The sequence below is a fragment of the Phyllopteryx taeniolatus genome, chromosome 19 (genome assembly GCF_024500385.1).
Source record: "Phyllopteryx taeniolatus isolate TA_2022b chromosome 19, UOR_Ptae_1.2, whole genome shotgun sequence".
Taxonomy (NCBI): domain Eukaryota; kingdom Metazoa; phylum Chordata; class Actinopteri; order Syngnathiformes; family Syngnathidae; genus Phyllopteryx; species Phyllopteryx taeniolatus.
Genome location: NC_084520.1, coordinates 1,080,870 through 1,216,697, shown reverse-complemented (window position 1 = coordinate 1,216,697; position 135,828 = coordinate 1,080,870). Strand labels below are relative to the sequence as shown.

Below are 135,828 nucleotides of genomic sequence, written 5' to 3'. Positions count from 1 at the left end.
TTCCGTAGGGTGGATGCGACTCTCCCCCATCGTTGAGTCTAATCTATCACTCCAAAGACAGCGGCGGTAGGTCCGCCCGGTTCAACCTGTAGAAAATTGGAGAATTGGAGAGGGTAAAATTCTCAGTCCATTAAAAAAAGAGAAGTGGCACAGCGGGGATCCCTGACTGCCGCTTCTCAGACTCCTGGTGAGGCGCAGTGTTACCAATCGGGACCTCCACGCCGGACCATCGTGAGGGGCCGTGGACGTGGAACGAGAGGTAGGAGTGGGATGAGGCCTCCATTGATGTGGGAAAGTCGCAGCCGCAGTGGTCTGGGCCACCACAAGGTCCACCTTTCCGACCGAAACAACTACCAACGCCGCACATGCCACCGAATGCCGACCTGGCGCCGCCACCTCCGGGACAGTACCCTACTCGTCAATAGGGGTGCCCAGGAAGCCTCAACGTGCAGGGTTTGGCAGACCCCTGCATCCTTGACTGTGGATGGTCAACATCTCTCCATAATGGTCGAAACTGGCGCTCGCTACTCCTCTCTCAGTGAATTGCCTCCATGTGTTCCAGTGAACGACACAAAGGTCACCTTGGTTGTCTTCTCAGGGGTCTGAAGTTAATTGAGGGATGTTTAGGTTATTGAAAAAAGTTTCAATATAATTTTTCTTCGGCTTATTATTTGATGAATATAAGCTATTGTAGTAGTTATATATCAATATACTGTGGTGATTGAGTAAATTTGCCGTTTGTATCTTGGACAGATGTAATTAGTGTTTTTTTCTTTGTTACATTGAAGTTGTTTTGCGAGAAATTTTCCTGATTTATTATTGTGTTCGAAATTAGTGTATCTTAGCTGTTGTATTAGGAAATCCGTTCTTTTTGATCATATGCAATCTAGTTGTTTAGCATTGTGAAGTTGGTTCCCAAGGAGGCCCGTCGGAGTCATTGCACGTTCCTCTGTGAGTTGTTTGATTATTATTTTTTTATTTTTATTTTTTTTTATCCCCAATTCACTTTCTAATTTTCGTTCTTTTTTTTTTTAAGAGTATGAAATTATTTTGCTTCTAATTACAGCTTTCGCTCTTTCCCAAAGTAAGGATGGGGATGTGGTTGTGGAATCATTCATGTCTAGCAAATCTTCCCTGGAGGCCAGCTCGTCTTTAAGCGACTCATTTAGAGCCCCCCGAAAAACCACCTGTAGCGCCTCATCATTGAAATTGCTCTCGGCAGCCAGAGTCCGAAAAGTCATCGAAAATTCAGCTACACTGCGAGAGGCCTGTCGGAGTTTAGCGGGCTCCCTCCGCGGACCGGGTGGTCAAAGATTTTCTTCATCTCCGTGGAAAAAGAGGAGTATGACGCGCAGATGGCCGACCGTCTCTCCCTTTCCGCCGTGGCCCACGAGAGCGATGTACCCCGGAGACAGCCGATGAGGTAAGCAATTTTAGCGTTGTCGGTGGAGTACGACTGCAGTTGCCATTCAAACACAAGTGAGCACTGGACCAAAAAAAGCGCGACAAGACCCTAGATCGCCGTCGTAAGGGGCTGGTGCAGGCATGTACGGTTCACTCATTACGTGGGTGAAGGGGGCAGTGGGAGCGGTGGAAGCTGCAACAGGTGGCGTTGCGCAAGGTTGGAGTGAGGCAAATTGATTTTGGAGGGACGTGAGAGTTTGTGAGAAGTCACGTACCTTTTCAATCGGCAGAGTAAGGGCTTGGTCGTGTTGTTCCAAAAGCATGCTCTGTCCGGTAACCGTTTGGGGAAGAGGATCCGTCCCCGCTGGGTCCATGACTTGGCCAGACTATGCTGTCAGGATTCAGGTTGTGAGTTGGACCCAGATGCAGAGAGGGGGGGGTAGGTTGTGAACAAATGTTTATTACAGATTTGGAGACAAAGAAAAAGGGCTCCGAGAACTAGATCCGGGATTAGCAGGGTTCCAAGGAGGACCAGTCTGGCAGGGGAAGAGGTGAGCGCTGGTTTGCGGGGAGCAAGGGCAGATGGCAGACTGGGGACAAAGAGCAAGAATGGGTTAGAGATAAGATTACGCGAGGTCTTCAGGAAGCAAAAGGTGGACAAGGCGGCTCGGCTACGAACTCGACATAGAGCGTTGATCAGCAGCCCTGACATGAAGAAGGTCAGACATGCAGTGGAAATGTGGACAGTGGGGCGAAATAGTTTTTTGACCTTTCTACGTTCTCTGTTCATTTATCTGGATTTTGCTGTGCTTTAATTCCATAATTTTACAGTGGAAACCCTGTTGGATGTGGAAACAATTTTACTTTGTATTTGTTTTTGAACTCAAGTAAGTCAAGTTTTTCTTTGAACAAAAGACCTGTGTCAGCGGATTACTTACAAACAGATGCCCGAGCCACCTCATCTGGCTCCTCTCGATGCGGAGGAGCAAAGACTCTGAGCCCCTCCCGGATGACCGAGCTTCTCACACTAACTCTAAAGGAGAACCCGGACACCCCGCGGCGGAAACTCATTTCGGCAGCTTGTATCCGGGAACGACACACAGCTCGTGACCATAGGTGAGGGTAAGAACGTAGATCGACCGGTAAATCGAGAGCTTCGCTTTTCGGCTTAGCTCCTTCTTCACTACAATGGACCGTTACGAAGTCCGCATCACTGCAGACGCTGCACCGATCCGCCTGTCGATCTGCCGTTCCATTCTTCCCTCACTCATGAACAAGACCCCAAGATACTTGAACTCCTCCACTTGGGGCAGGATGGTGTGATTTCTAGCACACGCACACACAATCACTAAGTCAGGTCTCTATGGAGCTCTAAATAGCCAAAATATGGGACCTTTAAAGCTGGAGCGCCAGCCAAGGTCGTTCTGCTACATTCACTCCGTTGACTGCCTGCCTCTGTGCTCGGCTCATTCACTTACCCAAGGTGCATTGGAAATCCTACGACTGTATCCCACCACCACTGTTGTTAGTGGAACACACTGGAACAAGGGGCAGCTGAAGTGTCCAGGGAGCAGTTTGGGGTATCAGTGTCTTGCTCAAGGACACCACAGCCGTGAGTGAGCCGGGGGATGTTGGCGGATGGTCCTGTCAGGGTCTTGAACCTAGGTCCCCCACGGCGGCAGGCGACGATCTTAACCATTGGTCCACGGCTGCCGAGAATGGTGTGCTTGTTTACGTTTAGGCACTTACTGTATTGCGGTGGCATGTCAAGCACAAAGTTGCTGATTTAATGTGGCTTCAACTACACTAATATTTAAGTTATTGGTTTATGTTGATGACATCATTCTGTAACTTGTGTGGCATATATTACCAAGTAATGGGTATGATTATGCTAATGCTTTTTTTGTACTATGGATAAGTGATATTTCTGCCGAAAGTAACTAAAAACTTTTTTCCAACTTAGTTACTTTTAAAATCAATTCATCAGCAAAATAAATAAGTTACTTTTAAGCTCAAGTAATCAGTAAAGTAACTAAGTTACTTTTTCAAGGTAACTGTGGCAACACTGAAAAGCACTGCTGACCAAAAAGATGAAAGTTGAGCTTTTTGGAAGGTGTGTGTCTCGTTACATCTGGCGTAAATGTAGCACAACATTTCAGAAAAAGAACATCACACCAACAGTCAAACACGGTGGTAGTGTTATGGTCTTGGGCTGCTTAGCTCCTTCAGGACCTGGACAACTTGCCGTGCTTGATGGAACCTTGAATTCTGCTCTTTTACAGAAAATCCTGAAGGAGAATCTTCAGCCATCAGTTTGTGACCTCAAGCTGAAGCGCACTTAGTTTCTGCAGCAGCATAACGATCCAAAACACACCAGCAACTCAACGTCTGAATGGCTTAAAAAGCAAAATGAAAGTTTTGGAGTGGCCTCGTCAAAGTCCAAACTTGAATCCGATTGAAATGCAGTGGCATGACCTTAAGAAAGGCCGTTCATGCTCGAAAATCCTCCATTTTTGCTGAATTCAAACAATTCTGCAAGGAAGAGTGGGCCAAAATATCTCCACAGAAATGTGAAAGAAACGCTTGATTTTAGTTGTTGCAGCTGAGGATGGCCCAACCAGTTATTAGTTTCAGGGGGCCATTACTTTTTCAACAAGGGCCAGGAAACTGAATAAATGAAAACAGCATTTTAAGCTCACTTGGGTTATATTTGTCTGATATTTACATTTATTTGATGATCTTAAACATTAAAGTGGGGATATGTCGCAAAAATATAAGAATTTGAGAAAGGGGCCAATACTGGGATCTGGATCCAGATGATTTTATTTTGTGCAACCACTTGACGAATTAGAATTAAGTGAATTTAACACACCATTTTTTTCCCCCAGTGTAGTCAGTATTTGTCACTATTGTGTTTATATCTGTCAAAAAGACACAAGAAATCCACAATTATAAATATTTCAATTTGTCAACTAGTTTAGGATTCTACTGCCGTCTCAGGTCCGCGTTAAGACTCCACATGTGGAATTGCTGGCTCCTGATGTAATTCAAATTCCGTTTTTTTGGGAATGCAATTATTCAAGTTTAACAATTGAAATTGAAATATAAATGATTCCAATTTTTGATTCAAACATTAAACCTCTTTGGAAAACATTTGAGACAGGAGCACTTTGGCATATGATTGTTTGTTGCTCCCCAAACTGTCTGTGGAGCACTTATTTTTATTTAAAAGGGAGACTTAATGTCTGGTGAACTTTCATCTATACGTGTGCGGGAAACTCTTAGAAATATATCTAATGGGAACTTCCTTACAGTGTAGCTGGTAATATGGGGTTGTAATTAGAGCTATTATGTAATGAGGTATTGAACATATTGTCTATGAGTTTAGCATAGCCAAAACATGGAAACCGAAGTCAACACGACACTATGTACCAAATATTAGAGCAAACTTGGAAGGAATACTCATTTATTAGAAGAGCCAAGGGGTGACTTTGGAATCGCAGAAACAGTTGATGTCTACATATAGTTTGTCCACAACCAGTGAGGCGCATTTTCCTTGTTGCCGGTGGTTCTTCATTAGAGGGTACAGAACTTTGCGTTGCTCGTTAATTTCGCGTTGGAAATGGTCATTCATCCAGAACGGTGTACTTTTCAGATCCCGTCCTTTTGACTTTACGAAGACTTTCTGCTGGAAATGTTCGAATTTTGCGATGATTGGATGGGGTTGACTCCCTGCTCCCGGTCCTCCTGGTCTGTGGATTCGGTGTGAAGGTAATGTTGGCAAGTGTCTACTTTGGGACTTTCAGTGACGTCAACATTAAGTTTTTTACTTGAGCATCTGGATTATCAGGTGTACACTCAGAAATGCTGGAAAAAAACGAGGTTATCCTGCACGCTTCTTGACTGTTAGTCTAGCAATCTTCTTTGATTTTGTTTTGTTTTCTTTCTTGTGAACTTCAACCTCAGTTGTCATTGCTTTCATGGCTGACTGATGTTCGGCATTGTCTTCTTTTAGCTCTTTGACTTGCTGGTGCGTGAACTCCAACCTGGTTTTTACCTCATTAATCTCCTGGTGTAATAAATCAAGAAGTGATAGCTTCTTGTCAATAGAGGAGAGGACTTTTAATATGGTCGTCGGGTGAGGTGGGTAATAGATCTGTACTAGTGGTTGAATTATAGCCTTCCCTCTTTTCAGTGGGTTCAAAAGATCCATTGATGAGTTCTTCGAGTGGCTCCACAATATCTTGGCATCAGCAGGGATTGGAAGAAAGCAATCAACAGTAATCAGCCACACAAAAAGAGGAAACAAAAGTGGATGTGGAGGAAATTAAGTCTCGAGGTTGCTAATCTAGTTTTTGCAGCATTGCCGCCAAGTTTCTTCTGGGAAATCTCGCTGTCTCTCGCGGTGTTAGAGCATGCTTCGTGGAGTCCCACAGTGGTTGTTTCCTATCCATCATAATTTTGGGGGGAAATTAAACATCTACATTTTCACTTAAAGTTTCTTGATCACTGCTGTTCTTTCTCACCGGCACATTGTGCCTTAGCCAGATACTTACAAGAGAATCTTCGACCACAATCTGCAAAGGCAAAATGTTTCTCACCAGTGTGTGTTCTTGTGTGTCTTGTCAATTGTCCCTTTCGAGAGAATCTTTGACCACAATCAGAGCAGGCAAAAGGTTTCTCTCCGGTGTGCTTTTTTGTGTGTTTTGTTAAGTTTCCCTTATCAGAGAATCTTTGACCACAAACAGAGCAGGCAAAAGGTTTCTCTCCGGTGTGGATTCTTATGTGTTTTCTTAAGCTTCCCTTAACAGAGACTCTTTGACCACAAACCGAGCAAGAAAAAGGTTTCTCACCAGTGTGTGTCCTTGTGTGTATTTGTAAGTGTACCTTCTGAGTGAATCTTTGACTACAAACAGAGCAGGCAAAAGGTTTCTCTCCAGTGTGTATTCTCTTGTGTCGTTTCAAATCCCACTTAGAAGCAAAGGTTTTCCCACACTGAGAACATTGCCAGCGTTTCTTGTCAGTGTGATCGGCCTTATGACCGCCACACTGCTCTTCATCATCATCATCAGTGTGAGGAGAGTGTGACGTCATGTCGTCACTATCCGACAGTGGCGCTATGAGGCCGTCGGCTTGTGATCCTCCACAGTGGTCTCCCCCATCACTTTCTGTTGTCATGTGTTGACCTGAGCTGCTACTGCTTGGAGGCTTCACTCCTATGCTCTCCTCCCTTTGACCTTCATTTTTACTGTTTAAAGGGGTGTCCCCAGTCAATGGCAACTTGGTGATATCATCCTCCTCCTCTTCCTCTTTGATATAGGGGACCTCTTTGTCCTCCACTTCCGCTTTGATGTGAGGATGCTCGGACTCCTCCGGTTTAATCTGAGGGGGTTCTTCCTCCTCCTCTTTAATGTAAAGATGCTCTGGCTCTTCCTCTTCTTTAATGTGAGTGGTCTCCGGCTCCAGACGCTCAGGACGAAGGTATGTTTTCCTGATGTCTGCAAGACACAAGAAGAGAAACACGTGGTTTGATAAGGTCAAGTCTGTTGTCTTTGAGGCTGTGTATGACACTTTATGTTTATTTAGATGTAAGATTATTAGGCAAGCCAAACTAGTAAAAGAACAAGTTAAGATACATTTGTAGCGTGACGGTCTGGTCTCCCTATCAGCGCACCAAAAGACTGATCAGCATGGTAACAATCTAACCTGCAACCGAGCGGAATGACCAAGACACAGTTGGTGTCTTGTAATATTGACTTCGTTCCATTCCCTGTTTAGAGAAACTGCCGAGCTTAATGTTTGACCTTTAAAGGACTACATTTGTGAATTAACTCTTACGTCAACATGGGACTGGGGTGGGGTGGTGGTGGTGGGGGTCTCTAGGATATCAACAGGGATTGCCTTAACCATTCACATGCATACATCTTCCGCTAAGGACGAAAAGGCGGGCACAAATTACTAGGGGTTTACCAAGCCTTTCAAGCCCTATTTTTGGACATCTAGGACTACCACAAGTAAACATGCGATCTTTTTCTGTCCAGCCAAAAATATTTTTTGTTTGAACAGTAATATTGCACACCGAAACTAACCCATGCACATATTTAAACATTCTATACCAACCCATACAGACATGATTGCAAACACATTGTACTTCGATTGTTATTGTTGTGTTGCTTCTTATACCGAATCTGAATTTCATTTTAGAACTACCGTATTTTCCGGACTATAAGTCGCTCCGGAGTATAAGTTTCACCAGCAAAAAAAAAAACCGCATAATCAAGAAGAAAAAAAACATACAAGTCACACTGGACTAATAAATCGCATTTTTGGGGGGAAATTTGATTTCTTAAAACCAGAGACCAAGAACAGACATTTGATCTTGAAAGGGCAAGTTATAATAATAACAATAGAATAGACAACAAGAGGCTGAATAGGTGTCTGGTATGGTAATGTAACATATTAACAGTTATTCAAATAACTATAACAAACAACATAAGTTTTCTCGATCTCACTCCAAATCAGCAAATCCATTGAATTCTTCATCCTCTGTGTCATTTCTAAGCAACGCCGCCAACTCCAGGGGTAGACAGGGAGCCGCTTCCTCTTCTGTGTTACTGTAGTCAAGACAGCATCAGCATCAAGCATCAGTTCCAGAGAATTATTCCGGCCTTTCTAAATCTCGACAGGATGGTTTCGGTTGTCACTGAATGCTTTGTTGATCCAAATAGTTCCAGAAAAGTTGCATGGCGCACCCTCCCGGTTGCCGTGTAACTGTGTTCTCCATCCATCATCCACTGCTCCCACAGGTGACGCAACATTGCCTTAAAGCTCCGGTTCACCGAGATGTCAAGTGGCTGGAGTACTTTGGTTAAACCTCCAGGGATTGATGGCAGGGATTGAGATGAAAACCTTTATTTTTTTAACTCTGGTGTGATGCGCGCTCGCATAATGTCCATCATAAGCAGGGCTTTCCGTTTTCTAAAGAAGCCATCCAGACACTTCATGTAGCACTTTGTAAGCCAAAAGTTAATAATTTCTTGATCCATCCACCCTTTCTCATTCACGGCCACGACAACTGAGGGGGATTGGATTTCATGGTTTTCCGTTTAAAAATGACCGTCGGTGGCAATTTTGATCCATCTCCGCAACATGCCAGCACCACTGTGAAGTGTGATTTCTCATGACCAGTTGTCACTATATTGACACTCGTTTGCCCTTTCTCTGCGACACTTTGGCAAAAAGGGATGTCAAACATGAGGGGGACCTCGTCCGTGTTAATAATAAGATCCTGTGTCACTTTGTGCTCAATCACTTGCTTTTTAAGAAACTCGTGGTAACTGTCAACCTTGGCTTGGAGGTCTGCTGGCAGTTTTTGGGACATCGTTGTCCGTGCTCTGATGGAGAAGAGGTTGCGTTGCATGGAGCGGTAACACCAAGAAGGTCCTCAAAGTAATTTATATTCATCACCTTGGCAACTACCTGGGCGTGGAGACATAACCGCAACGTTGACAGGCCTCTCCCGGCAGCACGTTGTTCAAGCACACATTTGTGAACTTGTTTTCTTCATTGCAGTTAGAGTATCCTCCGTTTTTCACCAGTCCCTCACAAGTTTATCACGCACTTCAAACTTTCTTTCTGCTGCTCGATGACCATTTTCAGCTGTACATTTCACAACTTGCATCTTGTAATCTGCAGAATATGATTTTCTTTTTGGGGGTATTTGTGTTCAGTCTTTCTCAGTTGTCTTTATAAGTTCCTGTTTACATTTAAAATTTTCAGTGGTACCGGAGTAATAGGAGTAGCAGATACAGGCACACAAGCCGAGAGTGCCCTCGGTCAGTGTTCACGATCACTATTTTCACTTGTAATTGTCTAAAAATAAAGAGAAAGAAAAGAAAATCCAGACTTTCAATATCGACAAAAATTACACTGAAAAATACGTAGTAGTTCAATGAGGAAATGTCATTGGCTGCTGCTCGTTAGGTGAGAGGCTGTGACAGGGTGACGTGTCCAAAATGTAGGCGGGCCAAAATCTGGCTGAAAATCAAATATTTCATCATAAAACAAGTTTTAGCAACAACTAGATTCGTATCACGATTCGTAGTTGCCGATTCGATTCAAGGACGATATTAGTTCATTTAGAACGACACGATCCGACACGATTAAGTGGGTGGAAATCGATTCAGTAACTTTTTAGCCAATAATTCATCTAATTAGTGTGACTTTGAAAGAAATACCTGGATACTGGACAGTGCACTAAGATTTCTTAGATTCTTGTTTATTGTAAGGGAATTGGATAAAAACTAATTATGGTCGTTAAATATAAAGATTTTCCTGATGTGCTTTCCTTTTATGTCTTGTTGTGTTTTCTAATGGACTATGAGTCTGCTTAATAAAAGTTGATTCATTGATTGTATTGCTTTGTAATAAATTTAAAAAAAGGGGGGGAAACAGCAATTTATTGTTATTTACATTATTTCAGCTATGATTTGACTTGTTGGGCCATTTTTTCCCAAAAAAATAGATGTGTAATAGGTGTTAGAATTCTGAGGGGGTCCTTGGAACAATGTCTCCACTGTAAGGTGTCCCTAGCTTGACCCAAAGTTTGAGAATCCCTGTTGGAAATGGCTAGAAATGAAGCACTGTGAGGTTTTCACAAGGAAAGTCTTTTAGGAATAGTGCTAATAATACATGGTGACCTAAATAAATGAAGAAACCTGCTCTCTTTAGGACAAACGTGAGCCGAAACAGCGTGCCGTAGTTGACAAAGTTGCTGGTTCTTCCCCTTCTGGTACTCTGCTATCGTTGTTAGCGGCTAGCAACCTAAGCTAACCATCTTGGAAGTCTTCAAAGTGCACAGCGATTTGCCGCAAGTCACACACGTGCATCCTTAATGATAATTTCTCGCTAGCCTCCTTTTCATCTGCCATCCACCAGACAGACGGACATCTTAAACATTAATAAAAGTGCTTAATAACAACACACACGTATATTGTGGCGTCTCACCCAACCACTAAGGGCATCACAGAAAAGCGTGACTCGATGTGGGGTATAGAAAAGGAAACGAAAAAGGAAAGAGACGAACAAGAAAATAGCCTTAACTGCCGTGTGCTAACTAAAAAAATCAAGCGAAGTAAAATGAAGTACAAGCGTTTTTCTTGGAAATGCACATAACACACCGCTATATAAAGCCTGCTGTGCTTAAATCCAGTGTGTTATTTCCCAGTATTGATACAATTGATTGATTACCTTTTAAAAAATGTCAATAGATATAGTTACGTCGGGAAGGCTAGCTTGCAGAGCACAGATCGATCCAGTTGGATCATAGGAATATAAATCGATACGTCAATGTAATTAATGAATCGTTACACCACTACTACTGAGACTGTTTTGGGGGGATATTTTTCTACAGACATCATTGGTAAGTCCAGAACTATGGAATACGTGCCAATATTCACAGGAATAGATAGGCCTTCTTTTCAGGCAGTCAGTTAGCGGCCGGCCATGTCTGCAAACCTTCACTAAAAGCCGCTGTTAACCGCTAACTGTGTCTGTCGAGTTATTGATGTCAAACATCACACCGTCCCAGTCACTTTTCCCCCTCAACTTTATTGATCAAAGTCATTGCAAGAATATAGAGGTCTATCATTTAAGATTTTTAAATGTGTTTCTTTAGGTTTTTGTTATATGGCAAGAGTGAGGTGTATAATGCGCACCCATGTATAATACGCACCCCAAGTTGACCTCAAAATTCCGGAAAAGCCTTCTACCCATGTATAGTGCATTTTTACAATGCATGATTGTGCTTCTACCCATATGATCAAAACACAAAGTATTATCTGTATTTTGTTAGTTTTTACAAAGAATTATTCTGAAGTTAAGCACTTTATTTTAACACGTAATCCTTTTTTTTTTTATTTACTGGCTCTTATTTTGAAATTCACACCCCTACTTTTCCATCCATCCATTTTCTGAGCCGCTTCTCCTCACGCGGGTCGCGGGCGTGCTGGAGCCTATCCCAGCTGTCATCGGGCAGGAGTCGGGGTACACCGTGAACTGGTTGCCAGCCAATCGCAGGGCACATACAAACAAACAACCATTCGCACTCACATTCACACCTACGGGCAATTTAGAGTCTCCAATTTCTGCATGTTTTTGGGATGTGGGAGGAAACCGGAGTGCCCGGAGAAAACCCACGCAGGCACGGGGAGAACATGCAAACTCCACACAGGCGGGACCGGGGATTGAACCCTGCTCCTCAGAACTGTGAGGCTGAGGCTCTAACCAGTCGGGCACCGTGCCGCCAGCCCTACTTTTATTTAGTAAATTAGAAAACACACAGTTGTGCTCACATGTTTGATCACCCAGGCAGAATTTGTAAGATGGGCGCAATTCTTGAAAGAAAACATGAAGGACCAGGCAAAACACAATAAAAAAATTTTTTAATGGGATTCAAATTAAAAGGTCAAGCATTTCAGAAAAACATTATTATTAAACAAAACATAACCATAAACAAATGAATGATGGTTGTTGTTCATTCATCAGTCATATTAAAAAAACAACAACAATATTTCACAAATTATGCCAGGGTATGTAAACTTATGAGCATAACTGCACATATATGCAGTCGTACGTACCCATGTCATATTGGAATGAAAGTGTAGGCTACACTTATAACCATTAGGTGGCGGTGGCATTTTGGAATGAAAGTCTACAGTTTTTTTATAACCACTAGATTGCGGCATACATTTATAAAATGTGAAGGTTTTTTTCCATTTGCCCCTATACCTATGTATAATGCGCACTATTGACTTTTGACAATTTTGGGGGGTATAAAATGCGCATTATACACGAGAAATTACAGTAGTTCTAATCCCAATTTTAATTTTAGATTAGGATAATCTTTTAACAGATTGTTCCTTATTAAAGATAAAGGGAAGCCAGTTGATCTGTCGGTCCCCAAGAACCCATACGAATGATACAATAAAGGGTATCCGCGCTCACTTCCGTTCTACCTTCATGTTGCTGTGTTGCAGTTTTAATGTGTTGTGTTCCGTTGTGGGTTCATGTCGTTGTGTTGCAATAGTTGTGACCTGTTTCGGCCACTGCAGCAACCCTTTCAGATCAAAACTTCTGAAATGCTGACAAACTTTTTTAAAACTTGGCAAAAAGCAGCTAAAATGTGTAGATGGGGAGATTCATTCAGGATTTTGAGGCGGTGTGCAGATGACACAGACACACAGGCGAGGCCACGTTTTGAACCTGGGTCCTCAGAAGTGTGTGGCAAATGTGCTAACCAGTCTGTCACCGTGCCACCAGGTTAGGCATTACTTCAACCAAAATATGAAAGATAGTACAAACAGACGAGGACCGGGAATACTACAGGAACTTATACGACTACTTGACTCAATGGCATGCAATACAAATATTTCCAAATTATACAAGGGAAAAAGATTATCCAAGTTTGAAAACACAGATTATATTAAAGTTAAATGGGGGGAAAGAAGGAAATGTGTTGTCTGATGCAAGGTCATTGGACCTTTTTGGACAGAGATCCACACACACATAAGAATGTATTTGGTGTAAATGATCCCCTTTAAATGTGAAAGTGTGTACTGCATTCAGGCAACTTGCAGCCGGAGTCTTGGAATGTTAATGACAAAAAAAAAACATTGCCATATAGTACACATTATTCAATATTAACAATGTTATATGACATGTCACTCAGGAATTAAGAATGAAAACTATTTCCGAAACAAGTGAAGAAGTGAACGGACCTGCTGTGCGTAACCCAACGCTTGGCTGCTTGCAAACAGCGTCGAGTAGTTGGCGTTGTGTCTCTTTCTCCTCTTTTGGTCCCCAAAGTTCCTCCTCGTACTTTGCTCTACTTCTTGCACACATTTTCACGCGACGATCACAACACTTTGCGCTCACACTTGATCTCTGCTTGGCGATGTGTTGCTCATAAACGCGTCTCTTTGTTAGCAAGCGAAACTAAGCTAAGCTAGGCCGAGTAGCTTCAACGTGCATCGAGACGAGTGCAACCAATGACGAAGATTTAATCAATGATGTTTTAGTCCAGTCAAGTAGCGATGGACGTACTGCGTTGAGTCTTCAGTCCGTTCAGTATGTACTATTTCAGGAAGATTTAGTGAACAGCGTGTTAGTTTCGTGAAAAACAGAAGACGTGTGCGGAGGTAGATCTGCAACGGACCATGTACGGCCATTCCACTGGGACAAACTTTGTTTAACGAATGCGTGAATTGACATACACGACTATATACACACACTATGAATACAAGAACATCAGTGCCTCAGCAAGCAAAAAAATAAAGAAAAAAAATTTGATATTAAAACACAAACACGCTAAAACTTCCTTTGTTTATGTAATGTAATAACGTAATTTCTGCGCATGAAATAAAGTTTGTCCCAGTAGCCTTGCCGTACACGGTCCGCTGCACATTTACCTCCGCATGCGTTTTCTGTTTTCTTTACGAAACTACAACATGCGCTTAAATCTTTAGGATCATCTAAATTTGCATTGAACATGTCCATCACCATTTTATTTGACTAAATTATCATTAATTGAATCTTCGTGTCCGCTTGAACTGATCTCGGTGCACGTTGAAGCCGCTCGGCCTACCTAGCTTAGTTTAGCTTAGGTTGCTAACAAACGGTCACATTTATGATCAACGCATCGCCGAGCGGAGATCACGTGTAAGCGTAAAGTACTGTGATCGTCGCGTGAAATTGTGTGCAAGGAGGACAGCGCAATACGAGGAGGAACTTTGTGGACCAGAAGAGAGAACAAGCGACATCTGGACGCTGTTTCAAGACGCAGCCTCGAGTAAGGTTTGCTCACTTCTTACTCTCACTTGTTAAGGAAATACTTTCTCATTTAAACAATATTCCTGTTCTTATTATTCTTTTTTTTTTTGGGGGGGGGGGGGGGGAGTGTCATTCGGGCACTGTATGTAGGTCCATCCATCCATCCATTTTCTACCGCTTATCCGAGGTCGGGTCACGGGGGCAGTAGCTTTAGCAGGGATGCCCAGACTTCCCTCTCCCCAGCCACTTCATCCAGCTCTTCCGGGGGGGATCCCGAGGCGTTACCAGGCCAGCAGAAGGATGTAGTCTCTCCAGCGTGTCCTGGCTCGTCCCCCGGGTGGGTACGGAAAGTATTCAGACCCCCTTCAATTTTTCACTCTTTGTTATATTGCAGCCATTTGCTAAAATAGTTTAAGTTCATTTTTTTCCCTCATTAATTCACAGACAGCACCCCATATATACACACACAAAAAAACGGAATTGTTGAAATTTTTGCAGAGTTATTCAAAGGGAATAACTGAAATATCACACATCCATAAGTATTCAGACCCTTTGCTGTTACACTCATATATTTAAGTCGGGTGCTGTCCAGTTCCTCTGATCAATGCAGCCCTATGGGGGGCTCAAGCCAATGCAAACTGAAGGCCGGTCCCAAGCCCGGATAAATGCAGAGGGTTGTGCTGTGCTGGAGTCACGAGATTGTAAGGGCAATGATCGCCTTCGTCAATTTATCGGAGTCCTCACAAATATCAGTGATTCATTAAATACACTGGTCAACAAGTGAATTCCGAGTCCTTGCTTCTTTTACATTGTTGAAATCAAATGTTGTCGGGCATGAAATGTTCATCAGTGCTAATTGTTCAGGGATAATATTGGCTGAGTAAATCGGGCAGCAGATTAATCGGTCGGGTGCTAAAAATGCAGGTAGACCTCATTGTAGTACCTCTGTGCTCTATTGAGCATGGTTTATTTTCTACTCAAGCTATTATAAACTGCCTAAATAATAAGTCAGACGGGAAAAAAAGAGAAATGTGGGTTGGTTTTCACACGCTTATGTTTTACATTTTCTCTGTATTTTTGTTCATATTACAATATACAGTGGGTACGGGAAGTATTAAGACCCCCCCTTACTCTTTGTTGTATTGCAGCCATTTGCTAAAATCATTTAAGTTCATTTTTTCTTCATTAATATACACACAGTACCCCATATTGATGGGAAAAAAATGGAATTGTTGACATTTTTGCATAGTTATTAGAAAAAGAAGAACTGAAATATCACACAGCTATAAGTATTCAGACCCTTTGCTGTGACACTCATATTTAAGTCGGGTGCTTTCCATTTCTTCTGACCATCCTTGAGATGGTTCAACACCTTCATTGGAGTCCAGCAGTGTTTAATTATACTGATTGGACTTGATTACTTGAATACTTACCCACTGTATGCTGTCGTGTTTAAAAAAAAAACAAATAAATCACAATGTAATTTTTTCAATATCATACAGCCCTTCTGCAATATAAACAGAAATAGACAACATCAAGGGCACAACATGAGAATTCACTTCACTAAAACATGTACTGTATTTGTCTTTTGAAAAATATCTTCGTCCTGGGCACCAGGAGACAGAGTCCCTTCCGATTCAAGAGGAAGTGGAGGATGAAGAGTCCCCCCTCATTAAAGAAGAAGAGAAGGAGCAGGAGTTCCCTCACATTAAAGAGGAGGAAACAGATCACCCTCACAATAAAGAAGAAGAGCCTCCTTCCATTAAAGAGGAGTCAGAGCACCTTCACATCAAGAGGGAGGAGGAAAAGCTCTCATACATCAAGCAGGAAGAGGAGGAGGAGGCTATCAGCTAGTGACCATCAACTAGTGTCCCTTTGAAGAGTGAAGATGAAAGTCAAAAGTGAGGAGAAAAGAGGGGCAGAGCCTCGAAGCAGCAGCGGCTCAAGTCAACACATGAAAACAGAGGGTCATGGCGGTCACTGGGGAGGATAACAAGCAGACGGCCTCTGAGCTCCACTATCAGATAGTGACGACATGATGTCACACTCTATGATGATGAGGATGATCAACAGTCTGAAGGGCAGAAGGGAGGTCACACTGACAAGACGCGCTGGAAATGTTCTCAGTGTGGGAAAACTTTAGCCTACAGGAGCGGCTTGAAAGAACACATGAGAACCCACACTGGTGAGAAACCTTTTGCCTGCTCAGTTTGCGCTCAAAGATTCTCTCAAAAGGAACATTTAAAAACGCACAAGAACGCATACTGGAGAGAAACCTTTTTCCTGCTCAGTTTGTGTGAGTATAGTTTTCTTTCAGAAAAATCTCCATAAAATATCCCATAATGACAAAGTCAAAACATTTTCAGACATTTGTGTACATTTATAAAAAAAAAAGGTAGACTTTTAAACATAACAGGTACGTACATAAGTATTCACACCGTTGGCTTAATATATTGTTGAAGCACCTTTGGCAGCAAATCACAGCCTCATGTCTTCTTGGGTATGTCTCTACGAGTTTGGCACACCTGTTTTGGGGCAATTTCCAGAGGACTCTGGAGCCAGTTCTCTTGAAGAATTTCTCTCTTCGGCAGCTGTCATTTTACCCTCTATGCGGACTAGTTGCCCAGTTCCTGCAGCAGAAAAGTAGCCCCACAGCATAATGCTGCCACCACCATAATTCACAGTAGGGATGGTGTTAGCCAGGTGATGAGCAGTGCCTCTTCTTCTCCAGATATGACACTTGCAATTCGGGCCAAAAAGTTCTATTTTGGTTTCATCAGACCACAGAATTTTGTTTCTGCGGGTCTGAGAATCCTTAAGGTGCCTTTTGGCAAACTCCAAGCGGGCTGCCATGTGCCTTTTAGTGAGAAGTGGTTTCCGTCTGGCCAGTCTACCATAAAGGCCCGATTGGTGGAGGGCGTAAGCTATTGTTGACCTTCTGGATGGTTCTCCTATCTTTGCAAGGGAACTCTGGCGCTCCCCCTTAGTGACCATTGGGTTCTTGTTCACCTCTCTCACCAAGGCCCTTTCTTCCCCGGTTACTCAGCTTGGTCGGACTGCCAGATCTAGGAAGGGTCCTGGTGGCTCCAATCTTCTTCCATTTCCGAATAATCGAGACCACACTTTTTTCGGGACCTTCAATGCTGCTGAAATTCTTTTGTATCCTTCCCCAGATTTGTGTCGTGGCACCATCCGGTCTCAGAGGTCTGCAGACAATTTCTTAGACTTCATTGCTTGGTTTCTGCTCTGATAAGCACCGTCTACTATGAGACCTTATATAGACAGGTGTGTGCCATTCCAAATGATATTCAATCAACTGAATTCACCACAGGTGGACTCCATTCAAACTGTAGAAGCATCTCAAGGATGATCAGTGGAAATCAGATGCACCTGAGCTTAAGTTTGAGTGTCATAGCAAAGGGTGTGAATACTTACGTACCTATTATGTTTGAATGTTTACATTTTTTGATAAATTTACACAAATGTCTGAAAATATGTTGACTTTGTCATTATGGGATATTTCATGTAGATTTTTTTTAAAGAAAACTATACTCAAATCAGCTTTAGAATTAGTTTGTAACATAGCAAAATGTGGAAAACGTGATGGGGTGGACAAGTGTCGAGAATAAGCACTCGCGCTAAAACAATTAAAGCAATGTATCTACTTTCTCCAAATGTTTTTGTGATGTGCTTATCAAATTAGTGAATCATTGATTAGATGGACCGTGAAAAACCTTTGACTCTTGGTGGTAAGATGGAAAAGTGTATACGTGATGGTGAATAAAATTCAACTCTTCAAACTGAGACTAACTCAGCCCCAGGTGGTCAATTTTGCAATATAGGACAGGACAGGAAAATCTCTGGAGTTGGTTGACATGATGATTAGGAGAAAGGTTGATATATTGTGTGTCCAGGAGACCAGGTGGAAAGGCAGTAAGGCTAGAAGTTTAGGGGCAGCGTTGAAATTATTTTACCATGGTGTAGATCGGAAGAGAAATGGAGTCGGGTTATTTTAAAAGAAGAGTTGGCTAAGAATGTCTTGGAGGTGAAAAGAGTTTCAGATCGAGTGATGAGGCTGAAACTTGAAATTGAGGGTGTTGTGTGTAATGTGATTAGTGGCTATGCCCCACAGGTAGGATGTGACCTAGAGGTGAAAGAGAAATTCTGGAAGGAGCTCGACGAAATAGTTCTGAGCGTCCCAGACAGAGAGAGAGTCGTGATTGGTGCAGATTGTAATGGGCATGTTTGTGAAGGAAATATGGGTGATGAAGACGTGATGGGTAAGTACGGCATCCAGGAAAGGAACTTGGAGGGACAGATGGTGGTAGACTTTGCAACAAGGATGCAAATGGCTGTAGTGAACCCTTTTTTCCAGAAGAGGCAGGAACATAGGGTGACCTACAAAAGCGGAGGTAGACGCACGCAGGTGGATGACATCTTGTGCAGACGATGTAATCTGAAGGAGGTTACCAACTGTAAGGTAGTGGTAGAGGAGAGTGTGGCTAGACAGCATAGGATGGTGGTGTGTAAGATGACTCTGGTGGTGGGGAGGAAGATTAGGAAGACAAAGACAGAGAAGAGAACCATGTGGTGGAAGCTGAGACAGGACGAGTGTTGTGCAGCTTTTCGGGAAGAGGTGATACAGGCTCTCGGTGGACGGGAGGAGCTTCCAGAAGACTGGACCACTGCAGCCAAGGTGATAAGACAGACAGGCAGGAGAGTACTTGGTGTGTCTTCTGGCGGAAAAGGAGAGAAGGAGACTTGGTGGTGGAACCTCACAGTACAGGAAATCCTACAAGGAAAACGGTTAGCTAAGAAGAAGTGGGACACTGAGAGGACCGAGGAGAGGCGAAAGGAATACATTGAGATGCGACACAGGGCAAAGGTAGAGGTGGCAAAGGCAAAACAAGAGGCATATGATGACATGTATGGCAGGTTGGACACTAAAGAAGGAGAAAAGGATCTATACAGGCTGGCCAGACAGAGGGATAGAGATGGGAAGGATGTGCAGCAGGTTAGGATGATTAAGGATAGAGATGGAAATATGTGGACTGGTGCCAGTAGTGTGCTGGATAGATGGAAAGAATACTTCAAGGAGCTGATGAATGAAAAAAATTAGAGAGAAGGGAGAGTAGAAGAGGCAAGTGTAGTGGACCAGGAAGTGGCAATGATCAGTAAGGGGGAAGTTAGAAAAGCATTAAAGAGGATGAAAAATGGAAAGGCAGTTGGTCCTGATGACATTCCTGTGGAGGTCTGGAAGCATCTAGGAGAGGTGGCTGTGGAGTTTTTGACCAGCTTGTTCAATAGAATTGAATTTTGGCATTTTAATGAAATCTTTGCAAAGAGAGGAAACAGTACAAGTCTTACGAGTTGTCACCCCTTACTCAAGCCCAAACTAAAACCCCCCCTTGTTATATCGAAGTGAGAGAGACCGAGAAAGAAAACAAAACAATTATCTATGTGCAGCTGCAACAAGTATTACACACACAGAGCTAGTCGTCACAACATAACAATAAAGCATGTGAAGGTTGTTTTACATAACTAGGAACAAGTATTAAGCACAAAGAGCTAATAGTCTTCAATAAAGCATGTGAAGGTTGTCTAAACCTAATAGAAGTAGGTTTCCAACACAGCTCCCCCTTTTGATTATATTAATCAACATATTACATGCTAATGATCAAAATTCATTAAAACATAAAAAATTAAACAGTAAAAAGTAATCAAACTACTAAAAGTTACTACACATTGCTAAACACTAATGATCAAAACCCAAATCATGATAGCAGCTCGCGATCGTGTTCCTTAAAGAGGGCTTGTCTATGACGACGGGAACGGGGGTGTGGCAGAGATAACGCATGAGTGGTCTGTCAAAGCAATAGGAGCTCACCGACCTGACCAATCGGGAACGAGTGTAGTGCTGACATATAGGGAAAAACAAAAGGACGTGCATGGTACAGATATAGATTGGCAATAAGATTTTGGTACCTTCCCAACATACACACACTGGCCAAATAGAGTTTTGCTCACTGCAAAACAGCGGAATTTCACTCCGGGACGAATGTGAACTGGGCCAAACAAAGGCACCATGCCCGAATCGTTAGTGGGTTTAAAACCATCCACATTTTGGGGAACCTGTTTCAGCCAAGACGGTTTGAAGGGCGTCGAGAAAAGTAAACATTCGTGCTGTAGGACGTGCAATTAGCAGGAGCAGTTGGCGATCGTATCGGGTCAACTGTCAAATTGGGAGCATCGATACACAGTTCAGACAGATGATTGGTCGTTGCTCAGCTTTTCTGACCTATCTTCTGCTCCTCAATGACCTATCAACACGCTATCAGTTGCCAGCACCGACTGTAGTGTTTGCTAAAAGTGAATCCTCTTTCTTCGAGGTTACTTAGCCTCTGATTTCCTCCCACACCCCAAAAACATGCACAGTAGGTTGATTGTAGACTCTAAATTGCACGTAGGTGTGAATGTGAGTGCGAATGGTAGTTTGTTTATATATGCCCTGTGATTGGCTGGCGACCAGTTCAGGGTGTAAAGTATTGCCCTCCTTCTCAAAATCTTATTTTTAAATATCTGACAAATGTAACCCAAGTGAGGTGAAAATGCGGTTTTTAAATGGTGATTTCATTTATTAAGGGAAAAAAACTATTCTTAGTCACCTGGCCCTGTGAAAAAGTAATAGTAATAGGGTTACAAAAGCTATTTCTAAAGCGTTAGGATTCCAGCGAACCATAGGGAGAACCATTATCCCCACATGAAGAACACATGGAACAGTGGTGAAAATTCCTCGGAGTGGACTGCCAACAACGATTACCCCAAGAGAACAGACTCATCCAGAAGGACACAAACAAACTCAGGACAACTTCTGAAGAACTACAGGCCTCTCTTGCCTCAGTTAGGGTCACTGTTCATGACACAATAAGGAAGCGAATGGGCAAAAATGGCATCAATGGGAGAGTTCCAAGGAAATTATGTTCAGTTTACAAATCCTGTTCAAGAAACAATTAGGTTTCTAGATTTCGGTTCCACTGTACACAAAAGAACACACACTGGAGTGAAAACATTTGCTTACTCAGTTTGTGTTCAAAGATTCTCCGTCAAGGGAAGCTAAAAAACACACGAACACATACATGGAGAGAAGCCGTTTACCTGCTCAGATTCCTTTCAGAAGACAATGGGGCTGGAAAAAAAAAAAAATAATGAAATAAAATAGGTCGACGCAGAATTTCCGCCTCGAAGCTCCGCCGGGACCAGAAAAAGAGTTCTGCCGGAAACAGTGTTTCACGAGGACATTTATTGCAGATGGGCCACTGATAAACTTTGCCGAAAATGACAGAGGAGCGTCTGTAAGTGATTTTTAAGACACTATTAGATGTGCAATGTACATATAACATGATGTATGAGTGAGGTAAATGGTAGTTAGCTGATTTTTTTGTTTTTTGAAACTAATTTATCGCAAGCACGCTAATTGCAACCACTTTGTTCAACCCTGGCGAAAATCTTGTGATCACTGAGAACGAGGCCTCAAACGTCACAGTAGTGTCGAACTAAAATATTTGATTTTCAGTCAGATTTTGGCCCGCCTACATTTTGGACAAGTCACAGCCGCCTGACGCGTAGATGGCAGAAGGCAAGGACGTTTCCTCGGTGAACTTCTTTGCAGACGTGTGGACTCGAGTCACATGACTTGGACTCGTGTCAGACTTGAGTCATGAATTTGATGACTTTAGACTCCACTTGACAATATGTTGAAAGACTTGCAACTTTACTTGGACTAGAACAGCAATGACTCGTGACTTGACTTGAAGTTGAACCCATTGACTTGAAGAGACTTGCCGCTTTGACCAAAGCAATGAGAAACTCACACTTTGTAGCGTTCTCTTTCTATAGCTATATGTGCAACTTACTCTTTTACTACGGGAAAATATGATGTGACAACTTACCACTGAAGGTCTTAATTATTATTTACAGATGTTACATTTGGGCATGACAAATTATTGCAGATCCTGGATCCATAAATTATGCACAACTGGCCATGTCATTGGCATCCTTTGCACAAAAAATGCTGAGGCGGATTTTATCCAATGGAAGGAAGTCCTTCGATTGCCAGACTACTCAAATTATTCTCAGAATTTTACGGCAAGTCAATTAATTTAAGTCAAGTATATTTGAGGATGCGTGTGCTCCCTATCCCATTTTGAGATTGTCTTTGCAGGCACTCCAATGGACCGGATCCATTCGGGTCTACCGAAGCCAGGTCTGCCGATGGACACACGAATTGTTCGGGTATTGCACATTATCGACTAATCAATTTCAGGAAACAAGTCCAATCAGCACTCCTAAGGCTGGCTGACGGACCTCTGCATGTCATCTAACCCGGCGAGTTTGTGCTGATCAAGAACTTCTGGCGGAAAACATGGAGACATTAGAGCTGGCTGGGGCCTTTTCAAGTCCTGCTTGTGACCCACACTGCAGTTGATGTTGCTGAAAGAGCTCCGTGGGTTCACATGTCCCACTGCAGGACGGTTCCGGTGCCTCCTGTGATCCCAACTCCTCGTCCTCCTTCACCTTCTGCAACGGGTGGTTGGAAAGCCCGGCCTGATAAAGCTGAATACTGACCGCGACCGGAAGGAAGCTGCTTGCTGCATAAGTCCGACATGGCTGAATAGTCTAATGATTCACTGTTAGTATACACTTCTAGCTACAAGCAGAAGATAGGTCATAAAAGCCAAGCAACGACCAATCACTTGTTGTCTGAACTGACGAGCGCACACCTCATACACAAATGCGCACTTTCGTAACTCGCCGTATAGCTCTCGTTTTTTTGTGTCGCTCTTCTTGTCCATGATTGACTCATTGTTTGTCCAGTAAACGCGTGTGGACCCAATTGACCCTGTAACACTCTCCCATTTTTTTCAGTTTAACTGGGCATTGCTTTGGCATTTGTGTCTCAGACGGGCCGAGACACACAGCAACTTGTAACCTCTCTTGACTGTCTCTCTCTTTGTAAAGATATTAAAACTACAAAAGACAAGATTGTTTCCTGATTTAATTTCCAAAACAACGATTATCCCAGATTGTTTAAAAATCCATTTGGTATCTAAAGAGCAGTCCAGTTCTGGGGGACACTAGATCACCTCAGGACTGAATAATTGTTTTTCTGACTAATTTCTTCAGCGTTATCAGGACACATCAAACTCGTGCCAGAACGTCCAAACTGCAGGCGACTCTTTGGGGGCTTACTAATGATGGATTCCTGCTCGCACACCAACCCGCCCATAGGCACTTACTTTACTGGTTCAATTAAGGTAAGGCACAAAACAAGTAACACACATAGTATGATACTCAAGTTAGTTTTGTTTTAGACTGTCCACTTTCTTTCTAATGTAAGCCTATATTTGTTGTATGCAGCAAGTAAGTAATAGACAAACTCAAACATGTCTTATCGGCATGATTTCATTAAGCTAACAGTTATGTGTCGCTAATGTTGTGTTCCAAGATGGCGCCAAACTGAGTGGTCACCTCGGTAACGCGCTCTCGAGTACTGTTTATGTTTTTGTGTTTTTCGATTGTCTTTGGAGACATTACGCGACTTATTTCCACAAGTAAAGACTTACTAAACATTAAGGAGTCTACTCCAGACTTTCTTTCACAAGGGGGGGGGGGGGGGGGTCGCCTAGGTCGTCGCTGACATCAAAGGCTGTTTCATACTCCTTGAACGCTGGCAGCTACATCCATTCCACACATTCACCATCCACATACAGATGTACAGTGGGTACGGAAAGTATTCAGACCCCCTTCAAATTTTCACACTGTGTTTGATTACACTGATTGGACTTGATTAGACCTGACAGAACTGGAGAGGAGAGGAGGAGAGAAGAGGGGTAAATTATGTAATTTTAACACATTTTAATCATGTGCAACCGATGTACATGTTCAAATTAAGGAAATTCAAAGGACTCTTTTTTTCAGTGAGGGACGCTGGAGCAGTCCTCCACGTCTGCGACACCAGAGACTCCGGGGACGGTGGACGAATGAGGTGTCCCCTCATGTATTCAAATTATAAATTGAGTAATCAAACAGGAGTCAAAGTTTTTGATATCCTTTTTGATATGCTGATGTGCTTCTATTTGAATTCAAAAGAGAACTACCATACATAAAACATTTACGCATTAAGCTTTATCTCATCGGGCAGAGAGTAGGTTACTTTATGAACACATTTGTTATGCGTTATAAAAATACATGGCAGTAACCTTGTGGGGTAATCAGTCAGCCACGTGCACCCACCGCCCCCGAGACAGCAATGTCACCCATGATCGCAACGACTCGCTCCTCCTTTTTTTGTGCACCTCCACTTCATTGAGCAACATCACATTCAGAAAAATTCTTTTTCTTCATTACCTAGCTCGTTGTCCTTTTTTCCTGATCACGCAGAGATCGGGATCTCAGGCGGAGGGTTCATTTAAATATGATTTGCATATTTAAATGTGGCCGTGGACAGGGAGGAGTCAGCTACTCCAACATGTGTGCTCATTTCCACGTTGATTGGGATGTACGAAGGAAATATGCTTGGGTTCATGCATACATCTGGATATTTTTGTGCGTACGACATTTTATGGATTTCAGCATACGCCATGTACGCCAAGTAGTGATGTTACAGGTTGTGCAGAGTCTTCGAGGCGCGTGTCGAGTAAAGGAGGGGGCGTGTCCGCAGTTTGGACATAGCTTGGGCAGTAGATAGCGAGCGATTGCGAATACGTCACTCCTCGGAATCCTGCCCGCGAACCCAGCGTCCTGGTCTAATAGCCCAGCCGTTGGTGCACTCGACTCGCAACCTGGGGTTTGGTGGTCGCCTGAGCTCGAACCCCAAGCAGCACCGGGCCGTATAAGTAACTGTTATTGAGGCTGATCAATTACATTTGTTTCTTAAAAAAACTGCATTTTCCACCATTTCTTCTTTTATTCAAAGGGAAGGTATTTTCTTGTCTTCCAAGAAAGTAAGATAAAATAAAACCTCACTGAGAGGGGAAAAATTCCTGTACCCCAGTTTATATAATTTTCCATTTGAATGAATGACTTAAAATAAAAAACAAACCAAAAAAAAAGATGATAAACATTTCTAAATAAGCACTTTTAAAATAATCTACCCTCTTAAGCCCATGCCATTTCCCCAAAGTGACACCTGCCATACCACTGTTGAGGAACATTTAAAGCACACAGAATATCCATCCATCCACACCCCGAACCGGTCGCCAGCCAATCGCAGGGCACACAGAAACAAAGAACCACGCACACTCACGAACACACCTACGGACAATTTAGAGTCCTCAATCAACCGACCATGCATGTTTTTGGGATGTGGGGGGAAACCGGAGTGCCTGGAGAAAACCCACCCAGGCACGGAGAGAACACGCAAACTCCACACAGGCGGAGAACTGTGAGGCAGAAGTGCTAACCAGTCGTCCGCCGTGCCGGCCCCACAGAATATGTTCAAAAATATTATATTTGACACTTTATGTTGGGAAATTGACCCTAACTGGCCAGCAGGTGGTTTCGTGTGCAATGATGCATCAAGAAATGAACCATTACTCGAACCAACGGCTGAAGTGTTACAATGCTTCATGAAGTTTCACCTAGTCATCACTAGCACTAAGACACCAATGACAGACACTTTTAGTGACAATGTAACACAAGTTAGTAAGAGTGAAATAGACCCATGTAGTGCAGCATTCTGCTCAGCTTGGCAGGTCAGAGCAGGGCGTGGCTGGTGTTCCAAATTGCCCTGCAAATGTTTGAAAAGGAGTGTTCATAATCCACATAGGAATGTTTTAATGGTGCAGTGTATGCTGCTTGTTCCTGTACGTATTGTTTTCCCTCTGACAGTCTCTGTTGTATATGTTTGTCGTCATGAAGGGGGAAGATGTACTGATAACACGAGCTGGCGTAAAAGCTTTCTTCATTGACGTGAAGTGATTGTTACCCGAGCATGTCGTTGGAGTAAATTACGGAAAAAAACAAAAAAAACTTTGAATCACTTGTGAGACTTTTATTTACACATAAGATAATACAATATTCAGTAAAAAAAAAAAAAAAAAAACTAACCATATCAATAATCATCTGTGTTATTATCTTCGAAGCTCCTTCCTTGATATATAAGATACTATCAGCTGTTTCCTGTACATTATTTTCCTCTTTTGTATTTATTTTGATGAAGTTTGTTTTTGTTCATTGAGAACAGATTCTCATTTTGCAATTCCGACCTGGCAGCAAACAGCAAAAATAAATACCACCAATACATTGACGAGAAACTGTACAGTATGTGATATAGTTACATAATAAATTACAAAATGTATGTCCATTTTAGTCAGGATCACAAGCGGTTGTCCACCTTATCCCAAAGAGTCGATGTTTCTTCACTACTTCAATCCATCGTTTGCTTATTTGATATGCACATCACAAAAAAACAAACAAAACAAAAAAAAACATGGACAAAGCAGCGGTATTGCTTCATTTTAGCATGAGTGCTTATTCTCAACAATTTGACAGAAAGAATATTTTTGACAACTATCAATCCAGTTTTAGGATGAACCACAGCACAGAGACAGCCCTTTAAAGATTTTAAATTAAACCAAGTGTAATGCAGACAGTAGATCACATTTTATGAAACAAACTCAGAAACCTGACGGGGCTCCCTGGTACGGTTTCTAACTGGTTCAGGTCTTATCTCTAGGATCATTTTTTGTAAGTATGGATACATGTTCCTCTGGAACACATGAAATTAAATGTGGGGTGCCCCAGGGGCAATTTTAGGTCCAATACTTTTTTATCTTTATATGGTGACCCGACACACTGCCATACTGGCCGTTTATGACGGACGCTGGATTTTGTTTTCAATATCCAGAACCGTTAGCGTTACGGGCCTAACGAGTTGGAGTTGGCATTCAGTGGTTTCCGTACCACAATATGGACGATCCGTAACATTTGACAGCTCTGGTGTTTTGTTGCATGTGTTTTTAAATCTTCCTTATGAGAGAATCTTTCAGCACAAACTGAGCAGGCAAAAGGTAATTCATGTGTGTGTTTTCTTGTGTGTATTTTTAAGGTCCCTTTCTGAGTAAATCTTTGGCCACAAACTGAACAGGGAAAAGGTTTCTCACCAGTGTGTTTTCTTGTGTGTATTTTTAAGGTTCCTTTCCGAGCAAATTTTTGGCCACACACTGAACAAGCAAAAGGTTTCTCTCCAGTGTGCGTTCTTGTGTGAATTTTTAAATATTCCTTTGTATTGAATCTTTTTCCACAAACTGAACAGGCAAAGGGTATTTCACCAGAGTGTATTCTCGTGTGTATTGTCAAGTTTCCCTTTACAGAGAATCGTTTACCGCAGACTGAGCAGACAAAAGGTTTCTCACCAGTGTGTTTCCGTGTGTGTATTTTTAAGGCCCCGCTCTGAGTGAATCGTTGGCCACAAATGGTGCAAGGAAAAGGTTTTTCTCCAGTGTGTATTCTCCTGTGCCGTTTTACATCGCTCTTATGAGCAAAGGTTTTCCCACACTGTAAACATTTCCAGCAATTTTTGTTAGTGTGACATGTCATATCACCTTTAGAGTCTTTATCATCATCGTTGTGAGGAGAGTGTGACGTGTTGTTACGATTTGATAGTGGAGCTAAGAGGCCGTGTCCTTGTGATCCTCCATAGTTTTCTCCATCACCTTCTGTTTTCATGTGTTGACTGGAGCTGCTGCTTGGACCTCTGTGCTGTTCACTTTGACCATCTTCACTCTTGAAAGGAACACTAGCTGATGCCAACTTGGTGATATCCTCCTCCTCCTCTTCCTTTTTAATGTTGGGGACCTCAGTCGCCTCTTTTTTAATGTAAGGGAGCTCCAATTCCTTTTCCTCTTTAATGTGGGAGGACACTTCATCCTCTAACTCCTCTTTAATGTGGGGGGGCGCTGGGTCCTGCCGCTGAGGACGAAGATCTTCACTGATGTCTGAAAGAAGGAAAAAAAAAAAAAAAGAAAAACTGGTTCGTAAAAACAATTTTGTGTCGAGAGAGATTCGCCTAGGCTCTCACAGCCATTTGTGAAGCGCTGGCCCCGCTTAAGTTAGGCTTTACTTTGACAGAGTAACCGTAGCACATGTCAGGTAAAACTCTAACCACACTTCTTTAAAGCTGCTCTCCCCGCTATGGTCTAAGACACTTAAAATTGACCTAGGTAGAATTAGACGGTCTTGATACGACAGCCAGGACCTGTTATTGGGTTTAAAATTTTAGCCGAAATAACCTTTCAAAAATAGAGCAAAAATAATCAATGGCTGTGTTGATGTTATTAGGTCTGCAAACATTGATAACACTGCACTCATTACTCTTAAAAGAAAATGACATTTTTCTATGCTCAGAAAAAGGTAATTTAATCACCAGATTTTGAAGGGCAAAGCTTCAATTAATAAAAATAAAACTCACAAAAAGGAACTGGGTGTGAAATATCTACTCACTAACAGATGAGATGAAGTGTTCCCTTTGAAATAAAAACCAGACCAGTCCAAAAACATCAGTTCAAGGAGAACATTTGGTTACATTCAGAGTTTTAAAAGATGGTCACTGGAAACCGCCTAAATTGTGAAAATCCAAAGTACAATCAAAAATGAAAAGAAAATTCAATTCAAATGAAAAAGGCATATTTGATTGATCAGATTGAACATTCGTCAACCTTAAAATTTTGAGTTGAGAATAGGCATGGACACAGTTGAGAGAGATCTAGGGCTCAGGCTCTACAGGTAATGATAAACTATTTTATTCGAACCCATTCTCTGGAACTTTCCCCAAGTGGGTTGAGACTTGAGATGTCCTTTTTCCAGTAAAAGCTTGGTTACAGGTCATATGTTTGCAAATAAGCTTTGAGCAAGCAAATAGTTGTAAGACTGTATAGTTACACTTGAGTGACATTTACTTTGGCTCCATCAGGACAGCCATAAGTCCTGTAAATGTGCATAACTGATAAAACTTCACTCGGTGATACTTTTCTGAACATGAATCTGATTAACAATCTAATCATAATTTGTACTATCAATTATACATTCTATTCACTGCATTGTACACTTTTCAGGTTCACGTGTCATGAATTCTATATATTGAATAATACTTTGCTACCAATCGACAATTATGGAATTACGTGGAATGAGTGGAACTGTTTGATGTTGGAATGGTTTGAAATCAATTAAGAAATGTGGAACCCAGAGGTAAATACAAAAAAATATATATTAATTTTGGGCGTTTATTTTAAAATTCGGGGGGGGGGGGGGGGTGAAGAGAAGAGGAATGATCAGAACAGTTTACTTCTGGTTCATTTCGAGGCAGTTCCTGTTCATTTCTGGCCACCTAAACCAAATAACCAAACCCTTCTACCTATATATAGTGCATTTTTACAATGCATGATTTTGCTTCTGCCCATGTGATCAAAACATGAAGTATTATCTGTATTTTGTTAGTTGTTTTAATAATTATTCTGACGTTAAGCACTTTATTTGAACACGCAATCCTTTTTTTTTTTTTTTTTTTTTACTTGCTCTTATTTTGAAATTCACAGCCCTACTTTTATTTAGTAAATGAGAAAACACACAGTTGTGCTCATATGTTTGATTACCCAGGCAGAATTTGTAAGACGGGTACAATTCTTTAAAGATGAAGGACCAGGCGAAACACATTTAATTTTATTCTCACGGGATTCAAATTAAACAGTCAGCATTTCAGAAAAGCATCATCATTAAACATAACCTAACCATAAAGAAATTAATGATGGTTGTTGTTCAGTCATATAAAAAAAACAACAACTATATTTTACAAATTCTGCCAGGGTATTTAAACTGTACATGTATGCAGTCATTCGTACCCCCTGTCATATTGGAATGAAAGTGTTGGCTACACCTTTTTTTATAACCACTAGGTGGCGGTGGCATGTTGGAATGAAAGTGTAGATCTTTTTTATAACCACTAGATGGTTTGCAATTATTAAATTTAATTTAATAAAATAAATAAAATAATTGTATTAAAATTATGTAATTTTAACATTTTAATCACGTGCAACCGATGTACATTCAAATTACCGTAATTTCTCGTGTATAATCGTATATAACAGGACAAGGTCAAATGAATGTAGTCATGATTTTGTCATGTAGTCATGATTTTGATAATCAGCCAAATCCTATCTTTGGCAGGCTGGATTGAAATGATCATAAGGTGTGCAGGCCGTAGTTTGCCTACCCCTGACCTAGATCTTTGATTCCTCTGCCTGTGTAAAACGCCATCTGAAAATAATATATTAACAATAGAAAGTACGTTTTTGTCTTCTCTATTCTTTTTAATTTTTACATTGTGTACGGAAAGCAAGTTGTCCAAGTCCTGAAGGAGGAAAGCAGCCCAAGACCATCACACTACCACCACCATGTATGACTGTTGGTATGATGTTCTTTTTCTGAAATGCTGTGCTACAGTGAGTACGGAAAGTATTCAGACCCCTTAAAATTTTTAACTCTGTTATATTGCAGCCATTTGCTAAAATCATTTAAATAAATTCCCCCCCTCATTGATGAACACACAGCACTCCATATTGACAGAAAAAAACAGAATTGTTGATTTTTTTTGCTGATTTATTAAAAAAAAAAAAAAATAAATCACACAGCCATAAGTATTCAGACCCTTTGCTCAGTATTTAGTAGAAGCACCCTTTTGAGCTAATACAGCCATGAGTCTTTTTGGGAATTATGCAACAAGTTTTTCCACACCTGGATTTTGGGATCCTCTGCCATTCCTCCTTGCAGTTCTGTCAGGGTGGATGGTGAACGTTGGTGGACAGCCATTTTCAGGTCTCTCCGGAGATGCTTAATTGGGTTTAAGTCAGGGCTCTGGCTGGGCCATTCAAGAACAGTCATTGAGTTGTTCTGAAGCCACTCCATTATTTGAGCTGTGTGCTTAGGGTTATTGTCTTGTTGGAAGGAGAACCTTCGGCCCAGTCTGAGCTCCTGAGCACTCTGGAGAAGGTTTTTGTCCAGGAAATCCCTGTACTTAGCCCAATTCATCTTTCCTTCGATGGCAACCAGCTGTCCTGTCCCTGCAGCTGAAAAACAACCCCACAGCCTGATGCTGCCACTGCCATGCGTCAATGTCGGGACTGTATTGGACAGGTGATGAGCAGTGCCTGGTTTTCTCCACACATACTGCTTAGAATTCAGGCCAAAAAGTTGTATCTTGGTCTCATCAGACTAGAGAATCTTATTTCTCACCTTCTTAGAGTCCTTCAGGTGTTTTTTTTTAGCAAACTCCACGCGTAGTTTGGCTTAGTTTTTGGCTTTCATGAGTCTTGCACTGAGGAGAGGTTTCCATCAGGCCACTCTGCCATAAAGCCCCGACTGGTGGAAGGCTGCAGTGATGGTTGACTTTCTTGAACTTTCTCCCATCTCCCGACTGCATCTCTGGAGCGAAGCCACAGTGAACTTTGGGTTCTTCATTACGTTACATTATGTTTTAATATAAGCCGAGGGAGTAGTTCAAACTCCCCTATTGCACAGCAAAACTGTTCCAGCACAAAGGCATACAGATCCACGATTTCATCAAGGCCATGCAGTTGAACAGGACAGGTTTAAAAAGACTTTTGTTCGCCACCGCCGTTGGGCACAAGCACGTCTTCGTGCACGTTCTTTTGTTGGTTTACAGCGCTTTCTTCTTTGCAGTCTGCGGAATTTAGGCATCGAAACTGGGAACAAATGTTTAAATATAAACGATTCCGGGAGAACCGGAATTTAGTCCCAGTTCCAATCGGTTCTCGATGCCCAACCCTACCCAGGAGTGGCTGACCTACAAAGAGAATAGCAATGACTCATCCAGGAGGACACAAAGGAACTCGAGACAACTTCTAAAGAACTGCAGGCCTCCTTTGACCCAGGTAAAGTCAGTGTTCATGACACAACCATAAGGAAGAGACTGCGCGTCCATGGCTAAGGTGAAAACCACTGCTAACGAAAGAGAACAAAGGCTTGTCTTACTTTTGCAAAAAAACATCTGGATGATTCCCAAGATTTTGGGGAGAATATTATATGGACTGACTCGATGAAAGTTGAACTTTCTGGAAGGTGTGTGTCTCATTCCATCTGCAGTAAATGTACAGTGGGTATGGAAAGTATTCAGACCCCCATACATTTTCCAGTGATATTACAGCCATCTTATGAAATCATTAAAGTTGATTTCCTCATTAAATCTACACACAGCACCTCATATTGACAGAAAAAAATGTAACTTAATTCTTGCAGATTTATTAAAAAAGAAAAACTGAAATACCACACAACCATACAGTGGGTACGGAAAGTATTCAGACCCCCTTAAATTTTTCACTCTGTTATAATGCAGCCATTTGGTAAAATTATTTCAGTTCATATTTTTTCCTGACAAATGTACAACCCGAATTCCAATGAAGTTGAGACGTTGTGTCAAACATAAAAACAGAATACAATGATTTGCCAATCATGTTCAACCTATATTTAATTGAATACACAACAAAGACAAGATATTGAATGCTCCAATTGATAAACTTTATTGTTTTTAGCAAACAAACATTAACTTCTACAACACGTTCCCAAAAAGATGGGACAGGTGGCAAAAAAGTTGAGGAATGCTCATCAAACACCTGTTTGGAACATCCCACAGGTGAACAGGCTCATTGGGAACAGGTGGGTGCCGTGATTGGGTAGAAAAGGAGCTTGAAAGTGCGTGAGAAAATAGTCCAACAGTTTAAGGACAATGTTCCTCAACGTACAATTGCAAGGAATTGAGGGATTTCATCATCTTCGGTCCATAATATCATCAAAGGGTTAAGAGAATCTGGAGAAATCGCTGCATGTAAGCGGCAAGACCGAAAACCAGCATTGAATGACCTTCAGGCGGCACTGCATCAAAAACCGACATCAATGTGTAAAGGATATCACCACGTGGGCTCAGGAACCCTTCAGAAAACCAATGTCAGTAAATCCTAGGCTTTACACGATCAGGACTTTTTGGGGCCGATCAACGAGTTTAAAAAAACGATAACCGATTACAAGATGGAGGAATGTGTCTATTTAAATGACCTGTTCATTTACTGTATATACTTGTGTACTTAATTGCTTAAAAATATATATTTACAATAAATAATGTATCTTTGTTCCTCTATTTATGCCAGTGAGGCATAAGTGACAGACAGAACAAATGAATGGTCTTCTATTAGATGGCAGGAAGTAAATACAGTCATTAATGTCTCCACTTTTTGTGACATTTTCATTTGTTGGTGTGCCGTGAGATTTTTCAATTGTAAAATATGTTCCTTGGCTCCATAAAGGTTGGAAATCACTGCTCTCGTCAGATCGTGGATTCTAATCAGTCCGGTCGAAGCAAGAAATAACGGCTGCTAACTTACTGTCATTAAATGACTTTAGTTTTAATTAAATGACTTCACCCACACCGAAACTTTAGAGCATGATTCGACAGAACGGCGGCATGTTTACGTCCAACCGTTCGTGCTACCGCTAGCTTGCTCGGCAAAATAGCGTTTTATTGCCTGCTTGCAAGCCGTATCGTCTTTAAAAGTACGGGAACGTACCTCAAGGGAGCCTTAAACGATCGTCCTCTCCTGTCCTGAGCACGGGTGATCACCAATACACGTTTTCCCCCATTTTGTCCTTATAATACTGTCGGCGCGCTCCACTGTTGTCGTCGTCCCCACGGTAACCAGTGTATCCGGTCGCATTTGAGTTGACAAGATACAGCCCAATGACCGGAAAAAACGGGATACGGAATACAAGATTTTATTGCAGTCGTCTGACAGTCTGCAATCGCGAAAGAGCAAATTTGTCTTGTAGTTTGATCCGGGCATTACGTGTTGTCTGTCCCACACCGCCGAGGCTTTTTTTTTTTAAATAACTTCTTTGGTCATCAGACATTTACAGTACTATGTCAAAAGACACGCAACAAGGTGTCTTTTGCAGTCATTGATTGGATCAGCGAATTATGACATTAAAGCCGATCAGCATTAAATGCTAAATATCGGCCGATACCGATCAGGCCGATAAAATCGGTGTAAAGTCTAGTAAATACAGTTCGGCGCTACTGCCATAAGTGCAACTTAAAACTCTACTATGCAAAGCAAAAGCCATTCATCAACAACACTCAGAAACCCCGCCGGCTGCTCTGGGCCCGAGCTCAGCCAAGATGGACTGATGCAAAGCGGAAAAGTGTTCTGTGGTCCGACGAGTCCACATTTCAAATTGTGGACGTCGTGTCCTCCGGGCCAAAGAAGAAGACAGCCATCCGGACTGTTATGGATGTAAAGTTTAAAAGCCAGCATCTGTGATGGTATGGGGCTGTGTTAGTGCCAATGGCATGGGTAACTTACACATCTGTGAATGTTAAAAGAAAAGGTGATGCAACACAGTGGTAAACATGACCCTGTCCCAGCTTTTTTGGAACGTGTTGCAGCCATAAAATTCGAAGTTCATGATTATTTGCTCAAAACAATAAAGTTGATCAGTTTGAACATGAAATATCTCGTCTTTGTAGTGCACTCAATTAAATATAGGTTGAACATGATTTGCAAATCACTGTATTCTGTTTTTATTTATGTTTAACACAATGTTCCAAATTCTTTGGAATTGGGGTTGTACACACAACATCCCATATTGACAGAAAAAAAAAAAAAAAAAAGAATTGTTGAATTTTTTGCATATTTATTAAAAAAAGAAAACTGAAATATCACACAGCCATAAGTATTCAGACCCTTTGCTGTGACACTCATATATTTAAGTCGGGTGCTGTCCATTTCTTCTGATCATCCTTGAGACGGTTCCACACCTTCATGGGAGTCCAGCTGTGTTTGATGATACTGATTGGACTTGATTAGGAAAGCCACACACCGGTCTATGTAAGACCTTACAGCTCACAGTGCATGTCAGAGCAAATGAGAATCATGAGGTCAAAGGAACTGCCTGAAGAGCTCAGAGACAGAATTGTGGCAAGGCACAGATCTGGCCAAAGTTACAAAAAAAAAAACAATCTGCTGGATTTAAGGTTCCTAAGAGCACAGTAGCCTCCATAATCCTGAAATGGGACAACAAGAACCCTTCCTCGAGCTGACAAATGGGCACCTCGGGCACCAAGGGGTGGTTGAGCAAACATCGGCACCCCTGTATGTCCCTGGCGGCCATGTAACTCTACACACATGAAGACAATCGGACAGTTTTTGTGACCTTTTATTATTACCGTTGGAATGTATTCCCTAAATCGGTGAGAAGTGAACGTACCTGCTGCTTGTGAGCCAACTCGAGTCTGCTTGCAAACAGCCAGAGTTTTAAATTGGGGCTCGTTCTCCTCTTTTCGTCCACAAAGTTCCTCCTCGAATTTTGCCGTCTTTCTCGCGCACATTTTGCACACGACACTCGCAACACCGGATCTCTGCGTAGCGATGTGCCGATTACAAACGCGTCTCTTTGTTAGCAAGGTAAACTAAGCCGAACATTCAAGCTTCAAGATGCACCGACAAGAGTTTACCCAAGGCCTAGATTTCAAAAATTATATTTTAGTACAGTAAAGTAGTGAAGGACGTCTTGGGTTTAGTCCGTACTAATCCAGAAGGGTTTAGTGAACCGCGTGGGGTCGTTTCGTGGGAGGAAAAAAAAAAGAAATAAAAAAAAAAAAAAAAAAAAGAAGAACACAAGCGCGGAGATGCGTTATTAGAATCCTACTCGCGTTCTTGGCAAGACACACCCCGCTGCAACATGATTGGCTCCTGCGTCAACGCGTCAGCCGACGGTGTATGGCAAGTCCAATGGGTCAAACTTTAATAATGCGGACTTTCGAATCGACAAAAAAAAAAAAAAAAAAGTCTCATCTGTTCCATAAATGCGTATTATTAATCAACGCGAAACATAAAAAGTCAATCACCAGGGTGTGAAATACACACGCAAACATTCAGTGTCATTACAGAAATAAATTATATGGAGTACATAACTCAAATTGTACGTGCTTTCACATTCGTGGGGTGTCTAATAGACCTAATGTATCGCTTGCCTTCATTTTCACAACTGCAAAACAGTGTTTTTTTTTTTATGAGTGTATTGACATTTACGAATATGCCATTTAGCCAATAGTGTAATGAGATTAATAATATAAAACAGTTTTTTTTTTGTTTGTTTGTTCACAGGTGCAGTTGATGAAGCCAAACGACATATGTTCCAAGTAAAGAGAAAGATTTTGTTCTTCACAGAAGAGAATCAAACTATAACTATCTTTCCATAAATGGGCAGAGAGTGGGCAATTTCAAAAGAAATGAAATATATTTTCAGGGGATTCTTCACAAATACAGCAGTTATCAATGTCTTTTATGAACCCTTGTAGAAAAATTTTTCATGGGGAAAACCTCTGAATTTTTTTTTTAAAGGATTCTTCTTTCATTCATAAAATTCCAAATTGAGAATAGGTTCTTGGGCCCCCTCCTAGTTCTTCCGTGTTTTCCGATATTTGGCATGTGTAGGTACCACACTGTCGCCCTCTGCTGGCCAACAAGAACACTGTTCTTCTCGGTGACAACTTCCGCCAATGCAAATCAAATATGCAGGCCATTTTTGGATTTGTGTCCCGTGTTAGATTCTATTTTTGTTTTAGAAATGAAAATTGAAAATCAAACCGTTATTTAACTTTTCCTTAGTTGTTCCAGACGACAAAAAGAAAATCAAGGTGTATTTCTTTTTCCATTTTAAAATGCAAATCAAATGCTTTTGCTTTGCATAGTAGAGTTTTAAGTTGCACTTACGGATGTAGCGCCGAACTGTATTTACTGACATTGGTTTTCTGAAGTGTTCCTGAGCCCATGTGGTGATATCTTTTACACATTGATGTCGGTTTTTGATGCTGTGCCGCCTGAGGGATCGAAGGTCACGGGCATTCAATGTTGGTTTTCGGCCTTGCCGCTTCCATGCAGTGATTTCTTCAGATTCTCTGAACCTTTTGATGATACTATGGACCGTAGATGATGAAATCCCTCAATTCCTTACAATTGTACGCTGAGGAACGTTGTCCTTAAACTGGTCGACTATTTTGTTACACACTTGTTCACAAAGAGGTGACTGAGCAATTCAGGGAGGCTCCTTTTCTACCCAATCATGGCACCCACCTGTTCCCAATGAGCCTGTTCACCTGTGGAATGTTCCAAACGGGTGTTTGATGAGCATTCCTCAACTTTCTCAGTCTTTTTTTCCACCTGTCCCAGCTTTCGAAGTTAATGATTATTTGCTAAAAACAATCAAGTTTATCAGTTTGAACATGAAATATCTTGTCTTTGTAGTGTATTCAATTAAATATAGGTTGAACATGATTTGCAAATCATTGTATTCTGTTTTTATTTATGTTTAACACGTCCCAACTTCATTGGAATTGGGGTTGTAAATGGAATAGTCCCAAAATGGTTCAGGTCCTACCTGGAGGAAAGGAGTTATTTTGTAACCCTTGGACGTGTTCAATTTCATTGAATGGCAATGACCTATGGGGTCCCTCAAGGATCAGTTCTTGGACCGCTCCTGTTCAGCCTGTGTATGCTACCCTTGGGTCAAATTCTTTAGAACTTTAATTTTGACTATCATAGCTATGCAGATGACACAGTTACATCTAGCAGTGTCTCCAGATGAGTGCGGTTCAATTGAGGTGTCGTGTCACTGTCTAAAACAGATAAATATCTGGATGAGCCAAAATTGTATGAATCAATCTGTATGATGGTGATATAATACTCCCAATAACAGCAAACCCGTGCAGATCAAATCCCACTTCCATTACTTTCTCAAATAAACTGATCATCATAACCTATCCACCTCCTCTCCATTCGTGACATTAATATTTTGCCAAAACTCACAGAGCTAACCAATCTAAATTACACACCACTTCTGGAAAAAAATCTCATCTGATTTAAGACGCAGGAATAATTTGCCTATATCACTACTGGGAAGAATAGCTGCAATAAAAATGAACAACCCAATAATCGCATCCACCTTAACGGCTTGGTGGCAAAGTTTCGAATCGACGGGATCTCAATTAGCTCCCAGTATGCTCTCCCCAATCTGTCATAATCCAGATTTTGAAATTAATAATATACCCCTTCATTTTAGCCTTCTCCGGGCTGCCGGTCGTCGTGGCGCCTCGGCGGGGCCGGCGGACCTGTCTCCTGTCCTATCTTGTCCTGTCCTGTCCTGTCCTGTCCTCCCCGGGTGAAGCACTACTGCCCTACACAACACTCATATCTAATCTTTCATTGTTCTAGATATATAATGATTTACTTTTCTCATCTTGTTTACAATTAGTGCTTTGTCTTTTGTCTTCTTTTCTCACTCCCCTCTAGAAACTTTGTTCTGTTCGACTGATCGACTCTTATTCTCAATAAATATCCATTATATTATTATTAAGTATTTCCTCAACACGTGAACGTAAGAAGTGAACAAATATACTCTTTGGTACCAGATTCTTGGGTGCATCTTGAAAACGGCGTCCAGTCTTTGACTTTGTCGCTGGTTTTCCTCTTTTGGTGCTCAATGTCCCTCCAAGTACTCTGCTGTCCTTGCACACATTTTCATACGACAATTACAATATTTTAGGCTCACACTTGATCTCTGATCTTGTGTTGAAACATATTTTTCAAAAAAATCCATCAATCAGTCGATAAATCAATCAATAAATAAGAAGACGTCCGCGGGTGTCGAGCACCAGCCACAATGTACGGCAACTCCTCTTGGACGAACTTTGTTTCGCGAACACGCGAAAAATAACGCCCAGAGGCGATATAGGGACTTCCTGTGAATAAGCGTTGTAAAACACAAATCGATTCAATGACATACACTGTGTTGTCAATGTTGTTTAATGTAATCTTTCATAATTATTTTTTGTGTATTAGTGACATGAAGTTTGTCCAAGTGGCCTTGCCGTACAGAGTCTCCTCCAACTGTCACTTAGCACGCTTATTATTGAAATCAATATAAATATTTTCTCCCTCAATTTGTACCCAAAGCGCAGAAACCTCGACACAGCGCGTCCATCACGACTTTACTGGACTAAAACATCATTCGTGGACTCTTCGTGTCCGGTTGCACTCGTCTCGGTGCACGTCGAAGCTTCCCGGGCCTAGCTTAGTTTCGATTAGCTTAGCTTGGATTAGCTTAGCTTGCTAACAAAAGAGACGCGTTTGTGGTCAACACGTAAAGTGTTGTGATTGTCGTGTGACAATGTGTGCAAGAAGGACCGCAGAGTACGAGGAGGAACTTCGGGGACCGAAGGAGCGACGAAGTGAACATCTGGACGCCGTTTCCAAGAAGCACCGAGTTGGGTTAGGCGTAGCAGGTTTGTTCACGTCTTACTCTACATTTGAAAACAGATGTCTGCACATCTCGTCCTCGCTTTGTCAAACTAGGCTTGTGACTTTGTTCCCAAAAAAAAGATATCCAAGGTTAAGTACTTGCTTGATTTTGAGATCTGACGGTTCTGAGAAGACCAAAAAAAAAAAAAAAAAACCCAAAACATAAAACACAGAATATCATTTTCACTTTATCGGGTCATTACTTTTTGTGTCACTTGTTTCAGAAAATGTAACCCATATGTTAAAGAGTCCAATATTTTAAGCCTTTCAGTGGCTGTTTGTCTATGTGTGCCCTAGGATTGGCCGGCGACCAGTCCAAGGGTGCCTCTCGCCCAGATTTAGCTGAGATAGGCGCCAGCACGCCCGTGACGCTAGTGAGGATAAAATGTATAAGGATAAAACTCTCCACACTCGGTTTTTTATGTCCTAAATGTATAGACTAGAAATAGACCTGACGTCATTGAGAAATTAAAAAAACATTGATTTACTCATGTCACGAAGCACGGATGTTTATAATTTCATTGTCATTTCATATTTGGACGTTATTATTTCTTGAGACAGCCATAACAGTCACTGAGCAATAAAAGGTTGCGAGTTATCTGGTAATGCCGGTACATTTTTTTTTTTTGGACAATTGTGCAAAAAGATGCAGAGGCCTCCAGCACTTAGAGCACTTCGAAAGACTAATATTGCAATAGTCCGGTGCAATGACCATTGTGCAAAGGGCGCCGAGACTTCAAGCGAAGTAGTGCGATAATCTGGGACAATGTCGATTGTGCAAATGTTGCAGATACTCCTCAGTCAGTGTGCAAATGGAGCAGACGCTCCTCTGGCATGAGTGGCCAGTATTGGTCAACAACAGATATGCAAATCGTGCAGCGTGGCGAGACTACGACAGTGAGTGCACGAGTGACACAATTTCGTACCTTGTGAGACGTGACAACCACGACGAGCTTCTTTGGTGACATACGATTGCCACTTGCTCTGCTAATTACACTTCCTACAGTATGAATGTTTGGTTTCTTTACGCCCATCGCGTGGCACGCTCTCAAAATCGCTCGAACTGCTATGTTTGTCATGGTCTGTCCCTGCAGTTCCGTTGTTGGAGCTTGGGTAGTGCTTTGCACCCCTCTCTCCCTCTCTCTATTCCCAGTAATCAGCACCACCTCGGCCCCCCACCTGTTGCCAATCAGCACTCTACCAAGACGCCCACATTGGAAGACAGGACAAAGTTCTCTGTAAGATGACGGACTCGTTAAGCAACCTCTCTCAACAAGTCCCCCTCATTTCTTCCCAAATGCACGTCGGTCACTCTCCTCGAGCCACCTATCAACCTATCAGTGAGGTGGAGTCCTCACTGCCATTCGCATTGTCTGCTTTCTGCCATGCCGCCCTCCAGCAAACCTCAACCACCTGCCACACCGGTCAACTTCTTCCAGGTGCCGGACGTATATCACAACCTCTCTCCAGTTTTTGGCAAAGACCTTTCCATTTCACTACCGCCTCACCGCCCTTACAACTGCGCGATTGAGCTTCTGGGAGCCCCTCGCCCATCCGGGCATCTCTTCAACATTTCCCGCCCTGAGAAAAAGACTATGGAGGACTATATCCGTGACTCCTTGGCTTCGGGACTCATCCGGATCTCTTCTTTCCCCGTGGGAGTCAGCTTCTTCTTTGTTGAGGAAAAAAGATACCACTCTCCGCCCCTGCATCGATAACCGTGGACTCAATGACATCACGTAAAAAATACATATCCACTGCCCCTTATTGACCCCTCATTTGGACCCATCTGCGACACCCATATATTCACTAGATTGGATCTACGCGATGCATACAATCTCATCCGCATTCGAGAGGGGGATGAATGGAAAACATCTGAACCCATCCTTCCTTCCTCCTGCTTCGTCAGGGCAGCCACTTGGGAGATCGAACAGGTGGTTAAAAATACTCAAAAGACCCAACCGGATCCCAAGACTGGACCTCCTGACCGGCTGTTTGTACCCAATGCGGCACGTTCTGACGTTCTTCAGTGGGCACACAATTCTAAACTCACCTGGCATCCCGGAACCACCCGAACCATTCAATTCGTACAACAGCACTTGTGGTGGCCCAGTCTGGTGAAAGACACCCGGGAGTTTGTCTGAGCCTGCTCCGTGTCTGCCCGAGGGAAGACTTTACATCTGCCCCCGGCTGGTCTGCTGCGCCCCTTACCTATGCTGAGCCGCCCCTGGTCCCACATCCCCTTGGACTTCGTAACTGGCCTACCTCCCTCCGAAGGCAATACGATCATTCTTACTATTATCGCCACAGTATTAATGTTCAACCGTGGTACATCGGCTCTATCCTCGCACGCCAGCAACGCTACTCCCCACAGTTGTACTCGTCTCTGTGTTCCTCTTCGTCCGCAGTGCTCCTTCCGTGCTCCCCGCCTTGCTGTTCTCTCCAGCCACGCCGCCAAGCCCACACGTTCCTTGTCCCGACGGTCCACCTGCACGCCTTGGAGAGCCCACCCTGAACTCAAATACAAAGAAACCCATTCTCCACAACTTCTTCCACCTCTGTCTGCTTCCGGGTCCATTCAACATCGATACTATTCTATCGTGACAATGTTTGTTCTTTCATGCCGCATGCTGCTGAAAACCCTCATGGAGCACCTTCCCCACGTCCCAATTCGTCATCACTCTCTCCTCGCACCTTAACTTCTTTGACCTGCCCACAGCACCTTCACCATACCGTCCTTGAGGTTCTTGTTTCTAGCTGGTTCATTGGACTCAATTGGCAGGCTTGGCTATATCGTATTGCGCTTCTTTTCTGTCTCACTCTTCTTGTGCATGATTGGCTCTGCGTTTGTCCAGTATACGCATGTGGCCCCAATTGACCCTGCAACACTCTCCTCTCCTACTTGTGACTGATGTTTTCTTGAACTTTTTCCTCGTGCTGACTGTTTGGATGATATGACTGACCCAGACTCACATTGTTTGGTCTATTGTTTTTTTTTGTGTGTGAGATTGAATTGCAACCTGTTTATGAAGGATTTTCTTCAACCTACTTGTTGGTGTGAAACTGTGGATGTTTTTATTTTCAGGTTGTTTGTTTAATACGTTATCTCTATCAGATCATTATTTACGACTTTTTCATTTTGTTTGATTATCAAAAGGGAGGATTTGTTATGGCAAAATGACAAATACAGTCTATTCTCTTATTTGTATTATCCCATAGTTTTGTGTGATTTGTTTGTGCGATTGGTTGGCGACCAGTTCAGGGTGTACCACGCCTTTCGCCCGAAGATAGCTGGGATAGGCTCCAGCACCCCCGCGACCCGAGTGAGGATAAGCGGAACGGAAGATGAATGAATGAATGAATGAATTTTTCCCAAAAAAAAACAAAAAAAAAGCACCCCCATACTAGTGATAAAATGGTATGAACAAGGCGCCATGGGGCGCAAAATGCACATTTTTAATCTCAAATTGCGATGCAAGGACAAATTTACTGTTTATTGAAAACAGCTGTTAGGCCTGTCACGATAACGATTTTTTACGATGATATATTTTCCCAAAAACTAGCATGATAATGTTTTTTAATGCCTCTGAAATCATGAAAAATAAGGCCTGCCCTTATTATTTTTCTATTACTCATTTTATTGCTTCTAAATAAGTATTGTTGTTATTATTACAAATTGCTTTCTTGTTTCGGTATTAAATTATTTTTCTTTACTTTGATTGAAATAAAGAATAAAGAACTGCAAGACCAGGTTGGTTTACATGGGGCCTTCTATTCCGATAATAATCGGTTTGGATGCTCAAACCGATTTAAATGCTTCATATAAAAAAATCTCAATTGGAATAAACAGTCTGAATCTGAATAGAATTTCTTTCGGTTTCACAGGGGTGGAATATTCCTTTTGCTAAACTGTTCAGAATGAAATTTTAGCCATTCGGAATTGAGCCGGGAAAAGCTCTGTATGACCATGCTCCATCTCAACGTAAATGTGCGGTGAAGTTATCATTTAGGTGTAAATATGGCGGCTCACGACAGAGCTGGTATGCGACAGAGATTTAGTTTTTAACTACTTATGTTGTTTTTAAAAAAGTGTTTTTTAAAATAAAAGTATAAAACTGTGAGCGTCTGCCTCACAGTTATGAGGACCGGGGTTCAATCCCCGGCCCCCCTGTGTGGAGTTTGCATGTTCTCCCCGTGACTGTGTGGGTTTTCTCCGGGCACTCCGGTTTCCTCCCACATCCCAAAAACATGCATGCTAGGTTAATTGACGAATCCAAATTGCCCGAAGGTGTGAATATGAGTGTGAATGGTTGTTTGTTTGTATGTGCCCTGCGATTGGCTGGCAACCAGTTCAGGGTGTACCCCGCCTCCTGCCCGATGTTAGTTGGGATAGGCTCCAGCACGCCCGCGACCCTAGTGAGGAGAAGCGGCTCAGAAGATGGATGGATGTATGGATTCGCTGTAGTCAACTACTGGCGGAATCACGTTGTGTCACTGAGGTTATGCTTAATAAACAGTTAACGTTCCTGTTGTTGTGTTAATTGGAGAGTAACACACACAACAATGCGGTTTTACATGACATCGCCGCAGTGAAGCGAGCTCTTTAGCTCTACTCGTTAGCTTGCAGGCTAGCTCGTTAGTTCGCAAGCTAGCTTGTTAGATCGCAGCGATAAGTCGATATAGTAATTATCGTGATAGGTCTAACAACGGCACACATTTTTTATACTGTAGTTGACGGCAGACGCTCAAGCAGCTCAAGTAAAACCTGCTCGTCTCCAGCGCCTTCAGCGGACATGCCCACAGTCCTGCAGCTCGAGGGGAGGCCTTATTTTACATAAGTATATGGTGATTTATTTATTTATTTTTTCATTCCATTCAAAATTGGCAGGGTTTTCAAAAGCACTCTTCCTCTGTGAAGTGTCAGATATGCTTTTTATCTTTGGTCCCTTTACAGTCCCTTTAAATATAAAGCTAAACAATATTTCGGAACATTAAAGTCACAACATGAGAACGGATTTTACCAAACCATAGTTTTTTTTGTCTTGTCTCTTGCAGACGACAGTGAAGATCTTCATCCTGAGCGGCAGAAGCCAGAGCTCTCTCACATTAAAAAGGAAGATGAGGATGAAGAGGTTCATCACATCAAAGAGAAAGAGGAGCTCCAGTCCCCTTACATTAAAAAAGAGGAGGAAGAGCATGTCAACATCATAGAGGAGGAGGGGGCTATCACCAAGTTGCCATCGACTGGTGTCCCTTTGCCTCCTCACATTAAAGAGGAGGAGCAGCTGCAGACCCCCCACATAAAAGAGGAAGAGATAGTACCCCCGCACATAAAAGGGGAGGATAATATTACCAAGTTTATTTTATGCCATCTGATGTTGTTGCCAAAGTTGCCATCGATTGGTGACTGTTTGAAGAGTGAAGATGAAGTTCCAAGTGAGGCGAACAGAGGGGCGGACCCTCCAAGCAGCAGCTCAAGTAAAACCTGCTCAGTTTGTGGTCAAAAATTCTCTCGAAATGAACATTTGACAAGACACACAAGAACACACACTGGGGAGAAACCTTTTGCCTGCTCAATTTGTGGCCAAATATTCTCTCGAAAGGGAACCTTAAAATGTCACACAAGAACACACACTGGAGAGAAACCCTTTACCTGCTCAATTTGTGGCCAAAGATTCTCTCATAAGGGAACCTTAAAAAGTCACAGAGGAACGCACACTGGTGAGAAACCTTTTGTCTGCTCACTTTGTGGCCAAAGATTCTCTCATAAGAGAATCTTAAAATGTCACAGAACAACACACATTGGAGAGAAACCTTTCGCCTGCTTAATTTGTGGTCAAAGATTCTCCCAGAAGCTACATGTTAAGACACACATGTGTGTTGGTGAGAACAGCAGTAATCAATGAAGGTTTCGCCTTTCATCCGAGCAGGCTTCATCAATTCATGGACCAAGGCTAGATAGGACAGCTCTCCCAGAACAGAGAACCAGAACAGTCCAGTTATGACCGATTCAATGCCCTGAGAATGAAATGACTTGGACGAATAAAAATATTCACAGGCATGATGCGCAATGTTGAAACTACAGTAATAACTTTCAGTCTGTACAATCTTGTATTTTATGTACCTTTTTAAAGGCCTCCTGTGGACAAGTGTTATAATATTGTAATAATAAATACAGTCCGGCGCTACATCCGTAAATGCAACTTGAAAATCTACTATGCAAAACAAAAGCCATTTATCAACAACACCCAGAAACGCCACCGGCTTCTCTGGGCCCGAGCTCATCTAAGGTGGACTGATGCAAAGTGGAAAAGTGTTTTGTGGTCCGACGAGTCCACATTTCAAATTGTTTTTGGAAATTGTGGACATCGTGTCGTCCGGGCCAAAGAGGAAAAGAACCATCCGGACTGTTATGGACGCAAAGCTCAAAAGCCAACATTTGTGATGGTATAGGTAATGTACACATCTGTGAAGGCACCATTAATGCTGAAAGGTACATACAGGTTTTGGAGAAACATATGCTGCCATCCAAGCAACATCTTTTTCATGGACACCCCTGCTGATTGCAGCAAGACAATGCCAAACCACATTCTGCACGTGTTACAACAGCGTGGCTTCATAGTAAAAGTGTGCGGCTACTCGACTGGCCTGTCTGCCATTGAAAATGAACAGTGGTAAACATGACCCTGTCCCAGCTTTTTTGGAATGTGTTGCTAGTATGAAAGATGTGAACTAACGCGGCGAATGAGTTACAGTTAAAAAACTGTGACTCGAAATCCAGCCTGCAGTGTGTGCTGAGCTCCGGGACGTCGGTACACCATTTTCCGCTGATATGTATCCCGCCGCCTTTTGTTTTCCCTGATAACTCTGTGACGCGGTCTGCCCGGTGTCGTTGTAAGCCTGGAAGCGTTCACAAAGCCATGTCTCCGTGAGGCACAGGGGGGCGGAACGTCCTTAGTCTTTACTGAACCTCAAGTTCAGCTCTTTATTCCAAAAATGAAGTAGTTCAGTTCATAGTTCATAATTCAAATTTTGAACATTCACCGGTCCAAAAATGAAGTACAGGTGTTTCAGATACGTCTGACAGTGTGGAACTGCACTGAGATGTATAGAACACATAAAACTCACAAATGTTCAATTTTACATGCGCAGTTGTATGACTGCATCATCATAAGTTACTTTTTTTCCCCCAATGAGTTGTTCAGTCAGCCATCTGTTTTATACTCATACGTGTTTCTTCATTCATGTTTCTTTCCTTCACACTGTGTCACTGGTGTTACAAAGCATCACAGGCCCGGAGTGGCTAACCTGGAATACCGAGAGAATTCCCGGTGCACCAGGTTGCTTTAAGGGCAGCTGCTGGGCCGCTTTTTAAAAAAAATTGTTTTAACTTTATTGAACATTGAGCTGCTGGGGCTGTTTGTACGCTACAGGGCGCTCCCTAGGTGAATATTTCCCTCATTGTTGTTGCTGCGCCAAGGGACTTGCGATTGGCAGAAATGTCCTTTTGCCAATCGAATAATCCTACAATTCTCTCCGAGCCCAGTGACGCATATGATTGGTAACAGTATAACCACAGCATCGCCTGTCAATAAAGTGCCGCATTATTTATATATGCCGGTGGCGGCATGTTAGCGAAGGTTAGCAATCTAGCACCATTGCTGCTAACCTCGAATGGGAGAACATTGCGAGGAACATCCCACGGCAAACGAGCGGTGCGTACCAGAATGTGAAGTGGTTGGGATGAGAATCAGCACCTCCAAATCTGAGCCCATGGTCCTCCGTCAGAAAAGGATGGAGTGCCCTCTCCAGGTCGGGAATGAGATCCGGCCCCAAGTGGAGCAGTTCAAGCATCTTGGGGTCTTGTTCACGAGTGAGGGAAGGATGGAACGGGAGCTCGCTAGGTGGATCGGTGCAGCGTCTGCAGCGGTGCGGACTCACCCTCGGTCCGTTGTGGTGAAGGAGTTGAGCCGAAAGAATCTTTTGATTTACCGGTTGGTCTACGTTCCTACCCTCACCTACGGTCACGAGCTGTGGGTCTAGACCGAAAGAACAAGATCGTGGATAAAAGCGGCTGAAATTAGTTACCTCCACAGGGTGTTCAGGCTGTCCTGTACTCATAGGGTACACAATTGAATTGGAGGAATTCATCTTAGAATGACATCACCCCAAGGACAGACCCAAATAGCGACACAGCCCCATAGTAATACTTTTACATTCATCTATCCATCCATCCACTTTCTACCGCTTATCCGAGGTCAGGTCGGGGGGGCAGTAGCTTTAGCAGGGACGCCCAGACTTCCTCTCCCCAGCCACTTCATCCAGCTCTTCCGGTAGGATCCCGAGGCGTTCCCAGGCCAAGAGACGTAGTCTCTCCAGCGTATCCTGGGTCGTCCCCGTTGTCTCCTCCCGGTGGGACGTGCCGGAACACCTCACCGGAGGGGCGTCCGGGAGGCATCCGAATCAGATGCCCCAGCCACCTCATCTGGCTCCTCTCGATGTGGAGGAACGGCGGCTCTACTCTGAGCCCCTCACAGATGACCGAGCTTCTCACCCTTGATTTGGCATCACTAACGTTACTCAATCAAGCAATGTACTTCTTCACATAACCTTTACTTCATCTCACATATTGTCTTAATTTCCCACATTTACGTTATCTTCTCTTTGGCAAAATGGAGGACTTCTAACACCCTCCCCTTTTTTAATTTGCACCCCAAAAACGAGATTTTGGTGTTCGTCAGCCGGTTCTGCCCAAACAATTAGTTTTAAACGCCCCGTTATTACCCACAGTCCCTGAACACTCGCCTTGGATTTTGCCTGCCTGAAGCTAACTCAGGACTGACGGCAAGCTGCGGATCACGGCGTGTGTGTTTGTTCCAATTTGTGGTGCATGCATCGGGCCCCTCTGGGTCAATATTGAGGAACACTTCACTGATACAAGCTCATTTAACAAAGAAAACTTTATTGGTTAGAAAGCCATACCTACAAACTGTGGCAAGTCGGAGAGTCCCGTTCAATTTTGGTGGCTCCGAAATGTGGAGGGACACCATGCCTTCATTTCACGCCGAAACACAGTCAGCTAGTTGTGTAACTTCCATCCATCCATTTTCTTCCGCTTATCTGAGGTCGGGTCACGGGGGCAGTAGCTTTAGCAGGGATGCCCAGACTTCCTTCTCCCCAGGCACATCCAGCTCTTACGGGGGGATCCCGAGGTGCTCCAAGGCCAGCCGGGAGACATAGTCTCTCCTGGGTCATCCCTTTGGTCTCCTCCCGGTGGGACGTATCCGGAACACCTCACCAGGGAGGCATCCGGGAGGCATCCGAATCAGATGCCCGAGCCACATCATCTGGCTCCTCTCAATGTGGAGGAGCAGCAGATCCACTCTGACATCCTCCCGGATGACCGTGCTTCTCACCCTATCTCTAAGGGAGAGACCGGACACCCTGCGGAGAAAACTCATTTCGGCCGCTTGTACCCGGGATCTTGTTCTTTCGGTCACGAGCCACAGCTCGTGAGCATAGGTGAGGGTAGGAACGTGGATCGACCGGTAAATGGAGAGCTCTCCCCACCGCCTCACAACGTCCCGAGTCGAGGTCAACAGCGGCCCATCCCCACTATACATAGTGTTGATGGTGCACTGCTTCCTCCTCCTGAGACGCCGGATGGTGGACCAGAATTTCCTCGAAGCCGTCCGGAAGTCTTTCTCCATGGCCTCATCGAACTCCTCCCATGCCCGAGTTTTTGCTTCCATGACCACCAAAGCTGCATTCCGCTTGGCCAGCCGGTACCCATCAGCTGCCTCAGGAGTCCCACAGGCCAAAAAGGCCTGATAGGACTCCTTCAGCTTGACGGCATCCCTCACCTCCACCAACAGGTTCGGGGATTGCCACCACGACAGGCACCGACCACCTTACGGCCACAGCTCCGGTAGGCCCCCTCGGCAATAGAGGCGCGTAACATGGTCCACTCGGACTCGATGTCCTCCGCCCTCCCCCGGAATGTGAGCAAAGTTCTGTCGGAGGTGGGAGTTCAAACTCCTTCTGACAGGGGATTCTGCCAGACGCTCCCAGCAGACCCTCACACCCATTCCTCCCCATCACGCCCTTCCAGTTTCTCACTATCATTGCCCACGTGAGCATTGAAGTCCCCCAGCAGAACAATGGAGTCCCCAGCGGGAGCGCTCTCCAGTGTCCCCTCCAAGGACTCCACAAAGGGTGGGTACTCTGAACTGCTGTTTGGTGCATAGGCACAAAAAACAGTCAGGCCCCTGTCCCCCCCACCCGAAGGCGGAGGGAGGCTACCCTCTTGTCCACCGGGGTGAACCACAATTTAGCGGTGCCGAGTCGGTGGGCAATAAGTATACCCACACCTGCTCGGCGGCTCTCACCACAGGCAACGCCAGAGTGGAGAGTCAAACCCCTATGAAGAGGACTGGTACCAGAGCCAAAGCCAACTATATCTAGTCGGAACCTCTTAACCTCACACACCAGCTCGGGCTCCTTCCATGCTAGAGACCTGACATTCGACGTCTCTAGAGCCAGCTTCTGTAGCTGGGGATCGGATCGCCAAGGTCCCTGCCCAGCTCACGCTGCCCCCTATGGTCCCTCGCACAGGTAGTGAGCCCATAGGAAGAGGGATCCACGTTACCATTTCTAGCTGTGCCCGACCGGGCCACCAGGCGCTCGCCTTCGAGGCCTGGCTCCAGAGGGGGGCCCCTGTGACCCGCGTTCAGGTAAGGGAAACCTACATCCATTTATATGATTCATCATAGGGGTCTCTCAGCCGTGCTTTGTCTGGTCCCTCACCTCGGACCCGTTTGCCATGGGTGACCCCACCAGGGGCGTGAAGCCACAGACAACTCCTAGGATCATTGGGACACACAAACCCTTCCACCACGATAAGGTGACTGCTCATCTTTTTAAATTCCTTTCCTAATTCCTTACTCCTAATATGGTCATCTGCATTGCTATTATTTTTGACAATCCTTCCACGAAATACAACTGTCACCGTTTGAAAAGATGTGCAGTATTTTATTCATTTATTTTTATTCAACTTTTACTTGAGGTAAATGAGAACAGATTCTCATTCGCAATGTTGACATGGCAGCGGAAAGCAGAGTAAGACAAAGCAAAATAAAAGAAAATACAAGTACATCGACAATAAACGGTGCAATTTTATAGAGTTATATCCTACATTACATAAAATAAGTTTCCATTTGGTTCACGATCACAAATGCAATTTTCTCTTACAATCTTACAATCACGGTCTATTTCCATCAATAGTTGACTTTTTTTTAAATGCACATCTCAAAAATAATGGAAAAAGCAGCACAAGTGCTAATTTTCAAAAATGTTTCTCATAAAACGGTACATAGAAACCAAGAATGCAGATTTAAAGTCAAATATCAAGGTTAAGCATCCATGCCTGCGCATATTGTCATTCATTCAGTTCATTCCATTCTCAGGGCAATGATGATCGGTCGCAACTGGACTGTTCTGGTTTTCTTCGCAGACATCGCACATGAATTGGGCTGGAGGTGTCTTATCTAGCCTTGGTGCATGAACTGATGAAGCCGCTTCGGATGAGAGGGGAAACTTTAATTGATCACTACTACTCACACCAACACAGTTGTGTCTCTTCACATGTTGCTTCAGAAAGAATGGCTTACCGCAATCTGAGCAAGCAAACGGTTTCTCCCCAGTGTGCGTTCGTGTGTGCCTTCTTAAATTTTCATTCTCAGAAAATGTTTGATCACAAACTGAGCAGGCGAAAGGTTTCTCCCCAGTGTGGGTTCTCAAGTGTCTTTTTAAGCTTCCATTCTCAGAGAATGTTTGACCACAAAATGAGCAGGCGAACGGTTTCTCCCCAGTGTGGGTTCTAATGTGTCTTTTTAAGCTTCCATTCTCAGAGAATTTTTGACCACAAACTGAGCAGGAGAAAGGTTTCACCCCAGTGTGGGTTCTTGTGTGTCTTCTTAAGAGTCCAGTCTCAGAGAATCTTTTGTCACAAACTGAGCAGGCAAAATGTTTTTCTCCAGTGTGAGTTCTTGTATGCATTTTTAAGTGTCCCTTGTGAGAGAATCCTTGGCCACAAACTGAGCAGGCAAAAGGTTTCTCACCAGTGTGTGTTCTTGTGTGTGATACTAAATGTCCCTTTCGAGAGAATCTTTTACCACAAACTGAGCAGGCAAACGGTTTTTCTCCAGTATGAGTTTTTGTGTGCCTTCTTAAGCTTCCACTCTCAGAAAATGTTTGACCGCAAACTAAGCAGGTGAAAGGTTTCTCACCAGTGTGTGTTCTTGTGTGTCTTCTTAAGCTTCCATTCTCAGAAAATGTTTGACCACAAACTGAGCAGGCAAAAGGTTTCTCCCCAGTGTGGGTTCTTTTGTGTCTTGTTACGAATCCCTTCTGAGAGAATCTTTGACCGCAAATTGAGCAGGAAAAAGGCTTCTCCCCAGTGTGTGCGCTCATGTGTCGTTTTAAAATGCTCTTGTAAGCAAAAGCTTTCCCACACTGTGAACATTTCCAGTCTTTCTTATCAGTGTGACCTGCCTTATGACCTTCATCATCATAGTCAGAAGTGTGTGATGTTGTGTAATCACTATCTGAAAGTGGAGCTAGCAGGCCATCTGCGTGTGACCCTTCACAGTGGTCTCCATCACCTTCTGTTTTCATGTGTTGACTTGAGCTGCTGCTTGGAGGCTCCACCCCTGCGTTGTCCTCACTTGCACCATCTTCATCTTCACTCTTCAAAAGGACACCAGTCGTTGGCAACTTGGTAATATCCTCTTCCTCCTCCTCTTTTTTAATGTAAGAGGACTGCAGCTCCACTTCCTCTTTCATGTGGTAGAACCTTTCATTCTCCTCTTCCTCTTTAATGTGATGGGGCTCTTGCTCCCATCGCTCAGGACCAAGATGTTTACTGTGGCCTGCAAGACAAGACAAAAAAACTTGGTCAAATCAACTCTCATGTTGTGACTTTGTTGTGAGGTATTGTTTATATTTATATTTAAAGAGACAAAAGGGATCAAAATAAAGTCAATTTAACAATTCACAGAGAACAGTGCTTTTAAAAAGCCTGCCAACCCTAGCCCTCGAGGTGCAGGAGTGTGCGGGTGTGTCCGCTGAAGGCACTGGAGATGAGCCCTTTACCTGTCAATCAAATACGTTCATTCGCACGCCATGTGCTCAAGTGTCTGTCCTCAAATAAAGGCTAAGAAACATGCTGCTGTTCTTAGTAAAAAGTTTGACCATTTGCCATGAGCGTCACTGTTATGTGAGGAGCCACACAACAACAGCATCAAGCGAGGTGCCGACACAGCTGCCGTCGAGCGAGCTTGTTAGCTTGCTAGCTCAGGAGCCAGTGGGCACAGAGCAGGTGATAGCGGACAAGACCCACACCCCAGCTGCCACAAGCTCAAGGCTTGAAATAAGTGGTTTCGCGTTGCAATTTGAGAGTCAGAATTTGTATTTTGTGCCTCAAGGCGCCTTTTGTTCATAACATTTTATTCGGCTTGGAACCTTTATAAAAAAAACACACAAAAAACAAGACGTGACATGTTAAAGCAGGGGCGATTCTAGGTTAAGAGGTTTATGGGTGCTGGGATTCATTTTAGGGGTGCTTCAAATCAGCACCCCCAAAAATGAGCTAGAAACGCCTAGGACACACCCACACACACACATTTTACAGGTCAAACAACGCACGCGCACGCATAATTAGAAACCTTATAAAAGCCATGATGAGGAGGGGGGCGCACACACACACCAGGGTTCCGACAGCTTAAGCCAGGTTAAATTTAAGACATTTGAAAGAATCAACAATCTATACCATAATTTCTCGTTTCCCCCCCAAAATTGTCAAAAGTCAATCGTGCGCAATATACATAGGTATAGGGGAAAATGGAGAAAAAAAACCACTTCCATTTTATAAATGTATGCCGCCATCTAGAGGTTATGAGAAAGGTGTACACGTTCATTCTAAGATGCCGCCACCTAGAGGTTATCAAAAAGGTGGAGCCTACACTTTCATTCCAATATGACAGGGGTACGTATGACTGCATATATGTACAGTTGCGCTCATAAGTTTACATACCTTGCGAGAATTTGTGAAATATATGTATAGATTTTTTTTTAATCTGCCGATATGACTGAACAACAACCCATGAATCCCATTAAAATAAAATCAACTTAATACCTTGTGTTCAAGTCTGAAGAGCAATGTAACATCGACAGCACCGATTTCGCGGTGCTAATTAAGAAACAAAGTGAGGTACGGCGTCCGTACTTTCATTGCGTGGCATACTATATGGTCTACACTAGTGATGCACCCAAACTTCGTCGGCAAGAATGTTTCGGCTGAAAATGGCGCAAAGGTTCATTCTCTGTTTCAGAACGATAGACTTTTATCACTGAAATAAAACGGCAGATTGATTGATGCTACCTTAATTATTGACTATTAAGTCAATTGGGTTAGTTTAACACACAATGCCTTTTAGTTCACAGGTTTGATATTCATACTGGTTATAAAGAACCCCAAGTAAACTGTTCATTTTAGTTTATGATGCGGGCTGCTGAGAAAATGGATGTTCATAATTTGAGCACTCTGTATTGAAACCATGCAAACATTTTGGACCTAGCCCCCTAAAAGAATCGGAATCGGAATCGAAACGAGGAGTCGGAATCGGGACCGGAATCGCTCAACTTCAAACGATGCCCACCGCTACCTTCATAACAGCGAATAAACTACATTTTGATAATTGACAGAGTTCCCTCTGTCCTTCGTGATAAGACGGCAGACAGACGGCGGGGAAGCCAATTGCTACGATTTCAAAACAACAAAATAACTGATTAGGCGGTACTTTAATTGTAATCATTACTAAATTATGGCTTCAATATGTATTCATTGGCTCAATCTGCCTTGTCTTTAAATTTGCGATGTCTGGCGGACGGATGCAGTTGCAGCCAAATGTGCCATTTTGATTCTGGTTCCAAATGATTCTCGATTCCGATTCTCTTAGGGGGGACGGGCCAAAAAAAGTTTGCATGGTTTAAATAAAGGGTGTCCAAATTATAAACCATCCATTTTCCTAGCAGCCTGCAGCATAGACTGAAATGAACATTTGACTGCGTTCTTTATAACCAGTATCAATATCAAACCGATGAACTAAAAGGCGCTAACCCAATTGACCTAATATTGTTTCGGCTAAAAGTTTAATATGGTGAACGAACCTCCTCTGCGTGACACCATGCGAGGTTGCCGCTTGCGAACAGGGTCCAGTCGTTGACTTTGTGGCTCTTCTGGTCCCCGGAGCTCCTCCTCGTACTCTGCTGTCCTCCTTGCACACATTTTCACACGGCAATCACAGCAATTTGCATTCGCACTTGATCTCTGCTCGGCGATGTGCTGATCACGAACGCGTCTCTATATTTTAGCAAGCTAAGCTAAGCTAAGGTAAGCTAGGCCGAGAAATGTCCATGTGCACCGAGACGAGTTCATGAGTTCAACCGGACACGAAGAGTCCACGAATGACGTTTTAGTCCGGCGAAGTAGTAATAGACGTCCTGCGTCGAGGCGTACTTGACACGTTCGGTACCAATTCAGGAAGATTGAGTGAAGCGCGTTTGTCCCTCCTCGCTGCTCTGGACGTGGGATTGTCCTTTTTCTTCTTCTCGGGTTATTTGGCAGTTGGCAAACAACGGAATGGTCCATTTCCGCCACCTACCGGTAAGGAGTGTGGACTGTCATTGGGCTGTACGTGACAGACTCCAGTGCGTTGTGATTTCACAAATTGGAGCGGAACTCTGTCGTAAACCGTGAGATATTTAACGCAACATTATTTCGACACGAATACGCCAGAAAGGCTATTACTGAGGGTGCAACGGTCATGGAATTGTTTTGGGAATTATTTTTTTTTCATACTGATCAGAGGCGTCTACCGAGTTTCAGAACATGTATGGGCCAGGAAGCGCATCTGCCTCACCCTCGAGCCGAAAATCAATTCAGTATTGAATCCAGACAGCCAAATATGATGATATTAGCCAAATTATCTATGTTACTGCACTGGTTAGAGTGTCTGGCTCACAGTTCTGAGGACCGGGGTTCAAATCCCGGCCCCGCCTGTGTGGAGTTTGGATGTTCTCCCCGTGCCTGCGTGGGTTTTCTCCCACATCCCAAAAACATGTTCATTGAACACTCTAAATTGCCCGGAGGTGTGAATGTGTGCACGAATGGTTGTTTGTCTCTATGTGCCCTGCGATTGGCTGGCGACCGGTTCAGGGTGTACCTGGGTGTCCCGGGATAGGCTCCAGCAGCCCGCGACCCTAGGGAGCATAAAGCGGTACAGCAAATGGATGGATGGATTTCAGCTTCTGTCTGTTGCATGTAAATGTAGTCTGCCCAAGGCCTTCAGGATCCCAAGTCCTGGTCTCAACCAGGGATAAACACACACACACACACACACACACACACCGTTAAAAAGATCCACCACTCTGCTGGTATTTTCCCCCATCCTCTGATTGGTTCGGGTAAATAGTGTCCTAATTGCATGAAATAGATTTACTGAAGAGGACAATTTTGGATATGGCAAAAATTCATTTTCAAGGTCGGTTTAAAAAAACAAACAAAAAAAATGGCAACTTTGTGGGGCTTGGTCAACCGACATATTACATATTAATCCGGAAAAGGATTTTGGAGCACTTTCAGCGCTGCATGCATGAGCTAGCTTCCACGTACAGCAAGGAGAAAAGAAACGGTGTCCGCTGCCCATCCCCTGGACTCTGCATTGCGTTTTGTTGTGAAATTATTGACGGGAGCGTTGACTTTGATTTACTCGCTAAGCAAACACACGCGCACGCACGATATGATGCGCTGGTCAGTTCCACGGGTGCTTTTTTGGGCACACTCGGATGTGACGCAGATGAACTGGCTCAGCCGTTTCTTCAGGCTAACGGCTAATGTTGAGTGAGTCCGGCACATAACAAGAAGAGTGTATTTTGGTTGCAACAATCTTGTCTTTGTATTATGCGGTATTGCTAATTGCGCTCCTCAAATTCTATTGCTAAGGTTCGAGTCCTTAAAGCTCAGGTTATAAAGTTTCACGGTTCAAGTCCGGGGGTCAGGGGTTTGGGTCCCCGGGTTCGAGGCCGACTGTCAGGGGTTCGGGTCTCCGACAATTTTGAAGACGTTCGAATGTTGTAAAAACAAGAAGCGCTTCTAACGAGTACTGGAAATGAGAAGTGAGGGAGAGCAAAAAATAATTCCCGGTGTGTACGTCACCTATCATGACCCGTAGGAGTGAAAAATCTATGGAGTGTGTTCCTCCAGCTCTTCCGAGGGGATCCTGAGGCGCTCCCAGGCCAGCAGAGAGACGGAGTCTCTGGGTCGTCCCTGGGGACTTGCCCGGAACACCTCACCGGAGAGGCGTCCGGGAGGCATCCTAATCAGATCCCCCAGCCACCTCATCTGGCTCCTCTCGTTCTGGAAGAGCAGCGGCTCGACTTTGAGATCATCCCGGATGACCGGGCTTCTCACCCTATCTCTAAGGGAGAGCTCGGACAAACTCATTTCGGCCGCTTGTATCCGGGATCTTGTTCTTTGGGTCACGACCCACAGCTCGTGACCATAGGTGAGGGTAGGAACGTAGATCGACCGGAAAATAGAGAGCTTCGCCTTCCGGCTTGGCTCCTTCTTTACCACAACGGATCGATACAAAGTCCGCATGCATCACTGCAGACGCCGCACCGATCCGCCTGTCGATCTTCCGTTCCGTTCTTTCCTCACTCGTGAACAAGACCCCAAGATACTTGAACTCCTCCACTTGGGGCAGGATCTCATCCCCGACCCGGAGAGGGCACGCCACCCTTTTCCGACTGAGGACCACGGTCTCAGATTTGGAGGTGCTGATTCTCATCCCAGCCGCTTCACACTCAGCTGCGAACTGCTCCAGAGAGAGTTGGAGGTCACGGCTTGATGAAGCCAACAGAACCACATCACGCAAATAGCAGAGATGCAATACTGAGGCCACCAAACCGGAATTCCGTCCATAAAAGTTATGAACAGAATCGATGACCAAGGGCAGCCTTGGCAGAGTCCGACCCTCACCGGTAACGAGTCCGACTTACTGCCGGATATGCGGACCAAACTCTGATCTGATCATGACTCTGCTGTGCGCTCTCTCACCCTGGACAAGTCACTCACTTCCTCATCACACGTCAAATGGACGCCTGAGGCTACCACTGCCTTTGAACACCTGAAGTGTGCTTTGCGGTCCTCCCCCACTCATTGGCTTCCAGATTCATCCAAGCCCTTTGTTCGGTTTGTGGACAAACGCCATGGCATCATGACATCTGTGTTACTTCAGCGCCATGGCGACCGTCTCCGCCCAGTGGGGTATTTCTTTCATCAACTTGATCCGGTGGCGCGGGGTCTTCCCGCGTGCCTCCGCGTGGTGGCAGCCTGTGGACAGGCTGTACTTGGTACATGTGACTACGTGGGGTACGCCCAACTCACTTTGTACGTTCCTCACTGTGTAAATTCTACCTTGCAGGAGCAACGCTCTTCGCACTTGTCTGCTTCACGCTGGCTCCGAAACAACACGGTGTTGTTGGGACTTCCTCGTGTAACGGTACAGCGTTGCAAAACTCTCAACCCCGCCACTCTCATGCCCCTCCCTGAAAAGGGGGAGCCACATTGTTGCGTTTCTGAGTTACAATATTTATGTACACCTCATGTTGACCTCTCTGACACGCCCTTGCAAAACCCAGATTTGGTCTTCTACGCAGATGGCTCTTCTTCACGGGACCCTGATACGGGGTTCCTGCCGCAGTATCTTTGCTGTGGTTGACGACTTCGGAGTCGTGTCTTCGTCACCGCTCCCTTGTTATTATTCGTCGCAAGCGGCTGAGTTGGTGGGACTCGCAGAGGCTAGTCGACCCGACGTGACCCGACATTTTGATGGTTTTAAACCCACTAATGATTCGGGCATGGTGCCTTTGTTTGGCCCAGTTTCCACATTTTGGACACTTTTATTTTACCATCTTTTGAAACTTTCAATGGAACTGAATGTTCTCCTTGAACTGATGTTTTTGGACTGGTTTGGTTTTCATCTCAAAGGGAACTTGGCACATTTCATCTCATTTTTAAGTGAGTAGGTGTTTCTCACACAGTTCCTTTTTGTGAGTCTTATTATTTGAAATACAATAACAGGTCCTGGCTGTCGTATCAAGACCGTCTAATTCTACCTAGGTCAATTACAAGTGCACAGTCACGTGCAAATGTTTTAATAACTTTATGAAGCTAGCAAAGCTAACAAATCTATCTCGCTATATACAAAATAATTATGTTATCTGGAGGCTGATTTTTCTTTTGCTTGTACATCATTTAATTCATTTTCTTTTTTGTAACTATTCTGTTTTTTCACTTTGAATGTGTAGATGAGAAACTGTACAATGTGATATAGTAATGTAATACATTACATTACAAAATGTATGTCCATTTTATTCGGGGTCAGATATGCAATTTTCCATCTATTTCAATCAATTGTTTGCTTATTAGAAATGCACATCACAAGACATTGGACAAAGCAGTTGTATCGCTTCAATTGTTTTAGCACGAATGGTAATTCTCCACACTTGTCCATAGGTAGCCTTTAAAAAGATACATAGAACACAAGAATGTAGATTTCAAGTCATTAGTTTCAAGATTAAACATCATGTATATTCATATGCTCAAATGGTTTTTCCCCCCGTGTGTTTTCTTGTGTGTATTTTTAAGTGTCCCTTCTGAGTGAATCCTTTGCCACAAACTGAGCAGACAAAAGGTTTCTCTCCAGTATGGTTTCTTGTGTGTATTTTTAATGCTCCCTTTCGAGAGAATCTTTTGCTACAAACTGCGCAGGCAAACGGTTTCTCCCCAGTGTGTGTTCGTGTGTGTCTTCTTAAGCTTCCATTCTCACAGAATGTTAGACCACAAACTGAGCAGGCGAAAGGTTTCTCACCAGTGTGTGTTCTTGTGTGTGATGCCAAATGTCTCTTTCGAGACAATCTTTTACCACAAATTGAGCAGGCAAAAGGTTTCTCCCCAGTATGTGTCCTGATGTGTCTTCTTAAGTGTCCATTGTCAGAGAACGTTTGACCACAAACTGAGCAGGCAAAAGGTTTCTCACCAGTGTGTGTTCTTGTGTGTGATGCCAAATGTCCCTTTTGAGTGAATCTTTGACCGCACACTGAGCAGAGAAAGGGTTTCTCACCAGTGTGTGTTCTTGTGTGTGATGTCAAATGTCCCTTCCGACAGAACCTTTGACCACAAACTAAGCAGGCAAAAGGCTTCTCTCCAGAGTGTGTTCTCATGTGATCTTTCAAATTGTGCTGATAAACAATAGCTTTCCCACACTGAGAACCTTTCCAGTCTTTCTTGTCAGTATAACCTGCCTGATGACTTTCAGACTGTTCATCATCATCATCATCATGATAGTCCGAAGAGTGTGACGTTGTGTCATCACTATCTGACTGTGGAGCTAAGAGGCCATCTGCTCGTGATCCTCCAGCGTGTTCTCCAGCACCTTCTGTTCTCATGTGTTGACTTGAGCTGCTGCTACTTGGAGGCTCTGCCCCTCTGTTCTCCTCACTTGGACCATCGTCATCTTCACTCTTCAAAAGGACAACAGTCCATGGCAACCTGGTGATAGCCTCCTCCTGCCCTTCTTCCTTGATGTGGAGGTGCTTTTCCTCCCCCTGTTTTTGAATGTGAGGGGACTGCAGGTCCTCTTCATCATCCTCTTCCTTTGCAATGTGAGGGGGCTCTTGCTCCTGCCACTCGGGACGAAGATCTTCACTGTCATCTGCAAGACACAAGACGACAAAAAACTCCTGGTTTAATTTTGCCTTGAGTGTCTGTTATGTGGGAATCCACACAACACCGAGCGTGGTGCTGATGGTCGAGCGAAGTTGTTAGCTTCCTATTATTATTTTTTTTCTTTGCCCTCGCTCATTAGCTCACTAGCTAGTGGGTTACCAACCATAACAAACCGTTAACTTCCCATGAAGCATTTCTGTTGTGGTGACCAGCGAGTGGTGCAGACCGGAAAGCTTCACGTCGGCCCGCGAGCATCGCAGACGCCACTATCTTGTGTGGCTCGAAATAAGCAATTTGGTAGAGATTTATTTTGTTATTTTAACATAAATTACCGTATTTTCACGAGCATAAGGCGCACTTAAAAGTCTTACATTTTCTCCAAAATGGACGGGGCGCCGTAAATTGCCGAGTTCCAAAATCTTGACTGACTGGGAGCATTTCCTGCCGACACGCTGCTTATATAGAGGAAAGGCGGACGTGACTGAGGACAGCATGCGGACGGAAAGGGGGAAGGGTGCGCGTGACAGAGGAGGCTAAAGACACGCCCCCAGGAGGTATATAGTTCCGGTATGTGCATCGGTTTGGCTCCCCCTGCCTTTTAAAAAAAATTCTTCAAGCAGAAAAACATGAATTTACACTGCTCAAGTGTATGTTGATGGACAAATTTAAGATTACAATTAAATTTGCCTCATTTATTTGCTTTTTTTTGGTTTTTGTTTTGGCCTCCAACTCGAGCCAGGCCCATCGCCACCTGCACCTGCACCTGATGCCAGCTTCAAGCTGTGCCACACGAATAGCATCCTCCTCTTTAAGCACTCTCATTCTGGAAAAGAATTGACGTCTGTTTCACTTCATTTATCACGAAGTTCAAAGGGTAATCCCAAATGCACCCTCCAGGAAAGTATTAAGTACAAGATTGTTCGGTTTTTATTGGCCATTTCTGAATTTGAAGTTAGTTCATTCTGTCTTTTGACATAATCCCTAACGTCGCTCTGTCGCTTAATACATTTGACATTAACATCTGTAAACAAATTAGTGTGTACAAAAAAAAAAACCCACCTGCAATTTACTGCACGGTGTTTTCTCAAGTTATAAGTGAGATGAAATATCCACATTTGGGCAGTACCAGACAAATACTACAATACAAGAAACCTGTTGTTTTTGTTCTGATCCCTATGCCCGGGAAGCCCAATAGAAGATGTTGTGTGAGGTCATGTGACTTTCTTGTTTCGTTTGATTGGTGAACTAGACTTAAACGTCACTCGCGCTTAAATTGGATTGGCGCAAACAGCGCCCAATGCGGAAGTCGAAGTCGTAGTCTCGCGCACAGAATAGTTGATAAGCAAAAATTGATGAATAAAAGTAGCGAGCGACATTTAGATCATTGTAAGCGACTAAAAGTACCGTTACTTTTTAACAGCAGAAGTGGTAGAATTGTTCTTTCTGGTCTCGTCAACTCTTTGTCACTCATCCAAAGCAGGTCCCAAGCGCACAGGCGGAACCTCAGGCCAACGTGCTCGCATTTCAGTCCGCCGCCGAGTAATATTCACAATTGCATCTGTGTGTGGAATGCGGATGTGTGGAACGGATGTAGCCGTCAGCGTTCAAGGAGTACGAAACTTACCGAGTTGAGATCAGCACATTCATAATACTTCGATAGCAGCACGTCAGCAAAAATAAGAGTTGGCTGTTGGCAACGGTAAAAAAAAAAAAGAAAAAAAACGTACACATCCTGAGAAGCCTGCAAAGATCCAATCGAATCAAATCAAATATGAGAAATGACAAGAACATGTCTGTGGTCTCCCAATCCCTAACATTGCTCTGTCACGTAATGCATTCAACATTAACATCAGTAAACTAATTAGATGATTGTAGGCGCGTTTCCTAATTAATACAAGATGTACGAGTAGTAGTAGTAGTAACTTCTGATTTGTTTAACCGCAGCAAGTACATCAATAAAATCAAAATAAAACGTGAATCTCCAAATTCTGATATTGCTGTGTGCGTGCGTGCGTGCGTGCGTAAGTATGCACAGCCCAAACTACACTAAAACATCTGCAATTCACTGCAAGGTGTTTTATCAAGTTAGAAGTGGGGTGAAATCTTCCCATTCATATCTTTCCTTTCCATACGCGTGGCGTCAACCGTTTCTTTCGTTGATGAGATGTGCCGGTGTGTGGGCGGCCTTTCCAGAGCTGCAATCAATGTCGCCGGCATTGACTTGATGAAGTGCAGGTTTCTTGCGAAGAGGAGGCCGACTTGGAGGAAACTCTTTCCTGTCCTTCACCTGCATGTTGCAATTCATCCCACCATCATACGCGCCGTTGCGGTCGCTCGCAAAGATGTTACTGGGTAGATTTCTGCATTATAGCCCTGCTAGAACAATTCAGGCCAGACAATAATGCGGGGATTTAATTCAGCAGACTTGTTCCCAACCGACTTTCGTCGTCTGGAGCAGAACAGTGCCTCCAAACACGAATAGTGCTGAGAGCGCTATAATGTGCTGCGTACGCCGACGCCATCTTACCGGCCTTCCCCCGTAGTCCACGTTATAGAATGCGAATATGGTTAAACGTAACGTCATGCAGTGCCCGCAAATAAACACAGGAATAGTGCTCAAAATGGACAGCATTTCCGAAACTAGTGCGAGCAAGAAGTCAACCAACCTGCCCCGTGTGACCCGACTCGAGGGTCCAGTTGTTGAAAGTGCGGCTGGTTCTCGTCTTTTCCCGCACAAAGGGTCTCCTCGTACTCGGCTGTGCTTCTCGCACACATTTGCACACGATAGTCACGGGACTTTACGCTCACACTTGATCTCTGCTTGGCCATGTGGCGATCACAAACGAGGCTCTTTGCTAGCAAAGCCAAGCTTTAGCTAAGCTAAGCTAAAATAAGCTAGGTCGAGGAGCTTCGACGTGCAACCGGACGCGAAGATTCAACGAATGATTCTTTTATATGTCCTGCCTCGAATCTACAGTACGTTTGGGTCAAACGTCCCTCGTCGCTCGTGTTGTTTCGTTCAGATGAACGAAACTTTTGTGTGAACGAACTGAACCGACTCAGTTTATGAAACGATGCGTTCTTCTGTCACTCACTTGTGAATCTTCGGCGAATGACCAATGAGCAGGCGGGGGCGGGACTTCATTCAACGTCCTGCCATGTGATTTGCGATTCGCCAGCGTTGTCACTCACTTCGGCGAATGACCAATGAGAGTGATTCGTTCGTGGAACTTCTTCGTTTGTGATCCGCGTACTAGTGCGATGAGTGATTCAACGTACTCAGGAGTGATTTGAACCGCAAGCCAGCTAAAGTTGAGTCAGTCAAGCGCATGAAAACAAGCACGCATATTGAAAATAAATGTAAACTAAAAATGATTCTGATTCTGACATATCTGTGAGTGTCGTCACGCAAACGCAAACGAACCTCGAGTTGAGTCTTTTTTTTTCTTTATCTCGTTTTGTCAGCATCTTTTATCATAAACTCAGTTTGTAATGATCGCAACAAACTGTCAAATCCGAGCTCCTGCGTCCGCGCATGCGCTTTCCCTCGTCGCCAGCAACTTCCGCTCCAGATCGACTTCAGTGCGAATTTTGCTAGCGCCGCCGAACGCGCCCCACGAATTCATTCTTCCGTAATTAGTAGGGAACGCAGTAAAAGCTCGACGCAGTTCGTTCATCGCCACTTTAAAGGACTAAAACATCATTTGAATCATCGTGTCCGGATAAACTCGTTTTGGTGGTGCAGGTTGACGCTTTTCGGCCTAGTTAGCTTAGCTTAGCTTAGCTTAGCTTAGTTTAGTTTAGCTTTGCTCGCTAACAAAGAGACGCGTTTGCGAGCAGCACATCGCAAATTCGAGACCGAAGTGTGAAAATGTTTGCAAAGCGCGTGGAGGAGCTTCCCGCAACGAAAGTGGAGGACGAGCGACAAAGTCGACTTCAGGACGCCGTTTGCAAGCAACCTCGCGTTGTGTTGCACAGAGCAGGTTGGGACTCTTCACTCTTATTAACTCGTACTGCGTTCGATTGTTAAAAAAAAAAAAAGATTCCCGTGTTCGTATTGGAATGGAATCGTCCGAACTATTTGTCACAGTGACGGCCAATGGAAACCTCGTGAAGCGTTGACGATTTCCATTTCTTGAAGAAAGGTTCATTTGTCGTTTGTCATTTTTAAGAGCGTCCGAATCATCCATTTAGTTTCTAAAGTGCTCATCCAGGGAATCTGTGCAAAGAGAGGAAAAGGTACAAGTCGTCACCCCTTACTGAAGAGCAAGCAAAAACGAAAATCACATTTTGGTCATATAATCAGCGATTAAGGAGGAAAATTAACCAAAAATATGAAGACAATATGGAGTAATCAAAATGATATAAGAGTGTTTTCCGCAGGACCGGAATCTATTTGTGGTGGTGGGTACCCAGCGGTTGACCGGGGTCAAAAAACACAGACGACGACAACCTTCCGTTCATCAGAGCCAGTCATTTTCCATGAGTACACGCTAGCTAGTACAGCAGTGCAGCTGTCTTATAGACCGAACAATAGCCCGCTAGTCAAGAACACGCACAGCAATGTCAGCAAAAAAAAAAAATACGAGTATGGGATGGGATTGGACTGGATCTAAAATCTACCGTTTTACCACTCTTATACAAGCAGTCCAGATGGAACCCCGGTCCTCAGAACTGTGAGGCAGACGCTCTAACCAGTCGCCCACCGTGCCGCGTCTTTGTAGTGTATGCAATTAAATATAGGTTGAACATGATTTGCAAATCATTGTATTCTGTTTTTATTTATGTTTAACACAACGTCTAAACCTCATTGGAATTGCGATTGTAAATTGTTTTATTTTTTTACCTGCATTAATGTGAAAGGTGATACTGGTCTTTCGACTGCAGTAAACAGGCCAGGTCTGGCTCAAACGCAGCGGTATTGATGCGCAAGATGTCACGCAGGCGAGAGTCACTTAGTCTTGTCCTCACGCGGTTCTTGTTCATGTTCATAACTGAGAACATCTTCTCGCACAAGTATGTAGAGCCAAACAAGCTCAGCATTTTCTTAGCAAATGTTGGAATTTTTTGGAACCCGTCTTTGTCCAGCTGGCTCTAGGGACCTGGAATGTCTCCTCTCTGGCAGGGAAGGAGCCCGAGCCGGTGTGTGAGGTCGAGAAGTTTTGACTAGATATAGTCGGACTCGCCTCCACGCACAGCTTGAGCTCTGGTACCAGTCCTCTCGAGAGGGGTTGGACTCTCTTCCACTCTGGAGTTGCCCACGGTGAGAGGTGCACAGCAGGTGTGGGTATACTTATTGCTCCCCAGGTCGGCGCTTGTACGTTGGGGTTCACCCTGGTGGACGAGAGGGTAGCCTCCCTCCGCCTTTGGGTGGGGGGACGGGTCCTGACTGTTGTTTGTGCCGATGCACCAAACAGCAGTTCAGAGTACCCACCCTTTTTGGAGTCCTTGGAGGGGGTACTGGAGAGCGCTCCAGATGGGGACACCATCGTTCTGCTGGGGGACTTCAATGCTCACGTGGGCAATGACAGTGAGACCTGGAAGGGCGTGATGGGGAGATCAGAACCCAAGCGATGTTCTGTCATTGGACTTCTGTGCTCGTCACAGATTTTCCATAACGAACACCATGTTCAAGCATAAGGGTGTCCACACGTGCACTTGCCACCAGGACACCCTAGGTCGCAGTTCGATGATCGACTTTGTGGTCGTGTCATCGGACTTGCGGCCGCACGTCTTGGACACTTGAGTGAAGAGAGGGGCGGAGCTGTCGACTGATCACCACCTGGTGGTGAGTTGGCTCCGATGGTGGGGGAAGATGCCGGTCCGACGTGGCAGGCCCAAACGTATTGTGAGGGTCTGCTGGGAACGTCTGGCGGAATCCCTTGTCAGAAGGAGTTTCAACTCCCACCTCCGACAGAACTTTGCTCATGTTCCGGGGGAGGCGGGGGACATCGAGTCTGTGTGGACCATGTTCCGCGCCTCCATTGCTGAGGCGGCCGACCGGAGCTGTGGTCTGTGCCTGTCGTGGCGGCAATCCCCGAACCCGTTGGTGGACAACAACGGTGAGGGATGCCATCAAGCCGAAGAAGGAGACCTATCGGGCCTTTTTGGCCTGTGGGACTCCTGAGGCAGCTGATAGGTACCGGCTGGCCAAGCGGAATGCAGCTTTGGTGGTCGCTGAGGCAAAAACTCGGGCATGGGAGGAGTTCGGTGAGCCCATGGAGAAAGCCTTCCGGACGACTTCTATGAAATTCTGGTCCACCATCCGGTGTCTCAGGAGGGGGAAGCAGTGCACCATCAACACTGTGTATAGTGGGGATGGGGCACTGCTGACCTAGACTCGGGACGTTGTGAGCCGGTGGGGAGAATACTTTGAAGACCTCCTCAATTCCACCAACACGCCTTCCCATGAGGAAGCAGAGTCTGGGTTCTCTGAGGCGGGCTCTCCTATCTCTGGGGTTGAGGTCGCCGAGGTGGTTAAAAAGCTCCTCGGTGGCAAGGCCCCGGGGGTGAGATTCGCCCGGAGTTCCTCAAGGCTCTGGATGTTGTGGGGCTGTCCTGGTTGACACGCCTCTGCAACATCGCGTGGACGTCGGGGACAGTGCCTCTGGATTGGCAGACTGGGGTGGTGGGCCCCCTTTTTAAGAAGGGGGACTGGAGGGTGTGTTCCAACTACAGGGGGATCACACTCCTCAGCCTCCTTGGTAAGGTCTGTTCAGGGGTGCTGGAGAGGAGGGTCCGTCGGGAAGTTGAATCTCAGATTCAGGAGGAGCAGTATGGTTTTCGTCCTGGCCGTGGAACAGTGGACCAGCTCTGCACTCTTAGCAGGGTCCTCGAGGGTGCATGGGAGTTCGCCCAACCAGTCTTAATGTGTTTTGTGGACTTGGAGAAGGTGTTCGACCGTGTCCCTCGGGGGGTCCTGTGGGGGGTGCTTCGGGAGTATGGTGTACTGAACCCCCTGATACGGGCTGTTCGGTCCCTGTACGACCGGAGTCAGAGTTTGGTCCGCATATCCGGCAGTAAGTCGGACTCATTTCCGGTGAGCGTTGGACTCCGCCGAGGCTGCCCTTTGTCACCGATTGTGTTCATAATTTTTATGGACAGAATTTCTAGGTGCACCCGAGGCGAAGAGGGGGTCTGGTTTGGTGGCCTCATTATTGCATCTCTGCTTTTTGCAGATGGTGTGGTTCTATTGGCTTCATCAAGCCGTGACCTCCAACTCTCTCTGGAGCAGTTCGCAGCTGACTGTGAAGCGGCTGGGATGAGAATCAGCACCTCCAAATCTGAGACCATGGTACTCAGTCGGAAAAGGGTGGAGTGCCCTCTCCGGGTCGGGGATGAGATCCTGCCTCAAGTGGAGGAGTTCAAGTATCTTGGGGTCTTGTTCACGAGTGAGGGAAGAATGGAACGGGAGATCGACAGGCGGATCGGTGCGGCGTCTGCAGTGATGCGGACTCTGTATCGATCCGTTGTGGTAAAGAAGGAGCTCAGCCGAAAGGCGAAGCTCTCGATTTACCGGTCGATCTACGTTCCTACCCTCACCTATGGTCACGAGCTGTGGCTCGTGACCGAAAGAACAAGATCCCGGATACAAGCGGCTGAAATGAGTTTCCTCCGCAGGGCGTCCGGGCTCTCCCTTAGAGATAGGGTGAGAAGCTCTGTCATCAAGTTTTGGAAGTGTTCACTCATCCATTAATTTTCTGTAGCGCTTATCCTCACCAGGGTCGCGAGCGTGCTGGAGCATATCCCCGCTAACTCTGGGCGAGAGGACCCTGAACTGGTCGCCAGCCAATCGCAGGGCACACATAAAGTTACAAACAACTATTTGTATTCACATCACCTCAGGGCAGTTTTCAGTCTTCAATGAACCTACCATGCATGTTTTTGTGATGTGGGAGGAAACCGGAGTACCCGGAGAAAACCCTCGCAGGCAAGGGGAGAACATGCAAACTCCACACAGGCGGGGCCGGAGATTGAACCCCTGTCCTCAGAACTGTGAGGCAGATGTGCTAACCAGTCGCTCACCGTGCCGCCTGGAAGTGTTCCATTTGTTTCAATTAAAATGAAGAAACCTCGAGAGAAAAATATTCCCTTCACCTCCTCTGTTTGGGGGCACGATGATGAGCCTTTTTATTCTTATTTCTCTCTGGACACATTTGCCACGTTTTTCACCTACTGGACTCAAAATTTTGCCACATCATCACAGATCATCAGATGGCCACATGTCACACAGTGACTAGACTGAGCAAAAAGCACACTGGAGCTACCGTTATGGTTGCGTTATACTGTCCTTGTCACGGTTAAAAAAAAACCAAAAAGCCACACATTCGACGGTACTCATAATTAAAAGAGAGACTCCCCAGCCCGCAGCGCTAACGTTATGTTAGTCAAGTAGACTAACCTTTAGCTCACTGATTTGCGCTATGTTAACTTCACCTTGGTCTCTGTGGTACCACGACGCGGTGTCATACTCGGCGGAGAGAAAGGTCTGTGTTATAGTGAACGAGTGCTCGCCTTGCGTTTTACTATGAAATGCTACCACACTTTTGCCATTTTTTTGTTTTGGTTTTTCGCACTTCTGATTTGGGCATCGCATTTTGCAACTGCTGTCTTCCCGCTCCTCCATCGAATGCTTCACTTCTGCGTCCACGCATCGGTGACGTAAGCTTGTTGTGTCGCGTACGCCCCTGCCTACTTCCGTCTTCGCATTAAACCTCAAATTCTTCAGAACTTTGATTTTGACTATCATAGCTATGCAGATGACACACAGTTATTTGTAGCAGTGTCTCCAGATGACTCCAGTTCAATTGAGGTGTAGCGTCAATGTCTAAAACAGATGAATATCTGGATGAGCCAAAATGTTCTTCAATTAAACCATAACAAAACTGAGAATTGTTTTTGGCATTTAAGAGGATTGCTGTTAATAAACACCTGGAGTCAAGTCTCTTTAAAAACCGAAGACCAAGTCTGAAACCTTGGTGGTCTGATAGATTCCGACCTGACCTTCAACAGTCGTATCAAATCAACTCATAAAACTGCCTTCTACCATCTGAAGCTCATCCATGCTTTTATCTCAAGTAGACTTGACTATTGTAATGGTCTTCTGACTGGACTCCCCCAAAAGAGCATTAAACAGCTGCAGCTTGGGTTCTGACCGAATAAAGAAATCAGAGGATGTTATTCCAATACTAAAGTCTCTACACTGGCTCCCATTCAGCTTTAGAATAGACTTTAAAGTTCTGCTACTGGTCTATAAATCACTACACGGTTTAGGTCCTGAATACATGAATGAAATGCGAATGGGATATAAACCCAGTTGGGTTCTGAGATCGACAGACTCAGGTCAAAGAGTGGAGCGTAGAGTCCAAAGCAAACATGGTGAAGCAGCATTTAGCTATTATGCTGCACACAAATGGAAGAAGTTGCCAACAGAAGTGACGTCAGCCCCAAGTGTGCATGTTTTGAAGTCCAGGTTAACCCCCCCCCCCCCCCCCCCCCAATGCTTTTTAAAGCATTTCCACTTTAAAATATTTCTTGCACTGTACGCTGTTTTAATTGTATTTTTATTTTTTTTTCTCTTTGTTTTCAATGTTTATAAGCTGTTTTTTTTTGTTTTTAAATGCTTTTAATCATGTAAAGCACAGTTACCTTGTGTATGAAATACGCTATATAAATAAATTTGCTATTGATAAGTCGGTGTACAAGCACATTAAAAAATTTTAAAAAAAAACACAAAAAGGAAGTTATTCCTTCCATGGATTAATACACAAATCAGACAACTCATGAAACAGAGATCTTGCTCTGAAAATCTTTTCAGAGTGAAACAAATGCTGCTATCGTTATATAAAAAAAGGGGGCTTAGAAACCGAGGAATTTAAGAGATGTGCACAACAAAGGCCGCATATTACATTACAATGATAACTGAAGCAAAAGGTAATAGCTTTTTGACATGGAAAGCAAATTAATAGTTTGCTGAAAGCAAAATATATTTCGAAGAAATATGTTCGTTAACTAAAAATAGGGAATGTCATAATCACACAAAGTGAAAGTTGCGCACGCATTTAATAAGGATTTTGTTGAATCAGTTGAGGAATTCACAAAAAATGTATGCGGAGGATACACGTCTGTATGCCCATGGTAAAACCGCTACGGCGGTCACACAACGGCTATTATATCTGGAGGAAATAGCACGATCGCTTGAAAACTCATGCTTGACGCTAAATGTAAACAAAACACTGGTTTTCCTAAAAAAAAACAAAAAAACAAAGTCACACCGGGATCAAACTGGATTAAACAATAAATAATGAACACAGCGCAAGTTTCAGAGGTCCGATACCTCGGCTTAATGCTGGACCCACTTTTGAAATTTGGCAAGTGGGTAAAAAAAATGAGATGCATAAAACTATAAAGGCCAACATATTTATTTAGAGTGATCAGAGAAATATTTACAAACAATGATTTTCTCACACCTCAGTTATTGTGCCACCTCGTGTTAACTTTTTATTACGTTCGCTAGCCCGTAATCTAACGGGTCAGCGAGCTAACCAGGCCTCTGTTCGTCATCTCCTCGATGGGCTCTCTGGTGGGAGGCACTAACATGTAAACAGCATCTGGGATCAAGTAGGTTGGAAATAAATGAGATTCGACCCATGTGTGTCTTCTTGTGTCTTCCAGACGTCAGTGAAAACCTTCATCCAGAGCAGCAGGCTGAGTCCCCTCACATTAAAGAGGAAGTGGCGGACGAAGAGGTTTACCACATTAAAGAGGAGGAGGAGGACTATGCTCACATTAAAGAGGAAGAGGAGGATGAAGAAGTTAATCACATCAAAGAGGAAGAGGGAGGGTCCCTACACATTAAAGAAGAAGAGCAGGAGGAAATCATCAAGGTTCCATTGACTGGTGTTCCTTTAAAGAGTGAAGATGAAGGTCAAAGTGAGGACAACAGAGGTGCGGCGCCTCCGTGCAGCAGCTCAAGTCAACACATGACAAGAGAAGGGGATGAAGACCACTGTGGAGGATCACAAGCAGACGGCCTCTTAGCTCCACTATCAGACAGTGACGACATGACGTCACACTCTCCTCACACTGATGAGGAAGAGTCTGAAGGTGATATGACATGTCACACTGACAACAAACAATGGAAGTGTGCTCAGTGTGGGAAGACTTTTCCTTATAAGAGCAGTTTGAAACGACACATGAGAACACACACTGGAGAGAAACCTTATGCCTGCTCTGTTTGTGATCAAAGATTCTCTCTTAAGGGAAACTTAAAAATACACACAAGAACCCACACAGGAGAGAAACCATTCGCCTGCTCAGTTTGTGGTCAAAGATTCTCTGAGAAGGGAAGCTTAAAAACACACACAAGAACCCACACTGGAGAGAAACCATTTGTCTGCTCAGTTTGTGGTCAACGATTTTCTAGGAATAGAATCTTAAAACGTCACACAAGAACACACACCGGAGAGAAACCCTTTACCTGCTCAGTTTGTGAGCAAAGATTCTCTGATAAGGGAAGCTTAAAAACACACACAAGAACACACACAGGAGAGAAACCATTTGCCTGCTCAGTTTGTGGTCAAAGATTCTCTCAGAAGGGAACCTTAAAACGTCACACACGAACCCACACTGGAGAGAAACCGTTTTCCTGCTCAGTTTGTGATCAAAAATTCTCCGTAAAGGGAAGCTTAAAAACACACACAAGAACCCACACTGGAGAGAAACCATTTGTCTGCTCAGTTTGTGGTCAAAGATTCTCTGAGAAGGGAAGCTTAAAGCGTCACACAAGAACCCATACTGGAGAGAAACTATTTCCTGCTCAGTTTGTGATCAAAGAGTCTCTTAACTTATCAGAGACTCTTTAACCACAAACTGAGCAGGTAAATGTGGGTTCTTGTGTTTTGTCAAGTGCCCCTTAGCAATGATAAGGACGGCGGTTCTGTGAAAAGGGGAGCATAAAACTTAACATCACACAAGAACCGACACTGGAGCGAAATCATTTGTCTGCTCTGTTTGTCATTTAAATATTCTAGGGCTGTGAAATTGAATGAAATTGGCCAAGTCGACCACAAAAATTGCTGCCTCAAGGCAATACAAATTTTAAAAGCATATTTGCTTCGCCCGGAACTATTTGGCCACTGTCCATGTTTGCCACACGGTCTTTTGTTGAGATGGACGCACTGTTGGACTAGTAAAAAACTGAAACGACAGAGCAGCCGCTGTGATTTTTACGACACTATTAGATGTGTAATATACCTATACCATGATCTATGAGTGAAATGTGGCGTTTTGTTCCCCCCCCCTATAACGGTAATCGTTAGCACACTAATGCTAATTGTGAATGCTACCCATTTAGCAAAGGCTATTTTTGTTGTCTCAAATTGAAACCACACACGCAGTACCAACATATGCAATGTAAGGATAGAAGTTCATCTCCCATAAATGAGAATAAAATGGCGATTACTCCAAATAGCTATATGGATAATCAATTTTTAATAGATTTGATAGTGACAGGCTAAAAAGAGTCACTTAGAGGGGACACTTAAAAACACACAATTCAACACACTAGGGAAAAACGTGTGGTGGTTGTCACCGGTGCTCGGGGGAGGACGTTCATTCGAGGATTACTTGAGTTATGTTCCCATACTTTTAATAGGATCCGGCTCGCAAGCAGGCACCAAAACGCTATGTAGCCTAGCAAGCTGCAGGGGACGGGGGAGGCAAGCTAAAGACTGGACGGTGCGTCGGCGGAGCGACTGGCTGCATGGACGAGGCAAGCTGGAAGACGAGGACGCTGCATCATAGTTCACGCTCTAGCGATCGTCTGTGTGTATTTTGCCGTTACATTAACTGTCTTGGCTAACGCAGGTGGCAGCGCCATAACAAACCTGCCCGGTGGGTTCTAGTTGACCTAACATGAGGTTTATTACAAGAATAAAAACATTGTTGCAATGTGTATGTATATTAATTAGTAAAAAAAAAATAGCACTCGAGAATATTGTACTTCATAAAATGTATATTAATGACATAATTAATAATCAGTTCCCAAACGTTTATTGAATGTTGTTCAAAGAAAAGGTGATGTGTAACAGAGTGGTAAACATGACCCTGTCCCAGCTTTTTTGGAACGTGTTGCGGCCATAAAATTTTACGTTAATGATTATTTGCTGAAAACAATCAAGTTGATCAGGTTGAACATGATTTGCAAATCATTGGATTCTGTTTACGAGAGAAAAGCACGCGTTCACAGGCTGCAGCTCCACTTCCCTAGAACTTCGACTGGTTATAGTGACATGATCCAAGACGGTCCTTGTTGTGGAGGGTACAGGCCCAAGAGCCCAAGTCATCCAAGTACAGCGCTACCTTGACGTACCAGTGCCCCACCATAGCAGTTTTTCCACTTGGGCCATTTTTTGCTTTGTGTTGCCAGCATTTTGTTTTTGGAGGCTTTTGAATGGATTAAAGAAATTTGGATTTGATACACAAAACCTGTTTGAAGAGGTTGACTTTATTAAGAATCGCATCTACACATTACAGTTTACCAACAAAAGTTTCTTTCCGGTCTATTCCATTTGGTTATTTGATATTGAGATGACTAAAAAAAAAAAATTGGACAAAAACGCATGCATTGATTGAAGTATTTTGGTAGCAGTGCTAATTCTCAACACTTGTCCACGGGAGGCTTTTAGAAAATACAAAAGATAACGTGAAGATACATGTGAGTTAGAATACAAGAATGTAGATTTTTGTAAATCTGTATGATGCTATTTACTTTTCATATTATACAAATAAACAAAAATGGGAAATGCATTCTCTGTCATACAATTAAATAGTAGCAGCCTGTATAAAGATTTCACTCAAATTAAAGACTACCTGAATAAATTCAATATAATTGTAATGTCATTATGAATGGGACACCAGAGAAAATGCAGAGAAATGTTTAACTCTTGAAAAAAATATGTTAAACGCAACGAATATAATAATTATAACATTAACGGTCACAATTTTAAAAAAGTTACCGGGAAACAGTTGTTGTTTTGAAAAGCCATGTACAGTATTATGAAAGGGATACAAGATGCGTGCAAAACGAAAAATACTTTACATAAAACATTGATAGTTAAAGACAAAAGATGCTGAAATGAAGTACAAAATGTACAGATAAATGAGTACATATGATAAGAACAAGTAAGAAAGAACATTATCACACACTACTGGGACAAAACAAGAGCAATATAGAAGAAATCTGGAGGGTATTAAACAGTGTCATCAAAAAACGGTTCCAAAAAAAAAGTAATATCCAGAATATTTTATTCATTTTCTACATCGCTTATGCTCACTGGGGTCGCAGCTATGCTGATGATGATTTGTGTATGCCGGATTTGAACCCGGGTCCTCAAAACTGTGAGGCGGATGTGCTAACCAGTCATCACCATGCTGCAGAAGATTTTATAAAAGATAAAAGTGTTGTTGTCTGAAAAAATGTCATGAATTTAACAACTTCTTTGTCCATACTGAATGTGACCTAGCAGCAGAAATTCCAGGGCCAAGAAATATAGTGTATTAAAAAAAACATCGTCTATGTTGATTAATGCTGTAAATGATCAAATACTAGCTATTGTAAAAACTCCCAAAACCACTGATTGATTTGATATTGATAGGGCACCATTAAAAAGTATTATAGACAACATATTTCAACAATTCATAGACATCTATAATCTCTTTTCAAACCGCTATTTTTTAAGCCAAAGCAATTCCTGTCTATAGAAGTGGAGTAAAACATCAATTTGCTAACTATAACCCAACATCTTTACTTCCACTGTTCGTAATCATTTTTATTCACAAAGATTTGACATATTTATCAAGAAACACAATCTTCTAAGTGAAAATTAATAAAGCTTTAGAGCGAAAAGCACCAACCTCAATGGCAGTAATGGAATTTGTGGGAGGGATATCTACGAGTATAGATAAAGAATTTGGTGTTATTTTTTTTTATACAGCTAAAAACGTTGACACTCTTGATCATAGTATATTAATGGAAAAATTAGAAGGATATGGTATAAGAGGGTTGGCACATAAGTGGATGAAACATTCTTTGGATGCTCTTAATCTATACGTGCAATTTAACAACACAAAAATCCAAACAATTAAAAGTCACTTATTGGGTTCCCCAAGGCTCTGTATTAAGCCCTACATTATTCTTATTCTATAGTGACGATATCTGCAGTCTCCAAAGTACTCAAATGTGTTTTATTTGCTGATGATACAACTTTCTACTGCTCCGACAAAAAACCCGCAACAGCTTCTGAATACTGTGGAAAATGAACGAAACACATTGAAAAACTAGTTTGATATAAATGATCTCTAATTATTTTGGTACTAAACAAATTAATGCTGGGCGTAGGCATAATAAGCCATGGATTCACCCTATGCCTTTTCAGTTGGCTTCATCCTTGGTTGGTTTTCTGAAATTATTCCGTTAATAAAAGCTAATCAAATTAATCATTTATAGCCTCTTGATCACTGTGATTCTCACCAGCACACTTGGGTTTTCGCCCCATCTGTATGAGAGAATCTTTGACCACAAACGGCGCAGGCAAAAGTTTTATCACCAGTGTGGGTTCTTGTGTGTCTTTTTAAGCTTGCGTTTACGGGAAATCTTTGACCGCAAACTGAGCAGGCAAAAGGTTTCTCTCCAGTATGGGTTCTTGTGTGTTTTTTTAAGTCACTGCTCTGCGTGAATCTTTTACTGCAAACTGAACAGGCAAAAGGTTTCTCTCCAGTATGCGTGCTTGTGTGTTTTTTTAAATCACTGTTCTGAGTGAATCTTTTACCACAAACTGAGCAGGCAGAAGGTTTCTCACCAGTGTGCGTTCTCGTGTGTATTTTTAGGTTTGCCATATATGAGAATGTTTTACTACAAACTGAGCATGCAAAAGGTTTATCACCAGTGTGGGTTCTTGTGTGTATTTTTAAGCTTCCCTTTCTGGAGAATCTTTCATCACAAACGGAGCAGGCAAAGGGTTTCTCTCCAGTGTGGGTTCTTGTGTGTATTTTTAAGTCTCCCTTCCGAGTGAACCTTTGACCACAAACCGAGCAGGCAAAGGGTTTCTCTCCAGTGTGTGTTCTTGTGTGTATTTTTAAGTCTCCCTTCCGAGTGAAACTTTGACCACAATCTGAGCAGGTAAAAGGTTTTTCTCCAGTGTGTATTCTCATGTGTTGTTTCAAGCTGCTCTTACAAGCAAAGGTTTTGCCACACTGAGAACATTTCCATCGTTTGTTGTCAGTGTGACAAGTCATATGACCTTCAGACTGTTTATTATCATCATAGTCAGAAGAGTGTGACGTCATGTCGTCATTATCTGATAGTGGAGCTAAGAGGCCGTCTGCTTGTGATCCTCCACAGTGGTCTCCATCACCTTCGGTTGTCATGTGTTGACTTGAGCCGCGGCTTGGAGGCTCCTCATTTTGACCTTCATCTTCACTCTTCAAAGAGACACCAGTCGTTGGAAACTTGGTGATACCCTCCTTTTCTCCCTTTTTGATGAGGGGGCACTCTTCGTCGCCCTCTTTTTTCATGTGTGTGGGCTGCAACTCCTCTTCCTCTTTGATGTGGGGGTGCTCTTCCTCCTCTTTTTTCATGTAAGGGGGCTGCGACTCATCTTCCTCTTCGATGTGGGGGCACTCTTCCTCCTCTTTTTTCATGTAAGGGGGCTGCGATTCCTCTTCCTCTTTGATGTGGGGGACCTCTTCCTCCTCTACTTCCTCTTTAATGTGATGGTTCTCTGGCTCCTGGCGCTCAGGACAAAGATCTTCACTGATGTCTGCAAGACACAAGACAAACACACATGGATTGTTCAAGTCAATTCTCATCTTGTGACTTTAATGTTCTGCATTATAGTTTATATTTATATATAAGGTTATTAGGAGAGACAGATGAGTTACATTTATTTGGAAAGAAATGAGATTGAGATTAGTTCTCCGCTCCACCAAACTTCCACAGTGGAAGTCAGAAGGCTTGTCTATATGTGTGTGTGTGTGTGTGTGTGTGTCTGTGAGCAGAAGTAAATGCAAAAATAAATAGTAATATTACAACCCCAATTCCAATGAAGTTGGGAAGTTGTGTTAAACATAAATAAAAACAGAATACAATGATTTGCAAATCCTGTTCGACCTATATTTAATTGAATACACTACAAAGACAAGATATTTCATGTTCAAACTGATCAACTTGATTGTTTTTAGCAAATAATAAATAACTTCCATGCAGTGATTTCTCCAGATTCTCGGAACCTTTTGATGATATTATGGACCGTAGATGATGATTCCTTTCGGCTCGTCCCGTTAGGGTGTCGCCACAGCGCGTCATCCTTTTCCATGTGAGCCTATCTCCTGCATCCTCCTCTCCAACACCAACTGTCATCATGTCTTCCGTCACGACATCCATCAACCTTCTCTTGGGTCTTCCTCTCGCTCTCTTGCCTGGCAGCTCCATCCTCATCATCATCCTTCTACCGATATACTCACTCTCTCTCCTCTGGACGTGTCCAAACCATTGAAGTCTGCTCTCTCTAACTTTGTCTCCAAAACATCGAAGCTCGGCCGTCCCTCTCATGAGCTCATTTCTAATTTTATCCAACCTGGTCACTCCGAGAGCGAACCTCAACATCTTCATTTCCGCCACCTCCAGCTCTGCTTCCCGTCGTCTCTTCAGTGCCACTGTCTCTAATCCGTCCATCACGGCTGGCCTCACCACTGTTTTATAAACTTTGCCCTTCATCCTAGCAGAGACTCTTCTGTCACATAACACACCTGACACCTTCCTCCGCCCATTTCTTCACTTCCTGACCACACTCACCATTGCTCTGGACGGTTGAGCCCAAGTATTTAAAGTCCTCCACCCTCGCTATCTCTTCTCCCTGTACCCTCACTCTTCCCCCACCACCCCTCTCATTCGTGCACATATATTCCGTTTTACTTCGGCTAATCTTCATTCCTCTTCTTTCCAGTACATGCCTCCATCTTTCTGTTTCTCCAGCTGCTCCCTGCTTTCACTGCAGATCCCAATGTCATCTGCAAACATCATGGTCCACGGGGATTCCAGTCTAACCTCATTTGTTAACCTATTCATCACCACTGCAAAAAGGAAGGGGCTCAGGGCTGATCCCTGATGCAGTCCCACGTCCACCTTAAATTCGTCTGTCACACCTACAGCACACCTCACCATCCCTAAATTCCTTGCAATTGTACGTTGAGGAACATTGTCCTTACTGTTGGACTATTTTCTCACGCACTTGTTCACAAAGAGGTGACCCTCGCCCCCATCTTTGCTTGTGAATGACTGAGCCATTCAGGGAAGCAATCATGGCACCCACCTTGTTCCCAATGAGCGTGTTCACCTGTGGGATGTTCCAAACACGTGTTTGATGAGCATTCCTCAACTTTCGCAGTCTTTTTTTGCCACCTGTCCCAGCTTTTTTGGAACGTGTTACACCCATAAAATCTCTCCAGATTCTCTGAACCTTTTGATGATATTATGGCCCGTAGATGATGAAATCCCTAAATTCCTTGCAATTGTACGTTGAGGAACATTGTCCTTTAACTGTTAGACTATTTTCTCACGGACTTACAGGTGTTTGATGAGCATTCCTCAACTTTCTCAACCTGTCCCAGCTTTTTTGGAACGTGTTGCAGCCATACAATTCTAAGTTCATGATTATTTGCGAAAAACAATCAAGTTGATCAGTTTGAACATGAAATATCTTGTCTTTGTAGTGTATTCAATTAAATATAGGTTGAACATGATTTGCAAATCATTGTATTCTGTTTTGATTTATGTTTAACACAACTTCCCAAGCGTCAGCATCACAGTTCTGAGGACCGGGGTTCAATCCCCGGCCCCGCCCGTGTGGAGTTTGCATGTTCTCCCCGTGCCTGCGTGGGTTTTCTCCGGGCACTCCGGTTTCAGTTATCTAAATGTGAGATTCTTTCTGAAGGACACTGCCCGGTCAAGATTGGAGTGACACGAGCCAGTGCCGGAATACCAGACAAACCTCTTAGAATAACAGAATTGACTCTGCATATATCCTAAATAAAATGTGCTTCAATACTACAATTAATTTCAAATTTCTTGTTTTAAATATGCAATCCATGAACAAGCGTTACATAGGGCACTGATGTTGATGAACTGGAAGGAAATGTTTGTTTTCTGAGTGGCACTTGTGAAGAAGGAACCATTCATTTTCAGTTTTTTATTTTTCACAATTGAACGATTTCAAAATGGTAGAGGTAAATCTGCAGACAGTCCAAGAAGTACATTTCAAAAATAAGGTGCAAATGGGTCCACAAATACTGTATTTATAAAGTAACATAACGTGCACATTTCTACTAGCTAAATGCTTTAAAAATATGAAATGTGGTTCTGTGGTGGTTTGTCTGAATCCTATATAATCTCCTTGGGGATTTTCCACTTCACATAGTGGTGATAGGCGGCCTTGGCGGAATTGCCTGTTGTTCACTCCGAGGTTACGAAGTTCATCAGCTGTCCGGATGTTATTCCACATTCGTCTGGCTTTGCGTAACACGGCCTCATTCAAGATGTGTCAATGAGGTTTGTCATGGGTCTGCAGTTATGGCAGACACCAATCCGTTGATCAGGGGCTGAAGAGTCTGAGGAGCTTCCCCAGATGTCTCGTGGAGGACGTCAAAGCATGGAACTGGGGTCATGTCGCAGAAATTTCTGTATCACAATAGGTGGATTACTCTAAACTTGGTCTGTCAACGCTCTCCTATAAAGCAAGACATTATAGTGATTAGATTTGGTGCTTGTGAAATTGGGTTTCCCACTGTTACAAATATTGCACCTATTCTTTCTGATGTCCGCTTATAAAAGCTGTTTAAACAAGTGTAGCGGACATGCTCCCCCAACCTGAGGTGCCACAGTAACTCCCCCACAACTTGATAAGCTGCAGTCTTCCAAGCCGCCCTGGTGTGCGAGACGGCCACTAAAAAGACACCTGGCGCATGTCAAGTGGACCCTAAATTAATTTGCAGGTCCCCTCAAAATCTTGGTTTACAGTCATCAGAGTCCTTTTCTTCGTTTGAACTGACAGAGCAACTGAAAGCTGGGGCGATTCTCTCTCTAATAGGACCAATTGCTGGGACACGGGCGACATCCACTGGCGTTTGAGAGTTACTGCAACCCGTGGACTTCCATTCAGGGTTTTCTTTAATTGAAGATAAAATTTTGATAGTTCACAAACTCTGCAGAAATATTACAAATGTATTCCTTGATGTCTGTGTCAGTGTGTCATCTTTACAGGTGCAACTGTGAGATTTTGAGAACTGTTTGTCTTGGTTTGAAGCCAAACAGCATGAAGTGTTGCATTGAACCATAAGCAGTTGATTTGCCAAGACTAAAGTTTAAACAATCGTTCTATATGGTTGATCTATGAGTAAGAGTACAAAGTGGGGAGTGTGTTTGATTAATATAGGAGTTTTAAAGCCATTTTATGGGTTAAAACTGTAGAGTAAATTCAAGATGATGGGTGTGGTCTTCCTCCAGTCTCTCCGTCCTCCTGAGTATTTAACCTTTGACTCCCGCCTCTTCTTCTCCTCACTTGTTTTTTTTCTTCTCTTGTATCCTGCTTCTCTGCTGCCGGGGCTTCAGCCAACCCCCTTCCTTTTCCGTTGTCCTCTGGTGCCACCACATGCGCGAGCGCCCGCCTCAACCAAGCCGGCGGCGCTTTCAATCGAGGTAGCCGGCCATGTGGCTTCGATCACTTTTCCTAGCCGCGAGCGGTCGGCGGAGACTCAGCAAGCAACTACCGGCATCCCGTACCGGTCACGCACGCATTTGTGCATCCTTTTTCTTCAACCAAACCTGCCTCCGTGCTTCCCGAGACAGACCAATCCAAAGTCCCACGGATCTATGGTCGTGAGTAGGACACCGTAATCGTTGCCAAAATGTGCAAAATTAGTGCCTTATAATGTTGGGGAAAATACTAGCTTCATACAAAGTTCCAACTTTGTACTAATTTTCAGTCCAGCAACACTCGGTCCTATCTTCCCTTATTGTTTACCTTGAGTGTTATTTCTTTCTGGAGTTAGACCCCTCTGTTTCCCCCTATAGCTCCCTCGTAGATTTCATAAAAAAAAAAAAAAAAAAATCTATAAAATTCCACCCCGTGTCGTGTTTTGTGTGTGTGTTGAGTTGAATAATGAAGTCTCTGCAATCTAGGATTCGAATTTCATAAAGTGTGGCAACTTTTAGATTATAAGACTGATTGAAGGTTTGTCGCGTTTCCTACATTTTACACATAAAAAAAAGAGACTTGGTGCCCTTTACGAGAGACAATATAGCGTGATTATAACGTTACGCATCAAATTCCGCTAACGCCGGCGTCGCTGCTTCGACCCATTTATTTCCTAAATAAATTACGTTTTATTCAAACGCCAATATACGCTACACAAGTATTTCAAAAATTCCCATCATACCCATCCCACCAACAAAAATTAATGAATACAATACGGTACCAATTTTGCTGTTTTCACTCTTGTACACATACATTTATACACATGGATGTTAAACACATTTTTATGCTGATTAATACGAAATTTGGCATGCTTATTTTTTTCTTGCCCATCAAGTTTTTTTTTTCTCCACAGCTTACCTTCCAGATACGCAAAATTCCACTGGTTAGCTGTAGTAAGACTTGCCAGCTGATTACGACTGGACTCGTCGACAGCTACGTGGCAACTTGTTTGTGCAGTCACAATTGAGAGAGTGTGGTGAGGTGTGTGCAGCTCAGTACTATCAATATCTGCAAACAGAAAGCTAGCATAATAGGAATTAAGAGGATTTGTGCTGGCTTTTCTCTTAACCTTGTACCCATGGGCATACCGTTGTAAGTTCTCTTTCGTTTTATGCTGTATTTTTAGTGTTCAACGCTTGTAACTATTCCATCTTCGTGTTTTATTTACAGAGGTATACATTTCCTTTGTTCTCATTTTGTTCAAAAACTTGACGCGATAGAGAAAAACTGAGATCAGATTTGGATTCCGTACCCAAAGATTTGTTAAAAGCAGCTGTCAGAGCTAACTCAACAAATGTTGTGTTCCTCAGTGTAATAGTTTGTGTAGTTATTTTTCAAGTTACCGTACAAATGGGTTTGGTAACAACAACGACTTTTTACTTTATTGTAATTAAATTACTTCACACGTTTACCCCCATTTTGTTCTTACAATACACACGATGCGATCCGCTGTTGTTGTCGTCGCCGTGGTAACAACTGTAGCCGGTCGCGTTTGAGTTGACCAGGATAAAGCCCAGTGATCGTAAAAGACGGGATGCGGTGGTATCGGAATACAAGATCTTATTGCAGTAGTCTGACAGTGCAATCGTGAAAGACCGAATTCGTCTTGTAGTCTGACATGTTTTTTTTTTTTTAAATTAACTTTTTGCCTGTACAACGTCAAAAGACACACGACAAGGCTCAAAATAAACCAGCTTTTGGATTAAAATATACTGTACACGATGGTGACGCAGAGTAAATGTCTTTTGCGGAGCCAAACAATGACGTCATTGTTTGGCTCGGTGAATTATGACATTAAAGCCGATCAGCATAAAATGCTAATTATTCGAACGCAATATATTCTGCGATGAGATTTAGCCACGGATTGATGTTAATAGCTTGTTTGATTTTCCAATTTCATAGAATTGTTTTCTTCGCGGTAGCTCACGCGACGAGTAACAATTGGGAATATTTATGAGGGAGGTCGATTATGCTTAAGTCGCACAAGTCTTGGGGACAGTGGAACCCTGAAATTCAAAATCCAAGAGAGTTTTTGTGTTACTCGAAGACCAAAAGCATTGAATTGGTGTGCATTCCCATAATAGCATGAAAATAGGTGTCTGGGGTATTTTTGGTGCATTGCGCGCATATATTAGAAGGAGAGAAGCCCATTTTATGCATAGTCTACTGAGTAAAGTGTGGAGCACTATGGAGCACTTTATATTGTGTAATATAAATATATTGCACACGTACTTTGGGCTTTGGCGGTGACGAGGCTCAAGCGTTGTGTCGTGTGGAACACTTTTGAAGGCTTAGGCCGAATTCTTTTGCGTAACTTAGCCATGTTTGAATCCGCATCTCCCGTCTCTTCTGTTTCCTTTTGAGCAAACTTTGTGGATTACAGTTCTTCTTCTGTGGTGTTACAACCGTGTGCACTGCGTGACATGCTGGCCTGCTAACGCAGTAATAGCGCAACAGTGAGGGTGACTGACGCAATAATCGTGCAACACAACACATCGATGATGAAATTTGTTGCACGCAGTTCCAATTATTGTGTTTTATCGATGTTACCGATTAATCGTCGCCGCCGTAATTCCATGTAACAGCGACACGGTGCCCGTAAATAAACAGAGGCATGTTATTAATATCAGAATGCATTTCCCGAACAAGTGAACCAACCTGCTCTGTGTAGCACAGTTTGAGGCCGCACATTGAAAACAGCGTCCGGGAGTTGACGGGAGTTGGGTTTCCAAAGTTGCTGCTTGTACTCTGCTGTCCTCCTCGCACACATTTTCCACAACACTTCACGCTCTAGGTGGGAGGGATGAGGGGGGGAAGCCAGTGCAAATCGGACATGTGTAACAATTAGATCGAGATTAAGATTTGGACACTGTAGTTTACAATGTAATTGTGCACTGTAGACAGAAAGAAGACTCCTAATTTGTGACCCCTGGAGAGAAAAGCTTTCAAAAAATGATCGACATTGTTAAAAAGGATCCAGAAAATAAAGAGCTACGAGATATTATTTCAGTATCGGGGACAAACAAAGCTGGTTGGTGTTGTTTCCAATTCAATTCTTAATATTACATATTCTGGTCCACACGCGTGACGAGCGGGTGGCGGGAAACGAATAGTTTACGCTCACACTTGATCGCTGCTTGGCGAAGTATTGATCGGAAACGCATCTCTTTGTTAGCATGCTAAGCTAAGCTAGGCCGGGGACTTTCAACGCGCGCCGAAGTCGACTTACGACTTCAGCCGAACGCGAAGATTGGGCGAATGTCCAGTAAAGTAGTAATGGGCTCACAGTGGCGAGTATTCAGCAGGTTCGGAACAAATTCGGGACATCGTTAGCGCCGCAAATGGAACCGCGTGTGGTTACAACTGAGGCGGGTGTCGTCCCGAGATATGAAAGCTAGAGACACCAGCGCGCGGTAGCATCTCCGCTAACCAACGTGCCTCCGGGCGGCCATGTTGGAGAGGTCGTCGTTCCCGTAGAGCTGCTGGCCCGGGGGCCAGATCCGGCTCGCCACGTCATTTTACGTGGCCCGCGAGAGTGTGCATCGACTGCGTTGCTTGGTAAAATACCAAAATTGCAAATCGGCTTCACTTTTAAAGATGTCGAGCTATTGCAAGCAATTTTTTTTGTTTTAAAATAAAATTGATTCATACTGTCGTTGAACAAACAGTTATTACTGGCTTCTGATTTCAAAAGTAATTATCCATGAATTTGTGTATATGTAATAATATGAGGAAATCATATGGTTAGGGTTAGGGTTAGTGAAGTTGGAGAAACTTCAAGTCGCTAACACCCGGATCGACAACACCGTTTATCCTAAATATAGTCCTATTTTATACGTGTTTTTTGTGTGTTACGTCGTTTCGCACGTGCGTGACACGAAGTTCGTCCAAGTGGGTTTTCCGTACATGGCCCGCTGCGCTGCAGATCAACTTTTTGTTTGTTTTCATACCCACACACGCACACTTCCAAGTGCTGCACCAAATTTGTAGCGAACGTGCTGCATCCTCGTCTTAGTCTATCACTACTCCGCTGAACTAAAACGTTATTTGTTGAATTTTCCTGTCTGGTTGATGTCGCCTCGGTGCGCATTGAATCTTCCCGGCCTAGCTTAGCTTCGTTGAGCTTAGCTTGCGTACGAAGAGACGCGTTTGTGGTCAACACTTCGCTCAGCAGAGATCAAGTGTGAGTGTAATGTTATTGTTTCCTCCAACTACTTGGAAGGAGTGTAGATCAGAATATGCTGACTCTTAAAACTGCAAAAAAAAACAACTCGATTCTCGCTCTATCAGGTTGCTTGGTCTTAGTTTCTGAAATAATATCCTGCAACACCTTTTGTCTTAATTCTTTTGTAGAATGTCTATCGTGTTTCAACACAAAGTTTCTCTCCTGAGGTCTTTTTTTCAGTCTCATATCTCTTACAATGCATAATTACATGTTCTATTGTTTCCTCCTGTTCACAGTAATAACAGCTACCGCTTTGGTGCCTGGCTATTTTAACTAACGTACAGTGAGTTCACCCCAGAATGTCTTGGAGGTAAAAAGAGTATCAGATCGAGTGATGAGGGTGAAATTTGAAATTGAGGGTGTTGTGTGTAATGTGATTAGTGGCTATGCCCCACAGGTGGGATGTGACCTAGAGGTGAAAGAGAAATTCTGGAAGGAGCTCGACGAAGTAGTTCTGAGCATCCCAGACGGAGAGAGAGTCGTGATTGGTGCAGATTGTAATGGACATGTGGGTGAAGGTAATAGGGGTGATGAAGAAGTGATGGGTAAGTACGGCATCCAGGAAAGGAACTTGGAGGGACAGATGGTGGTAGACTTTGCAACAAGGATGCAAGTGGCTGTAGTGAACACTTTTTTTTCCCCAGAAGAAGCAGGAACATAAGGTGACCTACAAGAGCGGAGGTAGAAGCACGCACGTGGATTACATCTTGTGCAGACGATGTCATCTGAAGGAGGTTACCGACTGTAAGGTTGTGGTAGGGGAGAGTGTGGCTAGACAGCACAGGATGGTGGTGTGTAAGATGACTCTGGTGGTGGGGAGGAAGATTAGGAAGACAAAGGCAGAGAAGAAGACAGGACGAGTGTTGTGCAGCTTTTCGGGAAGAGGTGAGACAGGCTCTCGGTGGACAGGAGGAGCTTCCAGAAGACTGGACCACTGCAGCCAAGGTGATCAGAGAGGCAGGCAGGAGAGTACTTGGTGTAGCTTCTGGCAGGAAAGGAGAGGAGGAGACTTGGTGGTGGAACCTCACAGTACAGGAAATCATACAAGGAAAAAGGTTAGCTAAGAAGAAGTGGGTCACTGAGAGGACCGAGGAGAGGCGAAAGGAATACATTGAGATGCGACACAGGGCAAAGGTAGAGGTGGCAAAGGTCAAACAAGACGCATATGATGACATGTATGGCAGGTTGGACACTAAAGAAGGAGAAAAGGATCCATACAGGCTGGCCAGACAGAGGGATCGAGATGGGAAGGATGTGCAGCAGTTTAGGGTGATTAAGGATAGAGATGGAAATATGTTGACTGGTGCCAGGAGTGTGCTAGCTAGATGGAAAGAATACTTCCAGGAGTTGATGAATGAGGAAAAGAAGAAGACAGTGAGTTCAACCCAGAATGTCCAAATCTTCATGTTGATATAACGTTTTCACAAACATGTCAGATTTTTTCTCATCCCTCCGAACTGGAGCGTAAAGTGTTGTGATCATCGTCTGAAAATGTGCGCAAGACCGACGGCAGAATACCAGGAGGAAGTTTGCAGACCAAAAGATGAGAACGAGCCACAATGTCAACCACTGTACACCGTTTCCAACTTGCAGCCTCGAATTGTGCTACGCCGAATAATCACAATCCATTTATGTGTACGATGTGGCTTTGATGGCGTTTCCTTACGATTACGTGGATTCAGGGTCGTAGGCCGTATTTCAGAAGATTTGTGGGCATTGCTGCATGATCAGAGTGTAACAGTTTTACACAACGTGCACGGCTTCTTTGGAAAAATTGCGAGCAAGATTCTTTGCCCTTTTCGTTTGGTTGATCCAGAAGAAGATTGGGAGAATGTCATGTGGTCAGATGAAACCAAAATAGAGCGTTTTGGTAAAAAACTCAACTTGTCGTGTTTGGAGGAGAAAGAATGCTGAGTTGCATCCAAAGAACACCGTACCTACTGTGAAGCATGGAGGTGGAAACATCATGCTTTGGGGCTGTTTTTCAAAGTATACAGATGAACATTCGTTATGGACCAAATACTTACTTTCCACCATAATTTGCTAATCCATTCTTTAATAATCAGATAATGTGATTTTCTGGATATTTTTTCCTCTCTCATTTGATCTCTTATAGGTGAGGTATACCTATGATGAAAATTACAGACCTCTCTCATCTTTTTAACAAATACTAAATACTTTTTGCTCCACTGTATCCATATCACAACACCGTAAGACAAGTACGGAAGCATTAGTAAACAGTGAAGTGTATATCATGATTTTGTAGAGGATGGCTATGATTTTTGACATTTTGTTTTTTACGTTGAGCCGCTTCTCCTCACGCGGGTCACGGGCGTGCTGGAGCCCATCCCAGCTATCTTCGGGCGAGAGGCGGGGTACACCCTGAACCGGTCGCCAGCCAATCGCGGGGCACATATAAACAAACAACCATTCACTCTCACATTCACACCTACGGGCAATTTAGAGTCTTCAATCAACCTACCAGGCAGGTTTTGCTCGTGTGACGTCACAGCGTCGGAAAGAGACGAAGACCCGAAGGCGCTTGACGCAAAAAGCAGAAGGCGGATTATGCATCATATTTATCAATATAACTGCCGTATAACCGCTATATAATCACTTTTAAATGGCAGACGTGGTAAACGGGTTCTCGAGTTATCAAGAAAATGTTTAACATCTTTGTCCTCTGACTTTGAATGTGTTTACTGCATTGTGTTTCGGCTTTTGTTCATTTGATTTGCGGGCTGCATTGGGAAACATCATGACGGCTGCTGTGAGCTCTGTGGTGTCGAAGAGTCACTCGAGCATGTACTATTGCAACATATGCAAAAGAAAGGGAACTCTGTTGAGGACACTCACTGATTTAGGAGGTCGTGGGTTCTCATTTGAAAAAGATATTGGAAGGAAAGAGGAAAGGAAGTGTTCGGGCAGCAGCAATGCACTAAACGTGCCCAGTTGGCGGCCCAAAAATAAAGAAGCGGACGCCCGAGGACAAAGATATGCACAATAGATACGCCAGCGCGCTGCAGCAGCCCGGCTAACCGACGTGCCGACGTGGCGGCCATGTTGGAAAGGTCGACGTTACTTTTAGAAGGCAGTGCGTGGCCACTGAAGTCACTTAACTTGCTCATTTCTCAACCGATTTTCATGAGGTGTTACTGTTTTGTCCATACACAACACCTGAAAAAAAAAAAGGTCCCAGTTCCTTTGTCGTAATTGCACGCCGTTTTACGCAACCGTCTGCAGGAAAATGTTCCAGCATCCCTGGTCTTTGGTTGTTTCTTGCGGAACTCCAAAAATGGGCGTGTCGTATCTCCCAATACAATCTGTGCCTGACAGACGAGCGAGGCGGGGGGACAAAACCGCTTCGCCAAAATCTTGGCCAATTTTGACAGAAGCCTCGACGCAGGACGTCCATCACTCCGTCGCGGGACTAAAACATCATTCGTTCAATCATCGTGTCCGGTTGAACTCGTCTCGGTGCGCTTTGAAGCTCCTCCTCCTAGCCTAGCCTAGCCTAGCCTAGCCTAGCTTAGTTTATTTTAGCTTGCTAGCCGCGAACGCGTTTGTGAGCAACACATCGCCAAGTGTGGGCGTAAAGTATTGCGAGCATCGTGTGAAAATGTGTGAAAGGAGGAAAAAAGAATACGAGGAGGAACTTTGTGGACCAAAAGAGCGACAACGTCAACATCTGGACGCTCTTTGCAAGAATCCTCGAGTTGCCTCACGCAGGGCAGGTTTGTTCACTTCTTTCCGTTTGAGCAAATATTCCTGTGTTTATTTGCTGGCGCCGTATGACGTCACATTGAACACGACTAACATTCTGTAATGTGCACTATGCGGATCGGGTGGAGTCTCCTCATGATTACAGGATGTGGACCCAGGGGCCGTGGGCACCAGGCAGCATTTCAGAAGCTCTGAAAGGGTTGCGGGCGATGCTGCATGATCGAAGTGGAACAGTTTTACTCAGTTTACGTGGATGGTTTGGGGAAAATGAGTGTCAGATGAGTGGCCAGCATTGCTCGACAACAGATATGCAAATAGTGCAGCGTGGAGAGACTACCAGTAATGTATAATTGGCCCGACAGAAATGAAACTTAAGACAAAAAAATTGGCAGCATGTTGCAATGGAATTGTAAGTTAGAGAGAAGAGCAGGGGTGAGAGGACACAACCTTGGGGGGCCCCCGGTGCTGGTGGTGCGTGTAGATGAGGTGGTGTAATTCAGACCCGAGATTGAAGGTTTCTTGGGGACCGGGATGATCGTGGAGCATTTGAAACAGGATACTGCCTCGCACAGTTCCAGAGATCTTTTGAAGATCTGTGTGAAGACTGGCGTGAGCTGGTCCGTGCAGACTTTGAAGCAGGATGGGGACACAAGCTCTGGGCCTGGCGCCTTGTTAATCTTTTCTTGTTTTGTTGTTTGTTGTTTGTTGTTTGTCTGACAAAAAAAATCTTTTGAATTCCCAAATGCCAAACCGTGAGTATGCAGGGCTCCATTGTATACTGATACCTGTGTTTTTAATGCACTTTTTTTGTTGGCTTGCCCATTTTTATTATTTCTAATAAATGTCGCCTCATGTCGCTCTCCTGATAAACGTAAATATAAACAATAATGCGCAACATTGAAGTCGCAACGTGAAAATGGATTTTCCGAAAGCATGAGCGTTTTGCCATCTTGTCTTGCAGACTTCAGTGAAGATGTTCGTCCTAAGTGGCAGGAGCCAGCGTCCCCTCCCTGTAAAGAGGAAGTGGAGGATGAAGTGTCCTCCCACATTAAAGAGGAAAAGGAATTGGACCCCACTTCCATTAAAAAAGAGGTGTCTGACCTCCCCCACATCAAAAAGGAGGAGGAGGAGGAGGAGGAGCCTATCACCATGTTGCCTTCGATTGGTGTCCCTTTGAAGAGTGAAGATGAAGATGGTCAAAGTGAGGAGCACAGAGGGGAGGAGTCTCCAAGCAGCAGCTGGTGTCAACATGTGACAAGAGAAGCGGATGGAGACCACCTCGGAGGATCAAAAGCCGACGGCTTCTTAACTACGCGATCAGATCGTGACAATAAAACGTCCCACATTCTTCACAACGATGGCGATGGCGAGTCTGAAGGTGATATTGCATGAGACGCGAACAAAAAAATGCTGGAAATGTCAGTGTGGGAAAAGCTTTTCTTGTAAGGGTGCTTTGAAACATCGCGTGAGAATACACACTGGAGAAAAACCTTTTTCCTCACACGGTTTGTGGCAAAAATTCACTCGGAACAGGTCTTGAAAAATTCTCTCTGAGGGAAATTTTTTTAAATGCATACAGCAACAAAAATAAAAAAAACCAGCGCTGTCAAATGTCACGGATCATCCTTATTGTGGTACGGAAACCGCCATTGAGCAGTCACCCAGCCTCCCTGCTTTCGACTGTTTGAGTACAATTGGGGGGAGATGCTTGGTCTCCCCTACCTACCGAGCCAAGGAGGTTAAAGTTCTCTTCGCATCCGGTGTCGACACATTACAAGTAACTAATCATCATTAAAGCGTCGAGAATTCTTACTCACGCTGAAACACTTGCAGCAGGCCATCTGCGTTGGCCATTGTGTGATAAATCAACAGTGAAGAAACGGACTCTTTGGCGTAAGATGGAAAACTGCGGAGTAACAGCGGTGCTAGTGCTGAACACACACACACACACACACACTATTTATTTATATTTACAGATAAACCTCATCCACCAGATGAGGTGAAGGATGGTCAGGGTGGGAAAAAGGAGGCTGTTGCTGCTGCTACAAGACTGCCTGAGGGTATGTAAACAAAACACCTTGATTGAATTTTATATATATATCGTATAGTATAGTACCTGTGTATGCATTATACAGTGCTATGCTCATCTAGACACCCCTGCTGTAGGCACCCAAAATAAAATGCATTACTGATATAATTAACAAATATGAACTTTACAAATTGCTTCGTATCACTTTTTTTTTTTTGTTGTTTCCATTTGATACAGGAAGGAGGAAACGTCAAAGGAGCAGAGGCAATCAGGAAATCATTGAAGAACATCTCATGCAGCTCTTGGAGGAGTGGGAATCCAATCCTCCACCTCCACTACCAACCTGCGAGGACACGCTTTTTATGACGAGCATGATTCCTTGCTTGAAAAGATTGCCCCCTGAGAGGAAGGAATATGTCAAATTTAAAATTCACAAATTACTTTTTGAACAGAGCACGTTTACTCTAAATTTGGAACATTCGGATAAATAAATGTCCAGTTTTTCCCTGGAAGGAATCATCCTCGTCATAAAAAGCGTTGTTTTGTTTTTTTTTGCTTTTATAATGTTTTTTTTTTTTTTTGCAATGTAATAAATCCACTTTATTTCAAGTGTTTTGTCTTTTACCTTTTTGGGACAAAAATACAGGTAATACATACGTAACCAAACTTGTTCCGGTGTCAGGTTTATTTCCATATTTCTCTGCAGTGCAAAACAATTTAAGGTTTGGTTACCTGCTTAATGCAGTCCCGCAGTTTTACTGAGTTGCTATTCCAAAAGTGATGCTTTATTGCCTCACAATACAATATGATCAATAAAATACAATCACCATGGATAATATATAAAAGCTTACACAATGTTCATTATGATATGCGTATGAGTTGGTGATGTTGTATCCACAAACAATTTTGCATATGCCTGGGTTTTCCGCGGGACGTTGTGGAGAACACCGGTGGGCTTCACACACTTCTCTGCAACCCCACAATCTTGGATACACACATTTTCAACGGGAGACAGGTCTGGACTGCAGGCAGGCCAGTCTAGTACCCGCACTCTTTTACGATGAAGCCACGCTGTTGTAACACGTGCAGAATGTGGTTTGGCATTGTCTTGCTGAAATAAGCAGGGGGGTCCATGAAAAAGACGTTGCTTGGATGGCAGCATCTGTTTCTCCAAAACCTTTATGGACCTTTCAGCATTAATGGTGCCTTCACAGATGTGTAATTTACCCATGCCATTGGCACTAACACAGCCCCATACCATCACAGATGCTGGCTTTTGAACTTTGCGTCCATAACAGTCCAGATGGTTCTTTTCCTCTTTGGCCGGAGGACACGACGTCCACAATTTCCAAAAACAATTTGAAATGTGGACACGTCGGACCAGGGTTGGGGTTAGGGTTAGAACACTTTTCCACTTTGCATCAGTCCATCTTAAATGACCTCGGGCCCAGAGAAGCCAGCGGGGTTTCTGGGTGTTGTGATAAATGGTTTTTGCTTTGCATAGTTTCAAGTGGCACTTAAGGATGTAGCGCCGAACTGTATTTACTGACACTGGTTTTCTGAAGTGTTCTTGAGCCCATGTGGGGATATCCTTTACACATTGATGTCGGGTTTTGATGCAGTGCCGCCTGAGGGATCGTAGGTCACGGGCATTCAATGTTGGTTTTGGGCCTCGCCGCTTACATGCAGTGATCTCTCCAGATTCTCTGAACCTTTTGATGATATTATGGACCGTAGATGATGAAATCCCTCAATTCCTTGCAATTGTACGTTGAGGAACATTGTCCTTTAACTGTTGGACTATTTTCTCAGGGACTTACAGGTGTTTGATGAGCATTCCTCAACTTTCTCAACCTGTCCCAGCTTTTTTGGAACGTGTTGCAGGCATAAAATTCTAAGTTCATGATTATTTGCTAAAAACAATCAAGTTGATCAGTTTGAACATTCAATATCTTGTCTTTGTAGTGTATTCAATTAAATATAGGTTGAACATGATTTTCAAATCATTGTATTCAACGTTGTACTTCCACTGATATTTTGAAGGTACTTCAAGTCAGCTACTGTTCAGAATATGAATAATAGCTAAGTAGAGATAAATATACAAATATCAGTGGAAATTGTTGCCTAGTTTTACTGTAAGTTGGGCGTGCGTGTGAGACTCATGACGTGGTGCGGTGACGTGTACATTTTCCACTGAGAATCGGAATTTATAAAACTCGGGACACATAAGGCCAGAGATGTGTGCTCCCAGCGCTTCTCGGCCTTCCACACGTACAACAAAACATATAACCGTACAGGTAGTGTTTTACGGAGAAGCAGATAGCAAGAGTTCCATATCGGTCTTGTAAGACTAGTCTCCATTTCCGAGTTGGAGGTCCGGCTTTAGGAAGGTTGCCGTCTCGAGCCCGGCGTAATAATGGTCAAAGACAATTTATCGATTCCGCCAACACGCACTGTGGCGGGGTTTATTCACATATGCACAAATGCCTGCACCACATCAGCTCTGCTCAGTCCCCCAACACATCACTCTACTTATATCAATACGCTTGCCTTCTGGTGTGTACTTAAGATTGGGTCTATAAGGGCCTTTCAGCTAGCAAGTTAAGGAGCTAAACAGCTCACTCCACCGCGGCGATGTAATTTTAAACGTCAGCGCTTCGCTCCGAGTTGTTGGGCGTGTGTATTAGTCCCCAAATTACACACACGGGAAAGTTAAATGTTTACGTTCACGAAGCACGTGACCCAACGAGCTAGCAAGCTAAGGCGCTAAACAGCATGCTCCACAGCGGCGAAGTCTTTTAGCTCATTCCCTGCCAATGCTGTCCAAAAACGTTATTCAGAATCCATCTATTCCCTGCCAATGACGTCTAAAGACGTCAATTTGCTCGAAAATGCCTGGCAGTCTAGGGGTTCCCTGCCCAGGAAACGGCTGTTATAACATCAGCGCCACTCAGAGTTGCGCGTGTGTTAGTCCTCAGTTACCACAAACAGCTTAGCCTCAAGTCGTTAGCAGAAGCTAACGCCACTCGCCATATACAGCAGCTCGTTCTTTGGCCTCACTGAGCGTGCTTTCAGCTTGTTACTGACCACCCCTCAAGTTGGACTACAAACAAAAAAGATTACCCTCATTTTATATTTAAATGCAAGACACATCATTTTAGAAATTGCTAACAGTCCATGGAAAATCCTGTTGATGGCTAGCTAGTAGTTCATATTACAGAGGAAAGAAAAAGAATTTTAGAGAAACAAAAGGAAATTATAAGAATAATAATCATAAGAACAATACTGATTTAAAAGCAGAACAAATAAAGTAATAAAATATAATAATAATTTTTTTGCATATTAAATTAGCGATTGAACATCATTTTGGGGTGCTGTTCATGTGAGAGTGCGATAATATATGACAGTAATATAAGGTATGTTACCAACTTCAACAAAGCGGTGTTTGGAAACTCAAGTTGTCATATTGGAGAGTATTCCACTCGACAGCTACGATATATAAAATATGAGTTAATACTGCCACTTTGTAGCATGCTACGTTCCTTTTCCACACCGACAACGCATTGAATTTGATGTCACCCCATGACATGCGGATTGTGCTGATGAAAAAGGGGCATTCCGAAGGCATTCAGTTATTTACCAATTGCTCCAAAATGGATTGCAATTATTCGAAATGACTGCCAGATTCATTTTCTTGAGCAAAAAAAAACCAAAAAACAAAATCAAAATCTTCTTGTGTCTTGCAGACATCAGTGGAGCTCTTCGTCCTGTGCGGCAGGAGCAAAATCAAAATCTTCTTGTGTCTTGCAGACATCAGTGGAGCTCCTCGTCCTGTGCGGCAGGAGCCAGAGTCGCCTTGCATTAAAAAGGAGAAGGCAGATTTCCTACACATTAAAGAGGAGGAGCAGGAGGGAACCATCAAGGTTCTATTGATAGGCGGCCCTTTGAAGAGTGAAGATGAAGGTCAAAGTGGGGAGAGCAGAGGGGCGGAGCATCCAAGCGGCGGCAGCGCAAGTCAACACATGACAACAGAAGGTGATGGAGCCAACTGTGGAGGATCACAGGCAGACGGCCTCTTAGCTCCACCATCAGATAGTGACGACATGACGTGCAACTCTTCTGACTATGATGATGATGGACCGTCTGAAGGTGACGTGACACGTCACACTGACTGCAAACGCTGGAAATGTTCTAAGTGTGGGAAAACCTTTCCTTGTAAGTCGAATTTGAAACGACACATGAGAATACACACTGGAGAGAAACCTTTTCTCTGCTCAATTTGCGGTCAAAGATTCTCTGAAAGGAGATGTTTGACAACACACACAAGAACCCACACTGGGGAAAAACCTTTTGCCTGCTCAGTTTGTGATCAAAGGTTCTCTCAGAAGGGAGCCTTGAAAAGTCACACAAGAACCCACACTGGTGAAAAACCTTTTGTCTGCTCAGTTTGTGACCAAAGATTTGCTCATAGATGTCGTTTGACAAAACACACAAGAACACACATTGAAGAGAACCCTTTTCCCTGCTCAGTTTGTGGTCAAAGGTTCGCTCTTAGAAATCATTTGACAACACACAGACAAACGCACGTTGGCGAGAAACCGTTTGCATGCTCAGTTTGTGGTCAAAGATTCTCTCGGAATGGAACCTTAAAAAATCACACAAGAACACAGCCTGGTGATAAGCCTTTTGCCTGCTCAGTTTGTGACGAGAGATATGCTCATATATGTCTTTTGAAAAAACACTTAAGAACACACACTGGAGAGAAACCATTTTCCTGCTCATTATGCGGTCAAACATTCGCTCGTCAATGTCTTCTGACGACGCACATCGGAAAACACACTGGAGAGACAAACGTGTTGCCACCCGTGTGTTTGCAGTGATCGGTAAAAAAAAAATAGGCGCTTAAAAAACACACACAGTATGATGACAAGTTTGTCCCAAGTATACTTGCCCTACATGCATGGGCACATAAAATCTACACTGCAAAAAAATATAACAAAGCTGTCACACGTTATTTAAAAAAATAGATAAATTATTGAAAAGATTTAGTTTGTGATGTAAGGTTGTTGTTGTTTTTTTTTTTTTTTATTCTTTACTGGAATTTAAATTTACAGCTTGCCACCAAACTGAAAAATGTAATTTTGACTAAAGGATTGAACTTAATGAGATTTGCGCATGCATTGCGGACTTGGATGGAAAGAGCGATGTTGACGTTGATAAGAAAAAAATGAATAAGCTTTGCATTTTTGTAACATTAAAAGTCATTTATGTTTTTAAACATGGATCTGTCCTTGACTGAGCATAGTATTCATCCCACGAATTTGACGCATTATTGTCTGGAGAGTTCAGGCGCTGTCTACTGGGGACTCGAAGAGCTGCTGCTTGAACCTTTATATTTCTCTCACCTAAACCAGAAAGATGCCATAAACCGTTACGTGTGTAAATGTGTATGAGCACTGAAACTCGATGCTGTGCTTTTAAACTTAACTAAGCTAAGTTAGCAAGAGCTAACATTTTCGCTAACACTGGTTCTGTTTTTTCAAGCTATAGCTTTCAGGTTAAACTTTCAGGGTACACTAAATGAATCATTTTCATTTAATCCATTTAATCCAAGCTAAATTATTAAATGTGATGGATGAATTCCATTTTTTTAGTGGTACCATGTTTTGTCTTTTAAGTGTGTACTGGCCTGCACCAAAACCCAAATATCAAGAAACGCACCAAACAAGAACAGACTAAATTGCTGTTTGCTGCAAACCTAGGGAAACAAGACAGGCTTCAAAATGTCTCTTAAAGCCAAAAAAGTATTGGCTGCTCCCATTTGCTGCAGTTGTTTGTAGATACTGTTTATTGCTTGCTGTCCAATAAAGTTCTTTGTTCAACGAGCTTGTTGTATCCCTCTGCCACAAATTGTATGAGCAGACTTCGATGCGCCATGATCAGCAACTTGTTATAAGTGCTGAGCTCGCTCCAGGTAGGCGTAATACAAGGTGTGTGATATAGGACACGGGTATTCAACTAAAATCTAAAACGGCCCAGATCGAGATAATTTCTTGAAGCAAAGGTCTGGAAGATCGCTGAGTGTAATTTATTGTGATTTATTTTTAAGTAGCCTAGTTGTATGTACATCTGCTTGTACCTCAGTCAAATCCATTGCAAAATTGCAAAACATAATGATGGCATTGATTACAGGTGTATATCGAAGCTTCTGAATGTACCAGTGAGCACGGTTGGGGCCATAATACGTAAGTGGAAAGCCTCGATCAGGTGTTCCTCATAGGATTTCTGACAGAGGAGTACAAAGAATAATCAGAAGAGTTGTCCGAGAGCCAAGGAAGCCAAGAGCTTCAAAAAGACCTGGAAATAGCAGGTACTGTTGTCACAAGGAAAACGGTGAATAATGCACTCCGCCGCCATGGCCTGTATGCACGCTCACCACACCAGACTTCATTGCTGGAAAAACTTGAATTGTAAGGATGCCATAATGCACACCACATTTGGAGGAGAAATGGCACTGCATATCACCCTGAAAACACCATACCAACAGTGAAGTTCTGAGGTGGGAACATGATGGTGTGGGGCTGCTTTTCAGCAAATGGTACTGGTAAACTTCACACTATTGCAGGAACGATGAACGGGCAAATGTACCGAGACATTCTTGACAAAAATCTGCTGCCATCAATGAGGATGATGAAAATGAAACGAGGGTGGACATTTCAGCAAGATAATGATCCACAACATACTGACAAGGAAACGCTATTCGTTTCAAAGAAAGAAATAAAGCTGCTTGAGTGGCCCAGCCAATCACCTGACTTGAATCCAATTGAAAATCTATGGAAAGAAATGAGACTCAAGGGCCATAAAAGCCCACGGAACCTTCAAGATTTGCAGACTGCTTGTGTGGAGGAATAGGCCAAAATCTGCGACTAGTTTCTCCGTACTGGGTCCCCAGGTTCGAGTCCGACAATCATGGGTTCGTGTCCCCAACAATTGCGAAGATGTTCGAATATTGTAAAAAAGAGAAGTGCTTCTAATGGGGACTGAAAATGGGACGTGGGACGAGAGAGAAAAGAAAAAAAGAATTACTGGTGTATCCGTCAACTGTCATGACATACATGAGGGGAAAATATGAGGGAAAAAATCTATGGAGTGTGTTGAGAAGTGGATAACTGAATAAGGTTTCCCAGTGACAGGAAGTTTAAGTGTTCGGCAGTTACAGCAACTGAAGGAAATGTTGAAGGGAAAAAGAAAGTTGAGAAAAATGTGGTTGACTGTTAGATTTATATGTGAATGGGGACAGAAGCTTTCTGACAAAAACTACATGTAGGACAAGTTAACGATAACTGTGTATTGCCTGTGGTCGATTTTGTCCGAATCGGCCAAGGCAAGGATGTCAGGTTGTGGCCGTGAGCTGGTTTCCATCGTGGCCTCCACAAATCAATGACAAAGATCTAGAAGAGTACAATCTGGAAGAAGACCAACAACACAACCGTCCTCTGCGACCCACAGCACGGCCCTTCACACACAGCGATTCTATGCCCCACCTCCTCTCCTGCTGCCGCAACTCACAAGAGCAGCCGCCTTCCTCCCAGACCGCCTGGCCTTGCGGAAGGCACTCGACGACAGCCTAATGGACATCAAGTATCACTGAACCAGAAGGGAGGAGGTTGAGGCTGTATACTGGACAAGGGAGGGGACGCAGAGGGGGTAGAAGATACTTCCATTGTGGAAAGAAGGGACATTGGATCAGAGTGTGTCTGAAGAAGATAAATACAAAGGCAAGACTTTTGGACTCAAGGTGGCGATCGATGGTGGGGGACCCGGTTCGTCTGACCTCTGGCTAACTCCCGGCGACCCCAAAGACAGACCGGCGCTTTACTGATCATATAAAGAGACACACACTCCATTCAACATTGCTGTTTCTTTTTGTTATTTTTTGCAATGAAGACACGCTTGGCACTGATAACACCGCTTCGCTTAGGCTAGTTATTTATAATTTACAGTCAGGGGTATTCAACTAAAGTGGGAGTGGAAGTGGTCCTGGATGTGTTGACAGGCGGTGGCATGGACAGGTGGCAGGCATTGGACAGAACAGGGGGCTTGCAGGAACGACGTGGGTCAGGAACTGGTAACGAGGAGACACAAGAGTTAACAAGGGAACGAGGAGTTGAGTAGCTTACATGAGTACGGTGGGCCGTGGTATCGCTAGGAGAGGCTACAATACTTGGGCGAGGATTTCTGGGAACAGGCAGGCTTAAATGTAGGTGGTGATGAGGGTTGATTGGAGACAGGTGCGTGGCTTGTGGAGAAGCTGAAACAGAGAGGGGAAGGGAAAGAGAGGACGAGAGGGCGCAAAGTGCCATCCAGGCTCCTAAACAGTACTGCAGGACAGTACATGATACCCGGTGGGACATGCCCCAGAACACCTCACCAGGAATCACCCGTACCATCCAATTTATCCAACAACACTTCTGGTGGCCCAACCTGGTTGAAGACACCCGAGAGGTCGTCGTAGCCAATGATGTTCTGTTTTAATTCCCTGCAGTCCGTGGAGTCCATTTAGCAGGCCAGTTTTGTTTAGGCGTAGTCGAACTAGACTACAAAATCCAGACTCAAAAAAGGTTGGAACACAAGGTATTGAGAACCATTGACAATTATGTGGCCAAGTGAAATCTAAGAAAAGACAAAAATTGGGTTTTTCAAAACTACCAAAACAGGCAAGCGCATACAGGCCCGACCGTTACCATGTGAAGGTTACACAATGAATTTGTGATAAGGGGCAGTGTGTGAACAGCAGGTGTACTTATGAAAAAAAATGGTATTTGCTTTGACTGAATAGTTAAAGTTTATTCATGTTGTGTAAACATTCATTAAAGTTCAAAATTGGAGCCGAATTTAGAATATTTGCTTAAATTTATCGCTGTTTGCAATAAAACCTGTTTTGCTTGACAATCTAAATTGCAGAATGCTGTTTTGGTGGAAATATCAAATAAAGCAAGTGGGGAAAGTTTTGTCATAGAGTCATTCCCTCCAAGCAAAATGAGTGTGAACATCCCAGGCATTGTGGTGATGGTGCTCTTCTACCTGCTGGTGCTGTGTACTGGCATCTGGGCTTCGAGGAAGACCAAACAGATGCCTAAGAACGGACAGGCAAATCAGATGGACATCACACTGCTGGCAAATAGAAGCATTCATCTGATGGTGGGAGTCTTCACCATGACAGGTACAGTATATTCTGTAGAAGCAGGTTGAGCTGACTGCTGTGATTAGAACCATCCCTTTTTAACAAACCCCACACTAGGGGCTCATCTTTCAGCGTCATCTGAGGATCTAGTCAAATTATACAATCTCAGAAATCAAACTAAGCCAAGGAGATAAATGTACTGTATGTGTTGCGTCCTCCAGGTACGTTCATTGGAGGAGGCTTCATTGTTGGACTCAGTGAGATCATTTACACTCCAGACTTGGGCCTGGCCTGGGCTGTCATGCCAATTACAATCAGTTTGTCTTTTCTGATCGGTAAGCTCTTCTCCTGTGGCTATTAATTTGATTTTGTTTCGTTTTTCCTATCAGAAACATTGATTATTTGTAAAGCAAAACCAAGTTATAATAATAATTGTGGCGCGTGTAAAGGAGCATGACTGAATTTTACTTTCTCTGTTGTCTCAAAACAAGCATTCATAATTTTGTGTGACCAAAGGGGGACTTTTCTTTGCCAAAACAATGAGAGACAAAAAGTATGTGACAATGATGGACCCATTCCGAGAAAAATATGGAACAGTAATCAGTGGAGTTTTGTCTGTGGCACTGATCATGGCTGATGTAGTCTGGGTGCCAGGAACTCTCACTGGCTTGGGTAAGTAAAAGTGTTGTTTGGTATTCACTAAAATTACATTATTGTTCTTCGTTCATCCATCCATCCATCCATTTTCTTCCACTTATCCGAGGTCGGGTTGCGGGGTCAGTAGTAGGGACGCCCAGACTTACCTCTCCGAAGCCACTCCATCCAGCTCTTCCGGGGGGATCCCGAGGAGTTCCCAGGCCAGCCGAAAGACATAGTCTCTCCAGCGTGTCCCGGGGCATCCCCGGGGTCTCCTCCCGGTGGGACGTGCCCGGAACACCTCACCAGGGAGGCTGTCCAGGAGGCCGGGCTGCTCTCGGGTGGACCCCTGTGCCTGATCCCGCCCCTGGATTGATTGGGTGGGGTCCTCAGCCGCCGTGGTGCGGCCACAGCAATTACAGGACACTTGTGTCAGTCTTTGTGCATCTAAAACGGTATCAATTCACTTGCATGTATCCGCAGGCACACACCCCTTACTGCAACAAATAACTCATGAATATGCAAATCGCTGGTGTATCCCCTCGCGTATAATCTCGTCCTGTACACTTTTATAATTCACATAATTAATGCCACCAGACTTCAGTTGTACAGCCGGGTTCACGACCCTAGTCCTGCATGCTTCTTCTCCTGTCCTTGTCCTGTCCTTCCCTCACAGGGTGTAGCACCACAGCCCCATGCAACACTCATATTTAACGCTTCATTTTTGTAGATAATGTAATGATTTACTTCACTCATCCTGTTTAAAATTAGTGCTTTGTCTTTTGTCTTTGTTTCTTTCTTCCTTCTAGAAACTTTGTTCTGTTCGACTGATCAAGTCTGATTCTCAATAAACCTCAATTATAATACCACAGCGGAACCTTAAAAACTCCACTGTGACACAGTAAAACTGTTTTGGCATAAAAGGGATACAAATTTTCCATTCTGCTTGACCTAACAGCCGAACAGGACAAAAAAAAAAAAAAGAGAGCTTCGCCTTTCGGCTTAGCTCCTTCTTTACCACAACGGACCGGCACAAAGTCCGCATCACTTCAGACGCTGCATCGATCCGCCTTTCGATCTCCCGTTCTATTCTTCCCTCAATCGTGAACAAGACCCCAAGATATTTGAAATCCTCCACTTGGGGAAGGATCTCATCCCCGACCTGGAGAGGGCACGCAACCCTTTTCCAACTGAGGACCATGGTCTCAGATTTGGAGGTGCTGATTTTCATCCCAGCCGTTACACACTCGGCTGCGAACCGCTCCAGTGAGAGTTGGAGCTGGTCCACTGTTCCACGGCCAGGACGAAAAGCACACTGCTCCTCCTGAATCTAAGCTTTGACTTCCCGACGGACCCTCCTCTCCAGCACCACTGAATAGACCTTACCAGGGAGGCTGAGGAGTGTGATCCCTCTGTAGTTGGAACACGCCCTCCGGTCCCCCTTCTTAAAAAGGGGGACCACCTCCCACACCCCAAAAACATGCATGCTAGGTTAATTGAAGACTCTAAATCACAGGTGTCAAACTCAAGGCCCGGGGGCCAGATCCAGATCATGTAGCCCGCGTGAGCGAATCATATGCATCTACTTCATGTTTTTCTAGACCAAAATTTCAAATTGTCTTCACTTTTAATAACATTTATACATAGCTATACATTTATAACATTTTAAAATTGAAAATTTAAGTTATGAATGATGTGGGCACTGAGCACTGAACTGAGGTTCAACTGTATATGTACTGATATGATGAAGCGTGTATACATATATATGGTTCTGAAGTCATAACGGCTCTCTAAGGGAAACCTTAACTACAATCTGGCAAAAATGAGTTTGACATCCCTGCACGAAGTTGTCTGTAGGTGTGAATGTGAGTGCAAATGGTTGTTTGTTTATATTGGCTAACGACCAGTTCAGGATGTACCCCGCCTCTCGCCCAAAGTCAGCTGGGATAGGCTCCAGCACGCCCACAACCCTTGTGAGGATAAAGCGGTACGGAAAATGGATAAAGACAATACGACACCAGATACGACTAAAAAAAAACTGAGAAATAACTTCCCTGTTAGCATAGGCATGTCACAGGGTTCCCGTAATTCCAATCCCAACAATTTTGATTTTTGAGGTTATGAGAAAAATAAATCATGAACAGGAATACATATCTGTGTCTGGCACCTTTGTCACTTTTAGGTGCATCAATGAGCGTGATCCTGGATTTGTCATACACACATTGTATTTGGATTTCGGCTGCAGTGGCCATCATCTACACACTGCTGGGGGGACTCATTTCTGTAGCCTACACAGACATCGTTCAGCTGACGCTAATGTTCTTTGGTCTGGTGAGTGACTCATGTCAAACAATTCTGCCAACGTTTGTGTTTACTAATTATATTTTTTGTAGTGGATCTGCGTCCCTTTCCTGCTGAGGAACCCCTACTCGGCAGACATCACTACGACTGCTTTAAACTTCACCTACCAGGCTCCCTGGGTTAGTTCTGTTGACTCAGACAGAATGTGGAGGTGGATTGATCAAACTTTATTGTTGGTAAGCACTTTGCCTGTGCAACTTCCAGTATGTGCACCTACACTGGATGGGAAAAGTCTAGACACCCTTGTTCAAATGCCAAGTAAAAAAAAGAAAAGAACACAGCTTTCGTCAAACAGGTCATGTTTTGACAGGTTTATGGCTTAAGGGGGTTCGTTTTGATGATGTGACGGTCATTATGGCTTCCTCTAGTGGTCATAAAACAATAAAACCAGTACTTTATTCATTCATCTTCTGTTCCGCTTCTCCTCACTAGGGTTGCGGGCGTGCTGGAGCCTATCCCAGGGCGATATCCTATCTTCGGGCGAGAGGCGGGGTACACCCTGAACTGGTCGCCAGCCAATCGCAGGGCACATAGAAACAAACAACCATTCGCGCACACATTCCCACTTACGGGCAATTTAGAGTCCTCAATCAACCTACCATGCATGTTTTTGGGATGTGGGAGGAAACGGGCGTGCCCAGAGAGAACCCACGCAGGTACGGGGTGAACATGGCATGGCTGGGAATTGAACCCCGGTCCTTAGAACTGTGAGGCAGATGTGCTAACCAGTCGTCCACTGTTCCACCACCAGTACTTTAAAGGGTTCTAAAACAATAAAACTAGTACTACAAAGGGTCATACACGGTCACCTGGCAGTTCAAAGTGTTATCAAACAGTAAAAGTATCACGTCCTATAAAATCTGATACTTATTAGGGCTATGCCTTCCAAGATTCAGTCACACAAGACCTGGAAACAGCGCCACGGGAGTTGCAGATGGAACTGATTGAGCTCCAGTGTGATACTGTCTTAAAAGAGAAGTTCAACTCAAACTGGATGAGTTTTATGCTTCATTAAGTGCAGACAAATTTCCAAAAATCCAGAAGATGGCACAGAGGATGCTGGTGGTGTTTAGCTCTACATGCGTGTGTGGACAGACTTTTAGTGTGATGAGGACCAACAAAAGATCCTGCAGATCCCGGCTGAGTGATGAACACCTCAGATGTGTTCTGAGAATTGCCACAACAAAACTAACACCAGACTTTGATGCACTGGCAAAAAAAAAGTGATCAACAAAACAACACTGTTCCCATTGAAAGTAAATAAGTATTAACAATGCAATGCCTTTTTTGTGTGTATTTTTGATATGTAAGCATCTGGTCCTGGCTTGGCCCACCTGTCAAATTTTAAAAGTCAACGTGGCCCCGGAGCCAAAAAAGTTTGCCCACCCTTGCGCTAGAACATGCCTGGACAAATGTCTGTGAGCGGTGTGGGTGGGAGGAGGGGTGAGGGTCACACACGAACGTTGTGACGTGTCTGGGGGGAATTCAGGACAGGAAACACTGGGGCTGACAAAGGGTCAGTGGGAGCAGTCTATCAGCTTTTAGCAGAAACTAATGGTACCTGGGTATTGAAGGGGAGTGGATTGCTCAAGTAGGAGGGCAGCAAGCAGGCGTCAGCGGAGGCTCTCAGGACAGATTCCAAGCTCCTGAGTGTCTCTAGGAGACCCCAAGTGCGGGTTATTTTAAACCAACAAAGGAGCATCTTTAAATCAATAAATGCGCTATTTTAGAGAATTGTAAAACTGGACATCAGTGAACGTTCACAAAACAGATTTCATGCATGACTGTCTCGACAAGCGAAGGGAGGAAGGAAGGAATGAAGGAAGGAAGGAAGGAAGGAAGAGGCTATTATTTTAAACCAAAAAGGAGAATCATTTCAAGCCCGACAGAAATGTGACAAAAAACTCAGACAAAAGAAATTGGCAGCATGTTGCAGTGGATTTGTAAGTTAACGGTTGAAGAAGGTAATGGCAAGAGGGAATAGGCTGTTGGAATGTCTGCTAGTTTTAGTTTGCATTGTTCGGTAGCGCCTACCTGAGGGAAGGAGCTGGAAGAGGTGATGACCGGGATGTGTAAGGTCCAAGAGGATTTTGCATGCTCTTGTCTTAGTTCTGGCAGCGTGCAAGTCCTCAATTGTGGGTAGGGGGGTACCGACTAGCTTTTCAGCAGTTTTGAATGTACGTTGCAGTCTGAGTTTGTCCTTTTTTGTAGCAGCACCAAACCAGACTGTGATGGAAGAACAGAGGACTGATTCGATGACCGCTGTGTAGAAATGCCTCAACAGCTCCAGTGGCAGGCTGTACTTCCTCAGAAGCTACAGGAAGTACAGTAAGTCTGCTGGATCATTTTGAGGATGGAGTTGATGTTGATCACCTACTTCAGGTCCTGTGAGACTGTAATTCCCAGGAACTTGAAGGTTTCGACGTTTGACAGAAGGCAGTTGGACAGCGTGAGGGGCAGCTGTGGCGAAGGATGCCTCCTGAAGTCCACGATCATCTCTACAGCCTCGAGCGTGTTCAGCTCCAGGTTGTGTTGGCCGCACCACAGCTCCAGCCGCTCCACTTCCTGTCGATATGCAGAGTCGTCACCGTCTTTAATGAGGCCGATGACTCTGGTGTCATCTGCAAACTTCAGGTGTTCGCAGCCGGGTGCGTTAAGGTGCAGTCGTTTGTGTAGAGAGAGATAAGAGCAGGGGTGGGAGGACACAATGGATGGAGAGGATGATGTTGTTGAACGCAGAACTGAAGTTCACGAACAGGATCCTCGCGTACATCCCCGCGATGTCGAGGTGTTCTGAGATGAAGTGAAGTCCCATGTTGACTGCATCATCCGCAGACCTGTTTGCTCGGTAGGCAAACTGCAGGGGATCCAGCAGGGGACCTGTGACACTCTTGAAGTGGTCCAGCATGAGGCGTTCAAAGGACTTCATGACCACAGATGTGAAGGTGACAGGCCTGTAGTCATTCAGACCCGAGATTGCTGGTTTGCTGGGGACTGGGATGATGGTGGAGCGTTTGAAACAGGATGGTACTTGGCACAGTTCCAGAGAGCTATTGAAGATCTGTGTGAAGACTGGAGTGAGCTGGTCCACGCAGACTTTGAGGCAGGATGGGGACACAAGGTCTGGGCCTGCCGAAGTTGCTGAAGTTTGGGAGTGAACCACGGTTTGTTGTTATTAAATGTGAGAAGTGACTTTGACCTCTTCACAGAAACTGACATCGGATGTGACAGTGTCTGTATATTCATCCAGGCTGCCAGCTGAATTTTCAAAGACACTCCAGTCTGTGCAGTCTAAACAGCTTTGAAGTTCTATCTTTGCTTCGTTGGTCCACTTTTTCACCGTAGGCTTCACGCATTTAAGTTCTTGCCTGTATGTTGGTATTAAATGAATTAAGCATTGATCAGACGAGTCCAGGGCTGCACAAGGTTTGGCACGGTATGCAGTGGTCTAAAATGTTATTTTCCCTGGAAGGACAGTCGATGTGCTGCTTGTATTTAGGGGGTTTGTGGTTGAGTTTAGCTTTGTTAAAGTCCCCGAGAATAATGAGGGGTGAGTCTGGGTGTTATTTTTTTAAATTTCGTTTACTGGTTCAGCGAGCGTTAGCAGTGCAGCGTTCGTGTTAGCTTGAGGCAGAATGTAAACACCGGCGAGAATGAAAGATGCAAGCTCACGCGGCAAGTAGAATGGCTTACAGTTCAACAGCGACTCTAAATGCAGGCTGCAGTGTGTGCTGAGCTCCGTGACGTCTGTACACCATTTTTCATTGATATAGAAGCATATCACGCCGCCTTTTGTTTTCCCCGATAACTCCAGGACCGGTGAAGGTTGAAGCCGGGAAGCATTACGGAACCATCGGGAACAGTCTCACAAAGCCAAGTCTCCGTAGAGCCCAGGGCGGCGGAACATCCAAAGTCTTTACTGGTCTTTATCAGATGATGAAGCTCGTCCATTTTGTTGGGTAGGGAGCGTAGATTCAGGAGGTGGCTCGACGGGAATGCCAATCTGTGTCCTCTCTTGCGGAGTTTCACTTGGATGCCGGCTCGCTTCCCTCTGTGGCGCCGTCTCCGTCTCCATGCGCCATAGACCGCAGTCGCTACCCCGGTGAGTAACTCAGGGAAAAAACTGAGCGGATTTGCGAAAGTTGGTGAAAAAAAGTCCGGGGTAGACTCCCTGATGTTTAGCAAGCCTTCCCTTGTGTATGTGAGTCGCGTAATGTCTCCAAAGACGAGCGAAAAACACAAAAACTTAGACAATACTAGAGAGCACGTAACCGAGGCGACCACACGGATAGGCACTATCTTGGGTCTGTAATGTAACGTTCTTATAATATTATATAACATTCAAGTTCGGTGAAGCTTATGATTAGTTCATCCGGGGTTGCAGTGATTTTCCACTACCTGTGGGTGTCTCCAGTGATCCATCCATTGTCCCAGCCAGGAGGAGCAAGTGTCACTGAACACAGCAGGAAAGAGAAGTCTTTGTTGGTGGGCTTCTTCAAGCGGGCTAGGAGTGGAAGTTAATTAATTTAACGTCCGGGTGAGGAACCAGGTGTCTGTGTCTCAGCTTTGATGCTACTTGGGACTGGTTTGTAATTCATTTAGCGTCCATGTGCGAAGTTAAAGCCGGCATCCCCGTGGTCGTCTGCCTCGGCAGGGGAGCGGAGACAGTGATGCCGCTCGGTCTGCAGTTGGGGGGTCACGGTGCCATCAGGTGAGAACATGTCCGTTACAACTATTTATCTTTTTTCTTTTCTTCTCAACTCGGGCATCGCATTTCGCAAGCATTGTGTTCACGCTCCTCAACCAAAGATCTTCACTTCTGCGTCCACGCATCAGTGATGTAAACGCGTTGTCACATACGCCCCTGCCTGCTTCGGTCTTCGCGACTGTCTCCGCGTTTCCTGACCAGACATGTCACAACATGTTCATGCGTCACAAATCACATTCAAACTCAAATGTTAAATTGGAGTCAGCACACACTTGCGCCAGTTAATGTACCTCGGATTAACACCAAATAGATTTCAGTTGTTCTAGTAGGCTTTTCTTGATTTTTTTTTCCTTTTTAGCAGAAGCCAAAAGGTTTTGTCCTGACACTGACTGCTGTTTTATTTCAAACTGTTCTTCTACCTAAAGCTAAAGTAAAACAACCCCAAAGCATGATGCTACCACCACCATGCTTCACAGTAGATGTAGTTTTCTTTTGGTGATGAGCAGTATTATGTTTGAGCCTACCTAACATACCTTTTGGAATTATGGGTAAAAAGTTCAACCTTGTTTTCATTGGACTATAATCTCCCACACACATTGAAGCCAAGTCTTAACTTAGTTTGGTTTAATTTTTTTTTTCCATTGGCATTTGAACAGGGGTGTGTAGAATTTTAATATCTGCTGTACATCTATTCATCCATCCATCCATCCATACTCTCATCCCGCTTATCCGAGGTCGGGTCACGGCAATAGCTTCAGCAGGGAAGCCCAGACTTCCCTCTCCACAGCCACTTCCTACAACTCTTCCGAGGGGATCTCGAGGCGTTCCCAGGCAAGCCGAGAGACGTAGTCTCTCCAGTGTATCCTGGGTCATCCCCAGGTTCTCCTCACCAGGGAGGCGCCCTGGAGGCATACTAATCAGATGCCCGTGCCACCTCATCTGGCTCCTCTCAATGCGGAGGAGCAGCGGCTCTACTCTGAGCCCCTCCCGGATGACTGAGCTTCACACCTGATCTCTAAGGGAGAGCCCAGACACCCTGTGGGGGAAACTAATTTTGTCTGCTTGTATCCAGGATCTTGTTCTTTCGGTCACGTCCCACAACTCCTGACCATAGATGAGGGTAGGAACGTAGCTCGACCGGTAAATAGAGAGCTTCGCCTTTCGGCTTAGCTCCTTCTTCACCACAAGGGACCGATACAAAGTCCGCATCACTGCAGACGCTGCACTGATCCCGTTCCATTCTTCTCTCACTCGTGAACAAGACCCCAAGATACTTGAACTCCTCCACTTGGGGAAGGATCTCATCCCTGACCTGGAGAGGGTACTCCACCCTTTTCCGACTGAGGACATGGTCTCAGATTTAGAGGTGCTGATTCTCATCCCAGCCACTTCACACTCTGCTGCGAACCGCTCCAGTGAGAGTTGGATATCACGGCCTGATGAAGCCAACAGAACCATATCATCTGCAAAAAACAAAGATGCAATACTGAGGCCACCAAACTGGACCAACTCTATGCCTCCGCTGCACATAGAAATTCTGTCCATAAAAATTATGAACAGAATCGGTGACAAAGGGCAGCCTTGGGGGAGTCCAACCCTCCCTGGAAACGAGTCCGACTTACTGCCGGCAATGTGTACCAAACTCTGACACTGGTCGTACAGCCCATATCAGGGGGTTCGGTACCCCATACTCCCGAAGCACCCCCAACAGGACTCCACGAGGGACATGGTCGAACGCCTTCTCCAACTCCACAAAACATATGTAGACTGGTTGGACAGACTCCCATGCGCCCTCGAGGACCCTCAAGGGTGAAGAGCTGTTCCAGTGTTCCACTGCAAGGACGAAAACCACACTGCTCCTCCTGAATCTGAGATTTGACTTCCCGACGGACCCTCCTCTCCAGTACCCCTGAACAGACCTTACCAGGGAGGCTGAGGAGTGTGAGCCCCCTGTAGTTGGAACACACCCTCCGGTCCCCCTTCTTAAAAAGGGGGACCACCACCCCAGTCTGCCAATCCAAAGGCACTGTCCCTGGCGTCCACATGATGTTGCAGAGGCGTGTCAACCAGGACAGCCCCACAACATCCAGAGCCTTTTTGGAATCTCATCCACCCACGGGGACCTTCCACCGAGGACCTTTTTAACCACCTCAGTGACCTCAACCCTAAAGATAGGAGAGCCCGCCTCAGAGAACCCAGACTCTGCTTCCTCATGGGAAGGTGTGTCGGTGGAATTGAGGAGGTCTTCAAAGTATTCTCCCCACCGACTCAGAACATCCCGAGTCGAGGTCAGGAGCACCCCATCCCCAATATACACAGTGTTGATAGTGCACTGCTTCCCCCTCCTAAGATGCCGGATGGTGGACCAGGATTTCCTTGAAGCTGTCCGGAAATCGTTCTCCATGGCCTCACCGAACTCCTCCCATGCCTGATTTTTTGCCTCAGCGACCACCAAAGCTGCCTTCCGCTTGGCCAGCCGGGACCCATCAGCTGCCTCTGGAGTCCCACAGGCCAAAAAGGCCCGATGGGACTCCTTCTTCAGCTTGACGGCATCCCTCACCGCTGGTATCCACCAACGGGTTCGGGCATTGCCGCCACGACAGGCACCGACTACCTTACGGCAACAGCTCCGGTCGGCCGCCTCTGCAATAGAGGCGCGGAACATGGTCCACTCGGACTCAATGTCCCCCGCCTTCCCCGAGACGTGGGTAAAGTTCTGCCGTAGGTGGGAGTTGAAACTCCTTCTGACAGGGGATTCTGCCAGACGTTCCCAGCAGACCCTCACCAGGTGGTGATCAGTTGACAGGTCGGCCCCTCTCTTCACCCGAGCGACCCAGACTTGCGGCCGCAAGTCCGACGAAACGACCACAAAGTCGATCATCGAACTGCGACCTCGGGTGTCCGGGTGCCAAGTGCACGTGTGGACACCCTTATGCTTGAACGTGGTGTTCATTATGGACAATCCATGGTGAGCTCAGAAGTCTAATAACAGAACACCACTCGCGTTCTGATATGGGGGGGGGGGGCGTTCCTCCCAATCACCCACTTCCAGGTCCCAAGGGTGGGTACTATGAACTGCCATTTGGTGCATAGGCACAAACAACAGTCAGGACCCGTCCCCGCACCCAAAGGCGGAGGGAGTTTACCCTCTCATCCACCAGGGTGAACCCCAATGTACAGGCGCCCAGCCGGGGGGCTATAATTATACCCACACCTGCTCGGTGCCTCTCACCACGGGCAACTCCAGAGTGGAAAAGAGTTCAACCCGTCTCAAGAGGACTGGTACCAGAGCCCAAGCCATGTGTGGAGGTGAACCTATATCTAGTCGGAACTTCTAAACCTCACACACAAGCTCTGGCTCCTTCCCTGCCAGAGAGGTGACATTCCACGTCCCTAAAGCCAGTTTCTGTAGCCGGGGATCGGATCGCCAAGGTCCCCGCCTTCGGCCACCGCCCAGCTCACACTGCACCCGACCCCTATGGCCCCTCTCACAGGTGGTGAGCTCATGGGAAGGGGGACCCACGTTACCCTTTCGGGCTGTGCCCGGCTGTGCCCCACCAGGTGCTCACCTTCGAGCCCCACCTCCAGGCCTGGCTCCAGAGGAGGGCCCCGATGACCTGTGTCCGAGCAGGGGAAACCTAGATCCACTTAATGTATTCTTCATCGGGGATTTGGGAGCTGTGCTTTGTCTGGTCCCTCACCTAGGACCTGTTTGCCATGAGTGACCCTACCAGAGGCGTGAAGCCCCAGATAACTTAGCTCCTAGGATCATTGGGACACACAAACCCCTCCACCATGATAAGGTGCACCTTGGTGACTATATTGACAGCAGGTATTTGCAGATAAGAGATTTTTTATTTTAGATTTTGGGAAACTTGGCCTGTCAAGACTACCACCAGAGGATCCTGTCAGCCTCTTCCTCAGCCACGGCCAGGATGGTCGGCTTCATTGCCGCTCCCATTGTCATCATCTTTGCAATCCCAGCTGTCTTGATTGGAGCAGTTGCAGTATCGACAGGTACAGAAGGAGAAAAACGTATTGTGAATTCTTGCTCATTTTCAATGTCCAAACTTTATGTTTTGCAATAGACTGGAATAAGACGGGATATGGCTCCCCATCTCCATTTGAACGCGGAGAGACCAGTCTGATCATGCCCATTGCTTTGCAGCACCTCACCCCAAATTACATATCCATTATTGGTATTTCTGCAACAACTGCTGCAGTGATGTCATCAATGGACTCACTTCTATTGTCAGCAGTCTCTCTCTTTGTGACCAACATTTATAAGAGTATCTTAAGAATGAAGGTAAGAGTTTGCTACAGCTCCCCAAGGATTAACATCAGATCCATTTCATTGCCCATGTCTTTCATCCTTGCAGGCATCAGATCATGAAATAAAGTGGGTGATCAGGATTACTGTGCTGTTGACCGGCCTCACCGGCACATCCCTCTTTTTGTGTACGACATATTCATATAGCTACCATTGTTTTGTAAATTAAACCATACTCAACCATATAGTTAAGTATTAGTACTGGCCGCCGGGTGCGTTGAGGTGCAGTGGGGTGCAGTGCCAGTCGGGGACCTGGCAGTCATAGTAACAGGGGCGGGAGGTGGGTTATCACTAGCCTCATCAGGGAGGAAGAAAAATCCTCTGAGGAATTCCTTCACCCCGGTTCGTTTGTTTGTTGGTGATCTTGTCCCCAAAAGAAACCTGTCTTTGAGTATCTATTATATCAAGTAGGATTTACAAAAGCTATGGTTGAGTAGGAGTTTCAAAAGATAACAGAGATGTGTATCATCTTTCTTTTGTCATGGAAGCCGGAAGACGAGTTAGCCTTCTTGTCATACAATAGTTACTTTTTTTTCTGAATTTTCTGTGAGCATGAGTACATATCACCCAGCCATCCTGAGCGTGGGAAGGGGTGATGGAAGAAGGGGCTTTGTCACACAAAGAGTTGTTGATCAAAAAGTTTTATTGCACAAACTCTTGTGTCCAGCTACATGTCAATCAGAGCAAATGGCACGCACAACCCGAACATTAGTCTTTATACAGTAGGACTCTGGGTGATATGCGACCCCTAAATACTGGGCAAAGGGTCTGAATACTTATGGCTGTGTGATATTTCAGTTTTTCTTTTTTAATAAATCTGCAAAAATTTCAACAATTCTGTTTTTTTTCTGTCAATATGGGGTGCTGTGTGTACATTAATGTGGGAAAAAATGAACTTAGATGATTTTAGCAAATGGCTGCAATATAACAAAGAGTCAAAAATTTAAGGGGGTCTGAATACTTTCCGTACACACTGTAAATTAGTCAACCCTCTGCTCTCAGGATGCAAGTCCCGTTGTAAAATTGCCCCCCCCTTAGGCGTCGTGTCCTGTTTTAAAATTCCCATCTCATGACAAGACCAAGCGCTCGCCTGCCCCAGGGGTTAACATGGTCCGCTAAACTGAGACCTTCGATAGTGCACAATTGAAAGATAGCGTATTAATAATATGCAACATTAGCATGTTCGTGAAATGTTGTGCTTGTTTGTGCTGTGTTCATATGGCTACTTATTTGACCTTTATCGTTTATCTCCTTGAGTGTTCTGGAAAATAGAGGCGCAAGTATTGGCCAGAAATGTTTAATGAATTTGCCGGAGATTCCGTCCGGGCCAGGTGCTCTTCCTAATTGCAGATTTTTTTAATGCACTAGGTAATTCTGTGATGGTTAAACGAGCATCAAGACTGTCTTTAATTTCTCAATTTAATTGAGGACTGTTTAGATCTTTAATAAAAGTTTCAATTTCTTTTTGGTCTGGGTTTCTTGAAGATACGTATAAGCTGCTATAATAATTGTAAAATATTTCATTTATTTCTAGCGGTGACTGTGTACAGCTGCCGTTTGAATCTTGAATGGCAGTAATTCATGTTTTTCCTTTATTGCGCTGAAGTTGCTTCGCAAGACATTTGCCAGATTAATTATTGTACTCAAAGTTAGTGTATCTTAACTGTTGTTGTAAAAAATTTATTTTTTGATAAGATGACGTCTAATTGATGTTTTGCCTTTTGAAGTTATCTGTCAGATTAATTGCATATTCTTCTGTGAGATGTTTAATTTTTACCTCAATTTCATTTTCTAATTTTAGTTATTGTTTTTTTCTTGTACAAAGAGTATGATATGATTGGACCTCTCATTACAGATTTCCCGGTTTCCCACAGCAGAGATGGGGATATGGTTGGGGAGTCATTGAATTTCAAAAAGTCGTCCCATTCTTTCCTCATAAATGAATCAAAGTCTGGGTCTTTCAATAGGGACGTGTTAAAGCACCATGTTGGCGGAAGTCCCAGATTTGACTAAATTTTTAGGTTGAGAGAAATTGTTGCGTTGTTCCGGTTCCTTATTTTGATTCCGATTCCAAACAATTCTCGATTCCGATTATTTTAGGGTCTGGGTCAAAAAATGTTTGCATGGTTTAAATAAAGGGTGTCCAAATTATGAACATCCATTTTCTTAGCAGCCTGCAGCATAGACTAAAATGAACATTTGACTCGGGTTTCTTTGTAACCAGTATCAATATCAAACCGATTAACTAAAAGGCAATGTGTGTGGAACTAACCAAATTGACTCAATATTCATTAATTAATGTTTTACCTAAAAGTTAAATATAGCATTGTTAAAATCGTTATTTGACACTTTTTCACCACGTCAAATGGTTTATATGTGCAAGTTTTAACTTGACTTCCTGTTTTAAGCTTGGAGCCTTTTATTTTGAAGGGTACGCACCGGAACACAGCCTTTTGGCCCGAAAAGTAACTTCAAACGATACCGGTGATATATATCATTGTAAATGGATGGAACCAAATGCTATAAATTGCTGATTAATTTCCCGATTTTCACCAATGAGGCACAAGGCTAGTGTTTGTGATACTGTGAGACAACGTTTATGTGAATTTTCTCCCAATTCATTGTGATGTAAAGTTGCTACAGTGAAGTTTTTAGCTCAATGTTAAGCTTTTTTTTTTGTTTCTGTCATTTGCGCTTAAGTTGGTTTGAAGACTAAAATAAACACTAAAAACCATCAGTGCACAAGTGTGACCACCCGTTTAACTTGTTAGCCGTCTCAATGTTGGCCGAGACGTATTTTACTGTTTCACTCAACCAGTTGAGTGAGAGTTGACTTGACTGAAGTTCCGGGCGGTGTTGCACTGAGGCGACTAGTCAGTCATTTCAACAAAGTTAAGACACACTTTTGTTCGCCACCGATTAATTATTATTATAATTATTGCGATATTGTGGGAAAACTCATGGTATTGCAAGAAGACTCGCTGTATTGTATGAAGGTTCACGGTACAGGTGGGGCAAAGAGGCAAAAGCAGGGGAACCGAAAAACCTGTTCTAAACCTTCTTGTTCTTGACTCTTGCCGAGTCCTTCTCGATAAGTTTTAGTAGTTTCTGTCTGTCTTCCCACAAGTTTTTGTGAAAAAGAGAGAGTCAAATAATTTATTACTGTGCACTTCTAGCCCCCGTCCATCCAATGTTTACATTAATATACATACTCTACCTCCAAACCAGTATTATTGCTGCAGCATATGCTCACAATAACAAAACTGTCCATTGAGAAATTGTCTGTTAACATTAGAAATTGAATACTGCCTACTAACTATGATTTCTTTGCTTGAGTCCAGAAATTCAAGTGAAGTGATTGGATTAAGGACTAAACCAAGTGACTTCAGATAAGACCAGAAAGGACTACAAAGGTGAATTTAAAAAAATTAAATGGTAAACCTGGCCCTCAAGGGAAAACAGATGGGTTTAAGTGCTAACATACTAACATGCTAACTCACGAGCATCCCAACCCACTAAACAAATATGTGATAATGACACTAGCAAGTCCAGCAGGCTTTGGTTGCCCTACTGGCATGAAAACACAGCAAAAACAGTATATGGTGGTGAGCTATGCTGTTTTTTCAGCAGGGTGTTAACAAAAAAACAACCATGTTGTAATAAAAATGCTTCAGACTTATTATCTGAATATTATCATGTATTTATTATGTGTATCTGGTTTAAAATTAACTGTGGATTTTTACTGTTACATTCGTACAAAAACACAACTTCGATGCTGTAAGAAACTCAACTTTCAAGTTCCTTAAGATGTCCATCCATTTTCTGTACCGCTTGCCCTAAAAGGCAACGTGGGTTCCCCTTCCCATGGGCTCACCGCCTGTGGGAGCGGCCAAGGGGGTCGGGTGCTATGTGCTCAGCGGTAGCTAACGCGAGAAGTAATGATCGTGAATATTTATTAGGGAGGTCGATTATGCTTAAGTCGCCAAGTATGCACAATCTTGGGGAAAGTGGAATCCTGGAGTTCAGAATATATTAGCGTTTTTGTGTAACCAAAGACCAAAAGCATTGAATTGGTGTGCATTCCCATATAGCATGAAAATACAACCCCAATTCCAATAAAGTTGGGACGTTGCGTTAAACATAAATAAAAACAGAATAAAATGATTTGCAAATCATGTTTGACCTATATTTAATTGAATACACTACAAAGACAAGGTATTTAATGTTCAGGTCATAATGCGCCACACATTTTCAATGGGAGACAGGTCTGTACTGCAGGCAGGCCAGTCTAGTACCCGCACACTTTTACTACGAAGCCACACTGTTGTAACACGTGCAGAATGTGGTTTGGCATTGTCTTGCTGAAATAAGCAGGGGCATCCATGAAAAAGACTTTGCTTGGATGGCAGCATATGTTTCTCCAAAACCTGTATGTACCTTTCAGCATTAATGGTGCCTTCACAGATGTCCAAGTTACCCATGCCATTGGCACTAACACAGCCCCACACCATCACAGATGCTGGCTTTTGAACTTTGTCCAGTTAAAAGAGTAGTCTGATATTTGTGAAAATGTTTTAATGAGATTGAAGACTGCCTGAAGAGAATACTTGGGTTCTTGTAAGTAAAGAAGAATATCATCAGTTTATAGATTGATTTTGTGTTCTGTCACTAGTGAGGAGATACATTTAATATTAGCATTCTGACGTTTAGCGACAGCAAGAGGTTCGATGAATATTGCAAATAGCATGGGTGAGAGTGGACATCCTTTTCTGGTTCCTCTTTGTAATGTAAAACTTTGCGAAGTAATCCTATTTGTGGTGACTGTCGCTTTCGGCGAATTGTACAATGTTGCTATCCAATGTTTAAATGAATCTCCAAAGTCAAATTTGCAAAGTACTGCAAACAGGAAAGCCCAGTTAACTTTATTGAAAGCTTTCTCTGTGTCAAGTGACATGATGATTGCGTTTAGATTTTTACGCTGTGACATGCTTATTAAATTCAACAGACGTCTGATATTATTTGTGGAACTTCTACCTTTAATGAAGCCTGTCTGGTCATAGTGGATTATAAACGGAAGTACCTTTTCAAGTCTCGCTGCGAGGACTTTCGAGATAATCTCGATATCTACATTAACCAGTGATAAGAGCCGATAATTCGCTGGGAGAGTGGGGTTAATTGAAGCTGTGTTCATATGGCTACTAATTCTACCTTTATCGTTTATCTCCTTGACTGTTAATAGAGGCGCGAGTGTTGGCCAAAAATGTTTAATGAATTCAACGGGGATTCCGTCCGGGCCAGGCGCCCGTCCTGATTGCATATTTTTCAATCGGTTATGTAATTCTGTGATGGTTAAAGGAACATCAAGACTGTCTTTAATATGTTTATTTAATTGAGGGATGTCTAAATTGCCCTTAAGTGTGAATGTGTGTGCAAATGATTGTTTGTTTATATGTGCCCTGCGATTGGCTGGTGACCAGTCCAGGGTGTACCCCGCCTCTCGCCTGAAGACGGCTGGGATGGGCTCCGGCACGCCCGCGACCCTAGTGAGGATAAAGCAGTGTAGAAAATGGATGGATGGATGGATGTTTAGATCCTGAATAAAAGTTTCAATTTCTTTTTGATCTGGGTTGTTCGAAGATGCGTATAAGATGCTATAAAAATTGTGAAAAATTAAATTCATTTCTAGCGGTGACTGTGTACAGTTGCCATTTGAATCTTAAATGGCTGTAATTAATGACTTTTCTTTATTGCGCTGAAGTTGGTTTGCAAGGAATTTTCCCAATTTATTATTGTACTCAAAGTTAGTGTATCTTAACTGTTGTTGTAGAAAATCTGTTATTTTTGATAAGATAACATCTAATTGATGTTTTGCCTTTTGAAGTTGGTTTCTAAGCGTATCTGTCGGATTAATTGCGTATTCTTCTGTGAGGTGTTTAATTTTTTTTCCCAATTTTTGTTCTTGTTTTTTCTTATACGAAGAATATGTTGTGATTCGACCTCTCAAAACAGCTTTCCCGGGTTTCTCACAACAAAGATGGGGATATGGTTGGGGAGTCGTTGAATTTCAAAAACTCGTCCCCTTCTTTCCTCACGAAAGAATCCAAATCTTGGTCCTTCAATAGGGACGTGTTGAAGCGCCATGTTGGTGGTGGGGGTCCCAAATTTGGTTCAACTTTTAGATTGAGAGAAATTGTTGGTCGCTGATGACGATTCGATGTATTTTGGGAGAAATTCTTTGAGTTGCCGAATTGTTTGAAAGAAAGAAATCTATTCTTGAGAAAGAGCGTTGAACTGACGAGAAAAATGTGTATTCTCTTTTTCAGCCTCCACATGTCAACGAGAACAAAGTACTGTACTATTTATTTTGAAAAGTAGTCTTTTATGGGGAGGAGGTCTAGTTTAGTGGAGGTTTAGTGGTATAATCCATAATCGTAATTCTCTTTGCCTGTGATCGAAGGCCATTGACATTCCAAGACAGGAATGTTAAGTGTGACATACAATGGGTGTGTGTATCATGGTGGTGGATGGATCGGGCCCTTATAAGGTGATATTGAAGAAGACTGCTGTCAAGCTCGTTGACAAAAAAAAAACTTTATTGGTCAGCACGAAATAGACAGTACTGTATTTACAACAAACTGTGGCAAGTCGGAGCGTCCCATTCAATATTGTTGGCTCCGAAATCTGGAAGGACACAATGCCTTTTAACGCCGAAACTCAGCCAGTTGTGTAACTTTCTGACTTCTACTATGGTCATCTGCATTGGCATTGGCATAGATGAGAAACTGTACAATGTGATAATTACATTAGAAAATCTGTCCATTTTATTCAGGATCACATGGGCAATTTTCCGTCTTACCACAGAGTCAAAAGTTTTCCCTCAGTCTATTTCAATCTATTGTTTGCTTATTTGATATGCACATCACAAAAACATTGGACAAAGCAGGAGTATTGCTACAAATGTTTTAGCACTAAGCGCTAATTCTCAACACTTGTCCACAGGAGACATTGAAAAAAAAGTACATAGCATATAACAAATGTAGATTTAAAGTCATTAGATTCAAGATTAATTCACTGCCATTGACAGATGTAGAAGTCGAATATCCACGTTAACTGGAAAGGCTGGCAGTGAATGAATTAAACATCATGTCTATGAATATTTTCATTCATCCAGGTCATTTCATTCTAAGAGCATTGACTCGATCACAACTGTATTCTTCTGGTTGCCTTGGACATCGCACAGGAATCGGGCTAGAGCTGTCCTTATCTAGCTTTGGTGCATGAACGGATGAAGCCTGCTCGGATGAGAGGCGAAACCTTCATTGGTCATTGCTATTCACACCAACACATTTGTGTGTCTTAACATATTTCTTCTGAGAGAATCGTCGGCCACAAACTGAACAGGAAAAAGGTTTCTCCCCAGTGTGTGTTCTTCTGTGGCTATTTAGGGTTCCCTTATAAGAGAATCTCTTGCCACAGAGTGAGCAGGGAAAAGGTTTTTCACCTGTGTGTTTTCTTGTGTGTAATTTTAAGTGTCCCTTATGAGTAAATACTTGGCCACAAACTGAGCAGACAAAAGGTTTTTCTCCAGTGTGGTTTCTTGTGTGTATTTTTAGGTCTCGATTAACTGAGAATCGTTTGCCACAAACTGAGCAGGCAAAAGGTTTCTCTCCAGTGTGAATTCTTGTGTGAATTTTTAAGCTTCCTTTCTGAGTGAATCGTTGGCCACAAACTGAGCAGGTGAAAGGTTTCTCCCCAGTGTGTGTTCTTTTATGTCTTCTTAAGATTGCATTCTCAGAGAATGTTTGACCACAAACTGAGCAGGAAAAGGGTTTTTCACCAGTATGTTTTCTGGTGTGTGCTTTTAAGTGTCCATTCTGAGCGAATCCCTGGCCACAAACTGAGCAGACAAATGGTTTGTCTCCAGTGTGGTTTCTTGTGTGTATTTTTAACTCTCGCTTTCCAGAGAATCCTTTACCGCAAATTGAGCAGGAAAAAGGTTTCTCCCCAGTATGTTTTCTTGTGTGTCTTCTTAAGAGACCGTTCTGAGAGAATGCTTGACCACAAATTGAGCAGGAAAAAGGTTTCTCCCCAGTGTGTGTTCTTGTGTGTGTTTTTAAGAGCCCATTGTCGTAGAATGTTTGCCCACAAACTGAGCAGGAGAAAGGTTTCTCACCAGTATGCATTCTTGTGTGCCTTTTTAAGCTTCCATTCTTAGTGAATGTTTGACCACAAACAGAGCAGGCAAAAGGTTTCTCTCCGGTGTGTGTTCTCGTGTGTGATGCCAAATGTTCCTTTCGAGAGAATCTTGTACCACAAACAAAGCAGGCAAAAGGTTTCTCCCCAGTATGTGTTCTTGTGTGTCTTTTTAAGTGTCCATTCACAGAGAATGTTTGACCACAAATTGAGCAGGCGAAAGGTTTTTCACCAGTGTGTGTCCTTGTGTGTATTCTTAAGTTTAGCCTTGCAGAGAATTTGTGACCACAAACTGAGCAGGAAAAAGGCTTGTCTCCAGTGTGTGTTCTCACGTGTCGTCTCAAAATGCTCTTATAAGCAAAAGCTTTCCCACACTGAGAACATTTGCGGTCTTTATTGTCAGTGTGACCTGCCTTATGACCTCCAGACTGTTCCTCATCCTCATCATAGTCAGAAGAGTGTGACGTTGTGTCATCACTATTTGATAGTGGAGCTAAGAGGCAATCTGCTCGTGATCCTCCACGGTGGTCTCCATCACCTTCTGTTGTCATGTGCTGACTTGAGCAGCTGCTGTTGCTTGGAGGCAGCGCCCTTCTGTTCTCCTCACTTGGCTCATCTTCATCTTCACTCTTCAAAAGGACAACAGTCGATGGCAACTTGGTGATAGCCTCCTCCGCCTCCTCTGTTTTAATGTAAAGGGGCTGCAGCTCCTCTTCCTCTTTAATGTGATGAACTTCATCCTTCGCTTCCTCTTTAATGTGAGGGGCATCTTGCTGCTGCTGCTCAGGACAAAGATAGCCACTGTCATCTGCAAGACACAAGAAGACAAAAAAACTCATGGTTTGGCCAAATCAGTTCTCATGTTGTGACTTCAATTTTGTAAAGTATTGTCTATATTTATATTTAAAGGTACTACAAATAAATAGAATGTGACACTTCACATTGCTTTTAAAAAGCCTGTCAAATAAATTGGGATCAATAAAAAAAAAAAAACAAGTGTTTAAAATAAGACTCTAAAATCATGAAAAATAAGGTCCGCCCTTGAGCTGCAGGACTGTGTGGGCGTGTCCGGCGAAGGCGCTGGAGATAAGCCCCTTCACCTGTCAATTAAAGGGGAGGTAAAGTCAGGAGGTCTAGATTTCCTGTTACATTGTAAATCTCTATATCCTCTTCATCAGATGGACATTACTTAAATCTATTAGTATTTCTATGACTCTATTAGCATCGTAAACTGCCATTTTTACGTCATTCCGTGTGCAAAACTAGTGAGAATGTGACATAACACGGACCCTCCTTCAGGCAAAAGGGAGGAAGTGATCTCACAGCTAATGTTGCTACTAGCCAGCATGTTCCCTTATATTTGAGCAAGCCTAGTTTGTTAAAAATATATCGGTAAGAACTGCAACCGTGTCAGGGTGTCAGCATCAACGGTAAATGTGCAGAATCAGAATCAGAATCATCTTTATTTGCCAAGTATGTCCAAAAAACACACAAGGAATTTGTCTCCGGTAGTTGGAGCCGCTCTAGTACAACAGACAGTCAATTTACAGAACACTTTGGAGACATAAAGACATTAACAAAAAACAACAACAAACAACAATTGTGCAAAAAGATGCAGAGTCCTCAGTTCGAATGGCTAATATCGCAATAGTCCGGTGCAATGACCATTGTGCAAAGGGCACTGAGACTTCAAGGAGTGTATGCGGTTTAAAGTGACGAGTAGTGCGATAATCTGGGACAGTGGTTGTGCAAATGTTACAGATACTCCTCAATCAGTGTGCAAATGGAGCAGATACTGTGCCTGCTTTATTTGCCAAGTATGTCCAAAAAACACACAAGGAATTTGTCTCCGGTCGTTGGAGCCGCTCGAGTACGACGACAGACGGTCAATTGACAGAGAACACTTTGGAGACATTAAGACATTGACAAAAAAACAGTCACTGAGCAATAAAGGGTTGCAAGTTATCTGGTAATGCCGGTACATTATTTTTTTTTGGACAATTGTGCAAAAAGATGCAGAGTCCTCTAGCACTTAGACCAGTTCGAAAGACTAATATTGCAATAGATTAATTTTCGCCTATTAAACTGCCTGCTGAAAAGTCGTCCGCCGGCTGTAGCACTCGGGTAACTAGCTGCTAGGTGCTAATGTCGGTGAGCTAGCGCCGTATTGTACCATTTCATCAATGACAGCATAGCGCATCCATTTAGCGTATAAAAGTAGCGATTGAACATGATTTTGGGACAGTGTTGTGTTGATGTCGCTGGAAACAGAACATGACGGTGATATACAGTAAACTGCGGTAAGGGCAGCATCCAGTGTAGGTCTGGCAGTCTTGCTTATGCTGGAAGCCTTGAGGAGCTCCAGCGGCACTTCAAAATAAAAGCCTAACAATTCTCAGGGTACTGAATCGCTCGCAAATGGAACTGTTCTGGTTGTCCATTTGCAATCGAGTCAATGCTCTGAGAGGGAAATGAAAATATGAATGAAAATACTCACAGGCAAATTGGTTTTATTTAGAAGTTGTCCTCTGCGGGTATGTTGCCTTTGTGCTTTTTCTCTTTTGATTTTGTTTTTTTAAATGCCACGCTGCAATATGCGATATGAACAATCTTGCTGCGGCTGGCTTGACTTCGACTTTTTGACCAGAATACACAGTTTGGACTCAAACTTGCGAGAATATTGTCCACACTATCAGGTACTCAACCTGCAGTTCTGCTAGTTATCGCAGCATACGGGGGAGCCCCGGGTTCGGTCACGCGACCTTTGCGAGAGGGAACTGTGACTTCAATTTCAGTCGACAGCAAAGATATTACCCAACATGGATGCCTCCTGGAAAAGGTAAAAATTCATGACTGCATCCGTTTAATTCTTCTTCCATAAGCACAATATTAATCAGAACACCATGTTTAGGCTAGTGAGGGCACATACAACATATTCTCCATTTATTTTTACTTCCTTCCACATTAAATCAAGTTCATTCGCACGCTATGTGCTCAAGTGTCTTCAGTCAACTACAGGCTAAAAAAATGTGTGCTGCTGTTCTTCGTGAAAAGTTAACTTTGCCTTGCGCGTCACTGTTACGTGGGGACCCACACAACAACATCAAGCGAGGTGCTGACACGAGACTGAACAGCCATGGTGGAGCTAGCTTGTTAGCTCACTAGCTAGCGAATGTGCTGGGATTAATTTTGGGAGTGCTTCAAATCAGCACTCCCAAAAATGGGCGTTCCACTTTGGATCAGTCTATCGTAGATGATTAGCAAATGGCTGCAATCTAAAAAAACAGAGTGAACATTTTAAGGGGGTCTGAATACTTTCCGTACCCACTGTAGACAACATGAGTGCCTACTAATTTGGGGGTACAATACAAGCTTCACACAAGTTCCAACTTTGTACTAGCTCAACACGCTGTAACCTCTTCACGCTCATTTTTCGTCCAACAACACATGAGGTCCTATTTTTCTATTACCATTATTATTATTTTCTTTTTTTGTGGTAGAGTCCCTCTGTATGTTACCCTGTAGTTCCCCTTTTAGATTGAATTACATTTTCTATAAAATTCCACTTCCTGTAGTGCTTTGTGTGTGTTTGACTTTAATAGTGAAACCGCCGAAATTGAGAACTCATGTTTCATTCGGGTAGCGGAGACTGATGAAGATTTTTCGTCACTTTTTCTAAATTTTACACACATTAAATAAAAGAGACGTGGTGCCCATTTTCGAGACAAAAATGAGTTTGTGATTTTTAACGTCAAACGCATGTCGAACTAAACCGGAAGTGAACGCACTGACGAATCCAGTTTCCAAATTAATTCCGTTTCTATCCAAAACCAGTATACGCTACACAAGTGACCAATTGTCATGAGGCCGTGATATAAAAGCCAATCAGCATCGAATACATTCTGCAGAGCAATGGAAGACAAATTAATTGTTGCGGTCAGTGGGCACCCGGTGCTTTTTTGTATTCAACCTGCTATGCGCACAGGGACCAGTGAAGTTTTCTATGGTTCCGACAAAGAGGAAAAGTGTTCCTCGATTTCGGCGTCGGAAAGCACACGTTCGTAGTGTTTGTCCACGATGGAAAACTGTATGTCCATGATTGACTGTTATTATTCGTGCTTTTTGTGACGTTTGAAGCAATTCCGCCGATGCACTTGTTCTCAAGCTTGACACAGAAAATGAGAAGAGCGCCACCATTGAAAAATCTGAAAACGGATAAGGCTAACATACGGGCATTTTCAACGGATAAGGCTAACATACGGGCATTTTCAACGGATAAGGCTAACATACGGGCATTTTCAACGGATAAGGCTAACATACGGGCATTTGTCTACCAAAGAGTCAAGGTTTCCAAATGATTACATTGATTTTCTGGGCAGAAAAAAAATTTGACCAAAAAAAAAAAAAAAAAAACAGCATAAAATCCTTAATCTCTATCTGATTCTTACAAGCTATTGCTCATTTTATTCGTTTAACACTTCCTTATCTAATGACATCGTCTATTTTGAAGGTACATTTAACATTTTAGGAACATCGGTACTATTAGCCGCGGCTATCTATCGCCGTGCATTGAAATCTAGTGTTTGTTTACAAAAGGTGACGTCTCACCGAAATCACCTTTACGTCTTTCTCCATCGTGTCATCTGCACGGGGTTGGAAAACGTTAACAAACCTATTTTGACAAAAGCGACGAGTAGATGTACTTACATCCGTTCTTAAAAGTAAACAAACCTGCTGAGCTCGACCCAACTCGAGGCTTCGTGCAAACGGCGTCCAGATGTTGACTTTGTCGTGGTTTTGGTCCCCAAAGTTCCGCTGTCCTTCCCGCACACATTTCCACAACACTTCGGGCTCACACTGACCACAAACGCGTCTCTTTTGCTAGCAAGCTAAGCTACACGAGGCCAAGGAGCTTCAACGTGCCCCGAGACGCGTTCAACAGGACACGAAGACTCAATGAATGAGGTTTTAGTGCGGTAAAGTCGCGATGGACGCACCGTGTCGAGGTTTCTGCGCTTTGGGTACGAATTCAGGAAGAAATGTTTAGCGAAGCGCGGGTGGTAGTTTCCTAAACTAGAAGACGCTTACCGAGGTACATTTGCAGGAGGCAATGGACGGCAAAGCCACTTGGACAAACTTAATGTCACTAACACCATAATCAAAATAATTTATATAACAAGGAAACTTAGAAACATATCGGTGTATACGACATTGAACCTTTTTGTGTTTGCTAGCACTCAGTCACAGGAGCGCCCTTTAGTGCTTATTTGACGGTTTTTAACTGCGCGTTCTCGAACGAAGGTTTGTCCAAGTGCGATTGCCGTACATTGGGGGCTGCAGATTCGACAAAACGCATTTTGGGGGAGCAGGATTACAAAAAAAAAACCAAAACATTTTGCAAAGTGCACAAGAGTCTGGTGGATATGATAACTGAGTTAACTGAGATAACTGAGTTAGAGTTAGTTGCATTCCTTAACCGAAAAGCACTGCAAACGGTTCCTTTCGACAATCAGCTGGCACCTGGCGCGTCCAATCCGATTTCAGGGGTCCAGTGCTACTCCGCCCTCCCGTCTGGCTCCGCCCCCTGCTTCCCAGAAACCGACTGGATTAAAATGGCCGCCCCGAACCACAATGCAATGCGGTTTCCAAGCCCTATTGGACAGTTTCTCGCCCACCCGCACGTCACGTCACCATTCGGCGACGCCACGGCGCAAATACAGGCGTTGCAATTCATAGACAAAAGAGCAATTTTATAATTGAACGTAAATTATTCTTATTTACTCCGTCGTGGGTGTTTTTCCAAATTATCAAATCGCGCGTTCGTGACACAAAGTTTGTCCAAGTGGAGTGGCCGCACATCGTTTGCCGCAGATGTACTTTTTTTTTGTTTCTTTTTCTCTCCACCTCAAACTCAATTTTCCTGAATTATGTACCGAACGTGCTGAATCCTCGATGCAGTACGTCCGTTACTAATCTGCTGCATTTAACCTCATTCGTTGAATCTTCGTGTCGGGTTGAAGCTTCTCGGCCTAGCTGACTTTAGCTTAGCTAGCTGGACGCTAACAAAAGAAAGAAAGAAAGAAAGAGAGACGCGCGCGTTTGTTCGCAACGCATCGCGATTTCGTGCGGAAATGTGCGCAAGCAGGACCGCGGAGTTCCAGGAGGAACTTCGTGTCGCAAAAGAGGAGAGCGAGCCACAACGTCAAGTGCTGGACGCTGTTTACAAGATGCAGACTCCAATTGGCTTTCGCACAGCAGGTTTGTGAGTGCCAATGGTTGTTTGTTCGTATGTGCCCTGCGATTGGCTGGCGACCGGTTCAGGGTGTGCCCCGCCTCCCGCCCGAAGATAGCTGGGATGGGCGCCAGCACGCCCGCGACCCGAGTGAGGAGAAGCGGAATGGAGAATGGATTATGGTTACTATTATTATTAGCAGGCAGTGTTGCCACAGTTACCTTGAAAATGTAACATGGTTTCATGACTCATTAATTGAGCTTAAAAGTAACTGAGTTACTTTACTGGTTACTTGATTTCAAAAGTAAAAGTGACCTTTTAGTTATTTTCAGCAGCTGCCAAGTAGCAGGATTAGCACTTATCCACCGTACAACAAAAGCAACATCTTAACCGTACCCATTACTTGGTAATCTACGCCACGCAAGTCACAGAATGATGTCATCAACATGAACCAGTGGAAGAGAGTCCAACCCCTCTCGAGAGGACTGGTTCCAGAGCCCAAGCTGTGCGTGGAGGCGAGTCCGACTATATATGACTGGTACCGCCCACTTTACGGCCTCAGCTCCGGTCGGTCGCCTCAGCAGTGGACGGGCGGGCGGAACATGGTCCACTCAGACTCAACTTTCCCCGCCTCCCCGGGACATGGGTGAAGTTCTGCCGCAGTTGGTAGTTGAAACTCCTTCTGACAGGTAGGGTTGAGACAGATAAACCGATTCGACCGGATATGCGTTCGTGACGGCGATAGATACGACTTCTCTATCGATACAAAATCCACTGGGGAGCCTCAGATAAATCAAACTGTGGATCGGTTATTGCAAGACTGGGAATCCGTTGCCCGAGCTTGGTGTTTTGACTGGAACCTTGTTGATAAGAATCTAGCCCTGGTTACGGACAATGCCAGTAATATGGTGGTAGATGGGGAGGAAGCAGAGATGAGCCCTTCATTTTGCCATACAGAAAGCCTTCAGAGTGAACACTGTAGCAAGGTTGCTGGGAATAGTGAGGAGAGTGGTTGTTTTTTTCACCACAGTGTTAAGGCAGATATTCTACAGGAGAAACAAAAACTGCTGGCCTTGGCTTCCCACAAGCTCATTCAAGATGTGACAACCCGTTGGAGCAGCTCCTATGACATGCTTGAACGCTCTTTGGAGCAACAGCCTGCTATTTCTGCTGCACTCCTGTCCAGGGATCTCACAAATGGAGGAGATGTGAACACTAAAGGACAACGTTTTTTTTTTGTGAAGACATTGTCAAGCTGATGGCAACGGTCAAACCTGTGACCATGGCCATGTCCGAAGCAGCCCACACTTTCAGTGATTTCCCCAGCCAGAGCAAAGCTTAAAAATAACTTTGAAGAACCAGATGAAGACACAGTGGTAATCAAAGAGATGAACAAGCGTTCGCGGATGACTTGGAGAAACACTACGCGGGCCTCGATGATCTCTTGTACACTGCAGCAGCTCTGGACTGACGGTTTAAGGCTTAGTGACGATGCTGAGAAGACATTCACAAGCATCTCAGCAGAAGCTACATCCTTGAATGAACGGGTAAGTCCCTCAAGTCAACACCCAACATAGTCATTTACTCAAAGTACGTTACAATACACTCTGATTCTGTCAGTCTGCTGTGCTTTGTTCCTGTTACCCTTATAGTACACTGACTGTAGGATGATATATTTTTATTTCTAGGCAACAGGCCATCCAGCTGAGAAGGGTCAAGTGCAGACAGATTCATGTCAGACGTACCCTGCCCATGAAGACCAAGACATCACCTCTCAACCTGCAGATGACGATAGATCTGATTTATTGTTCTCAAATTTGTCATGGAACTATGTGAGGCTTCATTCTATGTCCCTATTGCAATTTCCAGCTAATAACCCTCCAGAGTGAAGGGTTGCATGTGTCAAGCAGACCAGGAGAAGCTCATCCATGCTTTTATCTCAAGTTGACTTGACTATTGTAATGGTCCTCTGACTGGACTCCCTAAAAAGAGCATTAAACAGCTGCAGCTCATTCAGAATGCTGCGGATCGGGTTCTGACCAAAGTACAAAGAGGTCAGAGCATATTACTCCAAGTCTAAAGTCTTTACACTGGCTCCCAGTCAGCTTGAGAATTGATTGTAAAGTTCTGCTACTCGTCTATAAATCACTAAATGGTTTTAGGTCCTGAATCCATGAAAGAAATGCTAACGGCATATAAAACCCAGTAGGGCTCCGATATCCGCAGACTCCGATCAAATAGTGGAGCACAGAGTCCAACGCAAACATGGTCAAGCAGCGTTTAGCAATTCCTGCAGACAAATGGAATAAGTTGCCAACAGAGATGACGTCAGCCCCAAGTGGGAATGTTTTTAAGTCCATGTTCAAAACTCTTCATTTTTCTCACACTTTTTAGAGCATTTCCACGTTTAAATATTTCTTGCACTGTATGCTCTTTGAATTGTAATTTCCTTTTTTTTCCCCCCCCCCTCGATTTGAAATGTTTGTTTTGAAATGCTTTTAATCATGTAAAGCACATTTGAGTTACCTTGTGTATGAAATGCGCTCTATAAATAAATGTGCTTGCTTTTGTAATAGAATACATACATTAAATGTAAAAATGGAATTCCTAGGGAAATGATTAAAAAAAAAAAAAAACTGTACGATCACACTTTGGTAATATGGAATTTATTTTGGTTTGTAATCTAAGAGTGGAAACGATTCAATATTTTGTTAATATAATTAGCCAGAGCTGCTGGGAATGCAGTTATAAATGTCCTTTCACCATCGTTCCTGTCATACTGTGTTGCACATTAAGGACTACAGTCTTACTTATTTCAAGATCACAATATGTAAAAAAAAAAAAAAAAAAAATCAAAATTCCTGTCTTCCGGTTCAGATGATTTGCTGAATCGATATTGAATTGCAATGCATGCAATTGATTCATCGATATATTTACCCGCCCCTATTAAGGACCCTTCCCTGAGCTGTCACCTTATCGTGGTAGAGGGGTTTGTGTGTCCCTATGGTCCTTGGAGATAAGTTGTCAGGGGCTTGATGGCCCTGGCAGGCTCATCCAATGGCAGGTCCTAGGTGAGAGTCCAGAAAAACCACGGCTCCAAAACCGCAGCAGCGGTGAGGGATGCAGTCAAGCTGAAGCCTCGGGACTGGAGCCAGCTGATGAGTACCGACCTCAACTCGGGACATCAGTTGGTGGGGAGAAGACTTCAAAGACCTCCTCAATTCCACCGTTCCTTGAGGCGAGCTCTCCTATCTCTGGGTTGAAGTTGCTGGGGTAGTTAAAACCTCTTCATTGGTGGATCCCCGGGGATGGATGAGATGTTGTGGGTTTATCCTGGTTGCCACGCCTCAGAAACTGCATGGGCGTCAGGAACAGTACCTCTGGTTTGGCTGACTCGGGTGGTGGTCCTGCTTTTCAACTCTTTTAGCACCATAATAATAGATATATTTATTAGTCTCGCAGTTTGAATGATTATCATTGCACGAAGTAGCGAGGAGTTACGCTAATTTAAAGTACACATGCGCTGCGGTGTCACCGGTGATCCCCGTCGTTTTAAAAGGCTGAATAAGTGTGGATGTTAACAGCATTAGAGAGGTCCTTAAACGTCACGTAAGAATTGATTTGACCAGACCATTTTCTTGTCTTGCAGACATCAGCGAAGATCTCCGTCCTGACCAGCAGAGGCCAGAGCGCCCCCACGTTAAAAAAGAGGAAGAGCACTGCCTCATCAAAGAGGAGGGGGACATCACTAAGTTGCCATCAACTACTGTCCCTTTGAAGACTGAAGATGAAGGTCCAAGTGAGGAGAGCAGAAGGGCGGAGCCTTCTAGCACTTGTAGCTCTCGTCAACATGTGACAACTGAAGCTGATGGGGACCACTGTGACGAATCACAAGCAGGTGGCCTCTTAGCTCCAATATCAGATAGTGATGACACGTCACACACTCCTCACACTGATGATGATGATGATGATGATGATGATGAAGGTCACATTGGAGACAAACGCTGGAAATGTTCTCAGTGTGGGAAAACATTTGGCTACAAGTCTATTTTGAAAAGGCATGTGATGAGCCACACTGGAGAGAAACCTTTTGCCTGCTCAGATTGTGGTAAACGATACGCTGACAAGGGATACTTAAAAATACACACAAGAAAACACACTGGTGAGAAACCGTTTGATTGCTCAGTTTGCGGTCAAATGTTCACTCGAAAGGGGGACTTAAAAATACACACAAGAACACACACTGGTGAGAAACCTTTTGCCTGCTTGGATTGTGGTCAAACATTTGCTCAAGAGGGACATTTAAAAAGACACACAAGAACACACACTGGTGAGAAACCTTTTTTCTGCTCCGTTTGTAGTCAAAGGTTCACTCAGGAGGGAAGCTTAAAAAGACACACAAGAATCCACACCGGTGAGAAACCTTTTGTCTGCGCAGATTGCGGTCAAAGATTCACTCAAGAGGGAAGCTTAAAAATACACACAAGAACACACACTGGAGAGAAATATTTTGTCTGCTCAGATTGCGGTCAGAGATTCTCCCGAAAGTCAAGCTTAGAAATACACACAAGAACACACACCGGAGAGAAACCTTTTGCCTGCTCAGTTTGCAGTGCAAGATTCTCTGAAAAGAGGAACTTAAGACGCCACAAAGGAACTCACACTGGTGAGAAACCTTTTGCTTGCTCGGTTTGTGGCCAAAGATTTACCATGAAGGGGTATTTGAAAGTACATATAAGAAAACACACCGGTGAGAAACCTTTCGCCTGCTCAGTTTGCGGTCAAAGGTTTACTACAAAGGGTTATTTGAAAATCCACACTCGAACACACACTGGTGAGAAACCTTTTGCCTGCTCAGTTTGTGGCAAAAGATTCTCTAAAAAGGGAACCTTGACAACACACACAAAATCGCACACTGAACAGAAGCCTTTTGCCTGCTCAGCTTGCGGTCAAAGATTTTCTCGTAAGGTTCAGCCCAAGACGCACAAGTGTGCCGGTGAGATTAGCAACGATCAAGAAGCTTTAAATGAACATGTGAATGTTTAATATTCAAAGTAAATTTCATCATACAAAACTGGCCATTCTTATATTATATTTAGCATCTTTTATTTGATCTACTTGTAGTCTTTGTGTCTTCTAAAAAGCCTCCTGTGGATAGATTTTGACAATTAGCACTGGTGCCAAAATACTTGCATGCGGTTTGTCCAATGTTTGTTATGTCCACTTCAAATAAGAGAACGATTGATTGCAGTAGGGTGAAAAAAAAAAACTTTTAGTGGAAAGGCGAAAAAGTTTGAATACAAATCCTGAATAAAGTACTTTTCAAACTTAAAAGTGTATTTTTTTCCCCCATGATGTTTCCTTTGGGTTGTGATAACATTGTATCGAGTTGTGTGTTGCTGTGCCTATTTATTACATTCCCAAAGTGGTGAGCTGTCCAAATGTGCGTTGCTGCACGTGCAGGTGCTACAGTTCCCTTTACAAGAGCATTTGATCAGCTCTCTGCATGTTTTGGAGACCTCTGGAATGGTCAACCAAACTGGCACCCAGGACTCGGATTCCTTGATCCACCCGATCTCTGTGGAGAAAAACGGACTTGCCGTGGTGTGCTGGTTGCCCAGATTCCAGACGAGTGCTTTCCTTTTTGGTTGATAGAGTTCAAAGGAGTGGGTTTTTCATAAAGCACCAGAGTCAATCTCCGACAGTGGTGTGCTGACAGTCGACACTTCGTCGCTGGGATGGATGCTTTGTCGGGTTGGCGGATGTTTCTGTTGCATCTCCAGAGGCTTGCCAGGCCCGCCAAGCTGACTTCTTACATTTTCCATTGAATGCAGATGTCTCACAACCTGAAGATTTGTGCTGTGACACTTGAGACCGGTCTTGGTCTTGGTCTTGAGACCACATTTTGAAGGTCTTGGTTTTGTCACAGCCTTGGACTCCCAAAAGTCCTGTTCTTCTGTAAGTCTTGGCCTGGCCGGTCTCTGGATTTTCCGTCGAGACCGGCACTAATCTGCTATGCTTCATAGTTGAACATTTTGGAAGGTGTGTGTTTTGTTATATCTGGTGTAAATGTAACAGCATTTCAGAAAAAGAACATCATACCGATAGTCAAACACGGCCATAAATATTCAGACCGTTTGCTCAGTATTTACTAGAAGCACCCTTTTGACCGAATCCAGCCATGAGTCTTTTTGGGAACGATGCAACAAGTTTTTCCCACCTGGATTTGGGGATCCTCTGCCATTCCTCCTTGCAGATTCTCTCCAGTTCTGTCAGGTCGGAAGTTGAACGCTGGTGGGCAGCCATCAGTCGCCAAGCGCCAGTATAAACAGTAAATACTGGGGGGGGGGGGGGGGGGAAAGAGTGCCGAGTACCGATCCCTGTGGGACTCCACGAATGACCGTCGTTCAGATTTAGACAGTCATGGAAAGAAATATTAGATCACCCTTTTTTCTTCAGTTTCTTTTTCATTTGAATGCCCTGCTAGAAGTAAAGGTACAATTCAAATATAATGACGACAACAAAAATATCTCATAAGTGTTTAATTTAAGAGTTGCGATCGAGCCATTTTCCATAGGGTTCCTAATAGCAACCAAAATCACTGGGAATGCAATTAAGTTTAAGCATTTCAAAAAGGTATTATGGAATCTACAATAAGTCATAACTTACGTTGGCGATGCACCAAACATTTGAATTTATTCATTTACATGTTTATTATTCTTTGATTGTAATTATTATTATTATTATTTTTTTGTTTTAAGATATCCCGTTTTTTATTCATCAATAACGTCTTATTTTATTGTATTTGTTCCAGCTCTCATACTGTGTAAAGGTATATCTCAATGATTAGTAAATTCGAATGTAACGGAAATAAATTGTGCAACAGAAGCCTGCAGATGACGGGAGGTGCGATTCATTCGCTGGAAAATTCGCTGACACGGTTCCACGACAAATTTGAGAACATGAAATCACATTTGCAGGCTTCTGTTGCTATGTCACTATATCTGCTGTTATATTCTAATTTATCGAGCTGTACCTGCGATGTTATATGTATTTTAAAGAGCACATGAACGATTATTTGAAGGGGGAAAAAAAAAAATGACTTGCACTTTTACATCATTGCCACTGGATGGCGGTGTAATTCAATCTGCTGGTACTTGCTCGATGCCACAGAGTGACGCTCCAGTTCTCTCAAGCCAAATAAACATACTGCAAGTTTAAAAATCAAATCCAACGGAATGTGTGAAATTGAGACCATATTTTGCACTTAACATACTCTGAGATGAAATATTATTGAAATTATTATTTTTTTTTTTTCTTGGAGAAGACGTAAGCCAGTGTGGTAAAGGCAAGTGACCCCTTGTTTTCGAGCTCAGACACGACTAAGGACAAATGAATGACAAAAAGTGTCCACCGCGGTTAGATTTAGATATTTACTATTTTAGGTGTAAAACTGTTCCCAAAATTTGTAATTGATAACTTCAATTGACACATTTGTAGAATAAAACATGACAAGCATCCCATAAATATCGGATATTTGTGCCGTTGTATGTGTTGCGAGCAAGAGAGAGAGAGAGAGAGAGACTAATACTGGGATCGGCGCCCATTCATACTTCCAAAGCTTAACTGGAAACACATATTATCCCGCCCGCTTATCCATTATATAAGTCTAAACCGCGTGTGTGTGTGTGTGCGTGCGTGTGATAGGTTAACTGGAGTACATGGAGGCAGTAGTTCACCAGTGAGTTCAGGCAGAGGTCATTCTCTCGCTCCTCTTTCTAACCGCATATTTCCGGTTTTTCGATTGATTGATTTATGCTGTCGTCTCATACTCAAAGGTGTGCTACTTCGTCCTTCTCACTTCTGAACTCCCCGTGTCTCCGCGTTAATGGGTTTTTAAATCCATAAGCGCGCACACTGGCGGGCGCGCGTGTGTGTGTGCGTGTGTGTGTGTGTGTGTGTGTGTGTGCGTGCGCACGGCCAAAATAGGAAGGGAGCGGAAGTGTCTTCAGGGTTCGGCCTTAGGTCACTTAGGTCACTTGTACTGTAAACCCTAACCCCAAACATATGCGCCCACTTAAACTGTAACTGTGTGTTCGAGTAATTAGTGAGCGTACGGTGTGTGCGCAGGGTAGCAGTTTCCATGGAGATTTTGTATGGGGGGGGGGGGGGGGGCCGATGCCGGCCAGTGATATTCCCCCGTGCGGATGCTGGAGTGACACTTGGCTTCAGCAGTTACGCGTGTACGAACGGGAGCACTTCTTCAAAGAAAGACAAGGTGTCATAAATCGCGTGTGTTGACGGCGGGCAGCTTCCTGCTGCTCCTCCCTGTCTGGGCCGAAAGCCCATCGTGACAGACCAATGACAACCCGTACAATACACGTGGACCCCCCCCCCCCCCCCGTGAACTGAACACGGTCTGTAACTTAACACCGCTTATCCGGAGCCTATCCCAGCTGACTTCGACACACCGAACTGGTCGCCGGTCAGTCCCAGGGCACATAATGACACGGACGACCATTCGCACTCACGTTCACACCGTCACTGAATGGGAACCGAGCCCACGCTGGCTGCACCCAAGTCAGGCGAACGCACCGCGACACTATCAGTGACTTGGGACGCTGTGTAAAACAGAATGCAGTGATTTGCAAACCCTTTCCAACCTATGCTCAATTGAATGCACGACAAAGACAAGATATTTCATGTTGACATTGATGAACGTGTTTGTTTTTTGTTGGTGCAAATATTCTCTCGTTTTGAATTCCATGCCTGTAACGTGTTCCGAAAAGCCTGGGAACACAGGGATGTCGAGACATTCTCAAAAACTCTACCATGCAACACAAAAGCCATATATCAACAACACAAAGATCTGCTGCCAGCTTCTCTGGACTCTGCG

General features: G+C 43.8%; 11 protein-coding genes across 17 annotated transcripts; 5 read left to right on the top strand and 6 right to left on the bottom strand.

Annotated features, from left to right (window-relative positions):
• Positions 1-4,861: 4,861 nt before the first annotated feature.
• LOC133469517 (zinc finger protein 135-like) lies at positions 4,862-13,684 on the bottom strand. The gene is made up of 2 exons (XM_061756699.1): positions 13,182-13,684; positions 4,862-6,902 (listed from the first exon to the last, which is right to left on the bottom strand). The coding sequence occupies exons 1-2, from the start codon at positions 13,303-13,305 to the stop codon at positions 5,911-5,913; spliced, it is 1,116 nt and encodes a 371-aa protein (XP_061612683.1). The 5' UTR covers positions 13,306-13,684; the 3' UTR covers positions 4,862-5,910.
• Positions 13,685-16,543: 2,859 nt separating this feature from the next.
• On the top strand, positions 16,544-23,272 carry LOC133469519 (uncharacterized). Its single transcript, XM_061756701.1, has 2 exons — positions 16,544-22,524; positions 22,638-23,272. Exon 1 carries the CDS (start codon positions 18,302-18,304, stop codon positions 19,349-19,351), a length of 1,050 nt encoding a protein of 349 aa, XP_061612685.1. The 5' UTR covers positions 16,544-18,301; the 3' UTR covers positions 19,352-22,524; positions 22,638-23,272.
• A 2,839-nt stretch (positions 23,273-26,111) lies between these two features.
• On the bottom strand, positions 26,112-36,126 carry LOC133469515 (oocyte zinc finger protein XlCOF20-like). Its single transcript, XM_061756694.1, has 2 exons — positions 35,560-36,126; positions 26,112-28,229 (listed from the first exon to the last, which is right to left on the bottom strand). Exons 1-2 carry the CDS (start codon positions 35,678-35,680, stop codon positions 27,151-27,153), a joined length of 1,200 nt encoding a protein of 399 aa, XP_061612678.1. The 5' UTR covers positions 35,681-36,126; the 3' UTR covers positions 26,112-27,150.
• Positions 36,127-39,119: 2,993 nt separating this feature from the next.
• Positions 39,120-45,848, top strand: LOC133469521 (zinc finger protein 853-like). The gene is made up of 2 exons (XM_061756703.1): positions 39,120-39,634; positions 44,706-45,848. The coding sequence occupies exons 1-2, from the start codon at positions 39,520-39,522 to the stop codon at positions 45,554-45,556; spliced, it is 966 nt and encodes a 321-aa protein (XP_061612687.1). The 5' UTR covers positions 39,120-39,519; the 3' UTR covers positions 45,557-45,848.
• Positions 45,849-49,990: 4,142 nt separating this feature from the next.
• On the bottom strand, positions 49,991-55,414 carry LOC133469507 (zinc finger protein OZF-like). Its single transcript, XM_061756685.1, has 2 exons — positions 54,879-55,414; positions 49,991-52,579 (listed from the first exon to the last, which is right to left on the bottom strand). Exons 1-2 carry the CDS (start codon positions 54,994-54,996, stop codon positions 51,096-51,098), a joined length of 1,602 nt encoding a protein of 533 aa, XP_061612669.1. The 5' UTR covers positions 54,997-55,414; the 3' UTR covers positions 49,991-51,095.
• Positions 55,415-59,027: 3,613 nt separating this feature from the next.
• On the bottom strand, positions 59,028-63,604 carry LOC133469514 (zinc finger protein OZF-like). Its single transcript, XM_061756693.1, has 2 exons — positions 63,168-63,604; positions 59,028-60,487 (listed from the first exon to the last, which is right to left on the bottom strand). Exons 1-2 carry the CDS (start codon positions 63,328-63,330, stop codon positions 59,376-59,378), a joined length of 1,275 nt encoding a protein of 424 aa, XP_061612677.1. The 5' UTR covers positions 63,331-63,604; the 3' UTR covers positions 59,028-59,375.
• Positions 63,605-64,029: 425 nt separating this feature from the next.
• Positions 64,030-73,988, top strand: LOC133469513 (gastrula zinc finger protein XlCGF57.1-like). Of its 2 annotated transcripts, XM_061756692.1 has the most exons (3): positions 64,036-64,484; positions 71,176-71,607; positions 73,157-73,988. In XM_061756692.1, the coding sequence occupies exons 1-3, from the start codon at positions 64,373-64,375 to the stop codon at positions 73,303-73,305; spliced, it is 693 nt and encodes a 230-aa protein (XP_061612676.1). In that variant the 5' UTR covers positions 64,036-64,372; the 3' UTR covers positions 73,306-73,988. The 2 variants fall into 2 exon arrangements, with proteins under 2 accessions (XP_061612675.1, XP_061612676.1); XM_061756691.1 differs by having other exon boundaries at positions 64,030-64,484; positions 71,176-73,988.
• A 255-nt stretch (positions 73,989-74,243) lies between these two features.
• On the bottom strand, positions 74,244-84,785 carry LOC133469511 (gastrula zinc finger protein XlCGF57.1-like). Of its 3 annotated transcripts, none has more exons than XM_061756688.1 (3): positions 84,436-84,785; positions 83,970-84,101; positions 74,244-77,321 (listed from the first exon to the last, which is right to left on the bottom strand). In XM_061756688.1, exons 2-3 carry the CDS (start codon positions 84,079-84,081, stop codon positions 76,030-76,032), a joined length of 1,404 nt encoding a protein of 467 aa, XP_061612672.1. In that variant the 5' UTR covers positions 84,082-84,101; positions 84,436-84,785; the 3' UTR covers positions 74,244-76,029. The 3 variants fall into 3 exon arrangements, with proteins under 3 accessions (XP_061612672.1, XP_061612674.1, XP_061612673.1); XM_061756690.1 differs by having other exon boundaries at positions 84,541-84,785; XM_061756689.1 differs by having other exon boundaries at positions 84,598-84,785.
• A 15,498-nt stretch (positions 84,786-100,283) lies between these two features.
• On the top strand, positions 100,284-112,676 carry LOC133469632 (high-affinity choline transporter 1-like). The gene is made up of 8 exons (XM_061756928.1): positions 100,284-100,511; positions 100,694-100,807; positions 100,989-101,144; positions 103,291-103,439; positions 103,502-103,645; positions 112,041-112,194; positions 112,266-112,483; positions 112,557-112,676. The coding sequence occupies exons 1-8, from the start codon at positions 100,328-100,330 to the stop codon at positions 112,674-112,676; spliced, it is 1,239 nt and encodes a 412-aa protein (XP_061612912.1). The 5' UTR covers positions 100,284-100,327.
• Positions 112,677-119,078: 6,402 nt separating this feature from the next.
• On the bottom strand, positions 119,079-126,193 carry LOC133469506 (gastrula zinc finger protein XlCGF57.1-like). 4 transcript variants are annotated; one of them, XM_061756683.1, is made up of 2 exons: positions 125,789-126,118; positions 119,079-121,508 (listed from the first exon to the last, which is right to left on the bottom strand). In XM_061756683.1, the coding sequence occupies exons 1-2, from the start codon at positions 125,796-125,798 to the stop codon at positions 119,824-119,826; spliced, it is 1,695 nt and encodes a 564-aa protein (XP_061612667.1). In that variant the 5' UTR covers positions 125,799-126,118; the 3' UTR covers positions 119,079-119,823. The 4 variants fall into 4 exon arrangements, 2 of the variants coding, with proteins under 2 accessions (XP_061612667.1, XP_061612666.1); XM_061756682.1 differs by having other exon boundaries at positions 125,432-126,117; XR_009785718.1 differs by having other exon boundaries at positions 121,383-121,508; positions 125,698-126,193.
• Positions 126,194-126,337: 144 nt separating this feature from the next.
• LOC133469509 (gastrula zinc finger protein XlCGF57.1-like) lies at positions 126,338-132,266 on the top strand. Its single transcript, XM_061756687.1, has 2 exons — positions 126,338-126,958; positions 130,582-132,266. The coding sequence occupies exons 1-2, from the start codon at positions 126,832-126,834 to the stop codon at positions 131,976-131,978; spliced, it is 1,524 nt and encodes a 507-aa protein (XP_061612671.1). The 5' UTR covers positions 126,338-126,831; the 3' UTR covers positions 131,979-132,266.
• The last annotated feature ends 3,562 nt before the right edge of the window (positions 132,267-135,828 follow it).

Excerpts from the sequence above, each read along its gene's own strand:
- LOC133469521 (XM_061756703.1), top strand. The coding sequence starts at position 39,520 with ATGTGTGCAAGAAGGACCGCAGAGTACGAGGAGGAACTTCGGGGACCG. Across the intron at positions 39,635-44,705 it reads AGTTGGGTTAGGCGTAGCAG|ACGACAGTGAAGATCTTCAT; the intron begins GTTTGTTCACGT and ends TGTCTCTTGCAG.
- LOC133469509 (XM_061756687.1), top strand. The coding sequence starts at position 126,832 with ATGTGCGCAAGCAGGACCGCGGAGTTCCAGGAGGAACTTCGTGTCGCA. Across the intron at positions 126,959-130,581 it reads AATTGGCTTTCGCACAGCAG|ACATCAGCGAAGATCTCCGT; the intron begins GTTTGTGAGTGC and ends CTTGTCTTGCAG.
- LOC133469514 (XM_061756693.1), bottom strand. The coding sequence starts at position 63,330 with ATGGCCAAGCAGAGATCAAGTGTGAGCGTAAAGTCCCGTGACTATCGT. Across the intron at positions 60,488-63,167 it reads AGTCGGGTCACACGGGGCAG|ATGACAGTGAAGATCTTCGT; the intron begins GTTGGTTGACTT and ends TGTGTCTTGCAG.
- LOC133469517 (XM_061756699.1), bottom strand. The coding sequence starts at position 13,305 with ATGTGTGCAAGAAGTAGAGCAAAGTACGAGGAGGAACTTTGGGGACCA. Across the intron at positions 6,903-13,181 it reads CGTTGGGTTACGCACAGCAG|ACATCAGGAAAACATACCTT; the intron begins GTCCGTTCACTT and ends TGTGTCTTGCAG.
- LOC133469506 (XM_061756682.1), bottom strand. The coding sequence starts at position 125,534 with ATGTGTGCGGGAAGGACAGCGGAACTTTGGGGACCAAAACCACGACAA. Across the intron at positions 121,509-125,431 it reads AGTTGGGTCGAGCTCAGCAG|ATGACAGTGGCTATCTTTGT; the intron begins GTTTGTTTACTT and ends TGTGTCTTGCAG.
- LOC133469511 (XM_061756688.1), bottom strand. The coding sequence starts at position 84,081 with ATGTGTGCGAGGAGGACAGCAGAGTACAAGCAGCAACTTTGGAAACCC. Across the intron at positions 77,322-83,969 it reads AACTGTGCTACACAGAGCAG|ACATCAGTGAAGATCTTTGT; the intron begins GTTGGTTCACTT and ends TGTGTCTTGCAG.
- LOC133469507 (XM_061756685.1), bottom strand. The coding sequence starts at position 54,996 with ATGTGTGCAAGGAGGACAGCAGAGTACGAGGAGGAGCTCCGGGGACCA. Across the intron at positions 52,580-54,878 it reads CATGGTGTCACGCAGAGGAG|GCCACAGTAAACATCTTGGT; the intron begins GTTCGTTCACCA and ends CTTGTCTTGCAG.
- LOC133469632 (XM_061756928.1), top strand. The coding sequence starts at position 100,328 with ATGAGTGTGAACATCCCAGGCATTGTGGTGATGGTGCTCTTCTACCTG. Across the intron at positions 101,145-103,290 it reads AGGAACTCTCACTGGCTTGG|GTGCATCAATGAGCGTGATC; the intron begins GTAAGTAAAAGT and ends TGTCACTTTTAG. Across the intron at positions 103,646-112,040 it reads TTGATCAAACTTTATTGTTG|ATTTTGGGAAACTTGGCCTG; the intron begins GTAAGCACTTTG and ends TTTTTATTTTAG.
- LOC133469515 (XM_061756694.1), bottom strand. The coding sequence starts at position 35,680 with ATGTGCGCGAGAAAGACGGCAAAATTCGAGGAGGAACTTTGTGGACGA. Across the intron at positions 28,230-35,559 it reads AGTTGGCTCACAAGCAGCAG|ACATCAGTGAAGATCTTCGT; the intron begins GTACGTTCACTT and ends TCCTTCTTTCAG.
- LOC133469519 (XM_061756701.1), top strand. The coding sequence starts at position 18,302 with ATGAGGCTGAAACTTGAAATTGAGGGTGTTGTGTGTAATGTGATTAGT.
- LOC133469513 (XM_061756691.1), top strand. The coding sequence starts at position 64,373 with ATGTTTGCAAAGCGCGTGGAGGAGCTTCCCGCAACGAAAGTGGAGGAC. Across the intron at positions 64,485-71,175 it reads CGTTGTGTTGCACAGAGCAG|ACGTCAGTGAAAACCTTCAT; the intron begins GTTGGGACTCTT and ends TGTGTCTTCCAG.